Source organism: Varroa jacobsoni, unplaced genomic scaffold, assembly GCF_002532875.2.
Source record: "Varroa jacobsoni isolate VJ856 unplaced genomic scaffold, vjacob_1.0 contig00282, whole genome shotgun sequence".
NCBI lineage: Eukaryota > Metazoa > Arthropoda > Arachnida > Mesostigmata > Varroidae > Varroa > Varroa jacobsoni.
The window spans coordinates 12761-156939 of NW_019214439.1; the positions used below are offsets into that span (position 1 = coordinate 12761).

The window sequence follows — 144179 nt, forward strand, 5'->3', positions numbered from 1 at the left end:
AGCTCGCGGTTCCATGTGGTTGACTGATGTTTTTCCTCAAAATTAGAATTATTAGCACATACGATTTTCAGGATCAAGACGTCTACAAACAAATGCTATGAATTGAACCTATAAGCACAGGAAGGGGCCGAAACATCTATATTGTAAGCAACCTGTTTACAATGTGCTTCGTACGCCAAGCAGACATAGTATTATATATAGGACATATAATGATGCATTCATAAGCCAAGTTATCATTACTGTTGACGCACACAAAATTTGTATGAAAATGAACAAGGTTATATTGACGCAACTTTATATGCTTTAGCTACTTCTCTAATTTATTTTACTGTTATGTCTACTTCCCCCACAGTGGTCTTACACCGGTCTCTATCTAAAAGCTACTTTGCCCTTATCTCTTTGCGGCTCTGCTTATCAGTCGACTGTATTACTTTATTTAAAGACCAACATAACATGAGGTCCGAATACCCCGTAGCGTCTCATTTCTAAGGCGCATTGCTTTCAATAAGTCCCTGTACCGCAAACTTTTAGAGAATCAATGGCTAGCTAGGTAGTACAATGAGCTACACTAGTAACAGCTTTTGCTGCATTTTTCCAGCAATAGATGTACACACTGAGTTGTGGTAACCCTGTCGAGTCACACTTTTGCGGGGCCATACAAACACCACATGCGCTCACACATATGGACATTTAGCCGTTATAACCAATCGCCCCAAGCACCGTACCTGGTTCGATATCAAACGCTCCTCAATGAGTAAGTTGTCGGTAGCAGCAGTGTATAAAAGCTATTTTTCCCCTATGTATCTCTTGCTTCAACCTTCGAACTCCCCCAAGTCTCGAAATAGATAAACTGACGATGACTTTATGATTGATGACTGAAGATGACTTTGTCTCTTTCCATCATGGTCCTACGTCTCTATCTGCCTCGAATTTCCTAAAGTGTTGTCACTCGAACAACCATCTTCAGTTTGACTCACCTACGCTATCGGCAACGATGACTTCGAGACGAAAGTTGACTGAACGAGCGCTTGCCAAAGGCTGGTGATATCGTCAGTCTCAATCCGTACTACACTCACTACTATTGTTACTGTATGTCAATGCGTGGTATTGGACAACTACGGTTCCAACGAAAGCGGATAAACGATTGAGATCGGCACTGTCAACCTCTTCGTAGTCGCCAGCGTCGAAACCGCTGCTGCTCTGACGTAATGAACAACTCTATTGCCTCTTGTGCTTGGCGGCCGACAAGAGAATAACACTGAGTTCTTCACTTAGGCAGGGCATGAACCCCCGGGAATGCCCCACGCTCCTGCTATGAGACCCGACCGTTTCAGCTCTAAGTGCCCCTAGAGTTTGGGACCACGAAACTGCAGTATCTAAGCCCCAACTGTGACAGACCCAGAAACAGCTTCGTGGACGGGCGTCCGACTCGTCACGACTCGACGCTGCCTATTCTTGCCTTAGCTTCAGCCCATCTTAGATTAATGCCCCCAAGGCAATATTATTTAAATGAACTAACACCGACAACTACTGGTTTCCGAGGAGACGATGTGTGCAAGCACCTTCTTAGTGTTGACGTTGTGCTACTTCTGCTGATAACGTTGTAACTATTACGACGGTGGGTTGATGGCAACGTTGGCATGGATAGCCGGTTTGTGAAGGGTTTGCCGCTGGCTCGTTGACTGGCTATTACAAATGAAAAGGCAGCAGTAACAGCAGTATTCCTAGGTCGCGCATGAATGTCCTTTAAGGCAAAAAATCCATAGGGCGTGCAGGTATGATGAAAAATTTGCGAGCTAAGGGTACGAAGACTTTTGAAGCTCGAAATAGGAGGCTATTGTTCTTTTGGCTCAGCTTTCCCAAACACTGGTTTATAGTGTACTGCCTGAATATTCTCTTTACTCTTCGTAATGTTTTTTACTCTCTTTACGGTTTGCACGTAAGCCTCGTTAATTTTTAGATATGAAATGTTTAGATAGCTAGAGAAAAAAACTCGCGAGCTATAAAAGCAATATACTTAGCAAAAAGACATAAATAAAGATGACCTGTATCAATTAGCTACTTGGACGTAATTAATGCAGTAGCGTGTTAAATATATTTAAAGAGCAATATCTAACGAGCTTAACTGTACATAAAAGCGGAGTCATCAATTACATACAACTTTAAAAGCCTGACTCGAGCACCAGCTTTGCTTAGTGCTTATCCTGAATATGTGCTTGTATAAAATTGTAGCACCCGACTGATAGCAGTTGCCTAAAGAAATCAGGTTCACTCCGGAACCAAAACCATAAGTGACAAATCCACAGTTGTCTGACCCAGGAGTATTCAATTCTTGGCCCAGAAGGCGAGCGCATAAGTTTGTTGGGAGCACGAAATAACGCCGGCTGACAAGCATCTCGTCCTAGAGATTTTACTTAAACTACAATCATTACTGTCGCTCTTCTTGCTTCTATGTGCAATGATATTCTTATTTTAGGAATTGTTTGTTTGGAAGTTATTAAGGTGATTATGATGAACTACCCTAACCTTCCTTTGTTTCGATTTTGTATCTTGCAAGCGAAAAAACATATGGTTCGCTTTGTGCTACAGGATCTCTGACGCCTACTGACAGGCCCTTCGTTCTTCCTTACTATTTCATAAGAGTCATACCGAATAAGCGACTCTACCGTCCTAACTGGCATATAATGACCTAGTTTTTTGACCGCAGAAACTCCAGTCTTTGGTACAAATAAGAGAATATGTCTTTATATGAACCAAAACACGTGTAAAAAGCGGGAGGCTTAATGCGGTTTCTGCATCAAGCCATTTCAGGCCAAACTGATACGCGAATGGTACAATACGGTCACCGCACGTATTAAATACACTGGTCGGATAGAGGTTTTCGCTAATAAAACACACCCCGTCTAGCCTCCTGCGTATTCTTTGGTAGAGTCGGGCTAAGGCATAAGTAAGGTTTAGGTAACGTTTCCTGCATAGTACGGACAATAGTGGCCTGTTGTGTCAGCGTAAATAACAGTCGCATTTCAAAAGAAATGGGTCCGCGTACAAAACAAATGAAACCAAGTTTGAAGATTTAGCGTTTTATTGCACGAATACGATTCTACTGACATAGTTGAATTATCCAGCCATAAGCATTGTAAACAGCAGAGTCGTTCTTTAGTAAAGGTGGGCAAGCATCTTTAACCGCCCATGCAGCTTCCATGTAACCCGAGTGTAAACTTTACCAAGCGAGTCTTTCTGTTGAAGCCCTGCCTGCAAGTACGATTCTTGATTTATCTCGCCGTACCTATCTTTTATATATACGTATACAGTTACAGGTTGTTTTCACGTTTTAGAAGACGACACGTATATATATATATATATATAAACAAGTGGCATAAAAGTAAATATCTATAGCGTTTGATTTATAAAAAGTAAATAGCTGGCTCATTGCTTATTTTGATATGCACAGGTTGCCTATGACATGACTTTACTTATAATTATTATATATATATATATATATATATTATATATAGACTTAACAATTTTATCTTTACAACATTTTATTACTAAATATATATGTAATGTAATGTAATGTAAATGATATGAATCCAGCTATATATATATATATGTATATATATATATAGTAGGTTTTCCGGAACCCTAGAATAATACTAAGCAGTAAACGACGCTTAGTAAATATTTACATGAAGTCTATAGGTATAATGCATGTCACCAGAGGACCACAAGCTTATCAGCAAATATACCGTTTAGTGTTAAAGCACTCAATGATTAAATTCCCGATGGTGAGAGCACTGGCAAGGTCCATCGAAAATTGGGAAAAGCACTGGCCAAGGTGGGTCCTCTGCAAAGCGACAGTTTGTAACTAATGCGACTATTTTGAGATCGCACATTGGGAGAACGATCGAAGAGGTAGCTAGCCCTCTGATTCTCAAATGGAGAAACAAGTTTCTGGGAGCTTTACGGAAAAACAGGGCCTGGGCAATGTGCTCTTTGTGGGCTTGCTAGCATTTCTCAAAATACGTGTCCTAAAAGTATAGAAGAAATTCAAAACAAATTCCATCCTAGATGGAAACAGATATGGTGTACTCCAGAGAAAGTTTTCGTAATTATTACTTATTATGACTATAGGCAAGAAGCTTCAATGACCGCAACTACTTGTTTTTCCATGCGAGATCGAGAGGTAGGGTCAGCTCTGTCAAAGTCCTCACCTTCGAATTCGATTGTGAGGGAGTGTTGTCTCGCTGAAGGCCAGTTTATCATGTGTTTTCATAAGTCCTCGATAGATTTGACGAACGCTGTCGCCTTCTAGAAACGGAAACCTAATTTCTGAGCGCTAACTTTCAGCGCTAAACATATTGTTCTCTAGCGGTACTCAGTCACACTATAGTCGAAATAGCCAGACGCTAATGTGAATAGTTCCCGAACTCCGTTTGCTAGTGGGACTAATCCAAGTATTTCGACTCACTAAATAACTTCGTACAGCCAAACATCAGACTAGTAAAGGACATTCCACACAACTCGCAATGTCAGCGTTTTTATTTAATTCGAGGATTGATACGTAAGTCTGTATATGCATTGGTTTCCATATATCGCTTTACAGATGGCCCTCCCGTAAGTAAGCCGCTCCGACTTTTATTCGCAGCCTTATGTGTGTATATCTGCAGTTCACTCAGAACGATGGAGACATGGCGAGAGACTGCAGCCGCCGTCGTTCACCGATGCATAGAGGCCAGATGATATCACATAGTAGCAAATGTCTCTATTCTTCTTTTGACCGCCGCAGCAACGAGGATTCCGTTGGGAAAGGTTTCCGGTTCCTCCCGTTCCCCGTTCCGCATCCCGCTTCGTTCCTTGCATGATCACTAGGTCAGGCTTATCACGGCGGCGACGAGGACGTCATTGTTACCCTGCGCCCCGCCTCTGTGTCACTCTGACACAGATACTGGGATGACTGACGAGGCCCAATCTGTTGCACACGTTCAAGGAGCCGTTGGCCTCGAAGTGGCCTTCTCGTCCTCTTCCACCATCGTTTGACGCACTATGGAAAGGCCAGCAGACGAACGGGCCAGACTTTAGACCCATAGTAAGCAAGAGAAATGCCTGAGTGTAGGTCTGGCGACACTTTGATGATCCGTACCAGCCCGAATACCAACCAGCGTTAGCCAGTGGTCTTTCCAGGCGAAAATTCAGATCGTTTTTAGATATTGTACTCTTGCCTATTTCTCTCCTTCTCTAACGGCCCCTTTCTCATGTATCTACAGACACTCACTTTGATGTCTGCAGATGCTCGCAAAGAAGCCCCCTGACCATTTTTTTTCTTTAGAATATTCTGCTTTGTCCCCATCGGTTTCGTTTGCATCTCTATTCGATACATTCTTTTCCTGTTTTTTTTTTTTACTATCGTTTGCTATGCCAAGAGAGGGCGTCTGATCCATGCTTAAGTCGCCAGAGCTTGAACTGAATGAACCAACCACGGCAGCACGGCACCAATATGGCGTTCATGTTTATATCGTTTGCGGATGGCGCTGCTCGTGGCAGTGCCGTTCGCACAGTGTTATGGTCGATCGGATAGTCTAGCAATGGCTTTTAGTAGTACGTTGAGCGTAAGGTGAAGCCGCTTTTGGCTGCCAGTGTCCCATAGTGGCCACGGTTGAGCGCAACTATCCATCACGCACGAACAGGATAGGGGGAAGGACGAGGAGGAGGCTGGAAGCCAATTTGGGACACACGCTATGGGGTGCGTAAGCGTCTAGACTTGCGCGGCGCGTATTTTCGTGGATGTGTGCGGAAGGCCTCATCAAAATACATGGCATCTGCTCGATTTACCAAGCTGCTTGGCTATGTGGGCACTGTTGTCTACCGTTAACAGGACTTGGAGGGAGGTGGGGACCTTTAACAGTGGCAGGCATCTGGGAATAACCTAACTTGGTTGCTCTGCAGTTTTACTGAAAAAGTGACATGGCTGTAAGCTGTTCCGTATCACATGATCGTTGTTTTTCCTCCTCGAGAATAGAAAATCGTTTGTATTTTTATCAATAGCAATAAAAGAAAATCATGCTTTTTTTTATTATAACCGTAACAGCTAAGACGGATCGATAAAGACAATGATCTATGGCTTGTTTGTCTAGCAACGTATGACTATAAAGCATTAAATGCTTTAGGATGACACTATAAACACCTTCTGACAATTTTTTCTAGCTATTATAAATAAATGCTATAAATAGAATTTAGTCGCCCTTCTACATGGCTGACGCAGTAAAATACACGGAAAAATTACGCCAAAAACTGGAAAAACCCCTTCGGAAACAGTAAGCGTGACATGCCTATGTCATGAAGCCTCTCATAATTCGAGGCGACGTAGTCTCAAAACGGGTCAATTTCCGCACGCGTTTAGTATCGGCGATATAATAATTAGACAAATAGGTTGCGTACCATAGTCGATGGGATCAACCCGACTGCTATTATAGTTAGGGTCACCATTGATGGCACGAGTGTGCATTGAACCAGTCAGTGATCGCTTTTGAATGGATAGTAGCGAGTTTAATACCAGGAATTGCCTACGGACAAAACCATATTTGTTGATTATTATCTTCAAACGATAGATTCAACAGCAGACAACGAACAATCTAATCCGATCGACCTGCTGGATCGACAATTGGCAAAAGCCTGTGCACCGATACATCACAGCTTCTCCATCGACTCTTAAACTGCCGGACTAATCGTTGAATCTATTGAAATAAACTACGATCGAATAGTTCCTGTGTCAGCTAAGGCTCGTTCGGTCTTGATGCTGTCTAGATTTTGTTTTAATAGAATATTAATTGTTAGTAGTATGGTGAGGATATTCCTCCAAGGATTCGATTTGTGCTGCGGCCAGCCTGTGGCATACACGTTCTATAATAAACTTAACAACAAAACAAACTTAAAAGCTATAACGTTCATTTGATCGGAAAAGGTCAGCATAATGTTCAATGTATAGCGTGATTTGATCAACGGCGTATAACTCACCAAGTAATAACAATAAAATTATTATTAATTATGGATCCATATAGAGCAACAGAATAAATTTATCTATTTACGCACGAGAAACACATGTCCTGTCGACCCAAGGTGGCAGGAGCAGATCCGTGAGGACGGGACAGAGCCCGAGGTAGACCGAATATTAATGAATTATGCTTAGACACAAAGTAAAGAAGAGACCTGGTTATGACAAATCCGAAGACTCACCCGGCGATTGAGACATGGCCATAGGTAACTTGGTGCCAATGCTCTACAAAACGAACTTCTTCTAACCCGCAATCGGTATTGCCCAATAGCGATGCGAAGCTGCGATGATAGTAGCGACGCATCCGCCAACATTTACCGATGCCAGAATGAAACTATATATTAGGCCGGTGCACGTATGCCCATGGGCATCATGTTTTGCTTGCGCGTCTAAGTTCTTCATGAATATCTATTCGATTATGTGAGTGGCCTTCTCAGGTAAGGTACTTTCAAATACACGATAAATAAAGGAGAAAACGGCCAACTGAGGCCCGCCGTGAGGTTACTGTGTTAAACACATTCGCGAATGAATGAAGGACGTCTATAGATCTGATATAGGTTAACAAAGGTGCAGCGGTACTAGCCAAATGTATGTACACCTATTGGTCATGTGCAATGGAGAATGTAAATTACATATATGATTCTGTCCGTACTATTTGAGGCACACCATACGGGTACTTCGAGTTTCTCCATTGACGTAAAAATCATGTAAGCAATTGTTCACGATATGTGAGAATTTTAGGTAGAGAATTTTTTTGGCGTAGGAAGTTTTTTCCGACCACTGTCGACTATTGATGAAAAGACTGAACGATAGAACCAAGTGAATTTGCTTACTAGTTCATGATATTATACAGGATTAAGTTTCAATACGTCTTCTACCGAAACGATCCAAAATTCAAATACGCTGATAGTATCTACAAGACGAGAATCTATCCGTGTTTTGCGCGAATATAGCCATATTGGCTATGTTATTAGACCTAGCGCACATTAAGCCAATGCCCCCTGCCAACGGGAAATGAATGGAAGAGGACAACGGCTTCAAGCAGTGTTTTCGGTTTGTTCTATTCATACATTTGGGATGATAAAATCACTCTCATAATTTAACCTCGTCAACATTTCTCTGGGCACGATAGAATTGTACAAATTTTTTGATATCCTTACTTCGTCGCCTTTCCTGTCGGCATTTGAGCCCGCGCATTAGCCGGGTGCAGCCAAGAGCCCCTGTACGACCCATCGTCTCACGTCCCTATAGCAAAGCCAACCATGCAGTCGAATGAACGGCAAAGCATTACATATCGACTATTGATGACATTTGTCAAACACACTGTTGTCTTGCAGTACAATTCAGCGGGTGCAGACTGGATCATTTCTGTACAGGCGTGGTGTTACAAGCGCAAAAGTTTGATACGTATACTTGGACGGCATACATCTGTTCTCTGTACTTTATTGGAAGGTGCCAGACGTAACTTAACCACTGCAGTGATTCCAACGAAGTCATCTGCTTGAAGCGACTACAGAGTGTATATATATATATATATACGAACTTTAGCTTATTGGGCTGTTTTGCAATGCCTTTTCATGGATCATTTGTGAAAATTAAGCCATGAGTTTAAAAGTCGAGAGCGAAATTACCGAATGGGGTGAAGTTCTCCCAGTAAATAACAATTATATACAAGTGCCATATTCAGCTCTCTTTTACACATAGTCTACACTTTACCTTATTATACATCCAAGTAAGTCGACGACTATAATGCATGCCTAAGAATTCTCAGCCATAAAGTACATCTGTGAGGCAAAAAAAGGCAAGCTTGCACAGATTGTTATTTGCCTTATAGGAATCGACGGATGTGTCCGGTAGCGGCTGTTTGCCGGCCGAACTCATTTTATACCGCTGGTGTCTATTGGCGTATTCTATTTCAATAGCAAATATCTTCTTACACGACTTATCTGAGAAGGAAAGCGGAGGTGGGCGCTAAAGGACAACCGAAGATTGGCTCAGCAAAAACAACTGGTTTTGATCCTCGAAGTTATCTACTTACACGTCTTTTACCCTCTCCGCGCTGCTACCGTGGCTGCTATATTCTTTGCTGAGGGCTCGTAGTTGTTATGAGGAAAATACTCCTTTTTAGCCTCGATCGGGAGTGGGTGTCGGAACTAAGCCGGAACTTTAAAAGCGAATTAGGAGTTAGCACAAGCAGACAACAAAGAATTTCGCCGTAGAGAAATGCCTTGCAAAGCGTCGGCAGGAGGATGCCTAATAATGGCGTTCTTCGACCGTTCGGACTCATCAGGCTGATCGATCACTATCACCAGAACTGGGAACCACGTAGTAATGTAATGGAAAGTTCGAAACAGGTGGCAGCAGCACCCGACCGATACGCCGGGCTGATACTCACAGGGTGCACGCTGTGATTACGTGGGCAATATTAAACAATGCGCTTTTGTCCTGTTACTGAAATAGGGCATGGTTACATTTATTATCCCGGCCAAGACCACCATATAGACATTTACGCATGCGTAAACCAGATGAAGTTTGAAGAGAAGTTTTAGAAGTTACAATCGAGTAGATTAAATTTAGACCTAGCCGATTAGGTGGCTATAAGCGTATAATAGGTTGTTCTAATACGATGTACTGAAGTTATCCGTAGGAGACTTTGACTTGACATGGCAAAATATTAAAGGGGTTATATATGTGTACAAGGACAAGATAGCTGTAACGTGGGTCGAAGATAGCTTGTAAGATTACTGAAACGCACATCATAAAGCACATTATGTATCGAAATCCGGTTATTAGTAGGTGTTTAATTTGAGTGATCTCGTCGTCGACACTACACTTGAATGAAAATCGATATAATTACTTTATAAACTAGTTTGCTTCTACATCAAGGCTGTCATCAAGGTTTAGGCACCGCAAAGATATGCTACAAACTAGTTTAAGGTTTTCTAATACCTCGAACATTGCATCGAGGAGAACGTGTGACATTAAGTCCACACTAACAAGCCATGCGCTATTTGCCTTGCAAGTACTGACCATTCTGTGGTCCACAAAATGAAACAATCCCAATGCACTTTTTACTAATTACGTAGATATTCGAATCTCAAGTGCGGATATCTTATAAGCGCAGGTTTATATATATAATATGTGAATTTTATTTATTTATGTCGTAATAATAAAGTTCTGCTCATTACAAACGTACATGTTGTATGAACATATTTTTGAGATAAGAAAACTAATTATTTAACTTTAACTTAACGGACGAACGAAGTGTAGTTGCACACGATTTGTTTCTTATTAATTCGGTTCCGTTAGCGTTTTCGGGCCAACCGCTGCTACGTTTCTCACTAGGCCATTGGCGTTATTGTAATTCCACATAAAAAAACCGTAAACACCGTTATGCGCTGTGTGGATCGCCTCTTCTGGTCAGACCCCATGGAGGCTACACTGCGTCGCTCAACGACCGTGCGTGTCTATAATAGGCCAACAGCGTCGAGACCGGCTTCTCCGAGTTAAAGACACGTCCATCCGCATGTGTTTGTAAGACCATGACATCTTCGTACCGCCCATCTCTACTCTTCTTTCTGCACGTAGACTGCAGTTATCAAGCACATCGCCAAATTTTCATAGCGCGCCTTCGTTGCCGAGAGAGGAAGCCTCGGCCGACCAAACAAGCGAATCCTAATAGACAACCGTCTCTCCCTTCGTCCACGAGAGCAAGCACATCGTCTTTCGCTTCCATTGTCTATAGCCTTTTCCTGAGATTTCTCCTCTCCTCTACGCAATCCCAAACCACTGGTGACTGTTCCCCTGCTGTCGCACTTTCAAGGCATATTTCCAAAAAAAAATACTGCTGTGGACATGCGTTACACGACACCATCATCACGATAACATCATTCGGCAGCACCGCACAGGATGTAACGACGTATCAAGCACTACTGTCAGACATGGCAAAAAAGGCTACAATAGAATTGACTGACGCGTAACGTATGACCGATGGCGGAGATGCTGCGCTTTGGGTGGCGGCGTTAGGTTTGGCTGGTCATGCCTCCCCATAGCTGCTTGGCGTAACGCCGCTATGCGACCGCCTGAGCAAACCCTTGTAAGGCTTCTTCAGCCGGCTGCACTCAATGGTGATATGCGCAAGGACAATAACATGTAGTCCGGCAGTGTGACAACGGGCGAAGCGGATCTGTTAGTATAGTACAAACTAAGTTGCGCATAGGGCGCAAGAGCGCCGGCGCCCTTCTTTATGTGTCATCATCCTTGCTCCCATGTTACATGATCGTATTACTGACTGGTTTCCTCTCTCGGGCTTTCTTTAGCCTGTTTTCCGTTTTTTTTTGGCCTCTTTCTCTTTCGGTGTTTTCCCTTGTCCTTGTCGTCTTCTGCTGCTACCGTATAGGTAGTATAGTGCGTGTCGTCCAATGGTAAATGTCATGTAGGCAACTATTCCGCTAGAGGTGAGCCGTCGCCGTCGGCGCCGTCGATAGTTGCTGTATCGTACTGACAGCTGCAGTGACGTGGTACTGTGCCGTGACGTGAGTCGAGCTGACGAAGCAATCATTGCTTCTTCTGTTCAGGTAACTGGAAAAGTGCGTAACACCGCACAGACAGTTCCAGCCAGTGCAGAGATTTTTTTCTAACAAGTAGGATCTGTGGTTTAGGGCCGAAGGAATGAGAAAACGTCGTGAAACAAATAGCACCGGTTGCAGGGGCGATACTATAGGGTAGAAGAGGAAGAACATGGAGGAGACTGAAGCAGGACGACGCTGACGGCAGGAGAAGGCTAGTAGTTATCCAAGAGAAGCCGCGACGAAGAATAGAGGTGCAGAACGAAGGAATACGGGTAACGAACCTTCTATTAGACCAGTCTGGTTGCTGGAGATGGCTCGCAGCAGAAAAGTTGTAGTGCACTTTTTAAACCTTATTACTGCCACATATATATATATGTAGGGGAGGGGGGGGGGAGGGTCTATATAGATAGAGATCCTATATTTGCTGCTTACCTATGTGGGTATTGTCAAGTGGCACAACGAAAATATTTTGTTTTCAATCACTACGCAATCGTAGACGTGTGTCGAGCCTGAACATAAGGCATTGAATGCAATTTTTAATGAATACCAAGCATTCAAGACTATTGACGATCTATTGGATAGGAGAGGAAATCTATTACTGGCGGTACAAGTTTTACAATTGATGCGGACAAAAGCCGACCGACGGACCAGGTTTTTCTCTGTTTAGCTGAATTATAAGGTAAAACGTAACTGGATAACTAAGCTACCGATACGTCTAGTAGTAGCTCGAACTGCGTACTGCTCCAATGAATGTCGAACTGATTTCATACGAATCCCAAGCGGATACTATTAAAAAATAAATACTCTAAGACAAAATCTAGCGCACTGTTTCGTGCAGGAGGTTAACAACGTATTCGACAATGCACTTAAACAATCCAATCCGCGAATAATGTTCCCTGTAATTACAAACGACGTTATATTTGTGGACTCGTCACCCTTTTGTGATTGTTAGTTGTGCACTGAGCTTTACTATAACGACAGGAGAAGTCCGAAGGAACCCCAGCGGCCAAGTTGGATAACTTCTCCTTGCGTGGCATCTGCGTGCACATAGAAAAAAACCACCAACCGCCGACCAACAGCACCCCATACAACGAGTTGTTCGAGCTTAACACTGAGCTAAAGCAAGTGGTTACCAACCGACAATTGGTACGTTGCCACCGCTTCCGCATTAAATCGGACTATTTCAGCTCGTGCATACATCATCAGGCCCTTCCGCCGTCGCTGCTATCACAGCTGACCCGTCATGATCGTTGTTTATCAGTTGGTATCTTTTCGCTGCGATGCATTGCAATAGCAGCATCAGCCACTGAAAAGGCGGTCGGGTTGTTTACATTCGCAGTCTAGCGGCGGTAGAGGCAGTCGATTTGGCAGTACGCGCTGCACTCTTGAGGGGGATAGTGTATGTCACTACGTAGTAAGTAAGAACAAAGCTAAAACGGCGTTGTTCCTATATAAAAGCTCTCGACAGCCGGTAGCCGCATCGTCAAAGATGCATGACGAGGATGTACGAACGATACTGCCTTAGAAATAGAGCGAGAGGTCGCTTCCATCTGAGAAAAGGCATCCGTATGAAACGCTCGTTGGTTACGTTAATGTGTGCGGCAGATCTTGTTTGCAGCACAGATATCAAAGATGTTCACATTATAATCCATCGTGACGATGATGATAGGACATTTGTTTGACGTTGTAGGTCTTTAACTGTTCGACCCAATGTTAGTGCGGTCGCAGGCCTAAAACCTGAGACATTCATTTCCGATCCGCCATAACCAGCTGGCTCATCATTAACAATCTTAATTAAAAATACTTAGTAGGAGTCGAGGTGGGCAAATCATTTTCGTTCTTCAATTACTGAAAAAAGGTCGCAATGACCTACTCTAATTAGAATAGAATCATCATCATCGACATAACCAGAACAAAGAGTGCACCCGACTAACTTTAAGCCGATTCAAGTGATTTCAGCCGATGACATTACCTGTTACATTATTTGGTTCTATCAGCTATTAATTCTAAGTGAATAGGAACTCGGTACAAGCATTTTTAAATACAACATTAGGAACTACCAGAAATCAAATTAGCGTGGATCTTAGTGAACTTATTTTAACTTCCCCTGACGGATGTTCAAAGCCGTTCGGTGGTTATACAGGCAGCTATTAACCTCCATGGTTATTAGTTTCTGCTAATCATGTTTGTGTTTTGTAGTTATGGTTACTATATCAGCGCGCTTGAAAAAACTTAGACCACGTCGCCGCTGACGCCAAAGGTCGAAAGCACTAAAAACGATGAGCCAAAGAGTAAAGACACTGAAGAATGGTTGACGTGAAGTATGATTCACGTAAAAATTGCGGGGCAGCACTCGTTTTAACAATCAACGTTCAGGGACCTAACAAGCAAGAATCACACATCAGAGTGGTCCCGAAAGGAGCCCCCTTAAGTTTTCTGCTCTAGACTCTAGAACAAAAGTTGTATTCGCACAGTCAATTCGTAAAGTTATATAAGAAGGGTCATTTTAACTGCAATAGCAGTAATCCTGATCAGCGTCCATTTACTTAGCGCCGCTACTAGGTTAGGCACATATCCGAGTATGATCCCACACAGAGTAGAAAAATAGTTTATTAATCTAGTCACACTTTAGGCAGTTTTGTAAAGGTCTCCATCGGGGGGGACGTGTCTAAGCAGGTGCTGGATTTCGATCCATGTTCGACGGATATAATTTATCAGATATAATTTGTCAGAGGAAGGGCGTTTCGCCTGACTTCCATCGGTGTACAGGTGCGGGATAACAGTAATGCATGCATTTGGAAAACGCGTTCGCAATCCCCACGGGTTTAGAATAAAGAAAAATCTCGCACTGGTCGATTTTTTGAAATAATCTTCTTATAGGCTTTTTATAGGTTTATAGGCCGTCTAAGCATGCGGGGTCATTATTGTCAAGAACGATGCACAAACCACATAAAAAAGGCCCTTATAGGTAATCCACTCGATGCCGAGGTGGAAAAGGACCTTTGAATCTCCATGCGAGGATGATGCATATATAACATATCATTACGCTCATTTTTGTTACTGAAAACGCTTTTGCGGTTTGAAGCTGCGCATGGAAATCGGTACTTCGTTCATAATTACATTCAACTTATCCTATCGCTCAATAACGACTGGTCACCGGATAGTAGGAAATTGACAACGTACCTTCCCACGAAGGACCGTATAGTTTACTCTAAGGAGCATGATTTGTGCGCAACTGTGCTCTGCGAACGAACGGGCAGACTACCATGTCAGTTTATAGAGAAAGGAAAAAGTAAGCTGGTTAAGACTAGCACCAAACGAATCATGTGGTACGCCGCTTCTCGGGATAAGGTTTAAACGCAGGACTGAGTAGTACGAGTAAATAAAGGAGTGCTGTGGATTTTGAGCCGAATATGTTGCTGCTAGATACGTTTTCTCACAAACTGTCAAAATGAGCGACCACTGGCAATACTTTGTTATTTCTATGGCTTACGCCGGTCCGATTGTTTAACACGGGCAGGCTTTTCTGTTAGTGATAAAATTTAGGTAGGTGTGCGTTGCTCATCTTATAGCCCACGTCATTTAACGACCCGTGACGTCCGCATAGACGCGGAAGGGAACGTAGACATTCATTTTGTTCGCCTCGAAAAGCCAATTAACAAATCGGAATAGCTCAGACATTCGTCAAAATATAAGCTTTAGTATTTACTTACTTAAAGGATCCAGGTTGATTGAATCTATTTAATCATACGAATTGCGGGGCACCTTGGCTACGCTGTAAAGACTTTACCTTGAAATAATTCTGTTTTTCCCCAAATCACAAAATATTGCGCATTAAGCAAAAACGGATGTTTTCATCATCATTCGAAGATATAAAATTACCTGAGGCGAATCGGACTTCAATTTGTATTCGTTCCGTGAAGCCGCGTAGTTCGAACGTTCGCCGGTTCGAACGGTGTGCCTCCGGCTCTCATTGTAGGGTTGTTAGACACTGGCAATTCTTAGGCTAGATAAGTATGGACGTTAGTTATTTTGAGTAGTCGTAGCTGTTTCTCGACGAAATCTTCCAAAGATAGCGGCAGCAGATTACGCCCACCGAACAACGACGCCAGTCGTCGCTAGTAGGCGTCTAGCTAATGTTTCGTCATCGCTTTTACTTGCTAGATAATGTAATTGTGAAATCCAAGAAATTCTTCACCTGCATGCATGCAAATCCATAACGGCAACGATAATTCCAACCTATTGTGTCGGATGGCCATGGTAGGGAGGGCTGCTGCAGTGAGACGAGCGGCAAATATCAATACTGAGAAGTTACAGGCAGGGAATTATATACGGATGGGCACTCAGGCGAACAGCTTCGATTCTATCGTCTGCACAACTAAACACTGAACTGGACTTAACAGAACATGCTTCGAATCAGTCGACCGAAAAGCCATGACGAGTGAGGAGGACATATTTATGCGACAAAAAGGAACACTCTTTATACTGCTGATCGGCGGCGGTATCACTATACAAGCGCATATGACGAAAGTCTGATAATCAGACGCAAAAGAGCGAGAGTCTGTCACTAGAAATTTGTACCTCGTGCCTGCCCTTCGCTAATATCAACCGGGACACATTTTGTCCTGAAACACAATTCGGAATTTAGTACCCATAGTTATTTTCCGTTAAATCTAGCGACGTAGCAAGGTCCTAAGATTCGAGGAGCACTAACAGCCTGGGTCGACTTATATATACCTTTTAGGAAACACCCTGCATGAGTTAACTTTCTTAAAATTCTTTGCCTTGAAAACTTCAAATGACAAATATGGATGTATATAGATGAAGAAGTGTTTATTTGAACGCCAACAAATGCCGTCACTTATGTTTACATTTATTTATATACGATAGAACGTATATACTATGAGTGTTGATGTCAGTCCCTTCGAACGTGCCATGTTTTACAAGCTCACCCATAAGAATTTTTATATTGCGCGTTTTCGGCGTGTGTGGACAAGTATGTATAATAGTTGTATGAACTTATTATTGAAGCTCGCTTTTCTATATAGTAGAAATTTTTCTGCAAGTGATGGTCATTCGGAAATGGTAGAACTACTAGGAAATGGATCTTCAAGTTCACACCGTACTTTTGAAGGTTGATCAAGCGTTTTCGACAGATCGTTTGAAACCTTGGACGTAATGGACAAAGCTCGATGGCTTTCTAAGGTCCACCACCAACTACTTCGACGTGTGATACTTGGATGACGTTTTCTCCTTCTACTACATTCATCGAACGGATAACAAATCTCAGGTAGCATATATATATATATATATATATATATATATAGGGAGTCTTAGCGAAGCGTGTAATCCTTCTCTCCCTCAGCTAAATCCTCAATATATTCAGTCTGTCTTGACGTCTGAAACTGTCTTACACAAGCCTTGAGCGTTTGTTCGTAAGTGTTGCACTTTTAAGCTATCACCGCTTTACTAGCTATCAGGAAGGGGTAGGCAGGCAGCGCCGAAGGTATCGTTGCGGTCTGAGCGTATGTCGAAACCATGTGATGGCTATACGAAAATGCGCACCCATATTTATCAGATACTGGACGCAATTCATCCGCATAGGTACATACAAAATATAGATGGAAATTGTTGATTTGTCACTATTTTCATTTTCTGTCTCACTCCGTTCTTCTTTTTCGTACTTTCAGTTCATCCCTTCGCAGCTTATCTAAAAATTGGCGCTACTGCTATCACGGCTAGCGAATCTGGCACTGATTACAACGACAGCCCTGTTATCTCTCTGAAAGCACTTTAAGAGCAATCGACGTCAGTTTCGGCTGCGTGAACTAAGGGACTCTACCGTATCGTTAGCACCAATGTCCCACGCTGTATTCTGTGCAGAAGTGGGTTTCATACTGAGCGAAAAACGAGAAACGAGCGAGCGAATAGGCGACAGACGTTTAGCTTCATGTGGAAGTTCTATAGGCAGGCGCGGCTTTTGCGAAAAAGCTAGATGAGTCGCTTTCAAGCCACAAGTAATAACCCATAGGCCACAATAAAAAGATCGATCGCATCAGCTGCGGTGCAGCCTGCCACATGGCGATAGGGACACGAAACAGGAAAGATATGTGATGACCACTTCAGAGTTCTCTTGCAGCTTTTCTGTCCTTGTGTTTGTCAAGAGCAGTCGTCCGATGCTTTCGCACCCGCCAAGCCTGGCTCGGTCCCTGTTTAGCTAGGATTTGACTGAAGGCGCCAATCCGGACGATCTCATTGCTGTTGGATCCACAAGACGGCGAAAAAAAGCCCCAATAAGAGCTTTTCCTAAAAGGAGAACGAAGAGAATGTGCAGAGAGAGTAGCGGCAATAAGGATGGCAGCTCCGTTGTGAACTCGTTAGGTTTTATGGTCCTAATAATCCCTCTCGACATCGACAGTAAAAAAGAGGTCTTGCCAAGATATCTAGATTTCCTGGCAAAAGCAGGTGAAATAGGGCTAAAAAAGGCCATAGTATGTGTAGTATCATTTATCTAAAACCTAACGACCATTTTTTGGTCGATTATAGAAAAAATTTCGCTTCATTGTGGTGGTCACTATTTTTATTAGCATTACAACCATGTCAGCGAAAACGGAAAGTAAATGATAAGTAGATCTGCATTGCCTTTGCTATGAAATTGGGAAGAGCTTCAATTAAAAGCTAGGAAGCCATGCTGGATTACGGTCATTATAGCTAACCACCCGAAAATACAGTACGTTTACCGCTAGCGGCCGTTAGTCCCTTTCAGTCACAGCTTGCCACCCCACTATGTGGAATTTCTGACCTGTGCACGTTTGATTCCCTCTGAAATAGTCTGACTGGCCCGTCTTCTAGCCCAGATAATTCGCATTTACCACTTTGAATATATATATATATATATATATATATATATGTATATATATATATCATTTTTGTAGATACTTAAGAGCGACATTAATGAGCCATCAATAACAGTGCCAGTATGTTATAGCCTGCCCGATCCGAGACTAGTGCTCTGTCCGGAATTCTATCTGCGCCTATATTCTCGGTAGGGCAACTTGTCTTTTGGGGAGATATCTTGTTCTCGGCCATTTCCCTTAGCGGCAAACGGATATATACTGACTAGATGATGGTGCTGGAAGCCGTTTTGGCGGCGGCGTGCGTGGCGTGCATAAACGCCAAGAATACTGTTCGGTATTGCGGCCAGAGATATCGGCGGCTGGAGGTGCATAGCCATAGCAAGTGTACTAGAAGCTGTACTCGAGGATTATGTGCCATAACTATGAGGAAACGTCAAAGGTTGTATACTCTGCGTGCTACAGCTGCTCCTGCTGTCCATTTAGTTTCGTCGAACGGGACCGAATGCGATATGTGAACGGCCTGCCTGTTGAATAATAATAATAATAATAAGCACTGGTTGATGAATACGTAGTGGTAGAGAAGGGACTGATGGCAGGCTAACTCTCTAGCTATTTGCCTGTTTAGCAAATTGCCTCAGCAAAAGCAATTGCAACGCCGCCGATTGAAAATAGGCAAAAAACTGGCAACACGGTGAAGTTAACATGAGGCGTTTAATAGGCCAGATGTGATTCACGCGCAGAACCAAAGGGAAAAAGGAACACTCACCAGTAAAAGCTGCTATAAAGTATATATACGTGCATCTGTTACAATAATGTTTCGTGTGGCCCGCTTTCTATATATTGCTCTAAATACGGCCAGCTATTATGTTATGTGATGCATTTGGTTCCGTATTCGATCGAGTCATCGAGTTGACCCTGGAACGAGACCAGTAGTTTGTAACATTTTCTTATCTATTAGATGTTTGCAGATATCCCTTAGAAATATCAATATTTTCGAATTCATGGTTGTAATAAAACAAACACTAATTATTATTTGATGAGCAGGTTCTATCGTACAAGAGACCTGTGACATGTATGAATTAATGTTTGATGTTAAAGGTTACCCTTTATGTAGCTTGACCTATCTTATCGTTGATCAAATAAATCGTATCTGGTCCTCTTTCATCCTACTGCTCGTAGGAACCATCCACAACAATCGTTTCACCCGCAATTCAAGGCATATTTGTTCGTTAATTCGTATATAGTGAATGTAAAAACGACCGTTTGTTTCTATAAAGGCCGTTGTCCAGCTGGGCCGACCAAAGGCGCATTGACTATATTCACTAGGTGCAATAGTAGACTGCGGCACAAGCTGAGTCGGCCATTCGGAGTTTGAGCGCAAAGCGGTAATCTGGTTACGTACTTTTGCAGGACAAGCAGCATTTAGAACCCGGTGCGCCATTTCTTTGTACGGATATTAGTACAGTAGACACAATCTTGTTTTGACATCGGTCATCCGGCTAGAAAGTTTAATCAGCAAAGCTACCCAAGCCAAAGGACTTCTGACAAAGATAACTTAACTTGAAGACAGGTTAGTTTTTTTAGCGGGCAGATGATAGTGACTGAGACACTGGCGTCCTACCTCATTCCGCCTAGTCTACAAAGGTCACCTTTGGATGATTGATGAAGTCAGCGTTAATAAAGTGGTATACATGTGTGACTGAGCGCAAAACGATGCGAATGCTCGAGGATGCAATGGTGCGGGTGAAGGTCCCAAATGAGGATACTTGCACTTGTAAATCAAATAAACGTTGGGGCTTATTGCACTTTATTACGCCCTTGTATGGCGGAAAGATCCACTATAATAATAGTGAGTACACATTACTGTTGTCTTCAGAACATTGCCTAAATGTATTCTTCTTAATGATTTTCGAAAAATGTCAACGCACACTGTGCCCTCAACACAGAATCGCACGCAGGACCAGTTGAATCCATGGCCCGAGCGGACAAAATTCACCAAATAAAAGATTTTTCAGCTAGTTGATTAATCAAGGTTTCGTTACTCTATATTCAGCGTGTTTTGGCATTTAGCTAATTTTTAACTACTAATTATCACTGCATACAGCCCTCACGCGACACATACATTCTCCTGTTCAACAGCCTTCATTATACCTTGGACCTTTACGGGGGTCGAGACACGATGGTGGACACGCCAGCGACGGCCCAGGTTCTAGCGGTGCCCACCTGGGATGTTTCTTTCGAGGTAAAAGTGGGGTGTTTCTTTCTGCTAGATTAATTGAGGTGATCAATGGAAGATTTCGACATATATAGGCTCCTTTTTTGCAGGGAGGGGCAGGTGTAACGCTAATAGCAATTCCACTACAACCTAACCGTACTGACCTAAATAGGGCTGATACTAGACATAGCTTTACAACTATTTCCTTTAGTTGTAGCCGGTTGCTGGTTCAGCGTCTAGTTAAATAAAAACATCAACGTATTTAGTTCAATACTGGCAAGGTTTCAGGGAATGCTTTTTTATTCTACTACGTTGTTCTACCAATTTTAATTTTTCAAATTAAATCGGCGGACTTCAACCTGCGCGACTCATCATTGACGCATGACGGTGAGGGTGTAGCTGATCGTTGAGTCGGTGGTATTGCCGGTGAGTGTAAAAGAAAGTGTAGGGCGTACCCTCTGAGTGTAGCACACGTGCCACTCATGCCCCGAGCGAGGACAATGGTTGCTAAAAACATAGAAGACCAGAGGCAATACTTATTTCGGTATCCTTGATAGTAATTTGGCGAACATAGACCTGTTCAGCTGAGGTAGAGGTGGAGGAACAGCTTTGTGGGGCACGCTGACCTGCGGTGTCCCTCCTTCTGAAACACAATAAAAAATGTTCTCTACAGAAAATGCGACCACGAATTCCCAGGTAGTAGTGTCGCTTGCCACTGGTGTCACGGCGTTAGTGCGGTAGCCAAAAGTGCCAAAGCTGAGATAGGAATAGTTGTGCTGCAAAGCGTCACATTGCCAGTGATCTATGGATAGCAATGAACCGGAAATTCGGAGTGCTTGATTAATGAATGCAAGGAAAAGATAAAAATTAATAGCAAACACCCTGTTGACAATTTATTTAAAGAAACCATAGGGAAACACATGACCGTGATCTCTGTAATTTATTTGCAATTATTCAATTAGTAAACGAAATTGCAGATAATTACTTACTATTTTCAAACGTATTTATCGTTTCGTCTCTTTGATGCGTAATGAAATACATCTCGGGACTAACTTCTGGCAGGGCTTGTCATGTCAAGGCCCGGACTATGTTTAAGCCAGAACAGGTTTAGTAGACAGGGCAGAAATTGCTCCATTGAACTAAATCAAGCTACCGTAACAATTGCTGCCGACGTTTCCTATTTGAGAAAAGATATAAGTCATGCGTACCACTGACTGAATAAGGTTGGGTGAAAAAAATGGCATCAAAGAAAAGAAAGAATAGTTCCCTAACAGTTCCATATATATTTGGTCGTAGGTTAACTCTCATGCACGCGATGGATAATAGAGGCATTTGCTATTACGAAACTTTGCCTGAAAAGGAAACGCTTAGACCTGGCAGGAACCTTGACACATTAAAGAGCGTCTTGATAGGTCTTTCAGCGATCGACATCACACAATATGTTACTTGGCGATAACGTAAAAGCTCATCATCGCGTTTCGGCCTTCAACTGGATTGAGCAAAACAAGTGATATTTTCAGTTGCCACATTCTCCACTTTGAATTCCGTGTAACTTTGGTTATTTTTTGTATTTAAAACGAGCGATAGATGGGGTAGCGTATTCTATTGATTCACTCGAACAAGCCATTGTTAATGAGATTCGGTACTCAGCCTGCAGTCCAAATCATCGTTGTTAAGAAGCTCCGAGAACGCTGGCTTGAGTGTTTAAGTTATAAAGAAAAGTATATCTAACATGTACTGAGATGCCGTTGTTCTAAGTTTTAAAATTTGTTCAAGTTTCAGACAATCTAATATTTATATATCCAAGTCGAGAGGGAGCCCTCTATTAGGTTCCAATTTTAAAAGATTCATTGAAGACACCTACATTCGTCCTACGCCTTTACGTAACACAAGAAAAGACTCATTACATTTCCGCCACGCTATAGCCGCTAAGCTAATATCACCGGCCCACCTTTAGCTTGTTAGAATCTTATAAGCAGTTTGTGTAGCCGTCGGTAGCCAACAAATTGTATTTCTCAGAGAAGCCAGATCAAATATACATACACTGAACACGTGCTCACTCATGTATATATATATATGTAAGCTTAGAGGTATGCTTCGCCTGCCACTATAAATGTGTCAATAGATCAATAAGTGTCTTGTGACTCTATATTTTTTGTTGCCCACCCGACGATGCGTATGCTTTTTTACGCGGTCCACATTATACGTCGACGTACTTAGAGGGGGGGGATGTCTGCTACTGAGCGCTCCAGTGTTTGCTGTTTTATTATCCAACAGAACAGGCCATCCCATTCTTAAGCCGGTCAACATCAGCTTTTCCCACTTCACCCTATATTGCCTGCGAAAAGTGCAGGACAGCAGGGGCTGAAAGTAGATGGAGGCAATGTTAGGTTACGTGCGGGAGTTGCGGCTGGGGTTAAAGAAACAGATTAGCCTTCTCTAGATACTGCGCCGACGAGAACGAATGAGTGAACAGATGAGGAGGTCACAGGCGATGAGGTGGGTATCGTGAACTTACGCAGTGGCAGGCGATGGGCACTGGTCAAGCCAGCTGAAGACCGAAATGAGAGAGGGTCGATCCAGGCCCAACGAACAGGCCCACACGACAAAACCCGATCGAGGTGGAGCGAGAAGAGGCAAATAGGTTTCGCTTATGAGGTCGATACTGCTTTACGTCAGTATAGAGGAAGATTGTATACTGTAGAGGACGAAGTGTGGAGAAAGTAGGGATGAGAGATCAGCCTTCAACAGTGATCCGGCGTTCAGCCACGAGAGCCGCTTGTCAGCCATCACTAGCACTAAAGACCCCGATTGGTTACTATCCATGGTATAGCAACCTACACACCACCTTCAATACTATCCCATCTGTGCTTTTTCCCCCGCAAGTTTGATTCGGGTACCTTCTGATGCCTCCTTCTGCAACACGCACTTACAAAAAAGGAAGAGGTATAGCAACTCTGCTTCTGCCACGTTTGCCAATGTGCCCACGCCGAACATTGCTACTACGTCCATTGGCATGACTATGACCAGACTGAATCTTTTTGTCCACTTCACTACTCTGCCGTTAGGCAGAACTAGCTTGGTACAAGTCCCTGCTAGTTGGTTCTGTCTGCAGCACTAGCAACTTTGCGGGACTCACCGGAGCTTAACTTTAGACGAAGGAGAGGTGCACACAAAGTAGTTCGATATATAGTCACCCCTAAACAGCTTCCGACAGTTTCCCCAAGACTTCGGGTATTTCACGCGTTCCCTGAATGGGCCGGCGAGAGCTGGAAAAGCAGAAAGAAAATAAGCAACGTGCAAAGAACGGTTTCCCAGTGAGGCTCTATACGTGCCGCACACAACACGGTAAAACACAAAGCGCGTCAAGTGCGCTTTTTGTCCGATGGTGTTTCGCGTCAAGCTTAACATTTTTCGTTTTCCGCCTCAGCGGTACTTTATCGTTGGGCGATTTCAGTGACCGCGCAACGCCAGAGCAATATACTACGACCTCAGTACAGCCTGTTGGTTGATTTTTAAACTGATAAATCGGCCTTATTAAACTGTCGGCTGACTTACTTACCGGCTGACTGGGACGGAAAGAGAGAAAGAGCACAATTAGTTTGCCCGCACCTGCTTCTACCGAGCTGAAATTCGTCTTCGATGTCTTACCTCACTCCTGGCAAGGCAGGAGACGCGAGCCTCGCGCTGGCACTGCTCCGCCGCATTCACGAAACAATTCCGCTGAACCTTTACCTCATGCTTGATGCAGACGTGCTTAGCTCGTTTTATGGGGCCCTGCTAGCGGCATTGATCGAGTGAGCTTGAATTTGTTCGATTGCCTCTTTTTACATACATAACAAACACGAAACTAATAGGAAGGGCAAAAGACAAAAGTTGCCAAGTTCTGTGAGGCTTCGAGTTAATCAGACGGTCCGGTGGCAGTACTGATAAAGAATGGACTCTGTAGGTCGAGTAGCCACGTTTTTGGGCACATCGACAAACAATAAGGCTCGGTGTGGAGTTTATGGAAATAACGACGACGACGATGACAGAATCGAGCAAAGAGCTGAGATAGGCGTATGTTCGTACTTGCGTATGTGGGAACGTGTATTAGCATTGACATATACGTATGTGTGTAGGTTATTTTTCTAATCATCACTATCATATGAAAATCGTACGTATTGTGAATATCTTTTAAAAACGATAGAAATGGAATTGTGACACTCATTACCACTGGTAGTAGTCAGAGAAAAGAGCGTCAGAATGTTGCGTAAAATTACAGGAGAATACAGACACGTACGGGACATATGAATATGAAGATCATAAAAGAAGATCAACGTGCTAGTTCTATTAGAGCACTTGTGAACATGTTAAATGATTAATACCTATTATTATTAGTGGTACCTTAGTTTAACTATATAACGTATCATTTCTTTGGTCGCGCAGCGAATAAGTTGCAACTTAACGGTTTACTTTCGCGGTTATATTACATAATAGGAAATGCGAGTCTGTCCAGCGCATAGTTCAATCTTGATTTTAAAAGAAAATTGAATATTGGCGGACTTGCTGTGTTGAAGCTAGATCTTCATGGAAGCAATAGTTCTACGCATTTCAATACCCTAGCCATGTTTCCGGTTACTCAGCACACGTGAGACTGCACAAACTGTTAGACATAAACCCGGTTTATCCAACTTTGCCCGTGTTTCCTGGGCATCTCTTGCTACGGTCGATGATACAGCAAATAATTGAGGGTCCATACACAGGGGCACTCCTGGTTTTCACCTTCCTGATCAAATCCAGCTTCAACGAGACGATGGCGCCATATTGGGAATAAGTGGCTTTACAACTCTGGCCCTTAGCCGACCATTCGCTTCTATAGTTTTTCGCTTTCTCAGCCTGCCGAGCTTCCTGGGCTCGAGTCTGTACCTGCTGGCTTTGAACAATTTTAGCTATGGACCGAGCGGCTGCTAGCCCCAACGATCTTGGCCACTGTTATCCCATGAAACGCATCAGGACTGCAATCCATATGGCTTACAATCAGACGCAATATTCCGGCTGCTCCCGCGGCTACTGCTTTCATCTTGTGCGGGAAGAGGCCATGATAGTACCTTTTGGATAGCATCAATGGACGAGTCTAACCAGGAGAAGACGCCAGGCGAACAGTAAGCGATCAGCGCAGACGTTTTCGTATTCTCAATGCGTTTCGCCCGTCGGATACGAAAACTGCCGCGTATACCATGCGATTATGCGGACAAAGCCATCGACGTATCTACGGCGTTGAGGTACTTTCGAATCCACAGAGCGAGCCGGGTTGGTTGATAGCCAGCGTGTCATTCGGCCGTTGACCATCCATTGGATTACGCAAATAGGGAAGGAGATAACAAATAAGGTGAATTTAGCCAAAAAAAAGCATAGAAGAAGTGCTGCCTCGGACAAGGTGGAAAGACCACTGGTAGAGGTAATGTGACAATACTGACATTTTGCCTTTCCGGTTATCGCAGTCCCGTTAATCTTAATTATGTTTGTATTAGTTGTCTGAAGAATTAGAGTGGAAGCAAACCACAAACAAATGCCTGGATAGCTAAGTTTCCGACAAAAAAGCCCTGAGATAGCTGTTTCGAACTTCGTCCAACACAGTATGTTGGAATAAATCAGGAAAGTTGGCAGAAACTACTGGATAGCGTAGCAAATCGCTAGATTGAAATCGTCCAATAACGATTCAAGAAGATCCAAATTTTTTTGCTAGATAGTTGATGTAATACTCATCCACCGGGTTTTCTTATGCTTGTTAATGATCTAACTAAGGTGACTATACACACATCTGTTGATAGTGCAGCATGGCATTAGAGTTCTTCGCACCAATGACCTCACTGCCGACTTATTTAAATAATTTTAAACAAGGACTACACTGATTCGAAGCGAACCAGATAGAACCCAGTTGTTCCATGAAATGCGTATCCATCGTTACGCTACAACACTTCTACGTGACGTCGGACACCGTCGGATCCGTACCCCGCTTTCTCCATTTAAATACATAAATCTACAGCGATTTAGTCAAAAGCGAAGCTAACAGTCATTAATGTATGATGCTCGCGTTATTCATTCTAACATAAAAAGATATTCATTTGATGCAGTAGAAAAAATCTACTGACGCATTGTTTGCATCAATACCTGGGCGACATTGAGCGTGGTGCCTCGTGTGACATTTCGGATTTTACAGTTTTCCCTAATAACAAACTAGATCTATGACGTTTTTTCTTGTTGGCTAACTCTCTTTGTCTGTATTACATTACTGTTCGATATTTCGTCATAGCTCTATAGCTCTCATCATCACGGATCCTCTCCTATAGCTACCGGCAGAATTGGTATCAAAATGTTTGTCTGCGTGTTGCGGTGATATGGTGGTGACAGTCTTTAGACTCGACGTGTTCGAAGTCATTGTGGTCGCCTGTCTGTCTGCAGTTAGTTGTCCATGTCCGTTGTTCGACGACGACATGAGCCAGATTCAAATTTCGCGCCATCTCCAAGACGTCTCCGCACTGATCGAATCGTTGAGCAAAGACAATAACACTATTGTCAGCTGGGTAAAGCAGAGACAACAATCGGCCAGTAGCACTTTTGTTACCCGCTTAAAAGGCCTCGTACGCGAGGGAAACGCAATTGCTCGCCCTTAAGATTACGGCCGTAGTTTGCGAATGGTAGCTATAGCAGAATTGATTGGTGGGTTGTTTTCCAGTGATCTGAAGCGCGCGCCGCTTGAAGCGCCTACTTTTGTCCACTGAACTACAGATCTCCCTTAATGTAATGCATCATAGACCTACGATCCTCCGTTGGGTTTGTATTAGTGTACGTGACATTCTGAATGAAATCAGACATCAACTATTTATTAATAAACTATTTAAAAAAAATTATTTATAAAACGATACACATACCCGGACGTCGGCATATGTGTGTTTAGTCCGTACAGACATAATAATAATAACTAGGTACGGAGTGGCTATGTTTGTTGCCGATTTTTATTACCGAACGATCACCGAACTTAATCACGTATTGATCGTCTATGGCCTCTGATGATGAACTACATGTATTTTCTGAAGTGGACATTGCATTCCATTTGCGCCCAGCATTTCGAGGTCTCCTTTGAGAGGCTTTGGCAAATAACAAGTGCTTTATTGACGTTTACCCGTTTCGATTGAACCAATCGATGCCTGTGTCATATTTAAGTTTTTGCGCACACATTCATCTGCTTAGAGGTGCACGCGTTTGCTTCAACTTACCGCTAGTTACATCATCAATTTAAAACTAATTTTGTGGTAATGTAGGTCATATATGTAATATATGTTGTGTTATATGTAGAATGTGCTGGTAGGTACCGATAGGTTGCTGTAGGTTACTGCTAACTTGAGGCATTGTTTGTATGCAAGCGTCTTTGATATCCTATATCCAAAACACTTGCGTACATATATCTTGGATGAACTTGGAAGAAAGGGCCGAAGCAGAAGGCGCGAAGTTAGCGCGGACTGGCATCGTTGTCCGCGTATTCAACGACGGCGATTAGGCGTAACTGACGACTAGTCTGAGCTACGCACTTAGCGTTAGGACATAAATACTTTGTTGACAGACTGGTAAAGAGGGATCCCACGTCGTTTGCGCGTGTCCCCTTCTTTCGGTCGATTGCGATACATGAAGATGTACTATTTCTTCGACGTTACGCCACTACTATGGAAACCGGACAATACGATTAATGCCGAGTTGCCTGGCCCGCCACCTATCTGAAAAAAGTTAAAATTCACTTAAGCTTCCCGTAAGTTCTTCGTACTTTAAAGGTTTTTTCCTAGCCAGACGATTGTATTATGGTTTGGTGCGATATGATAGGTGATAATGTAGAGAAGGCACTGACCACAGAAGACAGAAAATTACGTCATATCGTCTCAGATTTGTTTTGTTCATGTAAGAGGGCATATTTGAGCCTCGGCTTTCTTCTGCATAATTAGTTACACGACTAATAATTATCTGAGCATAAAATTGTTGGTGAAATTGACTTCCTTGATCTTGGATAACTACATTTAGCTATACGTCTTCTTTGGCATTTGTATCTTAAGTGACGGTTTTGATTGATGAAATGAATGAACCAGCCGTCACCAATCCGCGCAACCTTGCCAATCAACAAACTAACCAAATAAGTAAATACTGCTTGCGCCTTATTCGGTGGCTTTACTTGACCTGTCTTAAGCTTGCGATTAAACAAATTCGCATCCGCTTTGACCGTCGCAGGCGCACGTACACAGGAGTAGAACAGCACTCTGTCACTCAATAAATCAATATATCGAATTTGCTGCAGCTGAGTATTCGCACCATATCGAACCGCTAATACCGCATCGCTCATATAACCACCGACAGGACACATACGACCACTTCTATATCTTCAGATACGGCCGCCTCACTATCACCACTACAACAACAGCCAGCCGTCGATGTATTTATAGCTAAGCAACGGAACAAGGTGATGACTCTCATGGACCGACAGAAACTGGGAGGATTCCCGTTTTATTTTCGAACAGGCACAGAAGTGAAAACGGCTATTGGGCCAACGAACCATCCGTTATCCTGGATCGCACAACAATCCAGGAAGGAGATTTTGTGGCGACCCCAGGCACTTGCAATCCAAACAACGCAAAACTGCTAAGACGCCGAGTTGAGGGGGACGATGCGTCTCTTCTGTGTCAAACAAGCAAACGTTCGTTCGCTTGCCAACCGCTGGCATTTAGTTTTGATAGACCAACGAGCGCTACAAAAACAAACATGTTTGCCAACCGCAAACGTGTCCAGGGAGCAGGAAATAACGATATTGCAATGCGGTACGTGGCACCATGCTAGTTCCCTGTCCAACTCGCCCTTCAAATCCTTATCATCGAAGGTGTGTGGGAGAAACAAAGGGAACAAATGTTGCTTTTGCAGCGAGCGATGAGTAGTTTGCGGTGAGATGCGAATGAGATACTACTCGCGTGTATGGTAAACCTCGTCTATAAGTTAACCCCGTACCGTAGTGTATTTGCGCAGTGGTATAAAGCCTTTCTAGGCCTTGAATCTGATAAACAATCAAGGTTACCGCAGTGATTCCACTGCCATGGCCACCGCAGATTCTCATTCCTTGAATGAACAGGCTCAACTGGCATGCAGGACAAAGAAGCGTGCACGCAGTAAAAACGTCTGTAGTTGGATCACTTGAATCTTGGTGTGGTTTATCTTATCATGCCACATGCTTTAGGAGCCACCGCCCCATTCGATAAAGAGTATGCGTAGCAATCTGTGTGCTTGACACACTCCTCTTCTTTCGGTATTTGATGATTTAACATACACCAATGATTTTTTTGCCAGGGTATAGTAGACACGTGTACGAATGTATGAGACTGTCGTCATGGGTTCGAGGACACGCGGCATTTGCGGAGCATCCAAGCGACATTCGCAGAATAAAAATGACAAGATGTGTGTATCCAAGAAGTGCAAAGTGTTAGCCGCCCGCTGGAATAGAATTTACTGATAGCACCGAACTCAGTCAGCAGTGATTCTTTCAGCGAGCCTTCGCGCCTGCTGTCTCTTACGCGGTATTATCATACTTCGTTGTACACTCTATCTAGAGATGAATGTCGTTCGCGCGCAGAGGAAATATTGGCAGTGCGACGCCAGTAGCAGTCTTTCAAAGGCTGCCCAACGCGCCCTGGCGCCTAAGTCTCTCCATTTCGCGTTCGCCATTGATTCACGGTTGCGCTTCAAAAGCCGTTTGGAAAGTGCTGACGAAGCATTTTTTCTTTGGCTCTGCTGTGGCAACGGCCGATGCTTGTCCTTTTTCGTTGCACCGCGAAGGCCATCGGACACTTCACCGCGGCGGCGTGAAGAGCTGTCGTTTCGCTTGCTGTGCTAGCCCTTGACGAGACGCTGCTCGGACCGTTCGTATTATCCATAGAAAGGGAGTAGGGAATTATAGGGAGGTTGTTCCTTTTTTGGCTCTTACGCCCGAAGTTACGCAGCCTTCAAAGCCCTGGAAACTTCCTCTATATTAGAGGCCGCTGTTGCGGAATCCACGGTCTTGAGTGGTACCCACTTTTTCTCTTTTCTCTATGCGGGAAACAACAATGGTACCAACAGTGTTAATGCATGGAAATGTTATCGCGGGTGGTGACGGACTGCCATCTGTTACCTGCTCTACGCATCTCGGTATATCCATAGATTATGGGGTCAATAGGTACAATCCTTAAGGGTGCTAAAAAAGAAAAGAAAGTCTCGTGGAGAGAACCGATCGGATCAGAGTGTAAAGATGCATCCGAAGACGATGACTATAGCTTGATACACTACTCACATTACCCCCGAAGTTTTGGAGTCTAGTGTATCGAAAGAGCTCTGCCTACGTTAGAGGCACTGTCTGGTAGGAATTCGGTTCTCTCTTAGCCTACTAGACCTACGGTAAAAGTCAGACGTTCGACTATAGAGACCGGCACCACCGTATGCTATTCCGTGCGCATAGTGACAGAATGCGTGCCACTACACGAGGTTTTGAGGCTTGCAGAACTTCTTGCGTGCCTTGGCGAGCAGCGGTATGTGTAGGAGGGATAGCAAAGCAGCGTAGAAATATTGTGTCGTACTGAAATTACTATGATAAGGTAGCAAAGAGGGTAAGCTAAAAGGAAATGCAGGTAAAAAGCGTATGACATAATGGGGTACGGAATTTGAGTTCAGGGCTTGTTTTTTGCTGTATATATCCAATTCCTCTTGCGAACAGAGAGATAAGGTGGCGCAGTAAAATAGTCCTCGTTCTTAGATTAAATGGACGTTAGTGTTGAAGTAATCCAAACCTCAACACTACCATTAGGGTAGGCTAAACCCTAAATCTGCTAAGGGTGCAACATAAAACGGGAACATGACTAGAGTGATTCCCATTAAGTTACGGAAACCATACTTCGCAAGTCAACAGTTCTTCAAAGGGCCCTAAACGAATTTACAGGATACAGCTTTTTAACGATCCTTTTTCTACTTAACAATTGCTTTTCAAACTTTCGAAAGATTTGAAATATTGATGATGACTTATTTAAATCGTCTTATACCACCATGCCGCGACCTCCTATATACCATGAAAAGTCAGCCTAAGAATCTTACTTGTAAGAGCAATCTATTCTTCACGTACTCATGTGTTTCCTAACTCTGTTTCACCCATCACAGCCAGCCATCCTTCCCAATGTCAGTACAGTCTCGTGTGTCGCCCACCCATCTCAAATGGCCAGCGTCTTTGCCACTAACGTTTTTGCTCGTTTTAGTGAGTAGTACTGTCCATGAAATACCCGAATGTGGCCCTGCCTATCGGGGCCTTGGCGTCGACCGAGCATCACACATCCTTTTCTCGCCGTTCGCGGCCGGACCCGGGTCTCTCTTGCGGCGCCTGCTGTATGTGATGGATGGGGGAACAGTAGTCATAGTGGAGCGCGGCCACTCGTCGCAGCCAGCGGCGACGAAACAGGCACAAATAGTACATCCTGACTCATAGATGCTGCCTCTTTGCCGTGGCCCTTGCCTAGCTAACTGGCGAAACCATCGAAATCTTTCGGCGGCTCCTGTCTCCGCTGGCGACCCTTTCCCATCAACTGAAATATTTCTACCATACCCCTATTCCTCCAGGCTTTTCCTGCAAGACTTCTGTGTTTAAGGAAGGCTGGTCGGCAATATCCCACTGGGAGAGGGCCTTGTGAGAAGAGCCCCAACGGGGTAAACAACACACCCACATGGGGACAAAAGCAGGTCCAACAAGCCTCCGCCGGCCGGCTGGCTCCAGCATGTCGGAGCAAGGCCGTCTAGAGACAACGATCTTATTGAGAATCCTTTTGTTCGTTTCGTCAGAGCGGCGTGCAACTGCACTAGGCTAAAACCAATAAAATGTATAGTATTTCTGCTTCTTCTAGTGTTTTTTCGTGGCAAGCCGGTTTTCGTATGACTGAGCAACGTTGAGTAGGAGTTCTCTTCACTAAAAGGCGTATAAAGACGTTCTGGATATAATATATCAGTGATAACATTATCGGAATGCCGATTTAAAAACAAGACTCTCAAGAAAAGGGCTTGGTTCTACCAGGTATCTAACAGCCGCACTCGCGTTTCGCGTTACATATAAGAGAATATTACCACTTCTGCTTTATCTTCCTCATTCGCGACAATCCGTTCATTACATCACTGTCCATCTTATACGAGTAAAAGATCTCTCAGATAACCCGGCGAGTCGTCTTCGTATAGCTTAATTCGTCCACTCACCTAAACAAAGGATCATGCACGGTCCTGACCAAGGGCCTGGCGTCGAGAGAAAACAAGAATACCGATGTTACATCATAGGTGGCTTCAGTAAGAAATTTCTCACCGCTACTTTGTTATTGTCGTTGGCTTTGCTATCAAACAAGCAACGAATTATGACTTACCCATCGTTGTCGTTTCGGTGTTGGGAACGCTAAAAGAAGGCCTGAATAAGAGACAGTGAGAAGATGAAGCTCGATCTGGAAACGCATCTTCGCCACGGAAATGAAACCCTATTATCTTTGTGCACGTCTCGCGTCTTTCTTAGCATTACTTGTTCGGAACGCGGTCTTGAAAGAGCGCCCTGTTGCTCTCGTGCGCTCACGACTCTTAGCGGTAGGCCTGTCGAACCATCTGTTATATTATACTGAGTCAAGAATGAAGGCATCGAAATATATGTGAAAACATAAAAATATAGTTGTAAAGCATTTTCCTTTGTTAAATTATATTTGGTCGTACGAACGCAGAAGGCTTATTACAACGTACTATTTTTTTTGTTTGCCCGCGTCTGCGTCGCAGGCCAAGCGACAAATCATAAGAAACTAGCCCCTAAGTACCTTGAACATAGTATCTCAAGCGTTTCCAATTCAAAAAGTATTCGGTATGCTTACAAATCACCCCTAAAATTGATTCCATAGTCTCAGAATAACTCTATCAAATACTTTCGTTCTATTCTATTAAAAGTAGCCTTTTCACCTTATGCAACTATCGTGTAGCACCAGAAACGAATTACGCGTCTTTGTCTTTTATTTTTAGGCGAGAGCCTGTACGACTAAGCAAATGGTCGCGATCGTGGAGCCTTCTTTGAAACTGACTGCGTTCGATCATTAAGCCAGAAATTGATCTTTGATCCATTTAGAGTATAATAGAGCTTTATCGCTTAGGCCCCAGAACCGTCCCTTGGCTACTGTACCTTTATGTCGAGCCTAAGCACTGGGAGGTTCGCAAGCTAAAAGGCCAAAAGATAGGCCGCTGCCACGAGAAACTAGCCAATATAAGTCTTTCATTTAGCACTGTTTCAATATTAATTGAGTTCATCGTACTGGCCTAAAGCACCGTTTTGCATTGATGTACACCATTAAAGGATGGTCACATGCACATACTCATTTCGTTGTTACAGACTCGCCACTGGCTGATGGGAATGGCAAAGCTAAATTTTGCACTTCGACATAATATTCTGATTTTACAGGATTGAAAATTTTTTCTCCTACTACAGTTTCACATCCAGCTGTTCACGATCACTGCAAACGTCTGCAGTGGTCGCAGATTTTCTACGGCTGGTAAGCAGTAGGCAAGACGTGACTACGCAACTACTTGAAAGATGGACAGACAGACATAAACAGGCGAACGGGAGCAGTGAATATTCACGCGAAGTCGACACCCTCTCGGGGCTTTCAAAGCGAATAGTCGACCATTAGAGTTTCAGAACCCAAACACACGCTTCCCTTCTCTCCTTTGAGACACACTCGTATAAGCGCGCAGTTTAAGGCGGTCGAGAGCAAGTTTGATCATAGATAGGCATTTGACTATATTTCTTATAGTCTTATATAGGAACTTATAGAAAGATATATGGGCTTGTATGCGTATGATGCTGCCTGCAGATGAAGACGCACTACTTAAGCATACTATCGAAGTTTGATGTAAGTGTATGATACAACACTATTGATTTGTTGAATTATATCGACTTTTATGTGGTTTGATACCATAGACATAAACAAGGCAAATACTTAAACCGATATTTAGGACGTTATACGATATACGACATTATACGAATCCATACGATAACTCATAAGCCTATAAAACACCGCCCGCTGCCAACATGTAGATATTTTAGTGTTGTCTGTTAACGAACAAAGTGAGAATGGATTCCATTTACCAAATGGATCAAATGAAGGCAGATATCACGGAGTTAAACCTGTGTTCAAATTCATATTTCGTGCAATGGAAAAATTCAAAGACTGACAAAAATTGATTCAGGTTTAAAAGGTGGTAACATCTCGAACAAGCTAAACTTTACTATTGTGCCTAAATAACAACTGAAAACATAAAAGGTTTGCTTTAAAAACAAAGAAAAAAAATGTTTTTGACTACGTATAAGCTCCTTATCAGGTCACTGAGTTGACAAACGTTACCAGTAGTACAATCTATCGTAACCTAATATACCTAATAATGCAGAGCATGTCATTCCGTATGAGACACTTTGTCAAGTCCACATATGTAGTTAATCCACCGCTACGGTTAAATGTTTGATCTTCGATTTTAGCGCAGTGCACGCTATAGATTCGCGGTCCATTTATATACAATCTGTCTAGTTGCAAATGCAAATACGTTGTCTCGCTTCGTAGTGATGCTAACCCGTACGGCATAGGGATTAGTTTATACAAACACAACGTCACTACATTGGGTCTCCTGACTCCTGAACAAATTCCTTATTCTGCATCCTTTTACCTATTTCTATACCCCCTTGCCCTGGCTGTACCCTCCCTCCCCTGAGTTCTACCGCTTTTGGATTCCTGTCCCCTTTGCTAGCTTAGTATACGTGTATGAAAAAGATCTAGATAGCAGGTGTCTTAATGGGAATGCACAGGACATCATTCAGAAGGTATACCAACGGGAAGATCAAACTGGTATCGCAGCGGGAGTGGATCACCGGTGAGTTGGCGTTGCTCCGAACATCTTATTGGAAACTCAAGGCATTCGAAGAGGTCGGTAACGAAACCACGAAGAGGTGATCTAGTGATACAAAGTTCTCTGCTAAGTAAGACCCTGGAGAACGTATGTCTACTGGCAATGCTGATGTCCTCGTCAGACTACTCCATGGATATCCAGTATGCATTAGATACAGGTCAGCGGTCTTGCCGCCAGGCAACAGAAAGCAACACGCATGCAATTTTTCGGTCATCGGCTTGCTACCTGGTAGAGCGCTAAATATCCAAGTCTACCCCTCTGGCTGATAATACATTAATGCCGAGCGAACTACAACGATCAGAAAGATAGGGGCCAACATTATTTTACTATCGTAACACTAATCGCTTGCAAACAGACGCAAAGTAGGTGGCGCTCTCAATTTTACTTTCAGGTATTCATGTACGTACCCATTTGGTCCAGCAGTAAAACATATATTTTACTGAGTTCGTAATGAAAAGTATCGTCGTATTATTACTATACTATGTCTATTGTGCTATTGCTCAATTCTGCGTTTTGCGTTTTTTCATTTGCAACTGTACGTAAAATCCACAGGGGAGTCCTTAGCTATCTAGCTACGGCTGATTGGCAGACCTATGCAACCCTTGAAAGCCCCTTAGCTTACCCAAAACCATGTATAACTTTTGTTAGTTTGTGATGAAGAGAGTTGTTTTAGAAAAATACACGCCTTTGTCCTTGGAAGGAATAATGTTCCTCGTCCGTGCCAAATAGTGGCCAAACGAAGTCGAAACATTGCCATTTCGTAAAAACCTACTCCTACAACTCCAATTTATATTTCTATTCAGAGTATAGCAAAACTGCCAACTGATGGCCATGAAATTATCAAGTCAATGTGTCCGTCTAATTAACCCTAGGTAGCTTAGATTTTATTATATGCACATCTACTCGTAAGCCGATATCGCTGTCACAGATACGACTACGCAGCATTGAAGCTACGGGTCATCTGTCAGGCCTAGCGCGGCATGACACAGGCACAATGAAGGCAAATCGCGTAATTATTAGGCACTGATGCTAGCGGTGACCGCAGTTGCGAGGGCGCCACGCGAGAAGACTGGACTGAATAGAAGGCGTCCGAGGCAGCCACAAGTGGTCTGAACGATACGTTAGAATCGTCCCAGCTAACTATGCGCTGCAACTAACAATGACAACAATCACGTCAAATGGCGTTCGGAAGTTAGTCATTATAACTCTCTGCCGTCGACGTATACGGGGTGACCCGTAGAGGACGTAACGACCGTACCAAAGAGACGTGACCGACTTCGGCGGTTGAGAAACAAAAGCTGCGAAATAAGAGGTACGGTGGCATGGTATGTTGAAGGCATCAGGGAAATCAGCTCAGAGTTTACAAGTGATCAGAGTTAAGCTGTGTCATTGTCGAAGTAATGCTGAATTTCTGCGGAAGTTTTGTCAAGAAACAGTGCGCGTTACTAACCTGAACCTTTAATTGTGCGGTGAACCCTGGCTTATAAATACGTATATGCATTTATGTTTGCTATTTTAAACGTTATAGGTAAAACTGTTGACCCTGCTTTCTAAAAAAGCCGGCAAGAGATAGAAGGGCGACTTGGGACATGTGCAGTTTTCCATGACAGCCTGCATCCAAGCCTATACCACTGCAATGGCTATGGTAAGACTTCCCGAAGGCTCCGCCGTCCTTCTGCTGTCAAAGACAGCTGACACGGTTGAAGGGTGTTCTTTATACAGGAATAGCAATAAGCAACAAGCGACAAGCTATAGGCTACAAGATAATTCATCTTTCGAGGGTTGATCCTGTGTTCTGTTACGTGCGATGCAGCTCACAGGTGGCTTATGACTTCGCAAAAAGGTTCTATGACTTAAGCAGTACACGATAAATTCCACACGTAAGGATAAAGGTAGTCGCTTGCTATGTATGTCGCGTACTTTTTGGCAAAACATATATGTAATTAACTATCAGAAGGCAAGTACTTTGTCGGTTTTTGCTTCTAGCATTTGTTGTAACATGTTATGCAGCAGCAGCAGCAACAACGTTTTGAGATAGTGTTTCTTAGAAAATTGGTGAATTCAGAATAGTAAAGATCAGCAATAAGACTTGCTTCGTTGCTTACCATTGCAATTGTAGCTAAGTGGTTGCGTTTCACTGATCTGGGTCGGTTCTTAAGATATTCTCTGGGGTTTAATGCATCAGATATTTATCTGAGTAAATATCCACATACGTTTCTGATAACTTCTGACGACTCTAACCCATCGTTATTCACTAGTGAGCAAATTATAAAAGTGTCTTTTTACATGCTTGCAATAATACGAAGAAAATAACGTGACGTTTTCGTACGCAACGAGTTTGAAGTAAGTAGATGATCGATTCTGTATATTTAAGTATCGCACACGGCGACTGAATTTGGCAGTAAGTGGCACACGGTACAACCGATAGCCTGCTGTTTAACGACGGAGATAAACATAGGAAAACACAAAAGCACATAGCTTCACAATGCGATTATGCCCGTCCTAATCGACCTACCCCCATGAGCTCGTTTGCATTCATGTTCTAGCGTACTTTGTCCTTTGTTGAATGTTCTATTCACGTAAACAGTCTGATCTTTTATACCTGTAAGTACGTCAGAGAATATCGATTAACAGTTGACATCGTATAAAATATGATCGAACTAAGATCAAATAAAGAAAAACTAGAAATATAGATAAATAATGGCTGGACGATGCTGACAGGCAAAATAAATGAAGACTAATGTTTGAGGTACGCAAGGTTATTTAACTTTATACACAGGGCGGTAATATGAAGGCCTTTACAAGTGAATTGCTGAGCATGGCATATAGGTCACAAAAGCTAACGAATGCCTTTAAGCGCATTGCAGTCAAATGGAAGGTGAAGAGTATGTCATGGGTCTAACGTGAAATATATCATGGAGTCTAGTGGTGCGTAATTATTAATTGCATGCGGGTAGGACAAATAGGAACACTGTAGCGTACGTATATTTGCTACCCCTCTACGTACGCTGTTATTTGAAAAGTATTACAGAGTGCGTGTTTTTTAGATGAAATAAAACAATGCCCACATACGTTTCACACGACAAACCATAAAAGTGCTACATTGCATTGCAGGCCATATAATCCAGGTAGAGCAAAATTATAAATAGATGAAGAAATGGCACCAGAAGAAGCGCAACAAAAATCCTTCTCAAAATAAGGTACACCGGCAATTCTGTATGCAATCGAATAGAATAGAGCCCGGACCAAACTCGCACCAACCACTACGTATGTCATAGTCTTCGACATAGTTCTTTTCTCTGCCTTGCTTTTCTGCTCTCTATTTCTACAGAATAAAAACGCCGCCGTTTTCCCGTGCGTCCGGCTGGATCCTTTGCTCTGCCACCACTGTACATTTTCCAGTTGCTTCGTTCGCTGAAGCGAGTGATTCGCACGGGATGGACCTTAGCAGGCTCTCCTTTTCCGGGGCTAAAAACTGTGATTCTATTGTTCGGGACTTCTCCATTCCGCCCTCCTGAGGTCCTAAAGAACGAGAATGACTATGGGACCGGCTGCGGCTGTCTAAACGTTGGCCTTCGATTTTCTTTCCTTCTATCCAGTAGGCGCCGGTATTCGCTGCTCGTGGACCGGCCACTAAGGGATCCTAAAAATCACTGATACAATCCGCCACTACTATCTCGACTTTTCTTTTCCCTGTTTCGCTACGAGCCGCCGCAAATGGGTAGGATACAGTCTTCGCTGTTCAATTTATCTGTTATTCGTTTTTCCACGTTTTTTTTCATCTTCTAAGATAATACCCCTTACTTTTCTGATGAGGGTGGTTGGCCGCATGGAAAATTCCGTCTTCCGTATATGGACAGGGTTTTGTCCACAGGCATCTACGTGAGTTCGTAAGGTTTTGCTAGTGCACTAAGACGATGTGCCTTAGGAGCAAAGCGAAAGCTGCGCGTAGACACGTTCGGTGTAAAAGGACACGTCGGTTGAAAGCGTCTGAGGGGCGCATCGAGCGGCAGACAACAAACGCAGGCTATAGAGATAGAAGTATTTAGAGGGACAGTGGGAAAGAAAAGGAGACTGGAAAGAAGCGGAACAAAGAAAGTAAGCCTAGGGGGGTGACAAGATGAACGTACCTTATTGTAATGGATGCATAGCGCAAACAGCAATATCGTTGCAATTGTAAAAAGGCTTGTACTTCGGCAAAAGGATCGATCGGAGCGCTTTGCGACTATGTCTGGATAGCGCGTAACGCTTTAAAGTCGTGCTAGTTTTATCGGAGGCTCAGACTTTCCTGCAGAGGTTGGCTAGGGGCAAAAGCAATTAGACCTAGCAATCTGTGGCTAAGCGTAGAACGGTTAATGGTCCGCCACCGAAGGGGCAAATTCTATTGCAGCCCTTGAAAATAGCGGCAGGATGGGTGATTGGCCTTGTTTAAAAACTCAGTTGGACTACCGAACAAACACGTCGGGACTGCATAGGGCATCATAAAATGAAGGCAAGCGTGCGTTAGATAACAAGTTTGTCTTATAATGCTGCGTGATGATTATCGACGGCGATTGACAAAAGAAAGAGTCGGGGCAAATTTTCCGAACACGACACAAGACATACAACAAGAGAATGTGTTTCGTAAATAGAGTGATTTCGATTACAGTCAAACCAGTGAAAAATCAAAATTTTATTTGGTTAAACATGGTGGCCTTCTTAAATGGATTTACTCATAACCCAAGTCCAAGCGCACCTAATTCGAGCGGAACGGTTATTTAATTACACCCCCGCGCAGCATTGAAGAGCATGAAATACTACGGAAATGCTTCTGGGCGTGCGACTCCACTAAGGCACCTCCACCGGGTGTTTACGTTTTTTCAAATTGTTACTTTTCAACAACTATTACTTGTTTCTATAATGTATAATACAACAACGATTTTATTATTTCTTCTTTTAGAATAGAAACCCTTGCTAATGATATTGATGGATAGATTCCTAGTGAAATGATATTTACCATTAATCAATAGAACGTCGACTATCAATCAACTAATTATAAGAACCTGAATTTATTAGATTTATTACTAAGCTTAAAGTTTTCTGACTGGGACCGTGAAGCCTAACTATGAAATTCTAGTAGAAATTCAATGGTACTTAATTAACGATGCTCGCTCCCATCAATGCAATCGCTATCATGAAGTAATTCATGGCAATACAAAGACGAGCGCTGCTTATCTAATGGACAGTCGTTAATCGATAAAGGCTGTAATAGCGATAGTACAAATTAGGAAATAAAGTACTTTTCAATTGACGAACGTAGCCTGAACATGTGGGACCATTTTTCTAAGTTTAAACAACACTTATCTATACCTATAGAAGCCTGTATACATCAAAATCACGTTCAGCCTTTTTCAATTCTAAGGACGGTAGAAAAATGAAGCGACGCCCAAAATAAACTAGGACGGTATTCGTTTTGCCTTGTAGATATGGTCAGATTGCTACGGTGCTTTAAGCATCAGGATTTTTTTCAAAGAAAGCATTATTGGCTATCATAGAGTGACAGTCTCTCATTGAAAATGAGTAGACATTTTGGGCCAAACGTAGGACCCGGGAAGGCTGTGTTCGATCTTATATTGACTCTCTATACAGAATAAGCCATCCAACCCTTATGATGTTAACTCGTAATAAAATAAGGCTGCCGTTTAATTTTTACTTAGATATAAAATCCGTGATTTAGTCTTCTTTTAATCATAACACGTATTGCCTAAATACGTGTTCTAATTAGGATAATTATCCCCTCGTCGAAAGTACGCAGGGAATATCGGAAGCTGTAGAGTTACGCGCACGTATTGTGTAAATCACAATCTGAAGCAATCTGTGGCAACTCTTCTTACCTTGAGAAAAGAAGGGTGTATTCAAATTGTAAGTTGATCTCACGCCCCTCGTATCTGTACAAGCTCCCTTTGGCCTAAAAGTGGGCCGCTAAATTGTAAACAAAAAGAAATAGACGCTAACTGTACGTCCGATTCTGTATGAACGGTATTTGTTTACGAGCAGTTATAACTAATACGTCTGGCTGAACATAGAATTTGTTAAAGTTACTAGAATAGGAAGAATATGTTGACCCGTAGAGTCTGGAGGACGCGCAGCGTATATATACATTTACCATGTAAGTTGCGTATTAAATCATCGCGCCAGCATTAAAAGATACGCGCAAGCAGATTAGTAATGTTGGGAGTAGTAATCTTAGCTGTCGTTTAAGGGTCGATGTTTTCGTAAGTTTTTCGTAAAAATGTGATGTTTCGTAATTAGTTGTTACTACGCTTGTGCTAGATAAAACCCAGATGAACGCTATTTGCTAAGATTTGTTTGCCATCGTGAAAATTTGCCCAGCTGACTCCGTACCGGCTCGGATGACGACGCATGTGTGCAACAGAAAAAATTGCAATAAGCTTCGATAATATTGGAATTAGCACAGCTCATCCATGAATTCTGCATGTTAAAAGAACGTGTTCGTACTGAAGAGCCGATAGCCCGTTCGGTCGTGCAGCGTTTGTTCGTTTAGTATCAAAAACACATTCACTGAATGATCGTCTTCAAAGCGGTTGGCTAAAAGCCGGAGTTTTTATTAATTACTAACTAAGATTAATAACTGTAATTGGATGGAAAACTAAACAACAGTCGAAACAATAGACTGCGAAGTATTAACTGGCAAAAACTGTTCCACCGACCAAAAAACGGGATGACGACCGTTTTTTCGGGGGCTATGGGGTTGTCTAAAGTGAGCATTTTGAAAAAGAGAAAAACCATAATGGGCCGTAATACACATAACAAATAACAGAACGTACGGCAAATTTGCTCTACTAAAAAACGCACCGTCGCCGATTTCACTGCTTACTAATGGCAAGTTTATGGTCTACTTGCCGTATTTACTCTATCTGGTTTTGTAGGCTCGAAATTTTGCTTGGCAGACAGATTTCTTATCAAATGAAGCGCGATCATATTTATGAACACTTATTTTGCAGGCCAAGATGATAGCTGCTATTTGGACGGATTAAAGGGGTACGAGCGTCGTTGCTGAACGTGTATACATAGACTTCCCGGGATCTTAATTTACGTTGAAAAAAGTAGTTTGTTTTTTGATTAGGCTGCGCACTTCTTAGACAGTCTACGTTAACCCATTTTGTATACGGCTCCACTTGGTCAACAAAAAAAAAAAAACGATGACTTAACTAACTGGAAAGAACGCGTAGTAAAACGAAATGCTATGCAATATGCATTGCGGAGCGTGATTATTTGGCATATAACCCGTACTAACTAGCTAGGACTATCTATTGCCAAATGTCAGTGGGAAGTGAGTGCGATTTGCTTGATGGCATCTGATATCGGGGGGTACAAGTTTACCCCTTGTGAAATGGCACAGGTTGTTGACGGGTTACGTTTGATGGACACTCCAATGCTGTGAAACTGTTAGTTTTATATCGGGATATGTATTCTTGTTGGACAGAAAATACGTTTATAGGCGGAACTAATATTTCAAGAAAGAGACAGTTGTACGAATAACCTTGCTCAGCAGGTTATACACTCATCGTATTAAAATGATCATTTAACACGTACAGAGTCATATGTTACAGGTAACATTAACTGACGCTGTAGCTCAGAAGTGCTTGCTGCCTCAAATGAGCGTTTTAATGGTAGGTCAGTTTCCAGTCAAAAGATGAAAATGTTATCCGTATAGCCAACAGCACCCCAACTCTCTAAAGAGCGACGTCTTAAGACCAATTACACATAGCTAATGAGAAAGGGTCTATTAGGTTTAGCGTGTAGTGGCATGCAGCAGTAATCGAAGAAGGCTGTCGAATACCGTAGACCCTGTTCGGCGTTGAAGCGAATACGTCTCAGGCCTAAACGCGGTATCTACGCAGTTAGTAGGTCCATATTTTTTAATGTAGCTAACGATACGTGTAAAGGTCACACACGCTGGCATAGAAGTAAGGCCACTACCAAACGTTGCTGATACCCGTCATTTGTATGCGCAAAACACGCATAGCTCCGAAGACAACAAATCGCTTATTAGTTATAGACCTACCTATGGATCTTACTAATGGCAACGTTTTCATTTTTCACCTTATTCATTGCTGTCCTTGAAAGCGTTCGAAGGTGTCCGTCCTTTCTCCGCCATAGCTTCTTTTTTGCTGGTTCTGTCACGCCTAATACAAAAGCTGCGATCCGAGATAGAACGACCTGTTGTGGACTCTCCTTCAAAGAGATACGCTTATGCTATTACCGAACCTGATGCCGTTCTAGCTTATGAAAGTGTGGGTTACCGCTGCCACCAGCTTTAACTAATGAAGGGGATAGAAAAGAAACGCGCAGTAACGAATAGGAAAAACTTGTTCATAGCCAAAGCCGTACGATAAGCAAAGCTCTTTAGCTGTGCTAGTAAGTTTTCCGGTGAACTTTTATCATGCAATGCATCTATACAGATACACACATAAACAGGCAAGCGTGCTGCACACGCGTTCATTCAGTTTCGTGTAACAGCAGGACGCCCATGGCGCGGCCTCGAGCTCCGTTTGCCCGTACTTTGTTCCTGCGACCGAGCAACTACGGCCATTTGCAAAGTAAGGGCACGATCGTATCTACCATTGCTACCACTATTACTTGTCCTGCTGCGAGACCCGCATTTGGGAAGCGACTCTGAGAACAGTGTTAACAGTTACGGCACCGGCCGTCATCTGAGGAGCTGCAGCACATCTCGCCTTTCAAGTGTGAGAAAGAAAGAATGAGAACTGTTGGCAGTAAGTACAGTTTCTACAGAACGCCATAGGATTGGGAATGGAAGTCGACAACGTAGGAATGGCAGGCAGCGAATGCAGAGAAGAATTCTATTTTGTCTTCGGGGATTCGCGAGCCAAATTAATCATTTTGTGCCGACTACTGTGTTCGTGTGAAACTGAGCTAAACACGATGCAGAACTGGAGGATCCCCAGGGTTGGGCTTAGGCCTAGTAGCCCTATCAAGCCAGAGACCATTATCTAACCGAAGCCTGTTCGCGCTCGATCTTTTCCTGCTACCCTTGCTCAAAGCTGCCTGTCTGTCTATTTGCTCGCTGACCCCTACAGTTAAGCCAACCAGTAGCTCTGAATTGGCATAGAAACTCCGAGCAAAATGAAATAGGCAGACAAGCTGTCTGGAGACCAGTGTGGGGCGATTAGCATTTCGAAATGTAACCGAGGAAACTGAAGGGATAAATGTAGAAACTAGATGTGCAGAAGCAGGGGAGGGGAAAAAGTGCCACGTGTAAAAAAGAGCTAGATAAAATAACCGTGTACCTTTCTGATTGGCCCCATTTGGATCAATCGAGTCGAAACTATGGCCAACGGGTGGAAGAAGGGCAAATATATCAATTTCGATGACATGTGCTCAGGATTCAGGCAAGGGACGCTATAATGAATCGCACCAAACGTTCGCGGAGTTGTCAGTGTTTGCCCTGTGATGATTACACAGGAAAAAGAGATGATTCTATGAGAACCGTGTAGCCTATTGTAGCAATCTGCTTAGCGGACGAATCCTGAATAATGCTTACAAATAGAGGGTGTGAAGAACCTTCTTTATACTTCTCTCTCACGTTCTCTCTCTCTCTCTCTCTCTTTCTATCCTTCGCTCACTAAAGAAATCAACGACGGCTCTATTCAGTTCACCGGCATATCGATGAATAGAGATGGACAGAAAGAATATGTATGAAAATAAACCTGTGTGTATATATACGTAGATGACAGTAAATAGCGCCGTTCCTTCATCGTTGAGTACTTTCACCATTCAGCAGCTGTAGCAGCAAAATCCATGAGCCGCAAGCACAGCCGTTATGGCAAATGACTTCAATTGTGATGAAAATCCGTCTATCTGTGACCCTTAGAAAAATAGAAAAACTTACTTTATCTCAACTAAGGGCCAAGAACAACGTGCCACAGTTAGTCAAACATCGTCGGCCAGCGGCGCTCGAACTTTGTTGGTCGCTTTGTAGCGCCTTTTACGGTAGCCTATGGTAGTTCCAACCCTCATAGATGACCATATGCACCATCGAACATGCATGGACCTCTATCAGTTGCTTGCTTATTTATAACTCCGTTGTATATGACTACTACTTGCATACTTCAGCACTCTGACCAATCCCTCCAACGAGGTCAGTCTGAGAAGAAGGAAAAACTCTCAGAAGAGCGCTTATGGCTATAGAAATCTCGTCTTGTCAGAGACCCATTCGTGACTAAGGAAAAGATGCTATAAGGAAGGCCAAGAAAGACGGCTAGACGGATGTCGCAGAAAGAGAAAATCCACTATGTGGGAACCAGGGGCCCAGCAAGCCCATAGTACAACAGCGCTAGCGTTTGCTTGACCAACCGCATTGAACGTAGCGTCGTTCCCCCGAGGGCCTTTGCAAGTTTTCTTCGCACTGTTACCGGTGCCATAGAGGCCTCGAAATGTCTGTTGTCGTCCTCGGTTCCCGCCGAGTTATCCCTCCAACTTCCTGCGTGATAATGTAAGATGGCCCACGGTGGTTTATATTTAGAACTGGTGTTGGAGGTTGGATGGGATGTAGACTAGTACATCTATCGTTCCGATTTTTGCCTTGTGTGCTGTTTTGTCTGTCCTCAGGCAATGTGGGCGGGGCAGAAGTAGAGTTCTAAGATAGCCTAAAAATAGAAATAACTGGAAGATGAGCTGCTGACAACTGCTCCGAAATCTATAGGTAATTTTTGCAACAACATAACTACATCAGCCATTTATTTCTATTTTTCAAGAGAAATAAAAGGACACGCCAATTTAAAGCTAGCTATGGTTGTGTGAATGTGACTGAGTGTAGCAATCTCTAAATACTAGAACGTAAAGGTCGTAGTTTCTTGCAGCTAGGTCTAGAAAACATCGAGAGAGGGATTAATTTTTTCCCTTAGTACAATACGCCCCATGGTTAGCAATCGCGAAATACTCGAATGATAGCAAGTCTTCTTCTTTTGATAATGAGACTTATTGTATGTTGAAAAGTTCTAATCTAACCGAACTTACCACATGGCCCCTGGTCGCTTCGTTCCTAGAATGCCCTCGTCATTAGCTTAATTTAAACAAAGCTCTCTCTGTCGTGCTATCGAAACAGAGTTTCTCGACTCTGGCAGACAGGTATCTCAAACCCCCTCAAAACCCGCCAACAAGCTTAAATGACCTTCCTTTTCCCCAAAGCCACTTTCCTTTAGACTTCTTCTAGCGTTTCTAGCAGCCCCTCAGAGTCTCCGAGTTAATCTAGGGGAAGCCGTTTATTACCTCGTAGAAACATAGCCTTTTGTTTCAAGGTAGAAGGCTCTCAATTACTGAAACAAAGGCTTTCACACGCTAAACCGTTCCTTGCTTGTGGTCCTAGTCAACCTAGGCGTGTTGCCAATTAAAAATATTGCTCTAGCGATATTCGACCCTGTATTCGGCCACCAATTTTTGTAGTGATCAAAAAACGTTGACATTTATACAGTCGTATATTGCTCATCTCTTATTAGTTAGGCGAAATCATGTGGTTCCGCGGAATCGAAAATTTTATATTAGCAATTATCGTGCTGAATATTTAAGGCATCAAGCTAACCTTTTCTATTTTTGCTTCTGCATGCATTAGTAAACTAGGTAAAACTCTACCCATATATAAACTGACTTACTTACTCATTTGACGAAATAAAATATTGGAGATTAATTACGTCTTGATGACCATCAAAAAGCCGAACAAGGCCAAGGGAGTTATGAATCCGAAATGACGAAGGACATAGCTAAGTCGACTGCAGTGAACGTTTCCTTTTTGCAGGAAGAGATTTCCTTTGACCGTTGAAGCCCAGTTTATGGTAGCTTAAACACATCAAAAATAACACATTACGTTTCAAAGTGCTTTAAGTCATACATGGCTCACTTCTGTGCTTATGGTATTGCCCATGATAATGGCTTTCTCTGTTCACCTGCCACTTTATTATGTTCTATAATTGAGATTCCCAGATTCACCTGCAGGCTAAGCCCTGAGAGTTTCGAGTGAATCGGCACTAAAAAAATTGGTCATTTAAGAATACGAAAAAACCTTAAGCCTCGAGAGTTTTTAGGCAATTCATAGAATGCCGTTCCTCCTAGTTTTCCATCAGTAGACTATATTCCCACTGGCCAGTAAGCAGCTTGAATTTGATTGAAGTCGGGGAACAGAGGCCATCGTAGCTCCTATCAAACGTTGTGAAATGTCCTAATCTGGGTCATTTACGCGTCTAGACAGATTTGCCTTCGCCTCCATAGGTTCTTAGCAAAATCAGCTTGTCTCCGAAAATCCGGCGTGGTGCGGACCCGCGGAAGAATCGAGAACCTGGTACCGTTCAACTGGGCGAAAGAGAGAATGATGGCAACTGGCGCAGCGTTAAGCCTCCAAAATTGTTGCAAAAGAGCTTGCAAAGTTTTCCCCTTTCTACCACCTGCCTGTTCTAACCCTTTCAAGTTTCTCGCGGCAAGCTTGTACCGCCATGGCACAATGCAACTCAACCAGAAAGGATCCAAGTGCAATCTATTTCTTTCCCGCTGCCTCAAAAAGAGAATCAGCTTTTGCTTCGGCATTTCCTAGTCTTCTGTCTGTTGCAGTCAGTGGCATCGCGAGCGTTAAGCCAGCTCAATGGCGGCCGAGTCAACGCAGGACGAAAAGGGCTATTAGAGGAAACTGGCGTTATAATGCCACAACGAGCAGCCAATAGGAAGAAAATTCATTGCCCCTGTAGTGGATGATATTATCGTTATTGTTATGATATTTTATGGTTTTTTACCCTAATGATGAATGTTCATCAACGAGGAAAGGTGAAGAAAGGCCTTTTAACGTTTTCGTTACAGCTCCAGCTATGTTGAGACGTGCAGAAGAAGCAACATTTTTTCAGAACTAGGCAGAACTAACATGTCCATTAATAACAGCGTAATAAAATGGATAGCCTTACTAGTACCTTATCGGAGTGTGGAGATGTGTCGTATATATATATAAATGACGCTTGGCTGAAGAGTCAACTTGACATAATAGTGTATACACCCGACAACAATTCAAGTTTGACGATTATCTACATGCGACTCAGACTTGGGCTATTGTTGCATTGAACTTGCTTCTGCTTTTCTGTGCTGTTCCTGGGTATTACCCACTGTAATTTCATGCAAAGATGCTTGGAGCTATTTATGTACTCATGTCAATTAGTAGGAAGTTTCCTAGATGCTAATTATTTATTGTGATTTAATAGTTTAACTTTCCCTTCATAACAATAGCATCAACACCGTTCAAACAGCGTCGATGTTTGGGATGGTGAATTCTTGTGGGGTAACACTTTTCCTCGTACTACACGCATGCAGGGAAAATACGAACGAACTTATCATTTCGTCGGCATTTTGGCTTTAGCCTGATCTGTGTAGGAGATTGCGTTTCGGTCTGACAGATTGCAAGACAAGCACGATCTGAATTTCCTACGAATGCTAGCGCTTTTTCGGCACACGTTATCAATAATTTTGCTTGCAATTGTCTGCACGACGAAACTCTGCCGTACCTCCCATTGGGTTTCTTTGAACCGTACACATATATAGATATAACGATGGATGGGTAGTAACGACAACATACTGAGGGAGGCTGCTTATTTCCGTGGGGCTAACGGCACTCTCGCTACAGTTTCAGTAACGTCGTCATAGCAACTCTAGGTGAACTTGCCGGCCCCCTGCACCACAGTTTGCGGACTGCGTCGTGGGCTGGAGGGGAGTTGCGAGGAATATGGATTAGGCCTGGAACGCCAGCGACAGGGGCTTATTGTCCTTACCGGTAGCCGCGATGGTAGCAGCGCCAGAAACGGTTGCCAAAACTGTCCGTGAAACTCCTTCACCAGGAAAACCCTCACAGCGCTTACCGTAGCATGACATAGTAAAGATGGCTTAGAGCCTAGTCTCCCAACCACTACGAAGGGAGGAACTGATAAATAGGTGAAGCCTTGGGGAATTCGAGGGCGAGAAAACGCTCTGAGATGTCGGGACATCGGGCATAAGACGCAGAAAGAAGAAAGAGATGCGAATCAAGTAAGGACTTCGCTCCACCTCGCTGACTGCACACTTCTTCAGATGCGAGCGGTAAGGACGGCATGGCTGGGAAACAAGGCGCAGTACTGGTGGCGGTCGAACGAGAAGGTGAAGGAGCTAAGTAAATGGGGTTGTCTAGCGTACGGCCTGGACGAGGAAGACGCAGTACGGAGAGAGAAATAGAGGCGTCCCGTATCTGACAGCGGCGGTCTTTGTTTATGGAAATGCCCCAGTGGAGGAACCTTAACATGGCGATGTTCGGACTGCCATACCTACGCTCCTGACTGCGCCTAGCGCTTTGCCTGCAGCCTTTTCACTCTCCACCACCGGCAGACCGACGCCGCCGATTGCGACGAATCTACAGACCGGACTGCTCGATCTCGCTAGCCTGTTCCACCGGCTCCAGTCGGCGCCTCGCCATAGGGTGGCATCATTCGTTCGGAAGTAGAGCTGCAGCTAGTGCTTCTCGAAACAGCCGCCTGGGGGAGTTAGGCCCGACCTACTAAGGGCATGATAATAGGGGTGGTGAAGGGTAAGGAAAGCTTGGGGGATGGTTCCTAGCTAGCTAAGTTTAGCCGGCGGCCTTCCGATTGGTCTCTACAGAGAAGCTAAGCAATTTAAACTTTGGTGCTTTTTTCCGCAAAGACGAACGTCCGTTTCCGATCACAACGGTACGGTTGAGCTCATCGGACGGCTTGACCCTTCGGGGCTCTTGGTGCACAGTACCAGAAGTTTTGCTGAGATGAGTAGTCTGGTACTTGATGCTCGTTGGCCGGCTGCCTGTTTTGTTGTTTCTTCTCCTTTAGAAATAAATAGAAACCTCCTCGTCATCATTGAGTTTGATCACCAGCTATCATTTTTCGGTTCCTGTTTAAAGTCATGCTCCAAACTAAAATTTAAAAAAAATAGAAGTTCGAAGGAGAGGCAGCGGAAGTCACTTGTAACGACGCAATGAAGTGTAGTATGGTTAAAGAGTATATCAATAGGGAAAGCTTCAAAGTACTAAGCTTCACTTTCCATTGATTAGGTTGTGAGGTTGGTCCACGGTTCTGTCTAACGTACCTGTTAGATTGTTCACACTGTACACATACCATTTTGCCTTGAACCTTGATCGGACATGTTGAGTACAGGCTAACCTATAGCGATTTAAAATAGTATCGTGACGTAGCAATTACTTAGGTTACCCGAGTTAGGTGGGTTAAGTTATAAGGACGTTAGGAAATGATTATTAAAGTTAAAGACAAAACTAATCTCTTTTTTTTCTCAAAATATGTTAATAACATCACCGCAAAGAAATATACATATTACCGTCGATCTGTTAAACGATCCACGATCCTGACAAAGCTTCAATTTTTACGTGATTCCACATTTTGCGCTTTCTGCTAACTAGTAAAAAAGGTTTTTATTTTTTCTTTCAAGAAGCTGCTCGGCAATCGACTATTCTTTATATTCATACGCTCATATGTTTATTTATGTATCTTTATTAGATGCATGAGATCTCGCGGCTCGTCTGCCCGAAGTCTGGGAATACTTCACGCTGTTTTGAACTTCAAGGTTAGCTTTGTTCAAAATGACAGGCCCATATTTGAGAAAGCAAGCAGCTGTCACAAACGAAAACACTGAAAGACTTCGACATAATCGCTCGTCATTATTACAAATGGTTTTATCCGTATTATGCTATACGAAACTTACGAATCTCGCTCTGCCTACATCTAATTGCCTATATTCATTATTATTATTATTATTAACAAAGAAAAACACGTTTATACAGGCAATAAGTCGACTATAATTTTTAGTGAACACTATCATGTTATCAATAATTTTGTTAGTACGGGCCATAACAACCAACAATCTATACGCTGCAAGTTGAAACCTGCAGAGTGAAGATATAATGTTTTCATTTTATCATCATACCGTGCATTTAACATTGAAATGGGTTTAAGAAGATGACGCTCATATATATATATATATATATACTCATACTCTAGAGTATTGCAGTGCTTTGACAAATACGTTTAGCAATGTTAAAGTTCTCCATAGTCCTCGTTATGGCAGCATCTTCTTTAACGACAATTAAGAACGATACGTTACCTTCTTAAATGCTCGATAATCACCAACCTTTTTACTAGTCCTTGCGATCAACTGATTCATCTTGGCCAATGTTTTAATGGCACCGCTCTATGATCTAGTCAGTAATTATCTCGTGGTCGGTAATCTGGCGGTAATCATCATTTCGATCGACGATGAATATATACTGTGATATATGGCACATGAATATATACTAATTATATGATGATTACCCATACGCCATTGGAACACCTGACATTGGCCGAATACTACCGGCACAAATCGGTGGACTAACTGGGCCGTGTCGATGTATTTTCACTCGCCCCTCTTCAGCCAAATCTCACCACACGGTCCTATAAGTTATGACAATCGCCATTTTGCGTCAAGGCACCATTGTGCCAATCAATTCGTGGTAAACGATCAACATTCCCTGCAGCTTTGAAGGCTAGTGTCGCGCACGATCCGAAATAGCTGCGTAGCCACTACACAGAGTGCACGATGCAGTTACTCTTAGACTCGCTTGGCAGCAGCTGAAGCTATAGAGAGGGACACTGCGAAATAATTAATGAAATTAATGATTAGTACCTAAGACAAACGGTTCGATTCTATTGGAGGAAGGTACTAAAAATGATCTTGAAGGTCCCTCAATTGCTCGTTCCGTACAGGTGCACGCAGGATTGCCAGGGTGGCCTACACACGCCTGGTCAAGCGTATGTGAACGATGAAAGCCAGAAGCTCGAACGGCGGTCTTCACGAACGTTTATGCTAAGCAAGAAAGGGCCAGAAAAGTCGAGCGGCAGAGACCTGTAAATAGCAAGGAAATAGTAATAATGAAATTTGAAAATAATAATCACAGCTTGTATGGTCATTTACATTATTTTAGGAAACCCTCGTTCCCTCACATACTCTCCACCCCTCTTCCTAAAGTGTTCAAGAAAGCTTAGACAGAACAAGCGTCCTGAATCCACTGATTTTTCAGCCTTTCTGTACGCCACCCCTTCGCCAACTGAAATTGTCACAAAAAATTGTCGGTAATCGCAGTTAGAGCGACAGGGGGCAGGGATACAGACAAAAATCTGATAACGCAAAACGACATTTCAAAGTGTTGGGTTGATCTGATAGAAACGAGCTGAAAGTAAATAACAACCCGTTGTTAGCCGAGGCTCATATCTAGAACAATGAATGTGTTCGTAGATCTGTGTTTTGCGAGTAAGCACAGAATTAGTACATTACAGGGTTTCGAAATGGCATTACGTCATTGGACGAAGGCGTACTACCGTACTTCTTTTTTCTTTTTTATGATAAATCGACCAGTATCGAATTTGATCTAATCACTTTGGCGAGTCATTATCTTTGAAACGAAGAAATTACGCAGCGCTCTTGTCATGGTCGTTCGACTGCTGCTATGACGGCGACTGTTATCAGTGCGTTAACTGCACGAACATCGTTGTGCTGTTTGGCTGTCTCCTTAAGTTAGTTTCATTAGTCCAAGAGAAGCTTCCGTTGGTAGGTCCCCATCCGAATGGCAAGGTTGGTAGCACTCGGCATTGACGTTACGGCGCCCCTTGTCATCTCTTTACAGTTGCTATTTGAAAGGAACTCGGTACTTGCCCACGTCGAAGCTTTGGATGGGAAATGGCCGGTGAATCTATGAACCGAAAAAAGCGAAATTCGAAGGCGAAGGGAGCTCTGCCTGCTTTCGGACGAAAGAGTAAGCGAAGGGAATCAGACGGTGGCTCTCAACGACCAGGCCTTTCCGCGTCTGCCACTGCTGGGCTGCAGGCGTTTTTGAGCAGGGAAAGGCTCTATGCTGACTTGGTTTACCGGACATCGTGAAGGCCTGGGTTTGACGCACCCTTCCAGTGGCATTTCTTTCGACCAACAACCAATTTCGTTAATGTATTTCAACTTTAACTTGAATACTTGAATGTAACAAAGTACAACTCACGGTTGGCTTTTTTCAAACTTCTTCTTCTTTTCTCTATTTCTACAAAAAGGGAAAGGCAAGAGCATAACATGTTGATTGTCGAAGGCATGAACGGAGGAAATGCTGCAAGGACGTGACCTGTTTCGACAGCTGATTGGTTGTTAATAGAGACGCAAGTGACATCCCGGATCAGTATTGCAAATTGTATGCAGACTTCGAATTCTAGTATCGCTATTATTGAAACCACATAACTGAAATACATCGCTGTTTTTTTTTTATTAGATTGAAGAAAAATATGGGCCTACATTAATTTATGAGCTTTAACAAGGTCAGCTTATATGATTAGATTTAGCAAAATGACGTGTTATGTTGAATGATGAAATATCATTTTATTGGGGTTTTATGTTGGCACGACACATCAAGCTAACTTAACGATAATTGAAGGCGAAATCTATCTTGTGCGAATAAACTTGCCTAGCCGATTAAATACGTTTATGGCCATTGAATGGTCGAGCTAAAGACTGGGCTAGCCCGTAAACGCCGTAAACATCAGAGACCCGCTGTCAGTAGCGATAACTCTCTTTTCAGATGATCACTGGCGTGCCTATAACCGGTTAGTTAACATCCTGCGTAGTTCTGGCTAAGTTCACATGCCACACAGATCATCGTTCTCCAACTGAACCGAGATAATATTCTGTTTTGACCGCAGATGTAAACAGTAAACACGCAAACGAACGAACAAACACCACAGTATAAAATCGGCGATAATTGACGTTTATTTTTAGCATAAATAATGCAAGTCATCCAATATGGCCTACGCGACGTTATAGCAACGTAAACGCTGTATGGATCGAAGTCTTTGCCAAAGCATGTTCCCTATTTAGCAAAACATTCGTATCGAGTTGTTCTTGAACAACTCGATACGAATGTTCATTCAGACTCTTGCCTAAAGCAGTGTCCAGCATCGAAAACGGTACCAGGAAGGTGATGCTTTTGAAGCAACTACATTGTTTGTCATCTGAGAAAGACTTCCGTTAACCTAGTTCCAACGACCAGTTGAATTTTCGTTCCGTTTGTTATATTCTAGTCTATTTTGCTTCGTCTACGCATTTACTTGTTTAGCTACCTTTTAACGCACGCTGCCTTCGCCTTTTCACTACACCAGGCTTCATTGCCCAAATTTCTTCACAGTGTTTCCTTTTTCCAAGTCCTTCTTTACTTACTGTCTAATAGTAGCTATATCTAAACGGTCGACATTCACTAAATCCGCTACGGTCATGTCATAATGCTTTCCGCAACGTTGTTGTGTTCTTGCTCAATGTGCTGCTCTACTGAAAGCTCCTAAGCTCTTCTCACAGTATCGAGCTTCGGTTTGGCCAATCGGCATTTACACATGCCACGTCCCTACATGCGGTCTTGATCTACTAGTATCCGCCAGTACATTACTTCGACCTCACCACAGACGCTCTCCCACTCTTGCTTACCGCAGTAGCAGATCGCCAAAAGCTAGCTCGTTCATACAATTCTCTGCGCCACGCTTGCACTTGTACTTTGGCTTGACGACTCCCCCAGGCGCCGTTAATCAAGTTGCCGATCTCTCTCGTTTATTCTCATTCTTTTCTTTCTTCTCTCGACCTCCCGGTTTACTTCTCACCCAGCGTAGCCTGCCCTGGGCCCAGACTAACACAAGCAAACTCGACCCGAGCTAATGCACAAAACCCAGCTGCAATGGTAGTCGAAGCCTCTTCGCGTAACCAACCTGGCCTTTGCCTTCCCTTTATCAAACTCGAATCGCCTACGCTCGAGGCAACGAGGACAACAAACGGCCTCGCAGCCGACTACTTGCGAACGATTGCATCTACGCAGAGTTGCCTTTCAATTTATGAGAGGAAAGAAGCAGGCAAAACAGGGTAGGGCGAGATGCTCGGTGGCGTTCGGTGTTTAGTCGTGAAGAACGCCTACGGATACGCTGTGTAAGGGCATCGTGCCAATTCCGTTGCGCTAGATGCTAAGCAGATGTGTTTGGCATGCATCTCAGGATGGTACATGGCACAGGATGGTGTAGGCGTCTTGTGTAAGGATTTGAACTGGTAAGAATAGAGCAAGAGGGCAGAGCAGGTTTGTCATTGGCTGTGTGGCACTGGGCAAAAAGAGTTAAAGTGGCTCGGCTATTTAGATAATGGTGGGGTGACATCTATGCTTACACAGTCACTGACCTAGATCTAGGCTTCTTTGGACGACATGACCGCCTTGTCCGCTAGATTCAGTCGTCACGAGAAACCCAACTGAATGTTCGAAGTATGGGCGTATTGCTGCTTGGGTGGGCAAGCGACACTGTCGTTTAAACTAATACTGAGAATTATTACATGTGTGTACATGTCAATTAGAGATTAGTCGGTATATGACGTATAGTTACTAGATATGTCATAGCGGTATTGCTACGATGGTGTTACCCTGTAGACATCCCTACAATAGACGCAGACAAGCATGCGTACAGCTCCATCCAACAAAAAGGAAGCACGGCGAAAAATGAGGAAACAGGTCCTATGAAATGTGGGAAATTCGGAACGTTTTGGTGTCAATAGCGATTCGATTTATTTGAGCTAAACTGAGGCTGGCTCAGGCCACGGGCATACCGCACACGTTGTAGCGTTACTTGAAGAGGCCGGCCTAGACAGAAGGCTTGTTTGTCTGAAGAAAAGCCAATGTTGTCAGAAGGGCGCTAACACTTTCAAATAAAGAGATGACCCAGTTCAGTTTGAGTGTTGCATATCTGATTTATCAACGAAAAAGTAATTATATTGAAGCTGTTGCATGATGTCTGCTAATTAAAATATAAATAAAAAATGGTATACGGATTAGCATTACATCATTACTACAGACCATAGTTCTTAAGTTACTTATGAAACAGCAACTGAAATTATACGTCATTAATTCACCATATCGATTATAATTACTCAAAATGTAACGCTTCATTTGTAACATTTACAAACTTTGTTCTAACTGTTTCGTTCGGCCGGATTCATATCAATTCATTAGACAAAACACTGAAAGTAACGATTCTTCCTGATAAAGCATTGTAACAATCCTGTCGTAGGCGATAAAAATAGGCACCTTTCCCACTATATTTATAGCCGAGCCGAGCCACAACCTCCGTGTTGCAATGTTGCTAAGCTCAAATAGGAAAGTTTAATTTTTTAGCTTACACATTAAAACCCTGTGAAAAATCAAGAATCCCGAAAAAATTCGAAATATCAGAAGCTCTTCTGGCCTGCAGTCCGCTACGAAAATGACCTTCAATTAGCCACCGAAGGTTCTCTAAACTTATTCTTCCCGCGAAACGCTACTACTAGAGTAAATTTCGTCGACATAAAATTTTTGCTCGGATCATGCAAACAAGCCGTATCCGGCTTCTAAATTGAACTCCAACAACACAGACTTGACCTGTTCGCGGCCGTCCACGGACGCCTATGGATTACGTAGGGTTTCGAAGACGATACTAAGAGCGACAAGAGGGTTCTTGAATATTGCACCGTTTGGCCACTTGACGTAGCGGCTCATTTACAGAAGGACTTTGACCAAAGGAGAAAAAGGATATCGCTGATCTCAATGTAGTCTCATTTCAGACGCTGGATTTCCGATGTTTTCCGAGGCTATCAAAGTAAGAATGTTAGCACGCATGAATTCGGACGGAGACGCTACTGCTGTCAATGGTGCCACGAAATATAGAGCTTAGTTTTCTTTCTTGTAGAAACTTTAATATGTGTGATATTGTTTCGTTCACCTGGTCAGCTTGGCCATCTGTCCAGGAGGGAATAGCGCTCGTTTAAGCAGTCTCAAGGATGAGAGACCCCTCCTGTAGGAACTTATTTTGCCCTCGTCTCCACGTTTGGCCTCCGCATCTTCCTACGGCAATTCCCGCCCTAGCAGACTTGTGCCGTTAGCAACTTCTCGGCCCACCTCAATCCCCCCGTGCGCTTGTGATAAGCACAGCTTGCTAACCCGATTAGGCGGACTGGCTAGAGAAAGAGGGGTGTTTCTGACCCAACAGTAAGTCGTGTACTTTTATCAGATAAGCGCATACGTATCTCTCGTGGCTGTTAGCGTAACATTGGAGGACGATGATACAGACGGGCTCACTATGAAGTCAGCAACACTACATAACAAAAAGGAAAATAGGTTTAAATACAGTATATAGAGAGAACCGATAGCGGAATTGGTAGAATATCGGATAGGAGTAACACTTTTATGGAGTATCTCCCCCCGTGTTTATCAGATAATCAGATGAAGTTATATCACCATGGACTCATAAAAGTGGATACTAATGACGTACAGCCATAAAAGTGGATGTTGGCTGACATGTCTTCGAATAGTGTAACTGCAAGTTTTCCTATACGAAAATTATTCTAAAATAAAAGTATATTTCTGCAACGAATCAAACGATAGGAAAATCCTCTGTTATATATTGTATAAGCCACAGAGCCGATGCATGAAACTTAAATGGAGATAAGGTTGAGCTTTACGCGAGTTTTGCTAGCTACCATTCGAGACGGGCGAAGGATTGGATTGTGCCCCTACCTTCATACCCAGAACGCTAACAATGTACCCCTTGATATAGCTGTTCATAGTGATAGAAAACACGGTGGTGATATAAGCATTTAGTTCATCTTCTTGCCGCGAATACTCTACTTATTAATTTTATTACAGGACAGGTTTTGCCGCCTGTTTGTCATGTCTGCAAAGCCTATATATAGTGCTACACTTTAGTTCACCGCATGGGTTAGAATGATAATGTTACGTATCCATTGCTCATAGACACGTTTTAGCAACATTACGTAGATAATTTCAGTAGCGCGACATTATTTGTTGTTGTAGCGTTGTAAAGGAGTGCGTAAAAAATTGAAAACAATAGAAATAAACTATTTTCTGGAATTAGAGAAATCTGTTCCGTGGATATGCATAGGACAAAGTTGTCAGATCTCGTACATCACATAATTTTCAAACAGTGGAACATAGCTGTCTAGTTACCAGTGCACATACGATGCTTTGCCCCGTCTCCCTCTCCGATTGGCCGAAGACTATAAAGTCTAGCTAGCGAGCCATCCAGCTGGTTATTCCGTCGGCATATAGTAGTTATAGGCAAACACGAACAGAAGGTGGGTAGATTGGTGTAACTAGTGTGGTTATCTTTGTATTAGAAGCGCGCTAGTTATGGGGCGGGCCGAGGCGAGGTGGGTTCAGTTCTTCTTTTCTCCGTATGCATAACATGCACACATCTATACGTATGTATACAACATAGTAAAAGGAAGATACATAGATTGACGAGCAAATACATAAAGTGATGAGTCCGGATTCGACTCAGAGGGAGGCATCGAAGAGCGGCGTATGTTTCCTCCTTTTCCCTCCCAAAGGAGGTAAACAAATTGTGCATCGTACTCTATTTAAACGTGGAACCCGTATATGTTCACTGATGGTTACGTTACCCTGTGCATTTACATGAAGTATGTGATGTATGCCGCATTTTAGCTTATAAACTAATATGTAAGTTTATATATATATATAGAACACAAGTGTTGCTATTATTATGGCACCAGGCCGGCTGGCTATGGTAGAAACAAACGAAACCCATTAAATCACCCGCAAAATAGCCACAACACGAAGCAAGCCCATTGGTCCTTCTGGTTACATGAACATTCATTTCCCGATGCCGGCTGAAATATATTTTAGGTAAATTAGTATAATTCGCAGCGTTATACCTGACAGGTAAAGAAAGCTGCTGCAAAAGGCATGAAATTGAAAAATGTTTTTATTTGCCTTATCGTTCGTATAGTGACATACGGTCCATTTACATATATGGAATGTCACGTAGGAGAACTTGCCAGACGTCTACTATGGAAACTATGCCACGAGACGACCGTATTTTGGCGAAATGTATTATATATAAATCGCGAAGACGATGTTTATGGTACCCTACGGGCAGATGCCGCACCTCTAATGCGGAAGGGGGAAGCATCGAGATTTGCTTCTCGCCTGCTAACTGCCGAAGGCTGTCGTCGGTACGGTAGCCAACCCTAAGATTCGCCGTCGAGCTAGCAGCGCTGTAAATAAGCGCCACGATAAGGAACCTATGATGGGCATCTTGACGTACGGTTAAAAGAAGCAGAAAAAAAAAAGGAGAAAGTATACGAGAGAGTCAGCCCTGCAAAAGATACTGATGGGACTTAGGTTTATTACTGAACCCACACCCATATAACATTCACACACACAGCATTGCGAGCTTTATATGGTATCACAGCTAAATACTTCAGCAAAAAATTAGTACCTATCTGTCGTGAGTTAGCTTAAATTATTAAGCTAACTTCGCGACTTACGGTTTACATTTGTAATATAAGAAAAGGGTTACATTACCAAAAGAAGCTAGGGTAATCGAAAATTCTCAATTGAGTATGAGTTTCATAAATAATAAGAATTTGTACCATTGTATAAAGCTTTAGGCACATTGCCCTCATGTTACATGCTGCAAGGTTTTTTTTTGCAGTTGCATTTACTACCACAGCGAGACAAGATCCGGGAAATATGATTATACTGTTGGTACGTCACCGCTTTCTCGATGATCCCACTTTGGTTGGCGTTCAGACGCAGCCTCTCCTCTTTACGAACGCTGTATTGCTGCTTCGAATTCGTAGATTGTCAAAGGCTTCCTGGATTGTGTCCGTCCTTCTGCAAGAATCGAAAGCTCGCCCTAGACAGGCAACCGGATGCTCATAAGGTCACGAAAAACAATACGAGATGGTGACTAGCGCAGTCAGTAGCAGACATGTTCCCCTCAGGGGAAACGCTTCTTCGTCCGCTGCTACTCATCGCTGTTCTTTATTTACTCATCACCCTCTTTAGATTCTCCATTCATTAAAATGAGTTCATTTTAATACCGTTGCAGCCGACGTCGCCGTGTAGCCCTCATTGGGCGTCTTGGCTAGCAACATATCTTCATTTCGCAGCTCTCTGCCCCCACTTACCCACTGTCCGCATCGTTTTCAGCCCGTTCATCAACAAAACGCGCCATCTTTTAACAACGACAAAGGCAGTGACATAAACGACGGAGAAACAAGTATGGTCTTTTTCTTAGCACTATATCGCGTGTCACTTGTAGTCGCTGCGTGGTAGAGTAACCGCGGCTCGCCAAAAACCACACACGTATGACCATCTTCAGGACAACAATTTGCGTTGTGGCACAAGGCGGCGTATGCAAAAAACACCACAGATGGCTGGACCATTATCAGTGATAGCTGGTAATTTGTCGTGGCATTCAAAACAGGACAGAAGCATCTTTTCGCTGCCGGATTAACCAGTGGGGTCCCCATAACGTATATGCTTATCTTATTAATCTTAGAAACACATTGTGGTCTAGGTTCGAACCCGGACATAGATATACGATTCGTTTCGTGCTGGGAGCCAGCCGTCTGATAGAATGCGTAACGGCAATACCGGACATATAACTCGAAACATAGAGGCTAATCAATCAGTAAGTAAGCTGTCGACACGATGGGCTTCGATGACATTTGGGAACTTCGAGTTCCGCAGACGTACCCAGAAGTATACAATGCATTTGTAGCTATCTCGTCTTGCCCATCTGTTCGTTTTTTTGCGACAAACAAATCCAGCCATGTGCTCCTCTTATGCAGGAGGATGCACTCTCGAATAGGCCAAGACTTGGTGCCAACGGTCTCATCCCATCTCTAACCCTCATATCGGCCGTTGAAATGGATGCTTGTCGGTGAGAGTCAAAGTGGTATCGGTAGTAGTGTGGGTTTAGTTGTATCATCATAACTCTCAATAGAACCGAACAAAGAAATTGTATGGCTAGCTTAGTTTTGTTTAATGTGTTGAAATATGTGGACCGCTATCTCGTGTCGTAAAATCAGATCTGCCACATTGACTGAATATGTTCAAAGCTTAATAACTTACGCAGGATCTATTAATGCGTCTGCTAATATCGTTAATAATTGAGAGAACCAAAGTCGATTTACACCGACGCAGGTTTCTTTTTTCAACGTACGTACGTGATTTTTCGAGTTTTATATCCGGCACTGTCGTTAGATATTCGGTCAGACGACTGGCTCCCAGTATGAAACGGAGTGTGCCTATGTCCGGACTCAAATCTAGACCACCCACCATGTGTCTTTAACATCTACAAGAAAACACCTTACCGACTAAGCTAATATGAGAATTTCCTCAAGATACTGTGGAAACATACAGTATCTTAACAAAGTCTTACGTCCGGTATCGCCGTTAGGGGTTCCATCAGACGGCTGGCTCCCGGCATGAAACGAGTCTGTCTGTCTGTGCCCGGGTTCAAACCTAGGCCACAACATCTCCCTAAGATTATGGAACAAGTACGTCACCGATTATGGAACAAAGCTATCACGGGGGCTCTTCAGGGCACCTACGTAAAGTAAAACTCCGGTGCTCTTCTTTACTGGCTAGGCCTCTAAGCGGCGTCAAGCAGGATCATTTCGCTCGACAAGGCCTTAGTGGCAGCAGCCAATAAATCACTGTATAATATAGCGTAATAGCAGATTTCTCCAGGCCCCATGGTTTTAAAGCCGGCATATCAGCGCGGGGCCGGCACTTGGCCGTATGAAGTAATCAAGAGCCCGAAATAGTGCAGCTACATGATGACAGCGCCAAGTTCCCAGCTGAACAAATATAGCAGTTTAATAGATAGGCTGGCTGGAAAGGGAGCGACCCCACCACACAACTCCTTCTTTAATAATAATCGGTCTGTGTATGTGCGGCACGATGACTGTTGTAGCCTTTAAAATACATTTGCAAAAAAGCTAAGTAAAGAATTTTTTAGTACACATAATTATGAAATCATTGTCGTGCGGTGAAAGCCTACAATTACGATGGTAAAAACATATTTCATTTTGATAAAGGAAGAAAAGTAAAGCAAAAATCGCTTTGAATAGTATTTTCTAAAGCGTAACTAGTATCCTTGGAATGTAAATGCCTACAACCTAATCTTCTAAGATAATAGCCGAAAACGATAATTGCTAAAAAAAAAGGATCTTTTCAAATATTACTAAAGTAAGTGTCGATAGATGTACACGTGAACGCATATATTTACAAAGCGTCGGGTCCTTTTCCCCAGACCAAAAAACATCAATTTTTACCTCGAAGGAAAAAATGATTAAATACATAAATTCAACTTGCTTGACCAAGCCATGATGCTGTGGAGAGCCGACTAGTAGCTGAAGCATCCAACGGACCTCCGCAATCTTAATTCGCATAGCCTATTTTACTTTTCACTTGGATGACTCTGTATCACAAGGATTTCGACAAGGAATGCTCATTGCCTATTCTTCAAATACACACTGTCAAATCCTTTTTATTTTCTACCCCTCGCTTTGTCAGTACTCTTTGCAGCTGGTGTTCCAGTGTTCGGCCTAGGCCTGTTTTACTAGGAACAGGGCTAAGCCCTTCGGGAGCTGAATGCCGTAGTTGCGAAGAGGAGTGACTGAGTGCCGACTGGATGAGAAATGCATGTGTAAGAGTGCAGGGAATCGTCTTTTTCTACGTTCATTAGACTTCCTGGAATCTGGTCAGCTTGTGGAAAGCCGATAGTAGCGGCAGCCGATGCTTTTTCAGGCAGGCTGTTGCCGCCGTGGACGAACTTGCCACTTGGGAGACATGACCGCTTGGCTCGTTTGTTTGGCTGTCCGCTAACGAAAAGAGCCTACGCTATTAGTGGACGTTACTCCCTAAAATATCCGCTCAAAAGATTTCTTTTCATTCTGAAGAACAACGTTGTCTGGTTTGGCCAATTCCTCTTTTCGCTGCTCTCAGTGTGCACCTGCCAACAAGCGACCGATATTATTTAGTTTCTTCTGATAGCAAAAACAACAGGAAGTGCAACAAATAGCGAGTGAGTATGGACAACAGGAAGCAACTGTGCGTATTTTTATAGAACAGCCGCTGATGCTTCTAGCTCCGTTGTTGCCACAGGCCACTACGCCGTAGTACGGCTGATTACGTACCTGGCGAGCAACGAAATTTGCCTTGACTGCTGTATACAATACTCTAAAGCCCTCTACGTAACCCTGTGGAGTACTCACGTATTTACGCAACTGTCCTTTTTACCCAGACACAAACTAGTAAGGTTAGCTTCCACCACAATAATATCAGCCATCGCGAGCAATCGTGTTGATCCCATACCATCTTTCATATGAGCTATATAGTCTAGCGAGATTTTAGAGCGTCAAGGCTGTTGACAATCTACAATAGCTCGCTCGAGTTCTCCCGGTTTTCCTAACCTTCCCAGTCTGTCGGAGTGCCCCTACTGCTCGCTCGTTCGTCGTATGACGACGAGCCGAAGCTGTCGTCATACGACGAACGAGCGGTGTTTTATTGTCCTTGTATTATGGATTCGGGCTGAAGTAGCCCGTGGCTGTTGGTGTGTCTGTGTATATACGTAGCTCTCTGTAGTGGGTAAAACAAGTCCGCACACGTTGTACCCTACCTCATCTGCGGCTCGTACACACTATCCCTGGAAGAGAGGTTTGTGAGTTGGTTCGCCTAAGTGGGCTAGGTTATACAACTATCTGGACAATGTTTGCGAGTCTGGATGTTCCTACTTCTCTGAAAATGAATTCTCGTCTGATTTAGTCCGCATTTCTTCTGTTATTTGGAACCTGTTCGAGACCATAGACAGATATAGAGATAGATATACACACATACATACACTCAAATAGAGAAACAGACAAAGAAATGCGAACACATTCGTGGGCGCAACTTCCAGCCTTTGCACTGCTTGCAAGGCGCTACAAGCGTTTCCTAGACTGTTTGGCCTTTGCGGGTAGACTGCGGTCCACGTTTTTCGCATAGGCAACGAGCTGCCACAAAGCAGAGGGCATTATAGGCTTTTGGGAGATTTTTATAGCTTGCAGGCGTTATGGACTATTCTAGGGGAGTACAGACGAACGCAGTAAAGCGGAGGTAATGTTGTGAATAGTCCGGTTACAAGGCAAAGCCTGCTTGGAAGTAGATGTAATAGTGCAGGAAACGTGTCAACACTTCAGGAAGAGCAAAACAGAGGCAATGGCAAGATGCGGCTTTTGATGAAGTGTCAAAAATTTTTGACGCTTTACCCCCGCTCCGTTTTCCCGGAGATTACCGGTTTTCCCACCTTTTCCTCACATTACATTTTGACATTATCAGAACATTTGTTTACAAAAACTACGAATGAAGTCTTTGTGTGGAAACCAAAATGCTTTTCCTGCTGTTCGAGACCCAAAATGTTGAGCTCACTGGTGGAAGTATTTTTTAATTTCATAACAAATTTTTGGGAGAAAACGCAAGCATTTGATACCAACTTCAGTCAAGAAGGTAAACCGAGAGCACATGGCTATTGCCAGGGGGTAATTTGCCATACGTTTTAGAACTGCTAGGGGGGTCATTGTGAAAAGCTATTAGCAAGAAGCCAAATATTTTTTATCAATATATATCGTTTGAATTAGTGGTATCCTGCATTAGATGGCCCGAGCACGTCTAACATACCGCGAAGCACTGGCTGATAAGGACATAAAAATAGTTATCTAAGGATGAATAGATGTAGCTTAGTCTTGTGTCGTTTACTATTATGTAGTAATGTCGCTGCAGCAGTTGGACTATGAACCATGAAATTTTCTACCGTGTTTATTATCATGACATGTCATTTGTGTTATTATTATCATTATTTCTGTAGCTGTAATTGGGACATGCTTGTCCGCGTCCACGTACTTAACTTTTCGTTTAACGTAGAAAACTTATTCAAATCCATTTGGTCTATTCATACAATTTACGTTAGAACGATATTGATAGAAGCTTCGGTTTAACTGAACTGAACAGATGAATATAGTAAGTTGTAAGACGCGCAAGTCAAATGATATCAAAATCAGGCCTTAGCACTTTTCCTTTTTTTATTCATCAATGCTCTGGGTTCAACCGAATATTCAACATGGCGTAGGTTATAAACGAATTGTCGAACAGTTCATCTAACAACCTGAGGACACAGAATATCGCACTCAACAAGCGCAATTTGTTAGACAAACTTGTCACATCTTTTGTTTAGAAGGGTTCGAAGTCATCGACATCGTTATTTCGGAGGTCTTCAACCTTGCCTCGCTACGATACGGTTCGGGTAGAACAACCTGATGTCGGCATCGTCATCACGCACCGCCCGAGGCGGCAATCCTTGAATGAAATGTGGCGTCACAGTACTGCGATGATATAAAGACTATGTATTCTCGCCATGTGTGATGTCGTTTGTATGAGGAAATGCATGGAGGTTGATTGTATGCAAAGTTGACTAGACTTCTTCTATGGATGTATGTGTATCGGCGGATGACGCAGGCATGTCCGAGCTATCTGTGTATTTTACTTGCTTATTACTGGTTACTGTGCTTGCCATCAGATCCTATTATAGACAAGGCCAACGTTTGACAAAGAGAAAGGATAATTTTCTGCAAAGCCTTAGTGTTGATTTCGTTACTAAGAGTAGATTTTAGTATAGGCATAGTACATTTGTATGGCTAGATTTCGATATGAATGCGCAAAACTGTCCATTATTCCTCAATAGACGTTGACAAAACGGTGACCTCTGTTACACTGTTCGTTAATGGGGATTCTGTTTGTCGTTGCCTAGGTATACAGTCTCTATTCGCCGATGTATGCTAAAATGAATGGAACTACTTGGAACTCTCGTTCTATCAAGTTACGAGTATCTCATCTTATGAGTAACCGCACAATCAGCTGCTATATTATCGGAAATAGTAGTTTTCATAGACGATTGCGTGCCTACCCCCCCGCCCCCCCCCGCCCTTTCGCCATTCCCACGGTTGAGCCAATGATTCATCCAAGAACCATAATACGTGGGGGTTTGAATAGAATGAGCTTATACATCCACTTCTTATCGCCAGCTCTCGAATACAGATACAGTAACCACTAATCTTTTTCTCTGAGATTCTCGGTATAATGGAGTTTTCTCGTACATGGTCAAGGGAAATTAGGATCAGCTTACACAGGAAACGCTGGGAGGGTTTTACGAGAAAATATTACTTCCATTGGTGAGCTGATACGTTTGAAATAATAAGATGTTTTGAGTTCATTCATTTAAGAAGGAAGGGAACGTCTTTGATAGTAACGTTTGCTGCCAAAGTGTCACACACCATTGGAATTTATGAAGCCTGAAAGCAAAAATCTGCTTTCAGATATTGTATGCTATCCGCATAATGCAACATAAAATATCAAGCAGAAATCTACTGTATTTAGTTGTAGTTTAAATACTAATAAGAAATCAACCTATTAGCTCTCTTCTTACGTTGCGGTATTTTGTTCACAAAAGCGTGAAAAGCCATTTTTCCTCTGAAGGCAGCTGCTCAGTGTTAGCACAAATTGATCTATATTTTTACAGTGGCAAAAGAGTCACGCTTACTCAGAATGCTAGCGTTCGAAGAACCTAATCATACCCTTGATGATACAGACCGTACGAGTCGACTTCTATAATTGCATGAGATCAAGCAAAATAGAGAGAATCTCAGTACATATGTTAGACATCTGAATATAAAAGTAGCTTCAAACATTAATTGACATAGACGGAGTGCCCATCACGTTTTCATTGCTCAGCGGCTGTCAGCGATGAAAACGCCAATGTGCGCCCAAAGGCTATAAAGTGACTTTCGACTAACAGCTAGTTAATCGCTACAATTTGAATTAGGGACAGTGGATTGGTCCGATGATAATTCTTCAGTTGAGAGGGAACAGAGTAACTAATTTCAGCGACACACAAGAAGGTTTCGCTTGTTTTTGCTCTGTTTTTCAATGATACGAGGAATGACGGTGTGTCGAACTTACTTAATGGGAACAGTCGTGGTTGTATCTAGGGCAGAGAAGACACTTTTAAAAAGGACATGCGAATCGGTTACAGAAAATCATGAATTAAAGCAGCAATGGAGTATTTGTATCAAGTGAAGTAACTTTAGAACATCATAACAGATTGCAGGTCGTTAAACGCTAAGCTCAGCAAAAAAAAAAACTTGCGGAAAAACGATGGCCTTTAAAACAGTTTCGACAATTTTGGCATAATTTGTGTCTGTTTCTGACCTGTCTTTTTGAGGCTGCGGTGGTTCTGCGTCTTGGGGGGCTTTTGGTCCATGTTAACGTGAAATCTTCCAGCACCTCAATGGCGATTTAAGGGATTCTTCTCTTGCTCGCCAACCAATAAAATACTCATTCCGTGCCACCTCAACACACAGCCGAACATAGTCTTATTCCAAATTGTGAGAAAGGCCCAGCAAAGCGAAGACATTTACAGAAAAAGCAGCAAGCAAGTAAGATTTAAAATGAGAACGTTATGAAACTTGAGCCAACAATCGGCTAAGAAACTATGAAGCTAAAAGCACTCAATTATGTACAATATATTTATTTAACAAAGGATTCTGCTCTCTTAGTATATAATACAATATATTTTTTTAACAGTAGCAGAGTGATTAAGGCTAATTAATGGAAAGGCTTGAGAAACCTAAATGTGCTCGAATGAATACAAAACAAAGTCCTGGTCCAAAAATAACCAGGTCTATTGCTATGAGGATCTATTCGCATGGCCTCACGGCGTTTTTGGCTTGTAATTACGTGTACAAGCGCAGAGCTACGAAACGAAGCTGGAAAGCGCTCTCACTGAATAGGTTCCCATCAAGCTTGTTAAATATGTATTGAATATTAGGAGATATAATGTACTGTGAGAGAATCCAGTTCCGAAAATGACTCGCTTATGAGACACAGGAAGGCGGATACAGCCAAAGCAAATGTCATCTTCTGCACATAGAGATGACATGGCTATGAATTAGCGTTAAATTTTATAGATATAGGCACAAACGAACGCAGTATTAAAAATTTCATTTAAATCGTTTGCAATCTATGTGGAATAAATACATTGTGTTTGTGTGAAAGAAAACCTTTTTTTGATACCAAGGAACTTATGTGCTAGTCATAATAACTTCAATATATTTGTCTTCGTCTTGGTAACTGCATAGAAAAAAAAATTGAAATTCCGTATCAAACTAATAGTAGTTGTATAAATGAAAACGGAAATTTTCTCATTAATCAATGCTATTATGCACCATATCAATCGCGTTTCAGTCTAAGCCGGACAACATGTGACGAACCCGAAATACCATTGACAAGCGCCTTGTCCATTTCGAGCCAGGTGACCCAGCTGCACTTGTTGTATGATACACTGTTCTTCCCTTCTATAAATAAGGCAATCTATACTCTCGGCCATGATAGGTCCGCTGCATAAACATTATTTCCAATAGTTCCGGCTGCACCTGAGTGGGTTCTAGTTCTAAATATCAACTTTGTCATCAAAGCCACTAATCGGATCATAATATTTATGTTGATAGTTTGTTTATGGTCGTTTATGGTCTGATGGGCAGGCTTAACGTCCTTTTGGTATGTCTGTTTGAATATAGGTCCGGCCGTTGTCACCTAAAACAGCTGCATATGCGAGATAATGATATATATTACACGAAAAGTATGTCGAAGAGTATATCACCATTTGGCTATTACAAGTCATATATCTAAAACATAATTAGCGCAGAAAAAAAATTAACCAATGGATAATAAAGAAGCGTTAAAGGTCACCAGTACACTAATCTATCTAATTCGCATCCACGACTTTGTCTTAAACACAAAACACTACAATATTATATGACTGTCGTTAAACACGCGGAGTGTAACGCCAGCCGCACTCTTCACGCTTTTTGGGTTTAACCGTTGTACGGTAGTGATCATTTTAGCTCGCGATAAAATATGCGGGTGAAAGGGAACATGGTGCATTTTGCTACGGGCATCTCTATATACTTACGTCAATGATAGGCTGTACGTATTTAGCGAACGATCAGAAAATTCGCCTCGTACGTTTGTGGGTGATTTTTTTCTTTGTTCTCTTTGGGATTACCCATGCTCGGACCATCCCTAAGGCCCTGTCTTTCGTACCGTTTGTCTTCGACTTAGATGGAACGGAAACGGTCCCATTTTACCAACCACTTTTGCAGCTCCATACTTTCTCCCATGCGCGTCTAGTAAACGCAATAAGCGTCTACGCTTTGCATCTGTCACGGTCAGTTTCGGTAGTCCCGTGTTGTTACTTCCTTCTAAAAGGAACAGTCAAACAACACGCTTCCGAGTGCAGGCGGTATGGTTTAGCAGTCATGTCAAATGAAATCGTGGATCTCGCCATGCTGGGAAATTCGCTGAGGTCGTTTATAGCTGCCCACAGCTGTTTAAGTTAACAGATTGTTGAAGAGTTTAATAGGGAGCCTTGACTGCCAGCTGCACCGTAGGGAAGTACCGAGGGGCCAAAGGAAAACGGAAAATCGCGAGGTACAAGGAGCGCTTAGCCTTAAGTAGAGAAAATTCCTGCATCTGTATTCACGTAAGAGTGAACATAGTTAACCAAAGCAGCTTGAAGTGACAAAAAGTACTGTGCCTATAAAAGGAAATAAGCAATAACAGTTGTACGCTGTTATCTCAATTAATCATTTTGGACTTGTAAACTAATTAAGAAAGATGCCGATGTCTCAAACCGGTGCTGTATATACATACAGAGAAGGGCCTATTACGTTGCGATACAACTAAAGAAACTTAAGTGAGGTGTGGCGCGCGTGCGACGAGGACTCTCTAGCTAAGAACAGCACTCCAAAGCGGCTTGCTGAGTTTCTTTGCAAAAATGCATTTGGCTTTACGTTTCGAAGAAAAAAACCCAGGTCAGCTCGCATCTCTTCTGTAGCTAAGAAGTCCCTTGTATGCAAAACAAATTTTCCGCAACGTCTCAACATTGGCGAAAAGTCAATTTAATGAATTCAATTATTTTTTCAACTGATATATCTGAAATCTCCAGAATCGGAACTCAGGGGCAAATTTTTCTGATACAAACAAAACAGTGACAACAGTCTTAGTGTCTTTCCAACAGCACATAATATTTCAGCATTGTCACAAACATCTGGAACAGATATGTAATAAGCAATACCGGTTTTTTTGAAAAACAAAAAAATCTCCAGTTTTTATAATAGTATCATGATCGTGCGTAATAGGAACCAAAAAATGTAGCATTATCATATGTCCTATTATCAGTTTTAGACAACGGTATACTCTAGAAAAATATCAGCTGGAGCAGGACTGTTATCAAGCAGACTGTTAGAGTTAATGTTTTACGGCCTATACTTGCTATTACAGTTCATCCAATATACACTGTAATGTATTTATTTTTACCTCGAATCGGTTAAAACATCTATCCGGTATACCGCTAATAGGGCTTACCTTGAACTTGCTCAGACATGTTTACGAATTGAAGCAGAGGGCAGAGTTGAGTTAGCCACGTAATTGCTTGTTATTTATCATATGGATATTATAGTATTGTATGCCACAGTGGTACCGAAATCACTCACTGAGTAAATTTTTCAAACACATTACTTTGCTTTTTAGAAGGAACGCTACGCCAGAAAAAACGACCGGTACGTTCGCAGCTAATATTGTTGATCGGTTACCTGAGAGTACCCGCTGCCACAAGTAACAACCTGTTTAAGGTCACTTGTTCCTGGTTGTACTACAAAAGTTTATTAAATACTATATAGATTGTAAAATTATTTTTTATAAAATAATTAAAAATTATTAAATTTGAATTTTAAAAAGTCATTTTTCTACACAAAGTTATTTAGTACTAATTAGTAGTAGTAGTAGTAGTAGTAGTTTCAATAATTTTAGCGTATCTTTTTCAATAACATAAGTCAATGTTTATCATTTTACAGTTATTATCCCTTTTTTTATACGACGGATGTGAGATGCTAAGTCTTTTTTCAAATAGACGCTTTTGCTTACTTGGGCAAAACATTTCATCAAAAAAAATATATATATATAACTGGGCACATGTTAAACATGAAGCTTTTTGCCGTGTTGTGCCTATTTTCTCAACAGAGGAGGATGGTCTTAGACCACAGATATGGTGCGTGGTAAACGTATATTTACCATGCACCCGTCTGTAGTATATGATATCTAAAAACAGCTAAATATACTATTAATTATATATTATTAATTAAGACTTTATCCACACTTGAGTGTCAAGTATTCGTACTACACCAGTCTTCTACAACTCATCTTATGAGTTTATAAAAAGTTTACTAAACGTAGTAGCGTAACGATAAAAACTGCGGAGATTTTTTTTACTTGAGCATTGAAAATTGCTTTCGGCTGTTTACTTTTGCCATGATACGATCTACACCATTTATTTCGAAAATCTTATATGGCAACCAATTACTGAGTACCATTAATATTTTATACAAGTGTAGACTGTGTTGCTTAATGTCCTAGCTGCACTGTATACTAAACTGACACGTAAAGATATATCTTCATTGATTTGGCGCCAATATGCATGCCGTATGCCCACGTAATAAAATATTTATTATGTCTAACTGTGCATTCGCTCAAAACCTGCGGAACGTTCCTGTTCTGGTGAAGGGTTCGTCCGTCGCATGGTAACCCTACTCGTGGTTGGTTTTATAGTGGCTGTCAGCGAATTGCTAAATAATTAAAGGTCCCTTCGCGATATAATTAACGTCGTCGGGAAATGAGAAGACTTTCGACTGACACTTCGTTTGCTGCGTCGAACATGGCCCTCGTCAAGCTACGAATCTGGTTGATGATAGCTCATGAACCTGCTTCTAGGTCCTTTAGATGGTTTGATTTTACTATTTCTCTATTTACTATTTCCTATTTTCTCTTTGGTAAATTTGCATTATATCATGTTATCTACGTTCTCTGGCTAACAGACGCTCTTCATCGAATAACAAATTTTTAAAACCTTCGAATAGAAATTTACCTCTGTCGAACGAGCGTTGACACCCAGACAATGTCTCAGTGACCATTTAATAAAAAAAGAAAAAGATAAACTGAAGGTTCAGCGCGGGCCTGGGCTAAGGACTGCTTTGTGCGTACCGCGTTTCTCCTACATTATGCACAATTGACACCCGCATAAAAAATTTACTCACGTTGGAAGCCCTTTACATAATCCTTTTGAACAGCCCAATATGTCTGTCCTGCGATCTTTCTTAACACGTCCAAAGCACGGCACACCCTCGTCGCTTCACGGATTTATCGCCTGTGTCTAGCAGTGGTTACCCTCCCAGAATAACGTTCCGTGGGTACTGACAGAGTTACCGACCCCAACGATCAGCCTGCAGCACTCCAATATATCTGTTTCGCTTGGCAAGCTTCAGCGTTAACTGAAAGGAAAAACGGCTTGAAGCACGTGCGGCTATCATTTTGTACACAGATTCATTTAAGGGCTAGCGACTTCCCTGCACTTCTATACGAAGAAGTCAGAACAATGAAAGAGACCTATACGGTCTCTTTCATTGTTCTGACTTGCTGCTACTAATTTAGGCTTTAGCGGCAGCGTTTCTAATGTAAGAACTGAATGAGTAAGGTATAGTTTCCAGCACAGTGCAGTCCCTCCTAACAAAAGTGAAGCCTTTCTGGTTTGCCTGAAATACCGGTAGTAGCTCTAGTGGCGCCAGCTTGAATCGGATTACGACCAGAAAACTCGTGAGTTCCAACAAGATGCATACATAACAAAAAACGCCAATGGGTTTTATGTGATATTTTTCGGGATAACGCAAAAAGGATAAGTGAACTGCTAGCGCCACAAAAATAAGCTTTCGCTATCGGTGCCTAGACATTCTTGTCATTCAGGATAAACTGGCTTTGCTAGCCCTAAAAGACACTTTAACTATACGACTATTATATTTGAATTCGACTTATGCGTATCTGTTCAGGTATACCTGATTGAGTGTAACGGTTAAATGAGAAGAGCCTAATATAGAGAGATGTTAGCGATTTAGCACCTGGCAACATACATCAGCTGGAAACTCAGATGTTTGAGTATACTCTTTGTCGGCGTTTCACCGCTTCTGACCACGTCTTAATATACTCTATGTCATATGGGCATATATAATTCGCCGAGAGACTGTCACTTCCGCTTTTTTAAACGCAAATCAGATGAATGGATTTCACTTTTGTCACTGCCCACTGTGACTAGATTCTGGATGACTTGCTATATTTAGCACTGCTGATCAAGTGGCAGAAAGACAGGGGCCTTCCGATTTAAGAAAACTGGGCCTTTCATTAGGCACCCCTTCTAACGCCCTTTCAAACAACGCTTTCAGGAGTCTTGACTTTCTCGCACTCTCGATTTTTCCTTTTCTCTCGTCCCTTCGACTGGATATATCCCCCGTCACATTCGGAATTTTCGTATTGGCAGAAAGTCTTCTGCATCACAGTGTTTCATTACGAAATGAAGTAAGAAAGACTGAGGTCCGCAGCAATCTCAAGCCGTCTGTTTCTATCAGCGCATACCCTTCATCGTCCCGGTATTCCCTCACCTCTCTTAAATCATAGCCAAAAAAATTAAGCAAATTAAAGAACTATACTTCACGTATCCAACCATCACTAACCGGACCTAATCTGACAAGCGAGTCAGCTAATAAGAGCCCCGTAGTTCTCAGTTAGACGATCGCCAGGCCGCATATGTACGATCGCCTTTCTACAATGTTCGTTGATGCTGTCATTGTTCTCAATCAATATATGTTTCACTTGGATAAATACATATTAGAGCATTGATGTGGCAAACATGTTCTTTATTTTGCCCCATTACCTATATAATTTTTTTTACATAGGTGATGTGTATATAATCATCAGTTTTAGGTGACAACGACATTTAAGGTAGAATGCGAGGACAGGTATCTAAGTGTACCTATTCACCTGATTATTAGCCTGAACATTACCTTCATTGTTGTTTTGGTTGATTGGCTAATATACACGCAGCATGTATATCAATAGCACAACCTTGTGATTATCCTGTGTGACCGTTAACTCTCGTTCTCTATTCAGGGCACTTTTTCCACCTACTGCTATCTTACGCGCCCACATTTTTACATGCCTTTGAATCCAGGCGTATGATCTTCACCACATATTTCACCAAAACGGTTCCGTTTGCGAGGCCGAGGCGTTTATATGATGGTTTTTGTTTATCATTGTCGTCCAACCTATTAGATCGTCCTAAACACGCAGACAACGGCTATCCACAGAAACTGGTACAACATACTGGTGGCTAACAGTAAAGTTTAATCCACAATTTATCAGCTTTTAAAGTTGTTGCTGTAGAGGTACCTGTCGGTGGATAAACAATGACCATGCCTAAATATGCGCAGATATTCATACTGATTAGGTGATAGGTCCTATCGCATCATATGGCGTTAATCTCGTATCATTGGAACTTATTATAATTGTGCTCGTCATTGTGACGATGATACCGCAATGAGACAGGGAGTGCTGTACAACGGTAGCGCAACAACAGCCGTCTCTACGGTCATGTTTCAGTGGCACAACTTCCCTTGGGGCATCTTCCAAGCGTTTCCTGTCCGCCATTGAGCTTTTCGGAATGAGAACAGGCTTCAGGGTGATACGGTAGGGCGTATTTAATGGGGAGAAAAGCGCCAGGGGGGAAGAAACACTCCCCAGCGCTGCACTTGTGCCCCAGGGGGATCACAGTTGCTAGTAACCATTATCTAATGCTGTCAATGCGTTTTTCCCCATAGTCGTCGTTCACCTTCTCGCGCTTGTTGTTAAACTATCTACATCCTCATATCGGCCCGCATTGCTGCCATTCAAGGTTCGACCCAACTATTACTAGTGACCCGACCTGACTGTGGCCACCCCACCTCAAGACAAGTGCTGTGAAAAGGGCCATGCTGGACGTGGTGTATGTACTATGACACTGAACTTTTTTCAAGCTCCCTCGCGATTAGAACTGGAGCAAGACGCCATTGTTGGACTTATTCGGCCCATTTAACCCACTCGTAAATAGGGGCTAGCCAAGGGACCAGTACGAATGCGCGCTGTTGGGAGTGAGTAGCCGTAGCTGGGTCTGGTTGGCTGTATCTGCTGGGTCAGACATGGGATGTCTTCTAAATGTAAGTGACATGCGGGATGTTTGCGAACTGGCTCAGTCAAGCACGCGAACCTCGTAGCTACTGGAAAAGGTGGTAGTACCGCAGACCTAAGTCGTTGAATACCGCAATCGGAGTCGCTTCACGCACATTATGTAGCGGTATGAGAGCACAGCAGACTTCAACAGCCTGAAAGTTTGCTCTCAGTACAAAATAGTGGGGTCTGCTGGCGACTGTAGTAAGAGAACTATCTACGGCGTGTCCCAACAGGCAGATTTCTTTATACAGCCTATTGAAGGTAGGACCGGGCGGGCTACAGACTAGCTAGAGCCTAAAGCATAAGATCGTGCTATGGTAGTTTGAATCGTAGCTATCCGACACAATCGTAATTTTTTTTTATCCCGAAACATAATTCAGAAGTTAACCTTTAGTTTTAAAATGCGGTTAAAATCATGTGTACTGTAATCAGAAATAGATCGATCTGTGTCGACTGCTAACTATGCTTATATATTGCAATAAGCGTGAATCGATTTTGGGGCACCTAAAAGGAACCCTTTGTGAAAGTTGTTCGTAACCACTATGCTTCTTTAAAACAAACCCACTTTTTACATGCATACATTCTATTGGTGGCTGCTTTATTAATGGAAGAGCACATAAAGAAATAAGTTAATCGCTCTGCAGCTACATGTAGTCTACACACAGAAAGGAAGCCTACTACAAATGATAGAGAATCTACTCTTAGCATCAATGCCATTCCATTATTTTAGTAATCGATATTGCATATAGTCACAATGCCGTATATAGTCACATGTTAGTCCAATTTTATGAATCAACTGCAAAATCTTCTCAACTAACAAATACCTGACGATCTGGCTGGTTGATGGCCCAACGGCTTTTCACTATTTATCTACTGGGGTAATCGGTTCCCTTTGATCATCGGCTTCAGGTACTGACTAGCATCAAGACCCTTGATACCACAATGTAGCATTGTTCTTAGTAGTTGTGCTTGTGGCTTTGGCGACTTCGAAAGTTGCCGAAATCCCTCGAGAAGTTCTCTGACAGTCCCCCCCCCCCCCCCCGGGATGTGGCCACATCAGCTCGAAAATGCCTTACCTGCCAGTGATGGCCTGTGGAAGAGGCTCAACTAGTCAGTAAGCTTTTCGGACCGGACAGCCTAGGACAGGATGCATCAAAGAACTCAAACGCCATGGGCCATGGGTCGGTCCCGCTGCTCGAGGTCCTGGCTGGGGCGTCAAGCCATCTAGTGAGCACGACAAGAAGACCACGGTGACGACGAAAAAGAATCGAATCGGAATGTCTGACCACTATAGCAGTTTCCACGAGTGGACAGCGGCAGCTACAATTGCAGCTGCTACCACTAAAATAGGACGAACGGTAACGTATTGATCTCTTGGTCTGTGTTTGGCGGATATATGAGTAAGAAGAATGAGGTCTCTCTTTCGCGTCTTGTCAAGATATAGAAACATTGGGGGAATTTGGGGCGAATTTTGGATAGGTTGCTGGTTGTGCTGTGCCAACGAATTGACGTTAACTTAACAAACTCGCCGACTGACTAGGCCCGGTCCACTCCAGAACCAGGACACAGAGGGCAGGGATGTCTTTGATCTGAACAGACGGGAGAGTGCAACTGGAACGACGCGCCTATTTAACTTGCTGGCCAGGAACGGGTCCTATCAGGAGTGTATAACCAATTAAACCCAACGAAAATTGCTGCGTTCGGAGATCACTATCTGTAAAAGAGTGGGTCTGGTGACGGCTTTTTTCGAGCTGTCTATTTTTCCCCTTCTTTTTTTCACGGAGAGCCAAAACCAACGTTGACAAAATAAAGTACTAATATATTACATACAAATACTAAATCTCATCCAAGCGCATCGTCAAGTAGAGTACGGAATTAAGGGATTCGTTGGGAAGCTAGTTCCTTTTTGGGATAAAGTGCAGTATATTAATTGAACAGCCACTTCTGCTGTACCAAAAAATACTTGTTTTAAAATCAGTTGTTCAGTAAGCGAGAGAAACGGCCGGTCGAAGATTGAAAGTCAGTCGAACTGAGATTGCACCGGCACTAGCGTCTATCTGCGCAGTAACGTTGAGCGATGAAAGGAGTAATGTAAAAGAGAATTCAATAGAGAATCACTCTCGAGGGACTCGTCAACGACGACCTCGTGTTTTTCCTTCCAAAGCAATTCCGGCCTTAACGATGAAAGGAGCTGTTGTTATTGGTGGTCCGGTCAGGCGGCTTTAAAGACACGCGACTTTTGACTATTTAGGCTCTCTCTGGTTTTAGTCCTTCCCTAGCTCCTAGCTTCTCCTGGTTAGCCTCAGAGTAAAAGCTACTTCCAGCAAACGGTGGAATTATACAACGTTGTAGCTTGACTGTGATGCACAATAAGGTCCAGTGAGCAGGTGGTAAAGTCCGGCAGAAATTCCCTTCCTGAGCCCGCCTGAGCTCTCCTCTGCCTTCTGTGGATCCTTTACTGAGGATTAAAGCGACCAGGGTCAGGCAACCAGCAGGCGACGTCTCCTAAAGGCGATGAACTTCTGCAGACTACGTACAACATCATTGCTCGCCGCTTTTAGCAGCGACAGCTCCCCAGCGGCATCCTATGTTATGTAGTGACATAGGATGGATTGACCTCCTTCTCTGAGTAGCAGAAAGAGAACCCGCACGTTGAGTTGGGCGTGTAAAGAGAAACAACAGTTTGAGGCAACTGCTGACGCATACACTGCACACCATTGGCAAAAGGACGAATGACAATACGAAGTGGTAAGAAAAGGAATAAGATAAAAAAGGTAGAGAAAAATAAACAAAGAGGGCAATAATTAACTCAAGTATATTCTATTCTACCATTGTGTGTGCTTACGCATAGGCTTGAAAGATCGCGTTAAGTTATGAGCCTTGTACCCGCTAATGTACACCGAACCATTTAACATTTTTATTTATTCTAATGCTGTTACTGCCGTTATTAGCATCCGTATTATGGTAGCTTACTTTGTACTACACGAACTTTTTTGAACAAGGTATACAATCGTTCCTTTCGTTTTTCTTGACCAGTCCATAAACCAGTCAATAGGCCCGTTCTCATATGTCTCACCAAAATACCGACGGATCAACTCGCAATAGAGAACCCAGCCACTCGCAGCCCACTGCTGACTTTTTGTTTATCGAACCGAACAATGACTTGATCGTTCGGCCCTTTTTTCGTCTACTTATACTGTATTATGATTATTTCTGTAAGACAGGCTATTGCCGCCCAATGAGACCCAGCCAGCTGGTGTCACGTCTGAGATCAGCACCACTATATCAATGTCCGCCCTCCTCTCTCAGCGGCAGCTAGCGATCCTATGCCTCCTTTTCAGCCTTCCATTTCCGTATGCCTATCTTTTCTAGTCTGTATGTCATTTGCTTTGTCGCACACGCAGCTAACTGTATTGGCAGTCTTCCTGCGTCCTGTTACAGCGTGCAATGAATTACGCGCGCCATTAACTTCATAAATGGCCATTCCTACGGTTCGAACCAGTGCTGGCGCCGTTTTGGCTGGAGCTTGCTTCTGCGACACCAGGCTCCTTTTAGCAAAAGGAGAAGCAGCAGCAGGAGCAGCGGTAGCCGCTGTCAATTGGATGAGCACAGAGCTCCACAGGAACCCACCCCACCTCACCAGAGTCTAGCGAACTGCATCGGCCGGGCAGCTCAAATTAGGCACGGAGGGATCGATTTCCCCTTTCTGTCGGAGTCTGTGCAAGCGAAATGTTCACGGATGGAGGTATCCCACCACTTTGACGGCCATGTACCTCAGCAGGGCGGAAAAACTAAACTAACTTACCGTAGAAGCATGTTCGTAGCATGCCGCTAAGAATTGCCGAGGACCGCTGAATAAAAAAAGCAGCATGAAGACGTGGGCCCATCGATGGTGCAGCGCACATCCTGAAGATTGAAGCAGTCAACCAACTGCTTAAGTTCATCTGAAAAATGCGGACACTGTCTGCGGAGGTTCGACCGTGTTGGCCTTAACTTGCCTAGATTCGCGCAGCTGGACCAAGTAGTAAGGACCAAAGGAAGAAAAAGTCGGTTCAGGAAAAAAGCCGATGCAGTATCTTAACGTGTTTAAAACTAGTTCGGGCTAAACATCGCTTGAAAAAGTTCGAAACAGTGAAATTCAGACCTGAATACTGTTTATATAAAAACATCGTAATGAATGAAAAATCTAAGGCGCTTTAATTACTTGGTCAAAATAAATATTCAGAGCGCACGCTGAAGAGAACTAAGAAGTGCCTAAATACTTTGCTATATATTATATTGAATTGTTGTATTTAATAAAAATATCAATTTCTGTTACATTACACCGTAATGGTCTGTTCTTCTTACTTTTTATTCGGTATACCACAATGGGTATATCAGGCTCACATCAGCATTAATCCTTCAAAACTCATATTCTGTAGCTTCGTTTGGAGTTTATTGTCGGTGATTTCGTGAAAGGTTTACTAATGGAACGCATAAACTATTTTTTACTATAGCAGGTTTACTAGTCGACTCGATACAAACTATAAAATTCCGCATAGTATCGGAGGCAGGATGCCCCATAAGTAAATCTACCTGGTTCTAAGTGAACCACTTTGATTGGCTGAAACTAATTTATAGTGTTTCGCTTTGTTCGTCCTTATAGTCCAAATCCTTCCTTAGTGTATGTCTCGACAGACCTTATCGAATCGCATGTCTTGACAAATACCTAAGTTGAAACAGAATTTTTGTTGCAATGGCTCACCTCGAACGAGCTTTTCTAGCGTTGAAGGTAGAAGCTTCTAGGAAAACGGAATGTTCGGTAAATTCGGTTCAAAGACGACTAAATCTTTGGTGATATTGAATATTGGACATTGTCTAGCGTGCCCATTACTGATGTTATCAATTGTTAACAGCAATTGTCAAAATAAAGCTATCGCAAATATTGTACATTATGTAACAATAATACTATATAAGTTTAAAATATCGATTTATATATTTTATATGAAAACCAACCGAACTCATTTGTAATAATCTCCTTCAACTGCTGCAACTTTGGTTTCGTCTCAAGCCGGAAGGAAAAAGTCTGCTTCGAATGGGATTCGGTTTCATGTTGCCCGTCTTTTTGCCATCTGCGCGGCGACCCGACCGGAAATAGAGTATATAAAAAGCTAGCCAGTCAACTCCCGTTCTCCATAGGCCACGACCCGGACGCAGATGAAGGTGGCAGCGACGGCGTGGGTTTTAGTGCGGGCGTGGGGGTAACGACCAGACCAGCGATGGCCCATTGCTCAGTGCAGCTAAGGAAGTTCAGCGGATACAACAGCTGATGTTACTGCAGCCACTGTTTCCACCCCTCGATGGACCAAAACCGGTGACAGGCAGGCGCTGCGGCACGCGAACCGAAAAGGACAGCAGCTAGTCGTTACCGCCACTGTAGCAGTGTTGCTAGCGAGCGCTGGCAATGCTTATATTTGGCTTTTTTCTGTTACTTTTTCTTTTCTGTGATTTTCCTTTGCCCTTATAAAACAAGGCAACGATACTCACAAACAGATCCGAGTTTCCTTTTCCTGTGGTAGGCAAGACACACTATAGGAGGTCTTGCTGTATGCTAATGGTTGCCAGGGAAATGTAAGAGCGAATCTTCCCACTCGCCATTTCTTCTACAATATATACCGGTATATGTTGCGCAACAAGGCCCAAATGCAACAGATACTGATTGAGCGCTACGTAAAGTTAGTGTTTTGTTCGGACGTGCGTCTGTTCAGCTAACAAGATAAGGTAAAAATACCTGAAAAGCTCACTGGAGGCGATATAGGTGGGTAGATGTGCAGGGCCACTAATCTGATAACTTATGAAACTTCTCAAATGGTGAAAATTACTACGATCAGTTAGCGGCAGCCTATGATTGTGCCGGTCTGTGTTCACGTTCTGTATTGCTCGTATGGTCATGGAAACTAGCCTAGAATTACCTACCTTGAAGGTGGGTGTAGAAATGCTAACAGCGTCGGTATGCTTCAGATAACCACCTTAGTCAATATATACAGGTTCCGTATTCGATGTACGTATCGGCCAGAGGAAGACGGCGCCCAGCGTCCTCGGTGGCGTTTATAAGGCCATCTTCGGCAAACTGCGTACCGGAGCGTTGTTGTTAAAGGGAAAACGAGCCAATTTTATTATGTTGATGGTGACTGCAAGCGGACCTTTCAGATAGCCTCTTGTTGGCCAGAAACCAGTAGCCGCTTGGTACGAATAGCATGAAGCTGCGGAGTGCAGTTAAGTATAATATTGTACGCTAACCGCTCATCAAGCGACACTAGCGTATGGATATGGCGATCAAATTGAAGTTTCAGTCTATACACGACTTACATACACACAAATAAGCAGACGGGCTCGTGTAGGCACGTTAACCCAACTTCAACTCGCTACTTCTATTCAATGCATCTAGGTGAACTGTTGTCTTCAACAAAATATAATCGTCAAATTATTATATTTGATCATTGTATTTCGCTGTGTGAACGAGAAAAACAGCCTATACTTACTAAAATCACGCTAGCAATTCCGCGACAGATAGATCATGCTAAAATATATCGAACCAGTTGAGCATGATCCAAACCATGACCGATTGAGTGTCTGAGTTGTCCAAAGGACGAAACGCAAAATCTTCTTAATACATAATGATGATTCTAAACAATTCCTTCCAAAATTTTACTCAGTGTCGTTAACAGAATAAGCTGGATGCATTTGATATGTATACAAAGTGCGGCGTCTAAATCCGAGCCAGCTTTGGCGGGCTGTTATTGGTAGCAGACGAAAGCCAATTCCTTTAAAACAAAACAAACATTCGTCACGGCAGAAAAAAACAAAGCTATTATCCGATCTATTCGGGTTGGGCGAAGCGGCAGTGAGGCTAGAAAATAATTCCTCTTTTGCTCGAAATCGACGCTTTACGTTATCGCCAATTTTCATGCGGTTTCTGAAAAATCCTAAATTTTTATGAGGCAAACTAGCAGATCCTCAACTTAGGGATTAGACTTGAACGACTTAAAAATCACCAGAAATGATTCCAAAACACTGTGTTGTTGTTGGTATATTACGAATTTTTTTTTATAGAGAAATAATGGCTACATTGGAGAGGAAAATACCAATTTATTGTGCTACCAGATAGGCTCAAACGATGACTCGTTTTTCGGGCATTTTGTTCATTTTTAGCCACTTGCATTCCTCGCGGTTATGACCTGTGATTAGCCCAAAATTTAATTTTATAAGATGTATATGTGGGGTGCTTGACCATCTATACCTACCAATCTGGACTAACGCGCTGTTTGTCATTGTTAAAGATGTTTACGTATTAACGAAAAATATCTCGAGAATGACAAGCGGGTAGTTTCAACCCTGAATCGAAGCTGTAGACCGGGTGAATGATGGTTGCTTTAAATAATCATGGCCGTCAGGAATGATATGCACGAAATTTTGTCGTAATCTGTTGTTGTCGTCGTTGAAATACAGTTTTTACGCAACATTTGTTATTTAGGTGTCCTATCCTGTGTATATCTGGGGCTGCATCTAAATCCAGACATTTTGTATACGTTCTGACGTTGCATAGCATTTCGTCCGGCGTTTAAATTTTTGCCGCCAATATTGAAACTAAACATTGATGCATGCTTACGTTACGGTCGACGCTGCATAACATATTGGCTACCCGTTTGCACGGCTTGTAGAAGGAAGCTTCTAGTGTAATATAAATCAATATACATTATACGGTAAGTACAAATATATGATAAAAACTAACGTCTAATTCAACTTGGTCAGCCTGCAGAAACGCAACTAGTGTTTCCCGTATAGAAATGTTTGCTCATTTCGCTTTTACTATAATCATTGCACAATACCGCGTAATCATTGAATCGAGTCCATCAGTCTCTATCCGTCGTTCGACATCTCTTCCAATTTGCATTTCTATGGAAGAGACCTCATTATCTCTACGAAACGATTGTAATAGACCAGAAAGCATGGCTGGCAGACGTTGCCCTGAAACCAAATTTTTCTTGCCCCTTCGCTGGACACTCGGCTGGACCATCTTCGTCGCATTACTGCTGCCATTTTATTAATAAAGATAGCGTCAGATATTTCAACAAGAGAAACGCCTGGCTGTGGTATAGCATAACCGGTGTTATGATCGAACGCTACTCTTTTACAGTTAATCAAATATATGGAGGAGGCGTAAGCGCGTCGATGGTTTTTACATTTTGTAGAGTATATGGGCTCAATTGTACAAAACACGCTAGTTATATTTCAGTTAGATCCTACATGTCTAGCGTTAGAATATCATAGATATGGTGCATTAATACTGTAGTGTGGTTACTGATACTGGTTTTAGTGCTGTGCATATAGAAGAACCGAAATAGATGTAAGTTTTTACTTTCAGAAGAAAATGGCTAATGTCGAGGGATAAGCATAAGTGATTCATATATGGTACGATTGGTCTGAGATCTGGTGAATTCTGCAGCGTAATGTAAAGAACATAATGCTTTCAAGCAGATCATTATGGATTTCTTCAAAAGCAGAATAATGCTTTCACTTAAATCTTCATGTGGTAGGTCATGAACGCCAATTTTGCGAAGACCTACCCCCTCCCTCCCTATTGTAACGTTCGAAACTCAATAGGAATTGGTTTTCTGCAATTACTTGAAAGGAATTCGTCCTCGCTCTGTGCAATCTCGAGGCATCGTCCAGCCTCGAGGCAACTCGTTTAAGAGTGTATTCAATCGAGCAAAGAAAGGAGGAGGGCTTCGACCTAAGGTTTGTACGAAATTGAATAGCGCTTTCGACCTGTAGCGTAAGGATGTTTTTTGCTGAGGCACCGATCCTACCTTATTGGTTTTTTTAACTGCAACCCGAATTCAGGAACTTATCAGCGCAAAACGAATAGAATGGTCACGTAAATTGGATTATTTTTCCATTATATATATATATATATTGAACTTTGTTTTTCTAGATTGACCAGTAAGTACGGCCACACGCCTTGTAAGCGAGTTCACTATAGCTAGGGCTTCCCAGCAAGACTTGATCACTCCAGCCAATAGTCATGCGCTTCATAGCTGACTCGAAGCTGCTTATAGGAACTCCTATCCAGATATACATAAGTAATATAAGCCTGATCAATTGTTTAACTGAAACCGCAGCGGGTTGCATCGGTCGATAAAACCTTTCTGTATCTACCGTTATCGGCGACGACGAGATTGGCTTTTAGCTCTTCTAAAGTGAGGTATTCATTGGGACGGTCGAGAGTCGGTGGACGTGACTGTGTCACTACCATGTCCAAACATCGGTGAAATGGCAACTATTGTCTAGTAACAGGTCAGTATAGTCGCGAGTGCGGTCCATTCTTGGGGCCGTAGCGTGGGGTGGCACGTTGAAGCCGATTCGTAAATCGTCAAAAGCGCAAACCAGCTTCATAGTGTTAAATGTCGGATGAGGCAGCTTGGAAACGTCCCCGTGGTAACATCGGTGTAAGCTACACTGTTATGCTGTCGATAGATGGCCATGAAATGGTGAAGTAAGCTAGGTAAGATGATAGTACGATTATTGCTTAACGCCGCCGTTACCCTACTCGACTTATGGCTATTGGAGGTTAGATAAGCGTTAGTGGATGGGTCAGAACGTCATGGGAGTGCTGAGCTAGTGTGAGCAACCATAGCCAACTCAGCAATATGGGTAACGTTAAATAGGGAGATTTACTTACTTAAGTTTTCAACTCGAACTTCTTGAGAATTTACAATCTGTCATATAACGAAATCACTGCTGACCTATTACACGTATATCCTAAAAAGTCCTTATAGTTCGCTTTTACTAACGCGCCTATCAGTATATGCTTAGAAACCGCCTTTAATCTAATCGTGAAAGTAGCGATATTTTTGCAAAGTTAAATTTAAATTACCAACTTAGCGCTTGTCTTGATGTAGCTGTCGAGTGCGTGATATATTGCTTAAAATAAATACATCGGTAACACTAGTAATAATTATTCCTGAAAATGAAAACTAGTTACCTGCACAGCTATAAGCGTATGTTAGCATAGGTTTGTTGGGTAAAGTATCCAATTATTATCTAGCTGGTGTATAGGCGAGTCAGCAGGCCAACGCCTAATCTTCGCAGTATATTCCGCATGTTAACGAAAGGCTAGCAGAGGCTGAGTTCGTCCTAGGCGAACGTAGTTATCAAGCGCGATCATTAAGCAAATCGACTTCGCTTTGACACCGGTTTACTTCTCAGCTCGCCCCAACAGGGTAAGAAAGGCTTGGTCACCAGCACGACTTTCCCAGTAAGCTAACCAGCCCAACCTCCGTCTGTGCGGATGAGCAATACTCCAGTCCATCCTCTAGCCTTTGCCCAACTGACGACCCATTGCGAATTTCCCACTTCTTGACTTCACACTTATATATATATATATATATATATATGTACATATGCTGCGAATCGAGACACCTACAGTAGTACAGCCCTCATTGTCCAGACGACAAAGCTTCTGTGTCGACTGTCAGAAGATTTACCGATGCTTCCATTGAATCTATACCAAGGATGCCATTTACATCATAAACGCGTAGTTAATGAAGAGGTTTAGGTTAGGTTAGGTTAGGCTATATATAAACGATCTTTACAAAATGATTTTTCATTGTGTACACACTTTGTATTGTTGTAACTGCCGATTCGCGTATTGCGTACTGTTCACTGTGTCTAGGCTCAATGACATTCAAAGGTAGTTATATTATATTAATCTTAAATTGTGGGAGCAATATTCAGAAATAACTAGAATCACTTGATGTCTTGGAACATTATTATCGATAGACAAATCGTTGCGATAGTCGTGTCGTTTTGTAAATTATAGATGCTATATTAAATCTGCGGATCCTTGTTCCGGTTTGATACGGGTTTATTCTGGGCAGCTAAGCTCTAAATCGCCAGCACACTGGACTACCAAACTGTAACTGAACATGCCCCATACAGGCCACACTGCTGTTCTCGAGCTTTCTTCGAATTAATGTGAGATTACGCATAACGTAGTACGTGACCTACGTCTTTGACCTATTTTTGCGCTTTCTTCAAGCAATGCATCCGCAGTCAACCGAATGAGCGTATCTGCAAATGTAGCTTAGTGCCTAGCAGTTTCAATGGGCATCGGCGCTTTCTCTCTTTGTACAAGTAGGTGACCTGCCTTGCCTAACAAGTCGGGACCGTTGAAAGGCTTTCTATAGGAATGTAATGGCCAAGGTGTAGAGAGGATTGGAAGTGCGTTCTCCGCAGCTACTGGCGTTTGTCGGTTAAGAGGTGGCTCTAAAGAAATAAGAGAGAGAGTTATATATGAAGTGTAATTTATAACACGAACTTTTTAAGATACGTGCAAATAAATAATAGATTTCACGTGAATTCGGTAGCATTTTGCGACCAGTTATTTGACGGCATAAGCCATTTGACGGAATACATGCGAGCGCATCCAACATCAGTACCCCTTTGCTTAATTTATATTTTAATTCTAATTTGAATTTTGATTTTAAACAAGCTTGTTTCAGCTTTGTCGAGAATTGTGAGCTATGTTAAAAGGGGCCACGATACACAAAATACATACTTCTACATTTTAGCTTCACTGCATGTCGCACAAACAGCATATTTAGGATTTGATGATGTACCTAAGCAATCGTCTACGGTTCGGTCCGTCTTATTAAATCGTTTACATAAATCCTTTATTGAAATTTCCGTATGCCTTTGATTGTCTTCTCTTTCGAAGCACGCGGCACTGTTATACAGTTTAGCCCATTATGGGGCACAATGGTTCTTGAATGTTGCGTCGTTTCCCACTCCAACTCCCTTTGAACGGAAGTCACATAAAGCTATGTTGGAGCGAAATAAACTACCGTCTTTTTATAACTATGAGCACTTCGACTATCTCAGTTTTCTGTACCGTACGCAGTTACGCCCTAATGGTTTGGCTGGTCTCACATCTTAGCTACGATTTCTCCTTAGCTACCACATATCGTTTTGTATGCTCCCTATCCTGTGACAGAACACATCGCCATAGAGTCATCGGATTGGTCTATTGAATACGAGGCGCTTTTACACGTGGGAAGCTTATGCGCCTTGTGCTTCATACCACCTCTCGAAACTCTCTAACTCCCGAAGTTGACAGGTTTGTGTAGACGTTCGCAAACGCGCAAAGTCTTAGATCTTATCTGGGGTTTCAAAGCCGACAACAGCCCCGTAAGATGGAACCAGACAAACAATTCCCGGCCAATCCCACCTCTGATGAACGCCCGGAGCTTCGTGACATTGCCGGAAATGCGAATGACAGATCGAGCACCACGTCTTGTCACACCCGGCAAGATTTCAGCAGGCGCTCGAAAAGGCAGTTCAGCTAGACGTCGCCGCTTAGGCTCCATGGATGTCATTCCAAGGAGTCGGTCGAATCGTTAGGAGTCATGCCCCTGTGGACAGTGAAATTGTGAGAGACAGTGCATCTAGAGATGCATGAAAACACTCTATTGGATCGCTACGTTGTGATGAAAATCGCAGCGCATTTAAGTTTGAATGATGGTAAAATATACCGTGTAGACTAGACAGAAAGTGTTACACTCCCGTGGTGGTCCACCTCCACCTCCTCAGTTTTCCGTAATATTCGGGAAATTCTAAGAGCACATGAGTCCTCGAAATACGTGTTTGTCTGCCCTTTTCCAAATGGCTTGAAGAGGATATTCTGTATGTAAATGTACGTTGTGGTCGCATTGACGTCAGTAGATGCGCAGTAATACCACACGCGATTTTGGATGTACGCTATCATAATACTAGTCTGTCTAACACAAGATACTCTACAAAATACTTATAATCTGCGGCGTTTTCGAGTAAAATGCTTAACAATTGGAGAAAGAAGTAGGCACTTGGATACTGCGAGTGGAAGCGTTATTCAATCTTGTTTTTACGTACATTCGTTAAAGAAGAATTTACATTTTACGCAAATTACGGAAAATCAATTTCAGTCCAACGTTAGTTGAAGGGAAACGTTCCAGTCTTAGCTCCAAGGAGACAGTAAGAAAATGACTAAAGATAAACGTTATTACATACATTTTCTCTACTGAACGGTATTGGCTTAGTTCGATTCACACACACGCGGAAGATATGCGTGCAGCTCTGTGAAAGATAACTGTTTTACTAAAAAGGGCCTGCCAAGGCTGACTCTCTGTTCCTGGCAGCTCGGTAACTGCGTACGTCTTTGCTGGCGTCGAATATAGATTAGGTGTTATTAGATTATCCCGAAAATTATGTCGGATGTTCGATCTGCGAGCACATTATAGCGATCAGGTCTATCCTATACGATAAAAACGTATGTTTACGGGCTATAATAAAGCGCCGTTCTATACGCGTATATGGCCGTTGTTGTATGAACTCTGTAACACTACCACTAAATTCGTTACTATTAAACAATATTGCTATTTAGTTTTTGTACAAAGCCAGACGCTATTTCTACTTATTTCTGTATGGACAGTTTTTCCAAATAAATTTTAGAAAATTACTATTATTACCATAGCATTTACATTGGCAAAGGTAACCATACACTAACCGTTCGTAGAATACATTAAATAAGCTTTTAGCCCAGGTTTTTTTATCTTATCGCTAGCTAGAAATAGGTGCACAGATAAACCAGCTTATGGTGTGCACGGTAGAATGATTTATAAGAAAGTAGGTCTTTTTATGCTAGGAAAAAAATTGCAATCCGTAGAATTACGCATGAGTCAAGAATATTTAAAACTACTGACGATTATTTAAAAGTGGATTGAGTTTAAATTCTTTGGCAAATATTTGAGTAAATACCCATACTGCAGTTTTCTTGTCGAGCAATGTTACAGGTATTCGCATGTTATCATTGGCAATTACTAAAAAGAGTACCAGTAATCCATTGAATAGAAACGCATTAAATTCAATAAATTGTGGTTAACCAACCTCTTACAGCTCTAGGTACATATATCACAGACACAAAGCCATCCAACATCGCTCTTCCAACAAACAAGTCGATTTTTATTTGATAAAAAACAAGCTAAAATATGAATCAGTAACTCTCTATCATTGACCATTTGAAATGTGACCCACGTCGCTGTTCAGTGATGCCTATTATTCTATTTTTTTTGTGGTTCGTACAGCCACAAAGTGACCCGTTTAATAATTCACCTTGACAATCTGTTCTGTTGAAGTTTTTATTAGATCGAATCGTATGAATGATCGTCTACATGGTTAATTTAATCTGGAAAATTTCGATCAACGTTGACGAAGCTATCACACCAACAGATAACGTCGCATGCCAGCCGAGTCAGCTCACGTACAAGGGGACTCTTCAGTGTCACAGGTCGATCTTAGTTCTCCAGATCGATGACTTACCTCGCATTTAATCATTTAGAATTATACAGAAACGATATTTCTAAGACGATGCGCCGCAGAATGGAATAAAATAGTGCGTCTCTGTAGCGTTACTTGAGATAATCTGTTAACGTGTACCAATCAGGAAGACGGATCAAAATCATTACGCTTAAATCAAGTGGAGAGCAGATAAGAAGATCAAGCAAAGCTATGGAGGTTCAAGGGCTCATAAATGCTTGCGTTGAGCTAATGAGATACTTTTTCAATCTGTATGCAGGGAAACAGGTGAGATAACGATAATGATCTAAAATATTGTTTGGTCTTTCGCGTCAAAAGACGTCGTCAAAAACTTCTTGTGCAATCATAGGGTGTTGCGTTCACTATTCTGCTTTTCTCTGTTTGTCGTGATGGGTGTATGTTTGCAAAGCGAACGGTAGTTTTTTTCTAAAAATAAGCAACAGAATTGTTATGTCGAAAACCGAGCATCGTCTTCAGGCCGACTTCTTGCTGGGCGAAACGTCAACGGGGCTAATAACTTCTTGTTTGCCTAAAATAGATGGTCTATTTTATTGGTAGTTTTCACGCGACTTCCAAAAAATCCAAGGTGGATTTCCAGGAGGCACACCGAAAGATCCTCAAAACGATTTACATTTACAGGGCTCAAATATTCATTGAAGAAGGTCAAAAAAACATTTTTTGGTTCATCTATATTTTTTTATGCAAAAATTAACTGTCATTGTGGAAAGCGGAATATTAATTATCGATTAAACCATCTAGAAAAGTTGCAACGATTAGCCTTTTCGAGATCTTAACTTGTTTGTATGTTTTTAGAAGCTTTGGTTTGCTGTCAGCGCAGAATTTAATTCTACTGAAATGTCATCCATGTAGCGTATTTACGCGATATGGTACCACTTTACGCCTAGCAAAATAGCTTGACAAAGTATTTCGTAAATTTAAGTAAGATTTCGAAAATGATTAGTGAGAGGCTTAGGCTTCAAATTGAAGTTGTTTTTTCGACGAATAGTAGTTATTTTAAAAAATCATAGTCGTCAGGAGTGATAGTTCTAGCAGCATGCAAGAAACTTTTCTTAAAAATCGTTTAAGTACAGCCTTAAAAACAAGCCATATAAAATGTTTAATTAAGATGTGTCACACTGTATATATATATGTGTGTGTGTGTGTGTGATTGTAAGATTGTCTTCACTGAACGCTTGTTCATAATCACTTTACATGTGTTTCCTTTGTCGTCTATCCTTACTGCACTGTACATTGCATCTAAGCGTGCACAAGTTCGTTGTACGCAGCAATTACTCTTCTTTTTGTTTGGTTCGGAACACGGATTTAATCCTATTGGTTTTTATACTTTTCAAAATGTTTCGGCTTGTTCGTTCCCTTTCCCTTCCTTCTCTCCCCATCTATTTTAGCCGACGTCCTTCTCGGAAACCGGAGTAGCATTGGCTCGGTCCCCGCGTAATTTTAAGCCGAAAAAAGTTTGAATCGGAGTTAGAGATCCAGACTCGTAGAGTGCCAGGGTCTCCCTCTCCGTTGCCGACTGTTTTTCGTGCGCTCTGAAACCCACGGTCTGCCATTTCATTGCATTTTTTCCCGCTTTTATCATTCGTAGATGCCCCAATAGTAACCAGGGACAGACCAAGAAATAGGAAAAAGCTACAATCCACACTGCGCAAAAAACCACCTCCTTCTTTCGCGGCCGTTGACCGCGCTCACTCTCAAATCGGCAGACGCTTGCCTACGCCGTTTTGGCCGTACGTTCTGCTTGCGGAGTTGCGTAAACAAAACTGATTGCTGGGTGCACCGGAACACCGGCACGGCCGAGCCACGATGATGATACTATCCCTGTTCGGCAAGCGAAAGTGTGCCTGTTTAGGCAACGGGTGTCGGGCCGGAAAGCGCCGGTAAGGACCAATAGACATGTCAACCGCAACGTAGAATTTGAACGGGATTTGCACAACGGTCAGAAAAATAGACGACAACGATGCAAAAGGAGAGCTCGCAGAGCCGCATTTTTTGCTACGAGTGCTCCTGCAAGTTGCGACATTTGCTAAGGCTAGAGCACTAGAAGCTTCAGCGGTGCAGGCACCGGTCATGTAGACGGTGGAGGCCATGCAGTAGGAGCTCTACGCCGCTCACCACCGGGTTGGCTGCTCGGCGATTGCATGAACATCTGCAAGAACCCTTCCTTTGTGAGTGCATTCCAGTCCCGGTTTTCCTAAAACTCTCCGGCATTCTGTCCCATCCAATTTCGCCTATCAAGAACAGCAGGTCCTGAAGTGACGTAAAATACAAGCTCTACCATGGGAAAATCGAATTGATGGGGGAACCTAAGACGTTGGGTAAAAGTGATGAGCTTATTGTAGTTAGCTGCGCAGTGGGTGACGTAGCTATACGAGCTAGTTGGAATGTCGACATACACTCGAGCTGTATCAGCTCCGAATTTGGAATTTGTTCGGAGGAAAAACATTGGATCGTATCCTGTCACGCTGAAAAAGGATCAGGAGTACAAGAGGGTATGAAGAAGGAGCGCTAAAGGTAAATTGAGTAGGAATCTGGCTGAGCTTGATAGACTACAGACTGCCAGTTGGTGTTGTTCTGGAATCCAAAAAGCGGAAATTGCTAGTTTAACAAGCAGAAGCATGTATGGCAATCAGCCCTATGTTTCAACTAACCGCTTCACTGAGTTGATAGGCGGTTTAGAAGTACGTGGAGCGTACTCTAACCGCTGAGAAAATTTGACCTGCTTGTCAAAAAACTTTGCTTGCCGGTACTTCGAATTCGTCTTTTTTAAACGCGCATTTATGTGTGATTTGAAAAAAAACAGAAGTGCCGAAGTTGGTTTGCTATTGCTAAATCTCAAATTAATCGATTTTCAATGCGCTGTTGAAAACACGTACTATTGAACTTTGGACCTAAATTATTGGTCTACAATAATACTTAATGTTGATTAAGCCTAATTAAGAAAAAAAATTAAAATAAATAGCGTAAAGTGGATGTTTTAGTTGGTATTAGATTAATTTTAAGAAATAATGTGTGCATGGAAATGACAATAATTTGCATATAGGAGCTACTTATGTGACGTGCAATACATGCCTATATGCCTATAGAGCATACACGTACTTTTTTTTCTAGGTTCAACGATATTGTTGAAAATATCGTAAAATTTTGTTTGTTTCTAAACGGTGGTTACTACCGTCTCTGAAGTTTTTTTGAACACTCTTCGTGTGATAAATAAGCGCGAACATTTGTACTTATTACACTCCGCCGTTTATGCCTGCACGTCATTTTTAAACGCTTACTGAAGATAGCTACAATATCCACAATATAGTTGGTGTCATATTTTTCAGTTTCGGCAGCTGTTTTTTTCGAAGTATGTACAAAGACGCCGGAACGCCATCCACTAGACGCACGCAGTATAACGGCTCCTCGTTAAGCTCGTTGGTAGGATCTCCGCTAACCCACAAACATTAGCTGGGTGATGTTGGAATATTTACATGCGCTCCTATAGAGAATAGAAAGCAGGTTTTCTTGCATTGTCTTCTTAGCTATCAGTCATCTGACTTGCCTTAGGCTACGTACGAAAAAACTTACTCAGAGAAAACTATGCATTATTAGAGATGAACGGATCTATCAATCGAAGAAGTAGCAGGTGTACAAGCAAAAGACACCGCTGTAACCAATCTTATATTGAGAAAATTCGTTGTTGTCTTTTTCATTATGACGAGACGGAGTTGCATTTATTTCGATAGAAGGGATCACGCTGTTTCAACAAAGAAGGAAGTCGCTGAGTTAGGTTTCACGAGGTACCTTTGCCATATCTTTTACTAGGACCCCTCGCCTATTGCCTTTCTATGCAAATTACGTCTAAAGCAACGGGTGAACTTAGTCGAACCAGCGTAGTCGGCTTAATAAGAATTTTACAGGTGATAGGAACATGTCTTTTCCATACGATTTTCCATTGATCTGTTCACATAAAGCATACAAAGGCATCGTATCGGATTTTCGAAATGCCGAGGTATCACACTCACACAAAACCGCAGTGAAAACCAACAAATTTGCTGCTTGTAACCCCTAAATCTATGAGAGATTACTTTACGGCAGGTGTTTGCATCAGGATTACTAGTAAAATCTTTTTCGTAAACGCAATATGTTAATTTCACTAGAAAACAGTTATACAGTTAGCCGATGGTAGGCCCTCAGTCAAGGCATCGCTATGCCACGTTCTATATGCTGTGTATTGGATTTTGCAGGACAAACCTGTCGAACAGTCGACAATGTTTGCATGACCCCTTTCATCTACTAGCTCTAAAAATAGGTCAAATCTGTTTCCAGTTGGTGTGTAGAAGCAAACCTATAGCAAAGTATAGGTTTTACTCATGATGATTGCATACTTAGGTACCAGTTTGTCCTGCATGTGGTGTATTGTGGCCTGCTATAATTACCGTTCTAATCAGCTAACTCATTGGGAACGTTGTTACGGTCGGATTGAGTTCCGAAAATAAGATTTACCTCGCGAGACGTTTTTGTCAGTCGTCTACGATCGGGTCTATTGCGACCTTCGGTGAATACAAAAATTGTTAACTACAGCGATTTTGCAAGCTCTACAAGCTGAAACTTGTCCTAAGACATCCATTATAACTTTCTATGAAGTTAATTTGTCAACTGATTGGTTTGTACACGGTCACACTTTTCTCACCGAAATCTACGTAGTCGAACAACAAAAAAAAACCATTGTACTCGAATCTCAAAGCGAAAATTCAAAGTAGATTTTAGAGTAGCGCTCGATACGGAACAATCTTATTCTAGTTCAGCCTTTTTAGCGAAACAAAATACTTATTATAACGCGTGTATCAACCTTCGTCCTATTTTTCTAGCTTTCTTCTGGCTGTATTGTCTATCCACATCTGAGAATGCCACTATTCGATACCGTTACTATTCTTACGAGCCTTTTGTCGCCTGTTAGTAACAGACACGCGCTTCGAATGTCTGCGATCAAATTACTACCTAATTCGAGCCTATCGTTAGACGGATAGGTAAATTCTAGACATTTTATAGGGATTGAAAACTTTAAGCTGGGTTAATCTAATATACAGTAAACTTATGTGTTAATTTTATGCTAACTTAAAGTTCTTGTTCGACTAATTTCTACCGGGTGGCCCGACTAGTTCTACCCACGCAAGCCGAACTCGCTCAAGAACTTGCCCGTTATTAATACTCAGGTGTAATCTGTACGCCTCAGTACGCAATGACATTAAAATATTTCAACGTGCTGGTTAAAAAAAATATGGATGACTTAAGCCGATTAAAAGAAACGTCACGTTTTTGGTTCGAAAATTCGATTCTTTTCTTGTAACATATAACGCATCTTCAGGCGTTTGCGATACGCTTTCAAGCTTGAGGTGGATGTACATGTCTATTCGAGAGATGTCCATAGAAACGTGGTGCCAGGATACCCAGTCTAGAATGCGTATACTTATCTGTATGTACCATGACACAGCCCGTACCATTCGTCTGGTCATGATTTTGCATTTCTGATTGATGTTTGGGGTAGTAATGCAACTTCTACCTGGAACCTATACGCATATATAAAGAACAAACCCCAACTGAGATCTGTGCAAAAAAATTTTACCCTATGACGAGGTTTTATGGGTCGTCTCTATGCAAAAGACATTCAATGCATTTCGTTGCACTGAATTCTGACCATTCTAGCGACGTGATTCTTGAACTTCACGTAGGGTCTCCCGTGCTTTGCCAAACCAAACCTGGTTGCTCAAAAATCCGCCTGAAGGAGGCCGTTTCCACTCTTCAGTACACACAACCCTGTTTTCCATAGAGTTCAGAAGATTACGGTGAATATATCAACGCTTTTGTTCCTTTATTTTCTGAAGAACGAAAGAACCCAAACTGTGTTGCCGCCGGCGAATATGACATCTTTTACGAAATTGACACTACACACTTTTCTGGCTATCTCCTTATATTCCCTATTCGTTGATATAGAATCGTAAATACTTCCTGTGATTCTTCTCCGGGATCGCTCTCCGTATCGAAATTTCGAAAAAAAAAATAGAATAACTTCAACTTTATTTTTTAATAATTGATGTAATGAAGACTTCTTTCGATTTTTTTTCCCACAAGAAGACACGTAGTTAGTATCATTGAACGAAGCTTCTATTTTTAAGCAAAGAGACACATCAATATCTATTACGACAATGTCATACAATGTTACTCAAGTAATATCTTGCATATCTATTTTTTATTTATGGGATATCACGTAGATAATAATATCTATTTATGTATTCTGGTTGTACATACATGTCGCATCGTTTGTTTCTGGTCGCCTATAAATCAGCTGAGGAACCATCGTGTTATTACCACGCCATACTGTATCCATAATAGAAGATCATCAAAACGGTTCTGCGCTGTCTAATTTTCCTTCTGCAACAGCAACTACAGGGGCCGACGAGGCCGTCTGCCTGCTTGTTCTGTCTCGAAAAGGCTAGATGACGTAACAACACCAAGCCTTGGCCAGAGCTTCAGCGCCGCTGTCACCCTTCCGTCAATCGAACGCCACCCTCTCGACACACACGCCACTCTACGCGTTCACTTGCATGCTGGCTGCTGTCGTAGCGCAAATGGTCTGTCCTCAGGTAATAACACAACGATGTCAGACCGACCTAGCTCAGACGACCAGGATGAGGACGACGCCCTTATTGATCAATATTTTATGGCTGCTGGGCAGCAAGCTGAGCTCTCTCTGCAATATCGACATAGCAAAACAGGGAGAAGTCTGCAACGTAGCGGCGCACCAGCTAGCCGTCCGTCGTCATCGGATCTTCTTCAGAGCTAGTTTCTTCTTTTTTCCTTGCCCTGTTCGCCCCCGGGGCCCCTCGCTAGCGCCATCACCTTCGTCGCCGTTCTTCATCCGTCGGCGATTTCAGCGAATGCTATACGAAATAGTAGGCTAGACTTTAACTCTTCGCTCCTGCCGTCCGGCTCCTATCACACATAGCCCCCCAAAACTCGGATAGCCTCGCAAACCTACAGCACTAAGACAACAGCGACACAGAACCGACTTTGGGATCAACAAACCCATCAAGCGTCTATAGACAAAATAGCTGAAAGCTGCTGCTGGTTACGGGAAGGCTCTACGCGCAGTCACGCCACCTTAGAAAGATCAAAGCACAGCCGAAGCACATAGTAGGGCGGCCAACACAGCGCCGCTAAGGCACACTAAGAATTATTGATGAAAATGCGCACTCACTTTTCCGTCCCTTCTGAAACCAAAATGGAGAAGGTTCGTTGCTAGTTGGTTCAGCAAGTAAGCAACGGGTGTGCACCCGGTCGCTACTCTTTGATTCTCTGCTCCGTAAAGGAAAGACGATTCAAGTGTATGTCTTGGGTAAGTCTACACAGTATCGAAAACTCCGTGACACTTTCTGCGCTGACTCGTCCAGCAGAGCTAAAGGGGACCTGGATGTCGGAAAATATATTTTCTCTCCGATAAAAAGTCAATTTAAGCCTAAGAATAAAAAGCTATTATGGAGGCTGTCTTCTGCGCTGTCGCTGACTCAACGAGTGTTTGGAACTATGAGGACGGGTACAGAAGGGATAATAGCAGGGAGTGAAAGAGGGGGGCGCAAGAGAGAGGTCCCCGGGTTTGGGATCTCTGTTTTGCTCTTGCTTTCGATTTCCTTGTGCATTAGGGGGAGTTAACAAAGAATACGAATGCATAACTTTCCTTCAGTGGAACCGACACAAATGAAATATCTAAACAAAAAATCATGAAGACAAAATATCAAAATTTGCACTAGTTTCGTATGCGTCGCTGAGCATGAACTCGATTCCAGGAGAGAGTACGAGAGCGCTCGTTACGTAACTGTGTCTTATCGAACAACTTCATGACGAAGAATTCTGGGCTAAACCGCAAGGCTGCTTTTTCTTTCGTATGTGTTATGTCCGAAAAATGCCGGGTTCCTGCACTTACCATAGATCTCTGTTCTTTTAAATGTCTTCTTTCCCCTTATATTGAAAAATGAAAACTTATATTTGTAACTCTGACTCGCACTTGAATAATTTGAAGTCATCATCGCTGGAGAGAATACGCGTCGCGGTAGAGAACAGAAATTCGAGTTGGGGATGTGAGAACATTCATAATATTATTGTATTAGTTTAATCGGCCTTTCTTTTTAATGAGGTAACACGAGCTGATTGAACGGAGCCGAAGATCTTCTATTTTGCATAAATCTCGATTTCCTCTTTACCGATAAAATAATGATCTGCTATCGTCTCGTTAGGCTTTGCTATGGTCTTTTTTTAAGTGTTGTTGGCTTCCTTTTTTCCTAGCTAGAAGATTTTATTATTATTATTATATTGTTCAAGTGTATGGAATCTCTGTGTTCCGTATTTTACACGCGGTATCGCCGTTAGGCATTCCATCAGACGGTTGTCTCCCATCGGTAAACAAGGTCTGTCTGTCTATATCTTATGGGTTCATGTCCACACGTGTCCCTAGGATTAGCAGACAAATACGTCACCTATGAAGCTACCACGAAGACAAGTTTATGGAATTTAGCTGTTGGACGCATATTTCCAAATATCCTGGTTTCTCCCTTGAAGTGCCTCTTGCTTCTTTGCGCATCCATTTTTGGAGAGTTTCTTTGAAGGCAGTTGTAGGCTGAAGGCGCTTCGAGTTGTGTTTAGGCGACACCTGTTTCTTCTAGTCCGTTTGCTAGACGTATAGGCAGAAAGAACCGTTATACTAAACTTTGTTTCACTACACTGACGCACTGGCGCCCGCCTCACGTGAGAAGTTCCAGTGGAACTTTCGTTTGGGACTTTTGGAACGTTCACAATGGTAGTCCCGTCACGTGCACGCTGCGGGCGCCGAGCGACTTTCCTCATCGCGGAGGCCGAACAGAGCAGACTAGGGCTAGTAGAGTTGCCGGCTACAAAAAAGAAATAGTAAGAAAATGGCGGGGTAGGAGAGAAAATACCGACAGACGGCTGACTATGGCGGTACGGCTAGCAAGCACTAAGAGAGATTAAGTCTAGCGGCGATAATAGCAGTAGAGCTGGCTGCGTCGAAGAACAAAAGCGTGCCTCTCGAAAACGTAACAAAAAGACAGTTATACGTCGGAGAAGGATGGGACGATCACGCTATGGTAGTATTGCTCTTTGATAGTATAATATATCTTTAAAGTTAATTGTACATTTTTTCTGTATGTTTTCTTCAATATGGCATAGATTTTGTCGCCATGTAGCGTGCGGTACCCTACAACTAAGTACTCGCAGCGCAGACAAATACTTATTGCCTGCCGCATGTTGGATGTGATGAATTCTCTTCTTGTCGATGTTAAAACTATATTTCCTGGTGCAAACTTATAATTACTTTTCCATTCGCGAATTCTGTTACCCTCATGTACATGAAATAAACATTTTGTCTAGAAAAGCTCCTAAAAAATAAAAAAAAAGTCTTTGTGATCAGGTTATCCACCTTTGGTCTGACACTCTGTCGAGATGGCAACCCAAGACACATAATGGATAATATGAGATACGTGCCGACTTGAGTGCTCAAAATGAAAAAAATTGATGGTAAAGGGGCACCGCGGTGCCCTCTTCGTTTGGTGGTATCAGCAACGTCCTGGCATTTATATCGTAATCTTACACGGTTCTTGGTGAGCTAGAATGTTCGAAATGTCATCGCTTGACCGGGACACTTATTTTTTTTTCTGCTAAACCAAAGGACTACTAATTAAGATGGCTGCATTCGTAATGCAACTACTTATAGCCGGGTCAAGGATCAGTCACCCAGCCGGCCGTCGGATTTGCGTAATGTTATTACCCATAAACCGTTTTTCAGGCTACTAATTCCTAGTTTCCAACTGCTGGTGCTGCTTTGCTACTACGGTAACAACCAGGCTCAGAAGCTCTCAAGAGGAGGTTAGAAATCGGCCTTCACGAAGCCATGCTGCTCTAAGTGCAGTTTGTCGTAACCACTTGTTCTTATTTCATCGATGGTTAAAAAGACGACGACTTATCAACGAAAACTACGACTGACTCAGCGTTACAGATATGTAGACAAATGAGTTAAGTAAGCAAACAGGGACATACTGCGACTTAATATATTTGGTCTGCAACCCCGCCACTTAAAGCAAGGTTCTAGAAAAAGAGGCTCGGTCGCGTGAAACGTTGCGTCGCTGGGGCAAGCAAGACTCACCGTCTGATGTGAAGAATCTACATATTAAATTCAGTGTTCAGATTGGGCGGAGAACAGGCAACGGGCTGGTGGACGTTTCATCGATTGGGGAAAAGTACAGCGAATGGTTTTGTGCGAGTTCAGAAACGAGTGTGGTAGAGGACAACGAGACAGGAAATGTTACGTTTATGCCGATGAATTTCTGTCCTGTTAAATGTGCTTACGCCCAACGTCATAAGCCTTCGTAACGGGTATGTTGCTTAGTGTTTGCTTTCTTCGAAAATTGGGTGTGGATATATATTGCAATATGTGTTCTAATACAGTATATAACGGGCACTCTACGGGGCGAAAATAACTGATAAGAAAACGACTATTATCACCATATGCGTCTCCGATATATGGTAGTGTTCGATAAGTTTTCCTATAATCATCAATTCTAGCGTAAGCGTAGCCTTCTGTCGGTAGCCGTTCATGTTACGCACGCTTCCTCGAATGTCAATGACAACGCCAGTTATAGTATCACTCGCACTTAGATCTGTACATGACGTTATAATATGAGTAATGTTTGTTGATGAAATTGGGTTACGTTTAACCTAATCGACGTGAAGAACTGGACCAATTACAAATCAGCCCTTCACAGTCGACCGCAATACGAAGACGGCCACTCGTATCACAAACGATGCACGACGCACCCATACCCTAACAAATCATGTCTACTACAACGATGTCCTTCATACGAGCTTTGGACGCATATAAGCCCATTTTAATTCTTTCTGCAGGGTTACTTGTACCCGCACTACGACGAACTATCGGCGGCTTAGTGAGTTAGAAACTAGCGACGCATCAAATAAGCCTCTATTCTCGGTCCTAGTATCGTACCCAGAATACCTCAGGCAACAGCAGACACACGATACGACTGGTAGTATAGAATGGACAACTGTGACGCGTAAGCATAGATGCGTATTGAATTTCGTTGGACACATTTAGGAACTCGGATATATTTGGTAGCGCGTAAAATATGTCTGCGCATGCTCGTGTGAGCGCTCACAACTCGACCCATCCTGATTTTGAAAGGCAGCACCGAAATCGGTCTTTCCTTAAAGCGATGTTTGTTGATGATGGACTATCGTTGTTGTCGCTGCTGTGATGGATTAATGAGGACTTAAGGAGTCTTCTGTGAGGCACGGATACTCTATACGTAAAAAGTTTTCTAGATACGTCTTTAATGCTGACGCAGGCTTTCCCGTACAGTCAAACCTACACTCCAAGTATGTTATTGAAAGCGTACTTTTTTAAAAAAGAACTTAATAGAAAATGGTAAGCTAGGCTGCTGAATTAGTGTATGTCGCACATATCAAGCTGTCCATATGTGTCTCACAGTGATAATTGTTTATGCGAAATGATATTAAAAAAAAGAATGTGCGTATATTTACGTATGCGTCAGTGTTACTCATGTTTTTCATCATAAATCTGCTTTCTGATAATTGCAAATATAATTTTTTCTTTTGGCAAAGGTTAGCATAGAGATTACGAATTGTGCACATCGAAATGCGTGAGCTCAAAAAGTCATCGAAAAGAAGCAAAAAGGTTGGTAGGGTAGACAGCAATGGAAAACTCGGCTGTCTGAACGATACACATGGGACCGTTCGTTCCGTTGCAGTAAAAGACAGACACAGGGACGGAAAGAAAGGAGACGGATGGTAGAGGAGGAAGGTGACGTGCACACGAGGGTGCAGCAAAAAAGAGGAAAAGCTTTTTTGCATGTTCCTTGTTGCGGCAGGTCCCTATTACAATACTTGACCTGCAAGCCCCATTTTTGGAAACAGAACAGACCCAGTAAAGGGGCTTGGAGAGGCAGCTTTTCAACTGCCGAAAGCAAAATTGCTAATACCTGTAAGTTCAACACATCGACATTATCATCCTGTTTTGCAGATCTGCGCGTTAACATTTGTCTAAGTCGACTGACGACTGGTGAACGTAAGCGAGAGATCTTAACGTGTAATATTATGTTAAGAAATAATTTCCTACCATTGTCTGGAACAACGAATTTTTGGAAAAACAACGTAGCGCCCACAGTTATTTATAAGTTTCTAATAAATAAAAGTCGATATTAGTTTGTTTTGCGGTGGCCGCCATTGTCCATAGCATTTTCCCATCTACGTTGCATTTGAATCAGATTCGCTAAAATTCGGCGCGTTTAATTCTGAAAGAGTTGGTCACCCAGGTTTTGGAATCTTACGAAGAGGTCGGTCTACATCAGCCCTCTGTTTTTCTGTTTTTCTAAAAGACATTTCCCAGTGTACTGGACTTTCATAATTCTACCACACAAACCTCACGGCCTTTCTCAAACATAAGTTCTGCTTGGTCCTATGCTAGGGTTTGCCACCTGTTGCCGCTGAAGATTTGATGCTTTACGTTGACATAGAGATACAACTTTTTTCTTCATGTAGTAATTTTGCGCAACGAAGTACTGTTGTGAAGGTCAATGCAAGGTGTCAGCAGACAACGGTAAGCTTCTTAATGTTTTAAGTAAAGACATTATAACGACCGTCCATCTTCATGACGAATTTTCGGTGTCCTTTCGTAATATTGCCTTCAAATGGTTCTCGACGAAATTGGACTCTTAACCGGAGCAAAGTGCATCCTTCAAATCTAAATGGCCATACTAAACATCACGAACCACTTCAGAGCACTCAGGTCGGCAATCGCATCCTTGATGCACACGACTCAAATATCCTTACCTGCTTTAGCAACGTGTTGAACTATGCGAGAAATATCATATCATCTAGGACGTCCATCTTTCTTTTTACCCTGATACGCGGTATATTTCCGAATATAAGACAATTTACTTGTTCAAGTAACGGGACCTTTGTCGCCACCTTAATGGAACTAGGGTTAACCATTAATTGATTGTCGGAATAAAGCACTAGTCATAATTTTTTGTCGAAAGCATGCCTTGCTGACTAACCATTTTTGAGACCCTAATAGAATGCCATATTGGCGAAACAAACTAGGTGAGCGTTCATAAGACTTTTATCCTTGACAGATGCAAACAATATTCCTAAAATATATTTCCCACGATATTTCCAACGTCTATAAACATTGCGGTGTATGCAGTTGCGGCGTATAATAAAGATATTAGAGGAAAAAGTTCACACGAATCCACATGCTTCTCGACACTTCACGGGAATAGACGTCGTAGGCAACGTAGTTAAGTAACAGGGACAACTTGTCCTTGGTTGGTTCGGTGGCGAGGCAACAGCCTAATTACCATGTATTTGCTAATTTCAATTAAGTTTTGTTGTGCCAGTTAATTTCGCAGCTTAAATTGTTTTCGGTATCGTATCGTCGTTTGATCCTCGACGCCAGCTATATATTACGTATTAAAAATTGTTCTTTAATTGTTCGCTATATCGGCCACGTTCATCACGTTTACGTCTACTTGATATACTTCCACATTTGTCCTTCGTTTTTCGACTGCACAGCAATGAAATGCAGCAGCAGAAATAGCAGTCACAGCAGGCAAATTTTCGCTAACTAACCATCGTCGCACCGTCAATTTAGTCCATCGCGTCCAATATTCATTTCTGCTAATTCGTCGATCTCGGCCCAGTGAGCAGAAGCTCGTTATATAACCTGCCGAGCTCTCTTCGCCGGGCGTTTCTTCTCACCGCGTCCTAACCCCTTTTCCGAGGTGCACAAATTAATCCTTTTCATTCTTCACACAAACGCGAGAGACGATAGGCTCAATGCCCCAGCGTTCAAACAGCGGTCGCAAACTAAAACGAGATCACTGGCAACGAGGCTTATATGGTCACGGTAAGGCCCTGTCTAATATGCTGAGAGCTGCTGGCTGTACCTCTACAATGAATAAATGGACTCCATCAGAATAAGATGTGGGATAGACGACACCTTAGTGACGATACCGTCATCCTCCGAGTTCGACGGACTGTGGCAAAACCTTCCTTCGTTTTTTCTCAGTTAGGCAGTTAGCGACAGGAGCATGCGCGGTTTTTTTGAACGACGTGAGGTGGCTTTTCTTCTGTTCGTTGCCGCACGCTTCGGTGGATTGAGACTGTGGAAAAACTAGCGCTGGTAACTAGTACGCCGATACGCCACATCCAAACCTGCCCCGTCTTTTTAGCGCGCCTTGATCCCATTCTAACGTCATTGTTCGTCTCCCGAACAGCAAAGACGACTCCGCTGGAAGGCGAAGCGCATTGCTCGGGAAGCAAAAAGAGCGATTAGGTATCTCTGATAAAATTACGCGTCGTAGGTGAGGTAGCGAGAAAGGGGGAGAGAGAGAGAGAGGGCGAGCTTATATAAAGGTCGTGTGCGATTGAGAATACTATTTACGCCAGTACTAGCCAGAAAACGTCTATATGCATGTGGATACAAAAGGGGGAGTTTTTTCCTTGTGATATCCGAGCGTTTGTTAGGCGTCAGTACCAACAGCACTTGCTGCCCTTTTGCAACAATCGAAAGAAAGCTGAGGATTAAAGCAAATATAGAAAGCTAATGGCAAAAGGCTTTTTTTCTCAGATTAGTGTCTTACCCGGGAAGCAACGAAAATGCTCGAATTAAGTGTTCAGTTAAATTGAAAAAATAATTGCCTCTGCCTGGATGTTGTAGGCAAACAGGTCCGAGTCCACAAGGCGCTTAGGGTTTGAATTGGCCAGCTTTGTCGACAAGCATAATTTTTCAAATTTGTTCGCGAGTGAAATGCGTATGATTTTCCTTCCTATAGGTGCCTATAATCAGTCCTGTTCATTACCTATTGAGCAACCAATTGTTTCTAAAGACAGTCCTTTCGTAATATGTCTCGGAACTTTTTCAAGCCAATTGAAAAAGAAGGAAGAAATTAAAAAGCCTACTAGGTTAGGAACAAGCTGCAAATACTTCGTAGCTCCAAAAAAGTCAAGCCAACCTGAGCAACTTTGCGGGCAATTTAGACTATTTACAAAAAAAGGTTAAAATATTCACCTATAACAGCTGAATAGTACCTTTGGCATCGAGATTGTATGCATTTGTTTCCATGTAGAGGTTTTATACTACTTCGTTATGCAGGAGTGCATAAGGCATTTGCTATTCGTGGTACGGTAGGAATTACCATAAATACCTGTATAAGTGAGAACAACATGATTCTATATGATGTCATATTTTGCAGCAACTTCATGCTCGGCCAGCAAAATCTCACAGCTGTCGGATAGGCTTTCTGTCTGTCATGCCACCATATAATAGTATACATGTACGTAAAGTCACTGTAGAAAACCTACGATGTGCATTCATTTTTCTTCATGCTAACACGTCCATCGCCCGGTACGATGCTCTTATTGGAACTTGAGGTGCCCCGATGATTAGCTGCGTATTAGAGTTTTTCTCTTTGAACGACATCCTAGACCGTGAAGTGCAGTTACGAGCTAAATCAAGATTTATTAGCTAATTACTTTAGCTGGTCCACCAGATATCGTTGTGGCTTCGGCAATGGGCTGCTTCGCCACTCTAAAATATAGAATTGTGCGTAAGATGCCCGTAGGGTGCTAGGGCGACCCTTTCGTCATGAAGCCCTTCTATTGGGGACGTAAATATATATCGTACTTCAACGGAAAACTATGACACTTTATAGTTGTGATACCCGACGTACCACGTTACTCATCATGCCTTGGCTCTGTAGATTAGCTGATCCGTGAACATTGAACGGGCGCCGTCTACTGGGATAAAAGGAAATTTCATTGCAATCAACTAGGGGCGTGCCGTTATTATAAATTACATTATATTATCCTATGACCAATCACCAATTGCTCCTAGAAACGGTTACTGCGGCTGACTGTCGTTGACAGCGAGTGGACAAAAACACAGTTTACTACAGAAACGTTCATGCGTGCAGGAACTATTCGGATAGACGTAACGACGAAGAGGGGCAGCTAATTATAATAATTCAGTTGTCAATTGAAAAAGTACGCGATACGCATAGTTGGTGGAAATTATGGGTGGTCTAAGAAGAAATGCTCTATGCGTGAAGTAGCGAACGATGATTCATTATAGGAGCCATGTGAGCGGTACATTATGTCCTCTGTTGAACCAGTAATAGTTACCATTGATGCAATATGGATACTATACTTTTACATTTATTCATCATCATATTATTATTAGCTACATTATTAAGTCTTTACGACCGGTATCGTCGTTAGACGGCCGGCTTCCAGCACGGAACGTCTATTCTCCTAAACGAACCACACATTTCTCCACTATGCGGAGATTACGGTGCTAAATACTAAGTTACCTTAACTTGCTACGCGATAAACTGGATACTCGCTTAAATTTCATGCGAATTTCATCTATTTTTGTTTCGAACTTGACTAAGGTTGCTTGAACAATATCATCGTACGTTGTGAGAAATTCATCGTTTATACTACGTTTTGTTATGATCTAACACATGGAGACGTAAATTGGGACGTAAAATGAAGGGTACATATAGTCGTACAGGTATACTATTATCTACTGTAGTCGAAGCAATGGTGGACCGTTTTCATCGCTGCCTGAACACAAAACCAGCTGCACTTTTATCCCTTCACGACCCTTTCTAAAAGGTATGTTTCGCACCTGTTGGAACTCTTGGAGTTACTATAACACGATTACTTAGCGACACTGTTCGTTCAATAGATGAAACTCGAATAAGTCCAAAATGACAAGGGAGCAACGCATATTTTTTTTTGTATCTCCTGGAATCCCGACTCTCAAACAATTATTTAACATGGCCATAAAATACTCTGGCCCATTAAAGAGCCATTATTGTATGAACCATAGCTCAAAGATCAATTGGAAGAAATCTTACCAATTCGCTGATTTGCACATATACAGCCATGTACTCTGGGTCAAAAAACCTCACGTCATTTTTTCTTGCCTTGTACAGGCAGTTGGAAAAGTTGCCAAGATTGCTCTTTCGATCGGGGGGGGGGGGGGGATAACAAGAAAATCTTTGATCTAGTCCGTGCCTAATTCGGCGTCAGTCGACCTGATGCCCTCCACGACCTCATCCACTTCCACCAATATTTTAGTTATCAATGATAAATGATTGATCGCTAGTCTTCGATGAAGCTCAGGAAACGTTTCTATCGTTCCACTCTCGCCAATCCTGCCACTTCGTGGTGATGAGGACAACCAGGAAAGCGGCGACGACGACGACGACGACGAAGCGCACCAGCGCTCATCAGTAGCAGCGGCGAGCATCTGTGCGTGTCGGTGCGTCTCTCTGACTCTGTCAGTGTGCGTGTGGGTACTGCGTGGGACTAGATAGGGTTGGAAAGGATGGGGGTGGTATCCAAGCCACCATGGCGGTATCAACCAATAAATTATATCGCAAACGCGACTCGACGAGTAGATGAGGTCTTTTGCTTACTCCTTTTCTCTTTATCTTTCGTTCAATATGCCGCTTGCAATTGAGAACCGCACCATTACGATAAAAGGCGGGCCTCACTGGCGGAACACACCTTATGGACTGGGAATCTAACCTTAATCACCTGCAAGCATCTGAGGGACGACTGAGTAGTAAAAGCTGATGGGGGGTTTAAAAAAAAACGATGTTTAGGTAAGTTGAAGTTTTAAGTTGGAGCAGTTACAATTACCGTGCCTCTAAGAGCCGGACCCCACTTTTAGTCCCTAGGCTAGGCCTAGTCTAAGCTACTTGACTGTGACTTCTGCTGCTGCTGCTGCTGCTCTATCGTGTAATTGACAGGATGACACCGATGCGATAAGAGAGGTGAGGCCATAAGTGGACAGTATGGTAACCACTTACAGGAAAAGGCAGAGATCGAGACTGATCAAGCTTTCAAGGTAAAACCATGTAGGCTAAAGGCTTGGGATCGCACACCCAGGCGCGGGCATCTGAGATAAATGATTTTTCATCACTGTGGTTGCCTTTTCTCACTCTGAAGGTTCGCAATGGGCATTTCCCCACAACAATATTTTGTATACAGACATAATGTACACGAAGCTTTTTCCTGTGTATCGCCTTATGTACCTGAGTGCTATTATTAGTTGTTAGTGGGAAGCAAAGAACCCTGCCGAAGTTAGAGAATGAGATATATATCAAAATGAAATGTAACGATGTTCCTTGAAGCTTCTGAACAAGCCTGCTTCTCACCTGCAGAAACGTATAGTGCTATTTATTCGATTGGCAAGCAACCCTATCGGCGAGGCAGTTGTCCAGCTGTTGAAAAACTGTGTGTAAGATTGAAGGTTGGCTTGTATTGTTAGTGAGATCCATAGAAGTATATCAGATTGGTTGCAAAAAACTCGTGAAGTGTGAAAAACGGTACTGGGAATCTCGGAGTTGCTATCACTCATCTCGTATGGCACGGGCATAGGAAATATAAATATATGTATGTTGGGTTCATTGACCTGTTGCATAAATCCTTCATAAGCAGTTCCTATTTTGTGTTCCGCTAACATCAATTTAATACTATAGATATTAGACGAATATAACCTTCACGTTTGCGTACCGCGTTCACTCCGCTGGTCGCCTGCCACATCGAATAGACGGATCGGTACCAGCGGTCAGCGCTGGGCCAAGAAATGGGTTTTACACTCACCTATCTCTAGGAATTTTTCGCGCCTATCGAAAAAAAAGCGTTCTACGAAGGGTTCTTTTGCTTCTTGCCCCTGCAACTATTGATGCAACAACATCGAAGAAGGGACGTGCATGCCGTAGTTGTGTATTCGTGCGGTAACTGGCAACCATCACTCACTGCGATTCCGCTCCGCGCCTCGGAACCGTGGCAGTCCTCAAGACAGCCTCTTGTCTTTTTCTTTGCTCTTGTTTTCACAGTATTTTATTCATAGGGTAAATAAGCCACTGAACAAAGCGGACTTTTTCTTCGGCTTCATAGCCGCGTTGACCGGCTCACGGGTGATGCCTTGGGTAAAACGATAGACCCGTCGGCTTGGATGCTGCCGCTTTTTACGTGAAAATCTTGGTGCAGAAAGGTCACTAGAGGCAGAAGCGTCAGAACAAAAGAAACTCTTGCCCTTGGATCTGGTTTAAAAAAAGGCGAAGCAAGCCAATCTGACGTGTCTTGACACCTGTCTTTTTCATCACGTCGTGCTGCACGATTGAAACATGCAAATAAGACAAAAGGTACAGGTAATTCTCAATTGTTTTCATTTCTGGCTTGGTTCATTTGTTCTCGCTTCTTGCACGCCCGCTACAGTGTATCATTAAAAGGACATGCTGTACAAAAGTCAGTAGTATACGAGTGCAATCTGTCGGCACTTGAAGGCAATAACCTTGTTAGGTTAGCTACTAGGTGGTATGAGCGCCTGTGCCTTATGAAAAACAACAACCAATGCTTGTACTATTGCTATGAATGAAAGCGGATATCCTTTTGAGTTTCTCGTCCTACGAGCTGTCCTGTGCCTTACAATAGTAATAAAAGTAGAATCAGAATTCGTAGGACGCATCCTCTCACAATTTACGTTGTGCTATAAAAATATCTAGAACTTTACAGTTGCTCTATTTGGGTAAAAGGGGATCCTTGCCGGTAACCAGGCGCTATTTTGTGCATTTATTAGTTGACATAATATCATTGAAGCAGGACGCACAACTCAAAGTTTAAGCGGACTAAAGGAAAAAGAGTTAATAATGTAATAAGAGCTAGAGTTAATAATGTAATAAAAGCTGATCAAGGGTTAGTCATAGAAACAAAGATGTGTAAATTATTTTAAAACAGTCCTTGTGTTGGCAAACGATAATCAAGGATTTGTTGGTGCATTTCCATGCAGGCACTTGCAAACTATCTATGCAAACTATGCACCAACTATCTGGACAAGCGTCTATTTACCATAATTTTAAAGAGGGTTTTCTGGATGTAATAGAATCTCAACATTAATTAGTGAGCCTTAAGATAGTTCTATTCTCTTATTGATATAAAAATGGCTTTTGTGTCAAAGAAACCGCAAAATGTTCGAAGGTCACGTAGCAAGGAATCTTCAAGGATCTAGCAAAGAAGTGTTCTGCTGTCAAGTCTTCTTTATCCGCTTTCGACTTCACCCTAGCTTCGTACATCTTTCCTCTCTAAGACAAGCACTGACGAAGTGTCCGACCCACCAATAGCGAAGCTGTTAGAAGACGAAATCCCCCACGTTCACGCTCTCCACTTGCGGCGTTAAAGACTTCGTCGGTTGTCTGTAGGATACGAACTTTGTCGCCTTAAAAGGCGACTCGAAGCGAAAAACAAGTCGAGAGATAGCAACCGTCTTGACAACTGAGGATGACAGACAGAAGACCTCCGTAGACCGCGACTAAAAGATCTCTACGAATGCTACTTGATGAGACTGCAGAGTAAAGAATTGCCGCAAAAATCGTTGGAGTTTACGTATGCTTTGTCCTGCAATTTCAGACAAGCCAACAGCAGAAAGAGAGGCACTATTTAATATGTCACAACTTTCTTCAGATCATTTACGTCTGATGGTCACGGTGGACGCCTTGTCCGATCGTAGCATTGTTTTTCATCAAATCATCATTGGATCAAAAATATTGTGATTCGTGGTAAGGGCCTATTTTGCATCCTACTCGTAATAATAGTGGGTTGCTAACTGATCGATGTAGGCCCATACGGACGTGTAAATTTTGCCATTCGAAGATGAATAATGGTACTGTATTGTCTACGCTCAACTCGACTGCGGTACTAATCCGTGACAATCGTGTTTCAAAATAAAGACGTCGACAGAGCTTGTACTCGAGGCGAGTCGTATCAACGCTTGGCTACGACCTGCGCAATGAAACATTTCGTATACCTGAGGAAACTAGGTTCGAAAACGTGGCACTGATAGCAGCATTCGATGCCGCGCTTGATATATGGATACGCTAATTGCCGGAGACAAACGATCCAATAGCGTTCCCGTCTCGTATTTTCTTCGTCCTATTGATGGGGGCGACGCAAACCCACTTCAACATTTTCCATTAAGCCCGTCATATGTTGTTTTGGCAAGCCTTCATAACTCGCTTAGCATAGCACTCCCACTTTCCACATATTACTCTACAAAGAACACGGTCTATCTACTGCGATCGCGACTTCATCTACTCTTTCCACTTGAACGTAATCAAATTTGGCGCACTTCCCGCTCAGTTGGCGCATGGCAGTTGGTTCCTGACGCAGTTCACGAAGAGGACTTCACATTTTCAAAGAGCAGAAGATAATGGGGCGAAGAAAAGCAAATAGTTCGATTCATACTGTATTGTAAACTATACATCGCTTGACAGTTCCTGCCCAGTCTGCGCCTTTGTTTGGCTTCTTTGTTATTGCTGAAACAAGGCATAATGTTTTCTCTGCTGAAACTGTTGTTGCTATTGCCGCGGGCGAAACATACGTCTCCATAGGATGTTACACATAATAGAAAATGCTGAGGATACAACCGCTGTAAATGACATGCATGTGACAAGGTGACACAAACCAATGACTGTTAGTGGTACATCGTAATGACGTAATTAAATTAGTTCTTTTGCGTCCACCAGCCATCTTGGGTCGGTGTGCTTTCGGAAATCTACTGGATACAGTGTCCGGGCAGGCCTTCTGGGCACCGACTATCATGATGTGTTGTGCCTTTGCAACAGCGCTGCTGATGGACTTCTGATGGGCGTCCGACACTCACTGAGTGTCACGCTACGAATACTGTCAATCGTGAAATACACAAATAGAACGAGTGGTAAGCCTCGAGTAGAGACGGATGTGTCAGGCGAAGGACGGTATGCGTTAGCCCTACCGTCATATGAAGGAGACTGTGCTAGATCTTTCGGTTTCTCAGAATGTGGGTTATTCAGTTGGCGTGAAGAGCACGATCTCAGTCGACGCCACGGCACTCTTCTACGAAGTCTCGAAAACATCGCTTTTTTTTTGTTCAAGCGGTGAATTAAAACGAGTACTGTTGGGAAGCGTGGGTCGATTACTTCATTGTCCGCGCCCTTTGCTATGATGGCACATCTGCAGCGACGCTGAAATGGCGAACGAGATAGTGTATTTATGTAGATACGCCTATGCGGTGGCCAAGGCTCTGGCTGAAAGAAAGCAAGGTTCGCTGCTTCGAATCTTGTCAACGATGCATTGTACACAACCTGCGTAAACAAAGAGTGCTATACATATAAACACACAAGGCGGGCAATTCAAATTTAGGAAAACTTCGCTGGTGGTTGTTGTAACAGGGATGCGTTTATTCGCTATTCGTGCTATGAAAGGGAAGCTAATTTCTTTTAGAACAAGCAGTAGAATCGTCATGACGGAAAACAGTACGCCATTTTAGAAATATACGTCAAAAACTTTATTTCTCTGCTCAAAATGGATGATAGTCTACGCTATTATCAGTTTTCGTACGTCTTTGAGAAGATCCTTAATAATATTTAGATTTAAAAGATTTTTAAACTAACGCAAAGAGCACTTGATGCCATCTAGGTTTTTGATGCACGGATTAAAGGCATTTCTGGAGAGGAGACTATTATTGCCAATAGGGTTGCCCAGAAGAAACTTTCAGAAACAGCTGATATACAAAACTTTAGATTTAACCCAGATGTTCCACCTATGCATTGTGTATATACATCTATGTATACACTCACACGTAGTGAACCTAGTAGCTTTTTATTTAGTCGGCGTTGAAGTACACAAAAGGCGCAGCAGTTAACCAGTAGCGAGATGAAATTATCTATTGTCGATAATGGGTAATAGAAGTTAGTGAAGTCAAATGAAGACACTGTAATGAATTAACAGGTGTATTTACTCGTTTGTTTATAATTCCATATGCGTGTAAGCATGTGTTGTCGAGCAGTGACTACGTTTCCGTAGCTCTTATTGTTATCGAAAATAATGTTCACACTATAGATGCAGTTGATCCTCGCTATGGAATGACGCTTTTGCTCGTGCCGCAAATGTCTTAATCAAGGCTGACGTATGGGCCACTTTAGGCCAACGAAATTAACCCGTCTCAGGGCCTACAGCTGTGGCTGGGCAAAATATAACGAAGACCATTTGCTGTTCTACACGGTTAGAAGGTGCGCGTAACGGGGCACATCGCTCTTAATGACCAACCTGAAAAACAAGCAGCAAACGAACCAGCTGTCTGCCTGAGTTATTAAGTAACCTTCCGGCGAACATTATAATGCCCCTGTTTTGAATATACTAGCGAGTTAGGTTATGTCAGACAAGGCTGCACTCGTATATCTTCGCGTACGGGCTGAGTGAAGGCGAGTCTTCCTATGATTAAATTGTGGGGTCAGGAGCAAATCTGAACGTACACTCATTTTCCGTTTTTATTTGACGTCATAGAATGACCACGCAGCAGCAGCAAAGCCTGCATATGCTTACGATATTCACAATATTATGTTTAGTCCTGGAGTTTCTATGCGGAAAGCCCGTTTTATTCTGTAGGTTTATATAGGGACCTTGGCACCCCTTACTACAATCGCACGGATACACGATTCTGCTAAAGGTATTTATAGCCTTATAATATCAGTTCGCTGAGCCACTCATAACCTACCTCGATGACAGCACGCTCTAATAGGCCATGATAGCAAATAATGTAACAGCAATCCAAATGAGAAATCCTTAGGAAGTTGATTCTGTTCCCTAGGTACCCAGGTGTTTTCTAGTCCCTTTATTTTTCTTAAAGCACTTCTAACTTTACCAAGCCTGTTAGCTAGTCCATCAACACCCAACACCGTTACTTATTAGGAGCAGTCGGCTCCTGTCAGGAGTTCATTTTATCACCACTCTGTTCAGCGGCAGTGGGTGGCCGACCGACTCCATCTTTACTGCTGCTCTCTTTAGCACCCAATAAAGCCTCATCGAGCGACTGTGCAATTGCAATTTGCAGAGGTGGTCTTGCTCCTTTATTCACATTAGTAAATCCTACTACCAGTGGTGGTAGTGAGAACATAAATTTATCTATCTGCGGTTACCCCATTGCTTGTTTTCTTTGTGGTTGCTACCAACCTTACGCTACTCTGAAAGTTCGATGAATGGCGCGATCTCGAGCTTGCTTTGTTTCGTATGCGGTTCATTGAGCATGTGTTTTACTTTCTTTTTTGTTTAGGTCTATGTGCGAGTTAGTATTTGCGTACGTGTAACGAAAACGTCACTTGTGCTAGAGAGTAAGACAAAAGCAACGCCGATCTTCGTAGGCTTCACTGGCATGGGTCGACGTAATGGTTACGCAAGCAACTCGTGGGTTGTCTGATGAAAAAATTTATCCTATAATTAATCTTAGTCTTTTGCTTGCCGTCTCCGTTGCAGCACTGATCACGAACAAAGAAACAAGTCGTTCATTCGCAAGAACGAAGACTGCTGTTCTTGCTTCGATACTTAAGCGAATCAGAAGCAATAGTGGCTGATAGTCGTGGCAGAACTTTCCTTTTCGTTTAAGCCAGATCAATGAACGGTTGTTTGATTTAGAAATAATGGCGGTAAGGTTCCTGTCGTAAAAAGAATTTTTGCTGGGGACGATTGGCTTCTCCACGTAGCCCCGCCGATCAGTACTCCCTCAAATGAACTCGTGCATTTAGCGTAAGGTTCCCAGTGAGCTGCATCAACAAGCAGCTTTGCTAAGGTAACGCCGCAGTAAACAACGATCTCATCGAAACTGAGGCACCTAATTTTCTTCAGTTGTCTTTGCGTTGGTTGCATTTTAGGTAAGTCGTTGAATACGATGTGCCGTGTAAGTTGTTCAATGGGTCGGGGGGAGGGGGGGGGGTACGGGGACGCTGGAAGTACCTGCGAACGTGTAAAACTAAATGTACCCTTTAATAGTAAGAGGGGCTGGTAAAAGTAAGAGCGCGCTCGCCCTTGATCTCGCTTGTTGGGACCCTCGTGGGCTGGCTTCCTTGTGCTTCCCTGCCTGATGCAGGCATCTTAATTAAAGCTCATGAGGACGAAAACGACACTGATGTCCGGATGTGTAAGGCGAACATCTTGAACTAATCTAATGGTTGCTGAGTAGAGGCCTGAGAAGGAACGTTATAGTGGGCAGGAATGAAAACAGGGGGAAGCACAACGAGGCGTCTTGCAAGACGTGTCTACACCGAGCACGCTTCACAGCTCTGAAAGGTAGGCTGATGGAGCGAGCGATAGTTAAAGGGGCATGTCCTCTGTAGGCTGGTAAAGACCAAGAAAGGAAAGAGTGCACATATCCCAGGACGCTTACTGTGGCGTCTCTGCTGGTTGATCTCGGCGGATGAACGTCCAAACTGTAGAATAGGGGAACCTAGCTCACATTTTGACCGCTGTCTCTCCCTAACAGGATCATGGGAAGACGTGGCACCAGCGCAAATGCCAGACAGTGGTAACTGAGTGGGGCACAGGCATGCGATCACATCGCTTTGTTTCAGTATGCAATTTAGCTGCGTGTGCTGATTTGCTTTTTTTGCTTCGAAACACGCATACGATGTTTGCGGGGTTGCAAACGTGATTATACGGGTAGTCGCTTTTAAGTTTAGCGGATGACGATGATCTACTTTTCAGATGCACCAAACATACGTAGTATTGTGATAAAACGACGTAACAGTTATCTAGCACACGATGTATATTTTGTTCAAAAGCCTCATCATATATATAGTGGATGTGCTTATGCATGGGTGTTGTACAAGGTTTCTGTACTTTTGCCTGCATACTAATTTTCGTCATTTACACAGAGAGTTACTTCTTCACCAAATTACAAGAAGCAACGAACGCAAACGGCGGGAAAAAAAGTAAAACCAATTGCATTGGAAGAGGAATTGGACAACACCAAAATTAAAAAGATCCGGTTTACTCTAGACACCAACATTTTAACATTTTTAACGGGACGAACTTTGCTGGCTAGTTTTAGTAGTTATAGCCTGGCAGTGTGGCGAGTGTGAATAGATGAGATCCCCGTCTGAAGGGTCCTTAGGCGCTACCTAATAACCTGAGATACAAAACATTTTTGGGTGGTTGGAGCCAATCTTTTGCCACCTACTGACCAATACGTGTCCACCAATGGCGAACATGTAACGGAAACAGGGTCCATGGGTCTGTTCCTGCTAAGGAATGATCGTAAAGGAAGGCGTCAGAAAGAGACATAAATGGTTTATGAGTCGAGCGGGGTCTGCACTCTCAGTTCAAAAATGGATAGTAACCATAGATGAGTATAACCGGAGAAGTGACATAAAGAGGAAATACATCTGACATAAATGGAAGAAGTTCATCTCTGGAGATAGTGTCGGTTAGCCCCAAATAAAAACAGTCGTCTCTTACCGTCATGTACCCAAAATGAGAAATAGCCTGCTATACAAGAAATAGTGTGGAGGATAGAGAACACCGAACAATCTCTTATACCGCTTGTAATTATTAGTAAAAAATTAATAAGCGTTCGGCAACAGAAAGGGTGCCGAAATAATTGTGCCGAGTCCGAATCTCAAAAAAGCGTAGTAAATTATTTTAGAACAGAAGTAAGTATAGCGACATAACACGTATTACTGAGCAACTATAAAGTAAGTATAAAATAAAATTATCTAAGCTATCTTAATGTGAATGTGATAATGTGAAACATGATACAGGCATAATAGATAAATAGTACTTTTAAACCCCACTTAAAGGATAGCTAATTTTAACTAATTCGTTGGTGACCGTTCACCTTAGGTCTTTTTGCTATTCGGCTCGAAAGGCCGCGCCATATTGTGCCAATACTAGCACAACACATACGAATGGTCGACGCCTGTATATATGTATATGGACGCTCTTTCTACGGCTGCTAGTGGGCTTTTGGTCCTTTCCGCTCCCGACCGCAGGAGAAAGCAGCCTATTAAAGTTCTGAAAACTTCAGCGCCGAGCAGCAGCGCAGCGCGTCATGGCAGGCAGCTTCTTCATCTTAAAGTTTAATGGCGCTGCTCGGCCGACTGGGGCTAAGGTTTGCTTGACCAGTAACGGGCGGCCGAGTTTTACCCAGAAGAGATGAGGGCAGGACAACGTGCGATAAAAAAAGATGTTGATTTGTCAAAGATATCACCGCGACTTGGCCACAGCCTCCCCTGTCGCTTAGCCGCCATGAACGGCTCCACATCTACCAGGCTAAAAGGTGCACAATACACGAGAAGGCCCTCTTCTTTGTCACCGCAACCGCCATTGTCATCATCCAGTGTGATCATATGTATCGAATATAGAGAAGATATGATGATCGCGATAAATAAAAAGGTCCTTACTTCCGACGTAGTGACAGAGCTCATCTTATTTTTTCATACTCTTCTCTGACGTCTTGTGACAAGCCCACCTTAAACTTTTAGAGGGAAACTGGTGGTTATTATACTCCGACGGAAGCTGAGCACGCGCGGGAAAGCCTACCCTTGTCCAGTCACTTCCTTTGTGGCCAGCTGCAGGTTGAATGGCAAAACCACTGGAAAGCCATTTAACTTCGATGTACCGACACGAAGAGAGAAATCGGAAACAGTCGAAAGAAAAGATTCTCATAAGATAGTATTGATATTAGAATATGCTACCTTTGGTTGCTTAGCTGGGAGGAACAAGTCTATTTTGTTTACCTATCTATATATATATATACACATCAAGCCATCCTCCCCTCACACTTTCAAGCTTACCATATTTTTACCCTAGCTATATGAACTAACCTAACCTTAATAACTAATTAATCAGATTGGCTACGCACATTAATTTCTTTGAATTCTGCTGGTAAAAACGGAATAAAGGAACTAAAAACACAACCAAATGTGAAATGCGTTTATCAGCCGCACAACTGCCTTTCTTTTACCTCTTTGTTCCCTTGCCTATATATATATATATATCGAGGTATAACTCCAATGGAGGTCCGCCAAGGTTCGGCGGGCATCATGGACGTCAGCACAACAATAAAGGAACAAAGAATGACGTTAAGCCACACTAGATTCTAAAACATGTGCCCCTAACATTGTCGAGCCGCTCAACGCAGGGTAAGACGATCATCTGGTGCGGCTTCCGTCCCTAACAGAGGACGTTTTTGCACACTATTCTCCGTAGCGTTTTCGTTTTCTCGTCTGTCTGTAACTCGCTAAGCTTTCTTCTGGGGTAGACACAGTTGCTTAGTGATTTTTGGAAGAAAACCGGAAAAAGAGAAACGCTACGGAGGCTGTACATCTTGCAGATTGTGGAAGAAGTGCATACCTAAAGTTGGTCATCGCCTTCAGCTTTTCACGAACCATTGCTGGTTATACCATATGCTAAGAAGGAGGCGTCAGGATGGCAGTCCTAGGAGGAGAGCGGGTAGCAAAACATAGATGTTGTTGATCTTAAGGGAAAGAAAGGTTTGGCAGCACGAAGAGGTGATGGTTCCATTATAACCAGCGAAACCTGAAGCCAACGAGAGAGTGGTAAAGACTTAGGGTGTTTGAAGTTAAGATACTACGAGGAAAGCGGTTACTGTAAACTGCAATACCACTGGATATTGGCGGTACTACTTTAAACTACCCAAATGCGGTACGTGTAACATAGGTAAAATCGGAAAGAGACGCTTTAAAACGTCGTCCGACTGCTCGCTTGTTCTGTATACGTTTACTGACATAATGCCTTTAATCTCGCTAATTAATTCGCTTTAAGTTTGGATATAGCTAACAAGCTGCACTAGTGTACGTGAAGCCGAAACGAAGCGTTTGCTCGAATGAATATATGTTAAAAAAACAACGTAAAAATATTTATGTCACGAATCATTATTACTGGGAAGTTATTAGTTGATTCCGGTAAGAAACAAACTTCAGGCTTGGCGTATTATAGATAGACTAACATTTGTTATAAGGTAGGAATTACTGATTAACCAAGGGATGGTATTAGTATGGCTGTGAACGGATTTTTTTGGTTTCTATTATAGTTTCATAGAACTGTCAACAGCCCATTGTAGGCTGGCTGTTCACCTTCAAACGATGGCTGTTAGTGAGCTGTAGACGGGATGCAAAGTTTATATATTAATGTATGTTTATATATAGCGAAATCTTCCGAATAAAAGTTATATTGTCAGCTTTGTCAAGTGCTCATGATGACTCACATGAAACCCACATGACTGAGACTTCACATCAGCACTGGTACGTTCTTTAATCTAAGCCTTGCCTTCTCGTTGAATACAAACGAACACCATTCAAAGGAGGAACCTTGCGTAATAATGCGTTTGAGGAACTTGAATGAGAGCGTCTGTTAAACAAATTCTTCCTTCACAAAAAGTTACTGGAGGATCTTTGTGCCATTTGACCGCTTTGTGGGCCGCTTCGGTGTCGCTTGAGTGTTGCTCAGGTGATCTACTCCTAACTAAGCGTAACGTAAACGGTTGCGATATAACCGTAATCGGGGAACACCCTTCACAATAGCGACGCAGCGAGTGGGCAACGATTTGTAGTAAGCGCTGGCCGCAAGTTGTAAGCAATAGGCAAGCTGAAAGTGATTGATAAGGTTGTAAGGTTAGAAAAGCGATTGGTTTGGTAAGATTAAAAAAGGTCTTGATACGGGGCTATGCAAGATATTTCGCTTAGGGAACACGATTTCGACACATTAAATGGTAGTCTGTGATGACAATCATTCTATGCGAAGAAGCTATTGCTAACAAGGTCTTTCAATAGAACTAGCGTTCTTATTATGAATAGACTATTGCACCTATAAATTAAATGATAAAAAAAACCAAAAAATTACTTAATTACAAGCTACCTAAGTACTATTGTGGAAGGGAAAAAGCTATCGTATAAATATTTATACAATTCTTTGTTATAACGCAGAGCTGACTAAGCTCGATTGGACGAATTTGCATCTTTTATTGTACCGTGACCTGAATTTGATCGCATCGTTCGCCTTTTCACTGTCTTGACATGGACTTGTAATTACAGGAGAGTGCCCATGCCTTTTCATTATAGGTAATGCGCATAGCAAGAACATATGTTCCTGGATGCAAGGGACGACCGATGTCTGTCTGTCCGTCCCGTGTGTGGTGGGCATCTGTTAGAAGGGCAACCAATAAAACGTATTTTACACTCTGTAGTAGTGCTGGTGCCAAGCTGCGCTGTGTCCATAAAGAGACACGGAAAGAATTCGAATAAAATAAATTATTTATACGATCGCTTGCTTGCTACTGCTAGTATGTAATGTCGGCTATTGTGAAGTCGCAAGATAGGCCCCCGGCTCAGTAGCGTCGTGTGTCGTCTGCTGGTTGGCGAATGGAGCGCATTCGAGGGCCATTTCGATGGCCTCGAGCCCTTTTCCATGCATGCGCCACACTAGATGCTTGGCTTGTTTGAGCGAGTGGAGTTTGCGAGGATGAAACCGACGGACCCTCGACATATCTGTCGGTACTAGCCGAGAACCAGATGACAAGTAGCGGACGAAATATAGACGAAGATGTAATTTTTCGAGTTTTCAGAGTATTCAATGGGGCAATTTGAGTTGGGGCATCGTCAGGTTTGGCCAAACCGAATCCTCTGTCATTGTCGAGCGGTCATGGGTTCATGAAACACCATGTGAATAAAAAGAAAAATAATATCCTACTGAGTTTCATTTGCCCGTCCTGCCAGTACAATTTAGCCGTGCCAAGCTACACTTCTAGCAAACGTGAGTCGACTTTGCACAGCGGCCCCGCAGGAATTCAAGGATACTTCCATACCTGAAGGTTAGTTTGAAAGGGGGCCATAATTTATGGGAGCTGCACCGTAAAATGACAAGTGATTTCATTTGTTTCTACAATAAGGAGATAATTTCTCTGAGCTTCTCGTAGAGTGTGGGTCCAAGAAAGCTCGTACCGATGCGTATACTACCTAACCTCGGCGGGGCCATCAAGTACCATTAGAGAGTTATCAAACTAAAAATACGAAATAATCTATTCTACCCATCCAGTATTTGGTGGAATCTTGAGATCTGACAAAAATAATGATCACAGCTAAGTATGTCAGCGATAGATACACGATTAGACATTAAAAGGAATATTCTTATTAACTTGTTGCGTATCAAATATAGTTATTTAATTACTTTATCTCGAGAAAATCTGTAGGCGCTTGTTATGTAGCTCTAATTCCATTATTCAACTGGACAAACTAGAGACGTGTAAATAAAGAAAAAAAACGTCATAGTTAAAGCTGGCATAATTTACGTATTTCTTCCACCTTGTCTTTCAATTAGGGCAGGCATATTCGACAGTTAAGTTACAGAGAAAAAAAAACATAACATTTGGCTATGTTGTCGAAAAGTAGCTCGTTTTGAGACGTGCCATTGATGAGGGAAACGTTGCTTTTCCGCCACTTTCACAAAAAAGAATATACAAAAGTTACTCATGTGAGTCAGTATCATGTAGTGCTTCAAAGGATACCCACGAAGATGTCGTCTCAGGTGTGGATAAGGCTTCATTTTCCAGTAATACTGCGGAGGTTTCTTCTCATTGCCGCTTCGCGGCACCTTCGCCGGCGCAGCTGAAGGCTTAGCAGATAATAGAACTATATCGTTGAAACCGTACCGCAAACACGGCACACCTTACGTACCCTTCATGTGTACACATATATCGGGCAGGGGGGGGGGGGGGTATATGTCAGACAGCTGAATGAATGAATCGAACGTCGACCAGATCTACCAATAGTGATGGTGTTGCTGCCATTGAAGGAATCACCCGTGTAAAGTATTTTAATTCAAAATTACGAGTGCGCTTCTGTCAGCATATGGCGATCATCCTGTCGGATCCTATAACGGTGCAGTGCTGTGACACTGTCGATCGACTATGCGTACATTCATATGGGAAGCTTGCTTATGAATGCTCACAATAAACGTTTCTATGAGTAAATTATTATTGAAACATCTTTATTTTGCTTTGTTCTATTTTTTTTTATATGCTACAAGAAAAGCTAACGACTATTGAAATAGAAAAAAATTACCTATGCTTTCAATGTGCGTCATCATTTGGAATGGTCGTGTGTCTATTTTAAAAGTTTGTATAGTTACCCTGCCTATAGAGGTCGCTGGTTGAGAAGGATTATATACAGAGAGGTCTATTTTAGTAGACATAACAGTTGCTTTCGTACAAGTCGCACCAAACAGGTTGAAATCTACCCAAGGAATTCCCTTTACCTTACTGTACAATACCGTTGTGCCTGATTTTTATTATTAATTTATTTTTTGATTTAGCGCGCTTATTGACTAGAATGTTCGCCTCTACGAGATAGTTGTTGGGCATTCAGTCGGTACCTAGCACCGTGGAGCGCAACTGTCTAGAGGATTAGTTTTGAAGCGTCGTTTACTCTATCAACTTCACGGAATTGGCTAGCACGAAAACAACCTATCTTTCATAAGGAAGAACAATGACCAGCATCACAGAAGGCATTAACATATCTTTAACATTGTTAGGCCTTCCCCTCTGCTCAATCGTTATCAGTGTAAATTAATCGTGCTTCGGTAGTCCTTATGCATAGCGACTTTCAAAGGCTCAGCTCTGGTAGTTTAGTTTCACTCTTATCGACCATTCTTAAGTCATTCTCCCGTTTTCCCATTCGTCTGCGATACCTTGTAGTCGGACGAAGGTTCCCGGAAGCGTCTTGACTACTGGATTTCAGGTTAGGCGCATTACTATCGTAATGCAATCTCGGCAGCAATAAGTTCTTTCGTTTATCTTTTGTATGAGAAGGACAACTTGTTCATCGCCAAAACAATTTCAAGAGGGGACCTCTAATGAAAGGCCTCTTGAATTTTTTTCATGCAACACGCGCAACGGTGCTCCTGTACGCGAAATGACGTCTACAATGTAGACAACTTCTTCCCTCTATCAGTATCATTTTCGTAACGTTGGTGCCTTCCAGTCGTCAACTAACGGAACAGATCTGCATCAGCACCCTTCCCTAGATCCTTATGTATTAGCACCTCGAGTAATAGATCGGCAGGGTTTTCAACTAAGATGAACAGACTCGCACGCTGCAGCCATAGAGTGTATCCTGTGCCCTACAAATACATTGCTTCGGCCTATTTCTTTCTTCTTGTCTGCTTGAAATCTGGCTATTATTATCCACCTGCTTGCGAATGACCCGTATAGCCGACTCGGCGCTGGCCATTTACACATGAATCGAGTCACAACAACAATGCAGAAACTGTAATAGCCCGATCAATCACGGCAGTGGTAGCAGTGATCCTAGTCGTAGTGGTAGGGAGGGTCGACTGAAACTAGAGATCGGGGGTTTTGGGGCAATAAAGACTGAAAAAGAATGGGGTGTGCTTCGTCCCGGTTCTGTCGTCTTTCTTGGGACGTTCAAGAGGCCCGTTTCACCTTTGTCTGTCTCTCTCTCTCGGTCGCTCCTGGCAAATGGAAGGCGGAGAACTCCGTCGCTTATCGCTAGCGTCGACCCGTGCGTGCCCGTGTGTCCGTGTAAGCAGGAGTTTATTAGGAGATGGTTCATCGAACAAAAGGAATTGCTAGAGGTAGTGGCCTTTTTTCTGGAACCAATCGAGTCGAGACGAAAGACGAGGTCGAGAATTGGTACTTCGTTGAGACACGAAGCAGTTGTTCCTAGAAGAAGAAAACGAAGCCAATAATGAAGACAAAAACGGCACTTATGTGTCAGAAGCAGAACTCAATATTTCTCATAGCCATAGGGACGAGTACGTTCTATGTGTCTATGAACATAAAATGCTTTTATAGGGGCAGCCGAATCTGTGTTGTAAGCTTTCTTTATTGTGTTAGTTAATCAAACTCTAAGCTTCATGTTACAGGGCAATGATTGAGAACTATAAATGCTTTGCTTTGAAATCTTTCTAGGCCGAAGTTGGCATCGTAACGTATTATAGTTCGAAGTTGGAAGTGCCTAATATTACACGTAACGTTAATGTGGGCTATATTAAGCCGGTGCTCCCATTTAATTAGATATAGCAATACATTTTTCGAATAAAATATGTACTATTTAGGCATATGCATTCCAAATGAACGCTTGGAACTCCAGGCAATGCTTTCTGTTTGTAGTTTAAGTTGAGTGCAATAATCGCCTGTGGCGGCCCCAGTAAATGCCATACATCGATGCCCACAGCCTATTGATTTCTTTGTAATTTAAAATTAATAATATAGACTGAAAATTAAGAAGAGAGTCGAAATGTAGTACAGACAGATCCGATGACAATAGCTGAAATAATAGAACTTCACTAGTTCTAAGGAGCCTAACACATACAAACTTAAAAAACATTCTTCCCAATCTTCGCCAGATTCAGTTTAGGTTTGGGTCGGTGCTCTCTAAGACAGAATAAATAGGCTTGTTACAGTACACTGTTGTATGATTAGAATCTAACTATGTGAGATTCACATGTAAGATTCATATTTATATTGCAAATCAGACTTTTCCGTTACGGACAGTTGCAACACGACGAACTTGGTAAACTTAAAATAACAACCCTTTTTGTACTCACAAATTATGTAGTTATGTGTCGTTGATGGAACATATGACAAGGATATGCTGACAAGGCTGTTTACTTGAAATTATGCCATCCACCAGAAGTGCATTGAAGCAAAATGGAGGCCGAAATCCCGAGAGGCTCTTACCAACAGGCACGCATCGTATACAGCACTCTACGAGTATGACTATCTTATGAAAACACTTGCATCAAGCTTTAACATTATGGCAGAACGTATACGCTAAATATATTCCGAAAAAGGCTCAATGTTTTACTATTGAGATGACTTCGCTTTAACAAATCTGTATCAGTATACCATCAACTACACAGGTACGCACACAACATGTACAAGTTACAAAATAGCAAAAACCGCCTTATTTATCATCTGCATTGTTACCTATTCATTCTAACAATTTCTTCAAATCATTCAACTGTTTTCTTTGTTGTTTTTTTATTGTTCTTTGTTGTTTACCTAGGCGAACAATGGAATTTAAAATTCTCATGCAATTTTTCTTAATAGTCTGTCAGAACGGAACACTTTCTTTGGGGCATAGAGGTAATATCATATGTTGCCACCACACTGTTAACGCGGCTAGTTGGTCTCTTGACTGGCTAGCGCCTACCAAGGGTCTCCGGGACCGCACAGAACCCCTCACACATGATCATCGCCGTCTGCCTCAGCACACGCCTCAATACGGGTCTCGCAGAAGAATTTTTCCCTGCCCCCTTCTATATTTCACCTTTTCACTTAGGTTTTTCCGGTTCGACAAGAGTCCTACCAACCCATCGGTTCGGCTATGACCTATATATACAATCCGTAACGACAAGAATTCTTTACCGTCATGGTAGTTGCTTTCATTAGTGCTGTGTCATCTTTGTCTTAGTGCGCTGAAACGAGCTATTGCTCTTTTTAGTTAAGGTGACCCTTGGTTTCTCACAGTCGCCCGGCGGCAACATCGCTCACTTCGGTAGTAGCACGTGGCAACGGTGATGACGTCAAGCCGATACAGTAGCATGCAAAGTGGCAACAATGCAAACACGAGGTAGTAATGGGAGAGAAGACCAGGGCAAATGAAATGGACTCACGTCTGGGACCATCATTCCTCTCGACACTCACGCGTCGAGTGATGCTCGTCGTGACCATTCAGCGGCATTACGTTGCAGTTTTAGATATGTTCTACGAGGATACAAGGTCCTAGCAACGAATACATATTGTCGCATTGCTGCTATTCGCTAGCGGAGGTATCAATAATGGGTTCTCTTTATCGCTTGTACCGATGCAAACAATAGAGGAGGACAGTCGAGATGCGAGAGAATGGTTTAATAGAGATTGTCGGCCAATAAGCTAAAGTGGTATACGTGTTCACGGGTTTTCCTTTCACAGTGCCAGATAGGTGCGCTGTTTAGAATAAACTAAATTCGATTTTATGATGAGTAGTGTGCTGTTATTTTTAGAGAGCTGAGGATATTTTTTTTCATTTAATTAATTCGGCAGTAACTTTTCGAATTTGAGAAGACAAAACAGTAAATGCCGTTATTGAAGGTAATCAAAAAGATCCTATCTTAATTCATAAATTCTTGTTAAAATTCGTGGCCCTTCTAGTTAGTCTCTAAATATGCATGCTTTTTTTTTAAAAGTACACACGTTGCTATGTGCAAAACGATGGAATTGTGGAGAAACTCTGGAAATTCGCCATCGTAGCGTGCAACTGCTCCGGCACACCTTTCTAATTAGCCCGTCACAGCGAAACAGCGGAAGCCTTGTAGCTTCTGGAATTGACGTACGTGCGTTCGCCTGCTCGCCTCTTTTTTCGCTTTATAGTCGTCGTGCCGCCGTCCCAATAGAAGTCAGCGGTTATTCCTTGTTTGGGTCCAGATCTTCCAGTTGACGGCAACCCTTTGCCGGCTTCTGTCCGTTTGATAGTTGGACCTCCCTCGAACTTTCAACAGAGGCAACCGATTTCTACTAGTGCTGCAGCTACGCCTAGTGTAACGAAATCAAATTTGTTAAACCCTGTCGTGGACGTTTGTCTTGCAGCAGCGATATTCTTATCAAAGCACGGAACAGGCCCAATGCGCTTCTTTTGTAAAAGAATCTGTCGCTACCGTGTCTATGGAACTGGCTCCTTCGCCAGCCCTCTTGGAAATCACATGGAACGAACTATTGGCCCTTCGCGAACGTCAAGTAGCCGCCGTTAAAGGCTTTGCGTTATCGGGTGTGTACGTCTGTGTGAGTGAGGTTGTAGTGTGGCGGTCGTCCAAAAGACTTCAGCGTTCGTTAGCTTTATCGACGAATTCGCAAACGGGGGTCTTCTCTGAGCCGTCTTTCATTCGAATAAGCCGAAGAACTAAGTAGGGAACGACAAGCGCAACACACACAAGGGTAGTGCCTAAACGGAGCGGTTTCGGTTCGTACGTGGACGTAGAAAGCAATGTTTAATTAACGTCTGCAACAGCTGACGGCCTGTCTGTGAAACAACAGGAAATACGGAAGGGGCTAGAAAGGGCAGAGAGGTGAAGGGCTGTGGCTATATACAAGCCCGCTTTCAGTGTCATGCATCACGTAAACACAATATATTATTGTACACATCAGCGCTTATCGTAGGTATTGACTAATATATCTATAAACTGCGAGGTCTGTAAGGCACATCTCATATATATACTGCGAAACATGGACGTAGTTAGATTAGAAAAAAACGAGGCAAGAATGTCTTATTCATGAGTTTCAGCAACGTGTTGATATGAGATACACTTTGAACTTGGCTACCCTTCACACTAAACTTACTTACATATAAGCGCAAGTTATAATGTAACTTGTGCTCAGGTGATATCCGTTCGTCGCAGCTATTGTAAGAGATAGTTTCAGATAATTGAAAATGCGTAACTTAATAAGAACCTAAACTTCACTAAAGTTATGTCAGCGAATTTAATATCTTTATCTACGAAAAAAATGTGAGGCGGGCTCTTTTAAATTAAAATATATGCTGTGATGATGTTCAACGTAGAAACAGTTCTCTATCAGCTAGTGTATAAACCTTACATAACAGTGCCCACACGCGACTTATCCAGCGAACTATATACGTACATGCAATAATAATGTTGAGCGAGGCATGAGTTTGTCGCGTCCTATAGAATACATGAACGGGCTGGGCTGACTGTCGAGCTTGAGCCCTATCAATGCGCGAGCTAGTAGCCAACCTATGGCGGGCCTGAAGCGAATCAATGTTTTTACCCCTGAGTGAACTCCGTTATTAACCAACGGTTACCAGCCAACTAGCTAGCCTATCTTTACGGTACACTGGCTGAAAACGAACTGGGCAAGGAGCAAAGCGCCACAGGGGGATAGGTGGTAACGAAGAGCAAGCTATTCCCCCAACCAAGACCACGTTTACAGGCCGAACCGTTGACGTAAAAAGTACTTAGGTAATCCTACAAGCAACATTACAAACCATGTTCTCCTAAATGTGTCGCATACTCGTTATCCTTTAGTTAAGCAAGTATATGATAACGCTCTCTTACATAGATTACGTTCGTTTACCACAAAGTGGCTATATATATGTATGTATAACACAGCTGAACTAAGCCAGCTGTTATTAAACAAGCTCGACCTGTTTAGACGAGGCGGGCATATTCCAGCTTATGTGCAAAGCTTGTCGATGGTCCGGCAGATGACGTTAAAAACTCGCGCGTCTATTGCAACATCTACAGAGATAAGTTGGTTCGGTTCCCACTAGGCCATTGCACTACAGGAAAATCAGCGCCCCGCTCCGAGCAGTACGACGGCATACTGCTGCCATTGTCATTTTTTCGGTGCGGTCTTGTTGTCTAGATCAATGTTGGTGTCCATACAATAATTCAGTTGTCCAAGTCGCGTCCCGACACAGGGTGCCCTATAGGGGCTTAAGGCAATCGGCAAGTGGATTAGGCCGCTCTGGGAAGGACGAATTATAGCTTGTATGAAACCTCTCGACATCTGGGAGTTTCCTTAACCCTCATCTCGTTTCTATGAGGTTCATATACTCTGCCATATAGGCTGGTTGTAATAGGATAGGACCAAATCACCGAAAATCTCTTCAAGCATGTATCTGGCGTCTACATTGATATTTAATAGGCAAGTAGTGACAGGATTGCCCGACGAGCTTTTATCGTTGTTCGCGATAGCAAAAGCATTATGGCATAAACTCACTAACGGAGTGTGCTTGATTCTTGATGCGAAAAAAATCAATGCAAATGTATATGCAATTGGAAATACTGCCAAAATATTGAGTATTGGAGTTTCAATGATACTAATATAAATATAAATGGAACAGCTAGAAGGATTTCCTGAAACTGTAGTAACACTGGTGTTGCTGTTTCTCCTGTACGGGTAATGGTTCTTCCCTTTATCTAGGTATAAAGTGCTGCTCAAATATGCTGCTCGTAGATATTTCCAAAGCTTAGATCCCACTAGGCGATAGATCTCTCCACCTAGTTCCAAGGAATCGTTCTTATTTGCAGTTTTAGAACTTTCAAGATCCGCAACTTTGTACTTAAAAAATCTTGTCGTTAGAATCGCAACTTTTTCAGAGACCAGCTGCTAATAAGAATGCTCACATATGTTCATCATTTTTCAGTCATAATCGAAATTTAACTGAAGTGGCTGTAATATCGGTCTAGGAAGAGAGATCCGGCACTTACCTAAAAAACGCTCGCTGCTCGCATCGAGGGACTGACCTTTGCTAAAGGAACACGGTTGTACAACATCACTCAGATAACAACATGTTCAATATAGGTTCACGCCGTTTTGACATGGAGATCCTTTAGAAAGTCAATATTGACAGCGTATAGCTTTGCAAGCGAAGGGTAAGTTCAATGAGATTTGCTAATTAGATGAGTATAACATCACGGCAAGCGATCTCATGCACAAGCTAGGACGGCGGCGTCTTAATAACCGTTCAGCTGGCGTAATTCCACCGTTGATTCTGTCGCGTAATTTTTTGACGCGAGTCTGAATATTTTTTTTTTTAATCCACTTGTCGTTTCATCTACTTTTGTTTGCCGTGCGTCTATCCTTCCAATTCATAGCGGCCCGATCTCTTAGCTTATTAACGTTGACAACGGGAGTCAACTCTGTTCATTCAACGAAGCCAGCTGCGTACAAACTGATGTGCTATTTAACAACTCCTCATCCAAAATATTATTACCATAGATCCCATAAGACTTTCATCACAATACGTGCCTTTGGGTGAAGCACCCAAGGCTGTCCTTAGCAAGTACTTACTGCTATTTCGGCGACCTTTCTTCATCGTTACGACTGCTGGCATTTCGCTCATCCATTTGCTTCGGGTACCTGGTCTAAGTACAGAGACGCGGTCCTACAGTACATCACAAGCCACTTCTCTTCTGGTTTTATCACTCGCAATGCTCCAACAATTCGATCAGCTTTTAGCGACCCTGTTTATTGTAGTAGATCACGTTAAAGTTACGGAATCGAGTCCAGGTGACGTAACCGGAGCAAAAGCTTCGTCAGCGTTCGTGTCTTTCACGAAACGCCTTTTTTGTGTGCTACCTAAACGCGCTTGTTGAACTCAACAACGACAACAATCGCCATTGGTGATCGCTATATTTACAGCAGGGAATGTGCTCCTCCTTGGGGTGCCCGATTTGCTAATCAGGCTCATAGTAGACTTCCTGGATAGGCATAAAGCTCCTAAGCAGAATAACATCACCTCGAATTGCATTTTCCGTTGAAAACGTTGATTTTCTAGCAATGACCAAATGTATTTTAATAATTAATAAATTCCAGTTCACTAAAGTCACCTTTTTCATATTTATAATCAATCAATCAATCATACCGTTTTTCAATAATCAAGAAGCTTAGCTGTGCGGATACCGCTCGTTTTTATCGTTTTAGTGCCTTATCTGCACATAAAATGTTCTGTAATTTTACATTGATTCGCTCGTTAAATGAATCATCCACTAGATTCAGTTTATAGCGCTGCACATATTCTACGGAACTTGATTGTGCATGGAACCTTTGCTGGTCCTACGCAGGCAGACGACCGTAAAAAAGTCATTGTTTTTTTAGTCATCTTAGCTTCAGCCACTTTTTGATTCGGCGCATTTATCGGAGGTACTCCGAAAGAAGCAAGAACAATCCAAGCTGCCGAAGAGAAATGCTGAGACCATTATTACAAATAGATTTTGATTGTTCAGTCGACGGAAGTTAGCTCTGAGGCTGAGCCACACAGATCAGGATAATGTCTAAATTGAAATGCTCTTTCTCTACAGCGATGCGCGTCAATTTGTCAGGTTTTCAAATAGAATGTAGAACAAAAAGAAAACTTTGCTATTTAACTCGACATGAAAATATTTGGCAGTCTGAATCTTCTATAATTCCTTACTTATTTTATCGAATATATTGCCGGGAGTTCAGCGCACGGCAAAAGGACGCGGCGGAAAAGCAACGGGTTAGCTTTTATAAGCACACGTTCAAAATTTGGCGGGCAAAATAACCATCCCGTAACAAGGGGGCGGTTCAATTCGTTAAAGTTGCATTCTCATGGCCGAACATCAGCACAAAAAGCTCTATCCACCGAGATCTTTCCCGTCACTTATACGTGTTCAAGCCGCAAATCTATTAAACTGGGAACGTTTTGAGCTCGAAGGGCTGGAGCAGCGAAAGAACAGCCTGAGTCGACTGAAGGTATCGGAGTACATAATGTGCGAGATATAGTGAACAATTTGTGTGCAGCAGAGTTACCTATGCTGAAGTGTAAGGACATGTCAAAAGCATACGAGCCTGGAAAATATAGGGCCTTAAAAATCATCCGCTTGGCGCAATACTGACACAATCCCAGGTGCAGAACTCGAAACATTCCCTGTTAATATAATGAAATCGATTTCGTGGTTATTGGTAATATGGACACAATATGTAGTGTAGGTCGCTGCTACTGTCGTTGCAGTTAGAAACGAAGATGCTCCTTCACAAATGGAGTACCCCTTTTACAATTCGTAGTTAAGGTGGAACGCGATGCTGTGCGAACAATCGCTTAAGGACAATGTAACAAGGGGAATACGTCAGTTGCCAGTACTTATTTCAATTTTAGTCATGAAAAGACTATTTATTCCTCGACTATCCTTTACGACTATAAGGCATAAACTTTAGCCACGCAGTTGATATGACGCTGATAGATCGTTGCAGGTGTAGAACTAGGCTCGACCCAACAAACCAATTGGCTATTTGAATGTCAAACAAGGACTGGGACGCCTTGCATGGCAAAACCCATTGTCCCAAATCTCGATTTGCGAATGCTTAACGTTCGTCACCCAAGGAAATCATATCCTTTATAGGGGAACGGAAGTTTGTTATTGAAGCCCGCGGCTGCCGTATAATAGATCTCTACATTTCCTCTCAATGAGGGGCAAAGAGCCCATATCGAACTATCAACATAATGTGGTAACGATGCGCTTAAATAATGTCGACGATCGATAGTTTCAAAGAAAAGCTTGTATGATCCAAGAACAAAAAATGAAGCACAAGGCTAACCGTAAAGTGAGCACATGGCAAAACATGCGGAAGACAGAGATCGCAAAAAATAAAGCTAGCATAATATTAATAGGTCTCAACGCTGAACGGTTACGTGACTTTAAGTTAAAATGAATGTAAAATATGCGCTTACATACGATAGCGCTAATGGGTTCATAACAACGACACCTCTTGTAACTGGAACAGAGCATTGTTTCGTCTACAAATTGAGCTGAGCAAACTTAAATGCTATAGGTGCAGAAAAGTATTTTCCAATATTGGCCTTCTAATCGATAAGCTTAGTACCGGTATTGAGTCTTTGCGAGAAATTATTTTTTAGGTTATAGGCGGCTACACAATTAATTAATCCAAATCTTGGCTGGTGTAAAAAAAATACAGTGTATACACGTTGAGTATGGTAGATGGCTCTCTTTACCTCGTTCCTATAAACTACATCGACAACAGAAATATGTATCCACCTGCTTAAGCAATTCTTTGATTCGGCGGATCAGAGACTGTGTGTTATGCAAATTGGATCAAGTAAGTTGCTACAAAGACGGCTATTTAGTGATATGGAAAGCCCTTCCACAACGCTGGTCCTACTTTCGACTAGCAAGCAGACTCTAGACACATAGATGAAATTGTAGATGGTACCTTCCTCGGACCTGTACAATCGACCGTTACCGATAGGAAAAAACGAAACAAATTTGCATTACAAATGTCTGTATATTTATATGTACCTTTGACCTGACGAGTTCTTGGAAATCTACGCCTGACAGCGGAAATGACCTGTTTATCTTTGTCACTCAGTAGGCCACTCGTAAGGACGACAACAAAGAATCTGTGGTTAGTTTACTGCAGCAGTAGCATCAGCACCATCACCACGACCACCCTCGTGTGTACGGCGGAAGTTTTCGAAGAGCCTATTCGATCACTACTACTGGGCGGTCCTAAAAGTGCCGCGGATGGCATAACGTCCGACTGGCACCGTACGTACAAACGCACGCCAGTTGAATTCAAAATTTGAAGGCGTGCATCAGCGGGGTCCTTGCCCTCGCCACCGCTGTGACTAGGCTCCACATGCTAGTCTTCAGATCGTTCAGCGCTGTCGACGTGGTGGTTTTTCCATTGCCGTAGCGCAAGATATACTCTAGCCTATCTGAGTGACTGCTGGGCGTGGAAAGACGCCTGAAGGATCCCAGTCTATGAAAATCCCTGAGTGGCCTCAACACCCACGGCCGCAGGTAAGCCCTATAGGCACCTACGGGGACGCTATGAATGAACCGCTAACTCGTCCTGATAGCCTCCTTTAACATTTCAAATATAGAAACTCTACGGGCGATAATCGTTTTTTAAGCAGACGAAATCATTGAACAAATGGCCTAAAGAAATCGACGACGTATTTCTCTTAGCAACGACACCAACAGTGCAGGTGGATCGTCATATTTGCGAAAGTAATAGGCGAAAAATGCACATAGAGAAGCTGGTTAGCTCGAGCAGTATGGGCGCAGTGTTTGGTTCCGCTTTAGTCAATCAATAGAACTATGATATTTCTGCGACTCTTTTGCCGCCGGCGACAGTAGTTCGAAGTAACGGAATCATCTGTCATCTATCTTACGGTTTGCACGGGCTGTGCGTAGATCTGACAGTATTGTTGGCCATCCTTTGAGAATTGATGACCTTTCACGCACTATGCGCTCGATTTAGCAAAAAAAAACCACAGAAAAGGGAAAGGTATCTGAATGATAGTGATGATTTTCATAGATTGCAACTTTGTGCTGTTCGAAATTATGATCCTCAGCAATGACAATGAATTTTTGAATTAGATGGTGGCGTTTGTTTTCTCATTGGGATCACTAGAATCAGTAGAAAGCAGGAGAGCAAAACGAACTAAATAATCATGTTCATGCTAGAGAACAACATGCAGCATTGATGCGTCTATCGTTTTCAAATCTTTTACATGGGCGGTAGTCTCGTCGTACGAAAGCATTATGAAGTGTTGCTTTCCCCCCCCCCCCCCAGCAGCCATTTCCCTTCCTTTTCATTATTTTCCGCTGCCTCTTCCTGGCTGTACTCAAACTACAATAACTATCCGCTCCGCCTACCTCGGGGTCGCCCCATATAACCAGACCGGCACAAAGCTTGGGTCTGAAACCCACCTGGGCAACTATCGTGTGCCTGAGCATAGCTGCTGAGCCGGTGTGAACTGGGGTTAGAATGTACTAAAGACAAAGCTGGTGTTGACACAGAGACGGGAACGCCGCCCGCCGCACTGCCGGTGCTGATCCTGCTACTTCGCGATGGTTTCCGACAAACAAAGACCCACAGACAAGCCCATAGCGAAAAACAAATCGCCGGTACTGCCTAGACTCGAATAGCACCTTTGCTTTGCTTGCGTGCCTCGTACCGGAAAAAAATAGCAAGAGACCGTACCAGACGAGGATAGTCATCCTGGCTGGTGCGCTGTTTGTATCGCAACCTGCTAACCGGCTTGTGGCGTATCTCTACAAAAAGAAGGCGTGTTCAGGGACCAGTCGAAATGCTGAAAGACATCTGGATCTGGTACTGCGAGTTACTTGGAGGCGTAAGATAGGGAATGGAACGAGTCCGAGACACGCTCGTTAGCATAAAAGCAAAAAGCATAAATTTGTGTGCTTATACAAGAAACAAGCGTTGGCAAAGCCCCGTCAACCAGAGTTCCGGTCGTAGAATTCGAAAGAGCTGGGTTACCCGTTTTCGTTTCGGAAGTTAGGAAAGGCAGAAACAGCTATCATGACGGAAAACTTTGGAGTTGTTGCTATTCCGCCTTTAAGGCAATTACAGAAGGGGACGCGAAGAAGATTAAGGCGACACAGGCGATCCGATTTAGGTCTGTTATAGTAGTTTCAAGCAGTCTCGCATAAGCACTATCCGGGCATGCAGTTTTCAATCGAATTCAGCCAATTACATTTATCATAGTGTGTCGTAATGCATGAAGTAAACAAAACTGTTTATCACAGCTAAACAAACATCAAGCTTCTAGCGTTTATAAAGTGTTGAAACTATATGAAATTTGCCAATGTTTCATTGATTCAGTCTTAAACATCCGATTTTTAGCACATCACAGGTTTTAGGCTTATCAAGCCCTTTTTCATGATGAACAAACGTACATTTCTGCATAGAAGTGTCTTTCTGGATATGTTCTTTTCGGCTGAGCCTACCCATTCGTTCTGCTCTTGTATACAATCGATTTTCCGTGTCACTCTTAGTCAGTAGTGCTTTCTGCACGATACGACGTTCAGCTTGCAATATATATACACGCGCCCAGTCAGTCAATATCGTTTCGCCCTTATCGTCACCGTCGCCATCTATGCACTCAATATTCTGCAAAGCTTATCCTTAAAATACTTCCTGTCGTCTCACAGTCTCTCATGACATGGTCCTGTTTAAGCTACAGCTTCCGTCTAGTCATCCGCTTTACCACCTCGAGCATTTCAGGCATTCAGGGCTTTTAACGAAAGCACGCTAGACGAGCGCCAACAAAGCGTCGCGTATGCCCTTTTTATGCCGGAAGTACCGAGAAAAACACTAGATCAAGAAGCCTTATACGAGCTGTTGCAGTCATCCTGCCTAGCGTATGACCACACCTGGGAGCAGTAGACCAATACATTTGCCCTGTTCCTTAATAGTTTTGCCTGATGCTTCTGCTAGCGTGATGTTAGAGTAACAAAGCGAGTGAGCTCTTTCCAACGGTCGAACAAACCTGCGCCGAGCTGCCATAGACGTTAGCAGTATATATAAGTTGTATATGCGAGAAACTGGTTACTCGAATATCCCTGAATTCAGGTCTCTAAATTCAGATGACCTAACTAAGCCGTCGATTTTACCGTGTTGCAACCTCAAAAACTCTGCAATGTATTAACGTGGATAGAATCTCGAAATATCTACCCCCAATTACATTACAAGAATCACGTACGCCGCAATATCTACCGATCCTGGAAGTTGATCTATTTAATTAGCGTACCGCCAGAAACGTTCATGCCAGAAACGTTGGGTATGCCGATTTTTGACCCAATATCTAAGAAAAAATTTAATTTGTATGAAGCATAGGATGTTTGCCCTTTTCAGGATTAAAATTTCCCCTTATTATTGTTATTAGTGGAAGATCATAGTTTCATACCGGCAAGTGTACGCTGATCGCAAGCTAACATCGCACTGAATGTGACGATCTTGGAATAAGAGGAGAATGTCCTTTACAATGACTGGAAAAACCTTAAGATGTTTTTCAGGAACAGTGGGTTGTACAGAATTCTCAAAAAGATGAGGTAATGGACGACTAAAGTGTTTCTATACAATAAATAATCACCCCGTCATGGCCCTGCGTTACGGAGACTAACATACACAGCGCATTGTATTGCAAAATGGCATTGACATTATGATAATGTGCCCACGAGTTAAATGTGTAAAAAGTTTGCGTTCTGTTTTTGCGGAAGATTACTATACTAGGCTAGAAATGGCTATGGCTTTTCGGTAGAAATACGACATTCTACATCGTTCAGTGGTCTCCTGCATATTCTAGCGCGTTTTAATACGAAACTTGAATGTCCACTGCAACGAATACTGGTCTAAAGAGACAGTCCTATACAGTAACTCCCGCACATTTCCCATTCTACGCAGAACTTCAGAGCAGAGGTACGTGCTCTCGACGTGGCCCTCGTCGATGACTCACATTATTGCTATTTTAGCTCTGACCTCGAAATAGGTTTCGAACACTGTTACCGCGCATGGATAAGCCCCTTGGTCGGGAACCAACCGTAATTTTCAAGAGTCTTTCCAATTTACCGTATTCTATCTCTTTCCTATGTTTAGAAAAAACAATGAGCTCGATTAGCTTCGTAAATGTAAACAGACGATCTTCTACTCTGCATCTCGAATGAAACTGGTTCTATTACCGACTATCTCGGTGTGGCCTGATCGCTGATTACTAACAAAAATTCTACCAACTAGACCCATAATCGCTAGTACCGTCTTTTCCTGGTTTTGTAAAATATGTAACCCTTACGGATGGCCAATCGTTCCTCTCTATATAGAATGTTGTTTAAATGGAATATATGGTAAATCAGCCTTATGTATTTCGCAAATGTCCTCGCGTATTTATTCCATTCGGACGTGCCAACATTGCTAGCCAATTGCCACCAAAGTGACATGCAGTTCTTCCGAACTTAGCTGGGTTTTGTACGTGCGACGAAACGCGACGTACGATCGCATACTTCCTTCAAATATGTCCATAGAGAATTTGAAACATGTAGAGTTGGAGTAATACTCTCATCTGTGACGCATCAGAACGTTAACCTTACAGTTAATAGTATTCGTTGTATATTGGAATAAAAGTGGGCAGGGAACATAAATACAAGGAATGTCGCATAAGGGTATTGTGGACGATGGCTATATTGGTGTTCATTCGGCACCTTGAGACCCTCGACGAGACTACAATGATTATCGATTACGGTATTTGTTGGACATTCTGTAGGCCTATCCACACGCTTGCTAGCTCTAATGGCTGCTGCTGTCTGTCAGCTGTCGATAATCGCCCATTTGTGTAGACAGTTATTACGAATATAACCGGGGTACACATTACTCTGTTTATTTCACGCCACAGTGAATTGCAGTATGGTCTAAACGGAATTTCAGACGATACTCTGAAGGCACCAGTTATCACGAATTGGCAGCGGACGACGAGTGCCGAAGCGATCCATTATCATAGAGCCATTGCTGATAAGCCAGTTATCACTGCCAGAGTAGGTCAAATAGACCAGTTTGCCTCTTCTGTGCATGTGGTGGAATAGGCTCATTAATATTATTCTAGGTAGGAAATTACTGCAGGAGTTCTGCACCAGCTCCTGTCTGGCTAAAGTATGGGCAGGCTAAAATCTCTTTCGCTCTAAAGGATTGATGGCAAGGACCAAATCACATCGTCGAAAGCGACGTAGACATTAAGCGGATTGGGTGGCATTTGCTTACAAATTGTGGTGCATTCTTTAGCAGCTTCGCTTTCGGACAAAACAAGGGGAAGGGTGTAAGTTACCACAGCGAAACCGTCGGCAAGGTCTGTGGGGGACAGGTGCTCACAGCTGGTGTAATGTCGGCGGTGGCGCGCCAATCGCGACAGAGATTGTCGCAACGCAGTTGGTTCTCCCAAGTGATTGATACCGTATATTCCTGCAAGGTAAAATAGTACGTATAAGTAGGATTGCGGGCATCGAAACTAGGCAACAATACCTATTATGTAAACGAGACCCGCTGTGTTGAATACAATTAGAGCAGTCACCAGAGCGGCGCCTGAAGCATGCTTTTCTTTCAACCTGGCTCGGCCACTGCTGAGCACTATGATCCCACGAACATATATGAAGTGCGGACTAACTGAAGAAACCACCCTGCTGGGCTGGCTATTAAAGCGGACATTTCAGATCATCGCAAACACTTCGGAAACCTGCCAACGGCAGAAAAGTTCAAGCAGATGGAGTGTCAATATGCATGTCTCATACTTGGTATGGATGGCAGATGCCTCAAATGATAAGCGTTATGAAACAGTTGATGCAGTGCGTTAAAATGATAATGGTGCCTACTGAATGAATACATTTAAGGCACCTGCCTTTAAGGATGCATTTACTTGGCCCAGTAGAAAACGAGAAACGGGGACGGCCATCCGCCTCTTTGGTTCTAGTGGCGAAACATTTTTGTACGTCTTTCGCACTGGGTATATAATTATGGTATCAGCTTCCTCAGACCAGTTACCACTTAATAGTTAAAAATAAATTTACGAACTTGTGCATCAAAATTTCTTATTTAATCAATTTGTTGAACAAATCCTTTAGCTTATACGATAATATACGCCGCTGGCAATATCCTCAGATCATCTAATGCATATCTATAGGTCTCCCCTGATTACTATTTATTTGATTGATGTCACTTCCAAACCGGAGTGAGAACAGCTCCTCTCCTCACCTTACGTTTCATCCTTGTTCAGCTTTAACTAACGATTAGCTTATCAAGCAGCGGGCCGAAAACAACAAGCACTACTCGCTACAAAAGCAAAAGGACGGACGTTCACAAGAGCTCCCATTGACGGTCGAGAGCATGGAAAAAAGGATACTCCTTTTGCCATCGCTCATCATTATGCTCATATCGCGCAATTCTAATATTTTTCCCTTGAGAACTTGCCGAATTCACTGACCTGCCAGGACTTACCAGTGGCTCAATTGCCGTGAAACAGACTAAAGCCTACGAGATCAGAGTGCGGACATCATTACCGAATTCTGGTAGCAGGAAGAGGTATCGACATGGGTTGTAGCCGAAGCTGGTTTTGTCAATAGAGTAGTAGCTCTAGCGCTGCCAGTATCAGCGGGTGCTGAGGTGCGAAAAGGGCATTTTCAGAAGATATCCGACAATATTGGCACAACATAGCGTACTTTATATGCGTCGCAAATAATACGATCGCGGGAGGTACACATCAACCTAGGAAAACTCACACCGTACGTTCCATCATTCCCCTCTATTTTTGTGCTTTTGCCACTTATGGCACCGTACCTGATGATGAGATACGTCTTCACTAGGCATTGGTTCTCAAAGATAAGACCAGCCGACGACACCTCCTTTTCACCCTCTGAGAAGCCCCTGACAAACCTAACGAAGCCTAGACCGATACCCGAAAGTCCGCTAGCACGCTACTTTTCTGATAACAAAGCCTCCAATAAGGTAATCACGGAGGGCCAAAACTCGTGACGCTTTGTCGTCGTCATGGCCGCATTGGCCATAAGTGTACTCGCGTCCGTTGTGCTTTTTTTGTTGCGTAGTGGCCATATGTGGTGCATCTAAGTTTATATATGTTTTTCTGAACTGCTGCAGCAAACACCTAAAGACTTCCGTGGCCCGCTGCGCCAGTTCGAAAAGGACTAACGTCACGTTCTTTGGTTCGATAGGCAGCTGTCAACAGCCTTCAGAGATCCATTAAGAAGGACGTCGTTGAGAACGAAGCCACTCTTTTCCTGCCTATTTCTGTCAGGAACAAGTCTCTTCTTCGAACACGACTGAGCAAAGATAAAGTAAGAGGTTCAAGCAGAAGCAAACGAAGACGGACCGTAGTAGAAGCGTTGGATATCACTGCTGGTGTCGGCTGCTGCCTACGTTCTTGTAATCGAATCCGACGGACGGGCCTGCGGGGAATGGGAGGGGGTTCAGGAGCGTCAGGGCTGCCTTATTGACAGCAGAGACAGAAAAGCAGACGTTAGATACGCAAAGAAGGAGAACCTATGGTAGTAGCAGCAGTCGTAGTAGTAGACACGGCAGACCCTAACGGTCTCTGTCGCAGTAGGATCGCAGGGCCAATAGGATGGGAGTATAGGTTAGGGAGGTAAATAGGAAACGGCAAAATCAGACAATCTATACATCTACGTAACATAGGAAACGGATGACGCTAACTACCTCGTGTTGTTCTTCATAGCTTTTACAGAGTTGTCGTGACGTCTACGCAAATGATGTGGACTGTTTCGCAAGTTCAAAATAACCAGTAAGAAATGATGCCCTTGATTTTTGTCATTTTTTATTAAGATGCCTTTATCGGAAAATTAGAAATAGAAAGTCTACTTTATCGTTATCAAAAGAAAAACGACATGAAATGTTTACTGTTAGGTTAGAGGATTCGATACGAGATTGCTCAGGGTGGAAAAAACATGCGAGGTCCTCCTGAGGAGAAAAGGCGTGTTTTATTTTTCGTTTATCATAGAAATTTCTCTTGAGGGAGAAGATGAACAACCGGTACCGAATTTTCTGCCGATATGTAAGCAGTGCTTAGGTAGCTTAGATACAATATTCTTCAGTTGTGCTTCAAAACAAATGTAATTGCAAAAGGAACAGAGGACGGTTGACGGTCTCAGGCAAATAATATATCCATTATCGGTATAGCGTTATCGAGGATTAATATATTACACTATCCAATTTTCGGGGTAGGATATTCTGTTCCAAGCTTCCAAATAGCTATTTCAAGGTCTTGTCCATAATGAGAAAATAATGTGCTATGCTAATACGTGTACCGCTAAATTCAGATTACTGATACAAGGTCAAACGTTCTCGAAACACAAAACTTTATCCAACACAACTTCTTTTATCACAGAATGAGCGCCACCTATCAACAGCTGCAGCTACCATACTGCTTGCAAGACAGAAGTATTTAGATTTAATTCTACAGTCAGATTCTACAGACAGGTATGATCTTGAGGTAAAGACTAATTTTTTGTGTTAAAAAAATCTACTAAACTTACACAGATTGTGTAGCATTTATGTCCCATTAACAAGGCTCGAAACAACTATTCTCGACCGCTTTCCAACTGAAGCTTGGCTATCGAAGCCAAAAAAAAGCGGCCAATATGAAGAGAAGTCGAGTTTTTCGGAGATGTTTTGGCGGAGTTGCTAGCGGACTGAGCATCCATTACGGTACGTTCGGCCGTGCTTCCGTTACGAGGGCAACTGCACGTGTACTTTGACCCGCGCTTATTTAAATTACATTCTTAACTGATGTGACGAGCGTTGTTGCCGCAGTAGTTATCAGTAGGAATTGCGTGGCTGCTTACTAAGGCTGATAACATACAGGAGAACTAATTTAGATTGTTGTTAGAAGCGGAGACGAACGAAACGAAAAACCAGATTTCATTGTAAATAATGGATCGTTATGTGGAGATATATTCCCGTAATTAAGAAACGGGGAGCTTGGATTAAAGATGAACCAACTGTAAATTTGATCGAAGAGTACATTAGGTGCATTTGCAACTTAGTAGATTTATGTCTACATCTCGTTGACTCTCAACTCTTATCTCAGTTTGCCCACTGCTAGCCACTAATAGGCTTGGGTCATCGTGTCGTGCATCTTTAATTCCATGTTTGGTACTGTTTTTCATCTGAAATGAAGCGGAAATGCCTGTATGCCCCCGCTGTTGTCATTCTTGTGCATCAGTGGATAACTACCTAGTGAATAATTCAAGCTTTTAAACATCAAGCAGACACTGCGGGGCTAGCGGTTGGGTTTTACAAGGGAAAGGAACGAAACCTCCCGGCTCGTGTTAGAAGAAACATTTTGACGACGAATAGTGAAAGCCGTTGCCGCAACCATACCACCAGATCAATTCTGCGGAGTAAAAAATATTTAAAGCAAAGTCAAGTGATGGAATTAAACTAAACCTGCTTCTGCGCTCATAAAAAAACCGGTTCTTCGAAATCTCCAACAGCCTCTGTTTTACCTCATGTAGGTTTTCATTGCGGAAAGATACACTAGAATATAAATGAAATCCTTCTTCTGCTGCCATGTCTCCTTTGCAATTCATAAGATGTAACAAATGAATAATTTTCAAAAAATCAATATTTTGCTATGTATATAGTTAAAAATATGTGTGGAAGGTTAGATTGTGCCGATTTTGACCGATAACTCTCCTTATAATACCCCACTATGGATCCTGCAAAGAATTCCCTAGCCACATTTGCTTACACTTAAACTGTACATCATTTGATGCCTGGATCAAAAAGTTCTCATATTCACTCCCGTCTCTTTAGCTTCCTCTGAAAGTGCAAACGGAAAGCTCACAAAACGTCTTTATTTTTTCTAGGATTTCCTGCTACTTTCTCTCGTGCTTTCTGGACGCACGCTTCCGTCTCTCGCTCTCTCTCTCTCTCTCTCTCTCTCGCACTGCTGACTTCACGACGATCAATTCGAATGGCTGCTAGCTAAGCATAGCCCAAATGTCACTAGGAATTTCCCCTATCGGATTACTTTTTCGCGCAGATGCGGTTAGAAAAGCCCTTCTTTACGAGCTGTTAGGGCAGACTTGACCGGGCCCGAGCAGGTGCAGGCCGAGGCGCGGACGAAGTTATCTCGGCTGAGTTCGATGGGGGCTGAAAAGGAAGGGCGTCATCAATAATGCTGCTCCCAACTGCATTCTAACATTCGGCGCACCTCGAAAATTTATTTTCGGGTGCAAGACAGGCCTAAAAAATGGCATTTCGTAGGCCTTAAATCTGCATGAAGTCAAATAATTCTTGGAAACATCATAGGCTGTCGAACTATATGAAGCGTATAGACAACATACTTGCATGTGCGGACATACAGATATCTGCGATGTGTCGCAACAGATTCGAATGAGATAGCCCGTCTGACTTCTCTCACCGGCACGTAGTGCGGTGGTACGCTACGTAAGCTATCTATGATATCGTTTTTAGCTTTTCGAATCGTATCGTCGTGATCATACGTGCTAGGCACAACTTATTAGGATGTATACATAATGAACAGAAAATTACTGCAGATCTTTTTAGGGGGTTCGTTGTTAGGCCGACAAGTTGAGGGTATTTTTGTTGCTGCTGTGAAACTTGCGAGCAATACGACAACACCAAATCAGCTACGTTCGAAGGCTTAACAACAGTAGAAACATGACAAAGGTCGCGTGCCTCGGTCGCGTGAAATTTTAGCATGTTCAAATTGAAGCCACCTTTCGACTCGCTTTTCTATGCTTGAATAATATTTATATAGTAGAGTCGATCGAAGTTTGGGTAAGGCAGCATCTATGATTGACCTGATCAGGGGCGAAGGTCAGAACCAATTTAAATAAAGCTAGCTCCAAGCGGCGATCAAAGTGAAAGCTTTCTGTCCGTTGCTCAGAAACTTCGCTGCCTCCACTTGATCAATGTTTTTCATCGTCACTAGTAATAGATACCGTTTTTACATCGTTGTTACTTATCAGCCTACATATGAAATATTTACACGTTAAAATCACTTTCTACCCAAAAATCAAGCACTTGTTTACCAAAGCAAGCGCACTTTGTATATTCACGCAACAAAGCTCTTGAGAAATATTGCGGAGCAAAACCAATATA

At 42.7% G+C, this 144179-nt stretch overlaps 3 long non-coding RNA genes across 5 annotated transcripts; 1 reads left to right on the forward strand and 2 right to left on the reverse strand.

Annotated features, from left to right (window-relative positions):
* Window positions 1-27660: 27660 nt before the first annotated feature.
* On the reverse strand, window positions 27661-35030 carry LOC111271010 (uncharacterized). 3 transcript variants are annotated; one of them, XR_002686597.2, is made up of 4 exons: window positions 34104-35030; window positions 33126-33342; window positions 32839-33000; window positions 27661-28445 (listed from the first exon to the last, which is right to left on the reverse strand). It is a non-coding gene; the product is annotated as an uncharacterized LOC111271010 (long non-coding RNA). The 3 variants fall into 3 exon arrangements; XR_002686594.2 differs by having other exon boundaries at window positions 33914-35030; XR_002686595.2 differs by having other exon boundaries at window positions 33126-33367; window positions 33914-35030.
* A 16496-nt stretch (window positions 35031-51526) lies between these two features.
* On the reverse strand, window positions 51527-82570 carry LOC111271011 (uncharacterized). The gene is made up of 4 exons (XR_002686598.2): window positions 82354-82570; window positions 81788-81941; window positions 72838-73071; window positions 51527-52635 (listed from the first exon to the last, which is right to left on the reverse strand). It is a non-coding gene; the product is annotated as an uncharacterized LOC111271011 (long non-coding RNA).
* Window positions 82571-92000: 9430 nt separating this feature from the next.
* On the forward strand, window positions 92001-93916 carry LOC111271012 (uncharacterized). The gene is made up of 2 exons (XR_002686599.2): window positions 92001-92755; window positions 93568-93916. It is a non-coding gene; the product is annotated as an uncharacterized LOC111271012 (long non-coding RNA).
* The last annotated feature ends 50263 nt before the right edge of the window (window positions 93917-144179 follow it).